The sequence below is a fragment of the Crocodylus siamensis genome, chromosome 5 (assembly GCF_052110815.1).
Source record: "Crocodylus siamensis isolate JL-2025a chromosome 5, ASM5211081v1, whole genome shotgun sequence".
In the NCBI taxonomy this organism is placed as follows: Eukaryota; Metazoa; Chordata; order Crocodylia; family Crocodylidae; genus Crocodylus; species Crocodylus siamensis.
In genome coordinates this window covers 36,107,105-36,251,283 of record NC_143399.1, presented here as the reverse complement: position 1 = coordinate 36,251,283, position 144,179 = coordinate 36,107,105, and the positions used below count along the sequence as shown (strand labels likewise).

Below are 144,179 nucleotides of genomic sequence, written 5' to 3'. Positions count from 1 at the left end.
ATACTAATGCATTTTTGGTCACTAGTGATTTGTGTTACTTTAGTTTCAAAACAAGTATCTTTAAATCTAATTTGGTTAAATTACATCGCTGGACTGACTGGATACCATATTTTGACCCATAGCAAATGTGTGTGCCATATTAAAAACCACAGAAAAACTGAATTTAAAATGAAAATGTTATCAGGCAGCTAAGTGTAGTAGTGCAAATGATTCTGTTATAATTTTGTGTGCCCATGAGCATTTTTCTCACAGTTTCTTAACAGTGTTCTATTTGGCATACTGTAGCAGCTTCGCTCCCATTAAACAATAAGGCACTGAAGCTACAAAAAATTATGCACATGCTTAACCTTGGTCACATGAATATTCCCTTAGTGTTCTGGGTGAAGGCCTAAGCTACTTTTTTAAGATTTATTTTTCATAATATTCCACATTCTTTCACAGGTATTACCAGGATCTTATTAATGCCTACTTATTTAACATACATCTGAAAATTTGTCTTTCTTCAAGAAAGATTTTTAATATTTAGTCTTATTATAGTTTACAGAATATTTTACTTCATAGTTAAACCAAAATCAAAAGGATCTAATCCTATAAGTGCTGAGTAACTCCTCAGATAAGATTAAGATCAGCAAGTACTACTGAACTCAGGAATTCACCCTAGCTCTGTATAACTTTTCCGTAACAAACTGGGTTTGTCTTCACTAATGTGCTGTAATTATGGTGCACCAAGTTTAGAACCTGTTATAACAGGTACTAAACCATAATCAGTGCTACTGCGCATTAGCACAAATGAACACTTTGTGTGTGATGCTTAATGCCCATTGGACTATTCTGCTGCACATTAGCATGGTTTTTGCCAGCTGCACTAATGTGTAGTAGAATTAGTCCAAAGGGCATTAAGCATCTCACGTAGACGAGCCCATTAATTTTTATAAAAGTGCTTATGAAAGCTTTTTTCCTTGAAGAACTCCCTGTGGGCATAACCCTGATCCTATCAAACATACCTGCTGCACCACAGTTTAATATTAATATACTGTATTCTTCATGTAGTCAGAAATATTTTTGTTCTTGAAGTAACTAAATGCTATACTCCAACACTATAGGTATTTCAGTGCAATATTCCAAAGTGTATTTTGTAATTCTATTTCTTTTAATGTGATCCACAGCTGTTGTAATAGTTCACTGAAAGTTTTCAAGCTGAGATCAGTTGGAAACAGATGAGATTTAAAATACCTCTAAAGCGAATATAAGCAAAGAATGATGTTCCTCATGCTCTTTACTATAGATACTTTTCTCTTGAGGGGTTGCTTTATATCAGACCCTATTTAGTAGTTTATAGATAATAATACTCCATTAAACTATATAACTATTTTCAATATACTCCTTAGAAATAGTTTGGTGGGTGAGTAGCCAAATGGAGTGTATGGAAGTTTCATTTATATTGATTCAGTATCAATAAATTCTCTCATATCAAATTGCTGCCAAGTGCAGAATCCATCATTTTTTTCAGGAGTTAGGAAAAACAAGATTCCCTTTTGCTGGGGGGCTGGAAGACTACTTTATGCAGGAAAGAAAAAAAAATGGGAGAATTCCCCTCATTCCATTTTCTCTCTGTTTAATACAAGTTTTCGCAGTTCTTAGCAACAGATTACCTAGTATTTGTTTTAACGTTTATTGCTGAAACAAGCTGCAGCGTAGCACTGATAACTGTTTAAAACTGTCATGCATTTTTTTTCTTTTGCTCGAAGATTTTACAGTACACTTTTTCCAATGTCCCTAAGATTTTTGACATATAATAGCTAATCTTTTCCATCTTGGTAATTTTTCTTTTTTTTCCAAATCTAGAAGCAATTCTGATATATGACTCAAATTTTTCATCTGTGAGGTGGTTTCCTAGCACTGCAAGGGAATGTTGTAGATAATGCTAAAAATGACATCTGACTATTTTCTGAACTTGGAGAAGTCTTGTCACTGGTGCTTTTGAAGAATGAACTATTTTCTTGGCAGATATTGTGGCCTCCACAGGGCTCATTAGTAAGATCTAAGGTACACTGTTGAATTCTGTCAGGAAGAGGTTTCAGTAAAAATCTTGATGGAACTGCAGTCAGTTTCTTCCTTGTAATTTATGAATTTGAAAGTAGGTCCTTTTTAGTTATCATTTACCTTGCTATATACATAGGAAAGTGCCTTTGCTTTTTAAGACTTTCATCAAAGATTTTTATTTTGGTGTTTAGCAGCGTGCATCAGTTTACATCAGTAAAAGGTCTAGGACTTCTGCGTAATTTATGATAAGGACATTTTTTCAGACAGATTGTGCAATCTAGTTGAACCAAAGTTTTCTTCACGAGCAGCACATCTTCCTGCTTCCTTATTTTTGATAAACAAGCTGCCATGTGTCAGATGTTTTTCTCTTCTGACTTAGCACTGTACAGATTGACTTTGGAACCTTGCTTAAGTGAAAATGTGAAAACAGAGTACTTCACTGGAGTAGTGCTTTTATCTCTGTCTGGAAGGTGCTTTATCAACCCCAATGGTAAAAACAGACATTTAACAATACTCTGCTTGGTCTGTTTCATGAGTTATATGACTGTAATATTGCATTGTCTTTCAATGAGTGTCTTGATAAACAAATGAAGTGATATAAAAGTATCACTATCATTAGGATATTTGCATTTTTTCATCAAATAAATGAAAATTGAGTTTTTCCTCATGATATATAAAACATACCTTTATAAAGAAAAGAAAAATGTTTGTGGAACACAAACAGTGACATGATGCTAATACAGGAATTCTCACATTAATCCTGCTTATCAAAAATATAAATAAACACTTCATATTGAAAAGAATAAATAAAATTCTGGATCAATTTGTATTTACTTGCATAACATAGCACAATACAGAATAACATAATAGAGCTGTTTATAAAATGAAATTAATGATTTTCCTAGAGAGTTTAGCCTTATTTATCTATGGATTTACTTGAATTTATTCACTTTTCTATTAACTATTTTGCCAAATACAGCCACAGGGAAGTTTCCAGGGAAGGGCTCAAATTATTTAGTTTAGAAAGGAGACAAGTAAAGTAATACATCAAAATAAAGAAAATAAAATGATGTATGGTATTTAAGGAGGTAAATCATTTACTCTGAACAGCTCTCATACTGCAAGTACTAGGAATTGCTTTGAAAGGCAAATGGACTACATTTCTTATTAATTTGTAGGACCTTTGCCACTAGATATCATTGAGGCTAAAAGCTTTGCAGGACTGTAGTGACCTTGGTAGACGCTGTGTCTCCCCTCCGGTGGGCCCCCCAACTTTCCTGCCACAACTTGATGGAAATTTACCTGAAAGGAGGGGTTCAGTGGTGTTCTTGCCCCAGGCCCAGGATGGAAATACTCCTTGCCTTGTCGCAGGTGGTCCTGGGGCTCTGCCTCCTCTACACCCCATCCACTTACCAACCATTGTGATCATTGTGCTGTTGTGCCAGCCTGTGGTCCTGGCTCCTTATATCCAGCTGATGGACCCAGCTTCTTTGGCCTTCACTTAAAGTGCAGGCTTGTGGTTGCAGCCTGCCCCTTCAGTCTTGATTCTTGTCCTCACTCGGCCCTAGTGCCCTCCACAGACTCGGGGTTAAATAAGCCCTGACCATGCTCTGGGTTTGGTAGCCAGCCGCAAGCCCATTCCTGTGGAGCCTGGGGTTGTGGAACCTTGCCTAGCTCCTGTGACAGGAGTGCCACTATTGGAGCCTCTCCGGGTATGGCTTCGCCCTCCTGTAATGGGCCAACTGCCTGCTTACTCTCCTGCCATGCCTTGATCTTAATTAATAGATTACTGTACTTAGCAGAAGGCTGCTCATTTTTACACGGCCCGATACCAGGAGGCACTACCTGCGGCTCCTTTTCCTCCCCTACACTGCAGCCCAAGCCTCACAGATGGTCCTTGTGTAATCTGACTCTGGCCCTGTTATGCCTTGGCTCTCCTTTTGCCCTCATTGCCCCTTTGCACTCTTGGGACTCCTCCCTGCCCCTCTGCACTCTCGGAGCTCCTCGCCGCCCCTCTGCACTCTCAGGCTCCTCTGTCCCCTCTCTCTCACTCTCTCGGGGCTAGGCCAATGCACCCCGCAAAACACTGCACCTTCTCCAGCACCAGGAACCCCCACACTACTGAGAAGTCCCTATGAGGCCTCCTCCAACCCCTACAGCTTCACCCAGTCCTCCGGTTAAACAGTAAATACAAACACAAAGCCCCTGGGCTATAACATAAAGCTAAACCGTCTGGTCAAACAACAGTTAATCCCAGCCAGGCAAAAATACTCCAGCTCACGGCAGCAACCCATGGACTTGTGCAGCCAAACCTTGGCCTTCTCTCTGCATGGGCTGAGCTCCTCGCTCCTTGGCTGCCAGAGGAGGAACTGCCACCCTAGCCTCCTGCCTGAGTTTAAGAAGGGCTAAGCCCTGCCCCTTCCTGTCAGGCGGTTTCACTGGTTGCCCCAGAAACCAGCACCTGTGCTGCCCTGGTGACTGGCAGCTGCGCCTCCCCCTTCTCACCACTAGGGGCCTCTCTTGAGCCGTCCCTGTTCTTGGGTGCAGGGCACCTAAGTGCTTTGCGACGCTCCCTACTACTGCCCTTGCCCACTTGCAGCAGGGAAGAGTCATTTGGGATTTTTGCTTGGCTGGGTAGCACCCCGGCAAGCTCGACATCTCGCCTCCTGCATCTCACCTCACACCCAGTTTCTGTTGGGGTTTTTAAATTCCTTGTGGCAGCAGCCACAGCTGATGTCAGCAGCTGACCACCGCTGAGTTTGATTGACAGGTGCTTGAAAAGTTGGTGCAGCACTGGCTCACACAGCTCGCTCATCAACCCAGTTTGTCTCCCGGGTAAGTTTTCTGCCTAGCCAGAGTCCCTAGGTCTATCTCCAGCAGCATTGGGGTCTGTCCCTGGTGTTTCCAGTCCTCCAGGGCAGCCATCATCACTACAAGGAGAAAAAAAGAATTATATACATGGATATTGAGAACATGCAAAGTTATGTTACATGAGTACAGACATGACTAACCATGTTACTCTGAACCAAATCAGGCAGAAGATATGGCATGGTATCATTTCAGAAACTAACAATCTCTAAATTACCACCCTGCCTTTACCTTCTACTGTTATATTACATAGGATTTTAAGATTGCTCAAAGCATAACCCAACAACTATCCAATAGGGTAGAGAAGGGCTTTCCCTTCTGGGGAAATTATTCCACAGCTATTATCTTCCCTCTTAAGAAGAACCTAGCCCTTGACAGAGACAAGTTACTGGACTAAATGGATCTCTGGGCTGATTCAGTTTTGCAATTCCCATTTTCCCATGTGGGTATTTTTGCTTCTATGAACTGCTTGCAAAAGTATACTGTAAGTGTTCTGTATTTACAACTTGCCCTGTTTTGGTTAGTTACATCTAGGGCTGCCAACCCTCCTGTATTCTCCAGGAGTCTGCCAAAATCAGCATTGATGTCCTGATGACTATTGAAAGCAAACCAGGAGACTGATATTGTGAACAGGTTGAATGGTACAATTAATGACATTATATTATGTTTGGGGGAAAAAATCTCCCAGAATAGCTTCAGTCACAACCCTTGCAACCCTAGCTACATCTGGTCAGGTAAGTGGCATAATAGCTATCTTGGACTGTGTACAAGGCTAAATGAAACTTGTTTTAAAATTTTAGTAAGTGCTTGCCACTGTTTCTCTTTGCTTTAGTTCCACCATTTCAGCCAGTGGAAATGCTTATTCTCAGAGAAGCCATCTTGTCTGTGGAGACTTCTATTTTGTTTGCCTTCTGGATATTTTGCAATGCCCATCTTTTTTCTCACCCTCTCCCTTTATTGTTACACAAATCGCCAATTGCTCAGATCACAAGCGAAACTTTATAAAGGAGGATAAGGCAAGGTGCCACATTTATTGATTACATCAGTTAGACATAGAGGTTCAGGCACACCATTCATACAAACACACACAAATCATCATACGCATCACTACACACAGGCATACACATATACAAAACAACCGTTTCATCCATACATACACCAGATATAGTAACCAGCAATAGTTGCTCAATATCAGTCCAGGGTGGCCAACCTGGGCCTATTGAATAGATGATGATGATTTGAAGATAGCAGATTTAAAGATAACAGCTGGAGCAGGGTGAACAGATACATCTGTGCTCCAATGAAACAGCAGTAGAGAAAGAGACTCACCCACCTTGGCATTTTCAAAGTGTTCTTTTATAGGGATTGGCATCCTTTGTTTCAGTGCTTTGGGGTTTTTCCATACCCAGCTTCTATTTCTGTGGTTGTTCTTCTTTTATCTTCGGCTTATCTTAGCCTTGGAGTGTTTCTGTTGCCCATCTGCCAGAATTTCTTCTTCTGTTATCTCCTTTGTGCCTTTGAGCTTCAAAGGGATTCTTCAGCCGTTTGTTAATTAGTTAGTGGTTGGTAACTTACATTTGGCACCTTGTTGCTTACATAAACAGTTGAATCTTCTTCTTTCACCTCTATGCCATTCTCTGACCATTCACCCTTTTATACACACTCATACATAAAGGCTATGCAAAGTTCATTCACTTATGTCAAGCAGAAGGATACAAAATGGAGTTTTCAAGTTGCTTACAGGACAAGACTAACATGATTACATTTCACTATTATTACACTCCGTTAACATCAGCTACATTAGCTCAGTTCATGCTACATTATCCTAGGTTGGGGCCTCAGCTCTATGGGCTCCAGCCCAGCTGATTTTAATTGGGGCCTCAGTCCTCTCCCAGGGTTCAGCCCAGTAGAGGTTGCCATCTACCTCCCCACCAAAAGCAACTAAGAAAACAGGAAAAAGCAAGCAATGTTTAAAACACAGGTAAATATTCTCAGGGTTCTGGGCAATGTTCTGTGGCCTCTGAACCTCCCCTTATAGCTGCTGCTGTCCACCTAGTAGTACTAACAATATGAGCAGAAATAAGAAAAAGAAAAGTTGACAGGCCAGATTCTGTGGGGAGGTTAGATCCCTGGCCAGATTCAGCATGGGGTTAGCACATGGATTGGTCTTTGGATATGATTCAGAGCATTAGCCCAGCCCCGTACACCAGATCTGGATTTCCAGGTAATGCTGCTACCATTCCTCCCCCAAGGCAGCCCCACAGGCTGGATTTAGCCCATGAGCTAGAGGGTGAGTGCCACTGCCTTATACCTTTAGGGAACTGTTTTGTGGAAAATAGCTTTCAGTGTTCAAAAGATACATGTATCATGACATGTACAGCATTATCTTTTGCACTGAAATAAATAAATGAAATATGAAAAAAGACCGAATCATTTGTTTTATTGAGCAAGATTCTGGTTTGGTGTTATGATGTCACAGTGACGTGATTCTTTTTCAATAAATCATAAGTAAACAGTAATAAAATGCACTCACCTTGATTATAATATGATTGTACTTAGGTCAATATTATGTCAATAAAAACCCCTCTAATCTCTTCAAGACAAGTTTGGCATTTGAGATTTTTCAGGGCTGCATGGATATTTGTGCAAATTTATTGTGGAGTGGAAAGTTTTGCTTCTCAATACATTCCTAAATTTAGTGAATAGTTTGCGGCCAATACTTCAAAGCCAAGCTATTTTGCTCCTGAACGTTACATTTGCTTTTTAGTTAATAGTTAACAGTTTTTAGGTATAATGGTGAGGTTTGGTAAGTGTACTACTTTTGACAAGTTTTCTCTTTGTCTAAGAGGCTACAAAGCACACCATTCTCATACAACAGTTTTTCTTAATTACCTATTGCATCTCGGAAAGGACTTCATTGCATTTTGCCTTTCAACCCTCTTTGCTATATGTGTTCAACCCTCTTTGATATAGCATGTTTTCAAAGAGAGTTATTTCTCTTTGATATAATTAAATGTGCTGCATTTTTGTTTTCTTGACTTTTTGTCGGTCTGTCTGTCTGATGTTTTAACACCCATGTAAGGGTGCTAAAGTGCATCCCAAGTGCATCCAATGCCACAGGCTACATAATCGTTGAAGTTATGAGGTTGGTAGGATTAAGAATACAGCAGCTAACAAATTAGAAATACTGAGCCTGAGCTGGAACTTTGATTAATCATTAGCAATAACTATAGATGTAACATCAAAATACTCCCACACACTTATAGATAAACATTATGTTTAATGCCTAGCTCTTTTTGCAGTGATCCCTGCTGTTCTGTGTAATGATAACTAGCAGCCAAAACATGGTGCAATGACAGAAAGCAGTAAAGGGTTTTCCCTACAACATTATACAAATGTATGTAAAGATGAAAGATTAAAAAAATAAAAATATCAAATGCACTGACCATTTAACCCTAGTCATTGCTCACCTGGGACAACTTGTTTCATATTAACATTTTGCAGTGCTTTTAATGTACAGTCTTATGCTATATTGATTTTTAAAGATCTATTTGGGGGGATTTATGTACAGTAGAATGTATATATTAGCCAAGTAGTTATGGGTAACGTGAGGGTAGATGTGATAAATATAGCCCATTTCCCTGAAGCTGGTCACATGGATATTACTTCTCCTTATATGGTGGTTGGGTGTGAGCATGTGTGGGGTGGGGATTAGAAGCCCAGGCTCTTTATTCGAAAGTATCAGGAGCCTCATGGCATGTTTGAGCTGCATGGTGCTCTAAGCTCCTAAGAGAAGACTGTAAAGCACAAGATCCTCCTACCTCTCTCTCCATCTGTAGGATGCTTCTATCTCTAACACAGCCGTTCTTCCACTTTCTAGGCGCAGGTACCTCCCTTCTTTCTTCTGCTCCCTATTACATCCCTACTGTTCCCCCAGGGCACTTGGTCTGGGGACTTCTGAGTTTCTTCCTCAGCTGTCCTAATGTATGGTAGATGTGAAGCAGTAATGCCACTGGGTGTCTTTCAAGTATTCACAGGGAATCTTTCAAACACTGATGTTCCAGCTATCATGACACTACCAAGGCTTTTAGGGATGATGAATGAAACTCAAGTAACTTGGTATATGTACCCTAACCGTTGAGTCCACTGATTCATAAGCTCCAATAGAATTGGAGCATGCAAATCAGTTGTGGACCAAGGCTGATTGGTTGAGTTATTGTTGATGTCAACATAGTCTCATTTAAAAATTAATGAGTTGTTAATCATAACAATTACATAAACACTCATTCATTATTTTGACATTTCTTGAAATAGGCTAGCATGAGATTTCAATGAGTTTTAACTAAATTCAGTGAAATGTTTGAAGAATCTATGTTATTTTTTCAAAGTTGGTGAGTGTAATGCTTCTCAGAAGACCTATTTTAAAATTAAAATTTAACTCATCGATTAATGTACTAGTATACTATTAGAAAACCCATTCTAGACTCAAAAAGTAAGTAGTGTAATGCTTAGGAGGATACAGTGTATTCTTCATAAAAAGCAGAGAGATTGAATGGCTAATTTTAAATTTAAAGCTAAATGTCTAAGTGGTGTACTGTATTTATCTCCAGTGTACACAAATAAAGCTATACATTTTCTTCAGATTTTCAAATCTTGTGCCTCAATGCCTGCCCATATTTTAAACCTTCTGTAGCTTGCACAGTAACTCTGTACTGGCTGAATACAGAATGTACCACAGCAAAACTGCAAACATCAAGTGTATTTAGTCTTTGCAGCTGTGTACACAGCACAATACATTAAAGATGCTCTGTTTTAAATATGCACATGGATAATTGAACTTCAAAGCAAAAGCTCTGTTAATTCTTTTATGAGTATGCAAATTACTAGTGTGACTTCTCACCAGACTGAGAGCTTAATGGAACAATCAGTCTGATGTAAATCCTCCCTGAGGCAAGAGCACTGTTGGGGGTATTTCTGTTAGTCTGATCCATATTTTGGTAACTTCAGGCTACTACTAGTTTTGCACCCAGTCTGTGAATAAGTTTTCATGTTTGTATTCCTACTAGTATAATACTAAAATTCAGTTACCCATTTCGTCTGTATGGCTTTACTTCAAGGGGCTTCATTGTCATCTTATTTGCATCAGCATAACTCAAGACTATATTCACTGAAGTCAATGGAAATGAAATATCAAGTTTCATCTGCATATTCTTGAAAGAATCTGATATACCAAGACTGAGGGGTTATTATGGTAAGCTTTATATCACTATCAAAGCATGAATTCAGGCTCTTAAAAATATGCTTCCTGTTAGGAATATTTGCTGAGGTTTTAGTTAGCTTAATTTGTGAAAGTCTGCCAGAAACTAATTTGATGGTGCATCTTAATCCTATGATCACTGCTGTTTATAGAAATTCAAGCATTTAAAGTCCAGTTCTGGGGCTCTTGTTCATCTATGAATTCCCACCAAAGTGACTATAGGACTATAGGACTATGCCTGTAATTCTATGCTACATGGTGCTAATGGTTACAAATGACTGGGCCCTCCTTTCTGCTCCTGGGTATATCTATATTGCAGAAATGTCTGCAGTGTGATATAGAAATCACACGGCCTAGGTATGGCAGCATGGAGTTTTGCACAGGCTAATTTCTCTTCTGCATGGGCAGGTTTCCGGCCTATACTCCTTCTGGGCTGGAGCTACTTTACAGCTACTTTTAGGTGTCTGTACACTATAGTACGTTGCTGTGACTACAATGTACTTACGCACTATTATGAGATTTGCCTGTTTTTTTTCTAGTTCACAAACGCACGAAAGTTTAAGAGAGGCACTTCTCAACTACTGGGATGTCCATCTTTGCACCATTCCATAAACCTTGAAGAGAAAACTTAAGTTGGCAACTTCAAGTGTTTTTACCCACTTGCAGAGAAAAACTAAATAAAGTCCTCCCTCTTCCCCCTCCAGTGTTTAATAAATAAACAGCAGGATATTGTAGGCTTCCAAAACTAATCTTAAAGCTTAGCCAGATAATGTAGTATGAATTTCCATGTAAAACTGCATAGAAACTGGTTTTCAAAAGAAACTATTGATTTTGCGATACCTTATACCTTATATAAGGACACATTTCCCAGGGTAGAAATAGGGATGAATAACTTCACGGTTTTGCGGACCTCTCGTAAAAATGGTGAGCCAGTCAGATGTGACATTTACAAACCCATTTTCACTCTCGATATATAGCTTGATTTTATTTAAGAAAATAAACATATTTCCCATCTTGAGGGAAGTCTGTGCAATACATTAGTGATAGAGCACCATCTTCATGCTGGCACAATTGGGTTGCCTGCTCCTGGAGTATATAATGCATTGGTTTATTCTTCAGTTAATTGTATATTTCTCTCAGTTATTTAACCACACCCTCTCTACATGTTTAATTTTGCCCCCTTTTTCCTTCCATTTTCCTCTCCTCACTCTTAATTTCTTCCTCAGGTGAGTTCCCTTAAGCCTTTTCACTTGTTTTTTTCACTGTAATTTTGGAGCAGAATATGTCCCAAAGAAACTTTAAGTCTGAGCTGAACTTTCAAACCCACAATGTTTGGGGTATTTATACCCACAAAGTGAGATAAGTCTATAGATCCATTAGTAAAATGGCTTCTTTTTGTTTGAGAAAAGGAAATAGGTAGTGTAAGTGATGCTGTTTCCTGTCAGTAGAAAGCTGAACATATATTTGGCTGATTGGAGGAAAAGGTTTAACAGGTGGAGAAAGATTGCATTCTGTAACAATCCCACTACTTCATCTGTATCTAATGGTAATGATAGCAGCAGCCAGGTAAAAATGACCAATTATCCAGATAGTTCATATGAGATTCTGAAGAGAACATAACTTTTCACCAATAGTCTCAATAATAATATACCCTTACCTGTCTTTAAGGTTGTTTTTGTTTTTTGTGTTAGCCAAAAGTGTTCTTCTGAGGTACTTCAAAGCAGTAACAGCAATATTTATAATGAGAAAAGGAACTGCTTTTGTCAATAAAAAGCCCCAACAGTGTTTATCACTGTACTACAAACCACCACAAAGGAAGGTAAGAATTATGAATTAGGGGGTGTGAGAAACGGGCTGTATTTGATTTGGATTTAGCCTGATTCGGGGGACAGTGATTTGATTCATTGATTTGGATCACCGTCCTGATATGATTCAGCCAAATTTGAATCTGAAGATTTGATGCTGATTCAGAGAATCAGTGATTTGGTCATAGACACAGCTTTAAATGTTTTTAAACATCTCAAAGTACCAGGCATGGCTTGTGAATGCTGAGAAGGTGGGGCAGATGGAGCATCACACAGGAGCATGTGGGGTGGGGGCGCTGCGTGATCAGTGGTGGCCCGGAAATGGACTGGAAGTAGTTCCAGTCCACTTCTGGGTCTGCTGATGAGCACGTGGGGGACTTCCTCCACATCCCTCTGGCTCAGCAATCAAGCATGGGGGCCCCTCAGGTGCTCCCCCAGACCCAGGAGGCACCAGTCACTGAGCCAGGAGGCAAAGGGGGGGTCCCCTGTGCGTTCCACGGCAGACCTGGAAGTGGACCAGAAGTGCTTCTGGGCCACTTCCAGGTATGCCAACAAGCAAACTGGGGATGCCCCCGCACTCCCATGGGATGTGCCATCTGCCCCACCATCTCAGTATTCATGATCCTCCTGGTACCTTGAGGTATGTACAAAAAGCATTTAAAGCTGTGCTTATATCCAAATCATCAAATCTCTCTGATTTGATTCGGAAAGAGTAAAGGGTTTCCTGATTCGATTCAGATTCGGAGATTCAGTTGCTGAATTGGCCTGAATCTCCACCAAATCCAATCAGCAACTGAAGCTTCATACAGCCCTAGTAAGAATAGCCTTCAGCAGGTAAAAGAATATAGGGCCACAGTGTCCCTACTAAGAGTATACAAGAACATAAAGCACCATTTCTGAACCAGCAAGACAGAGGATGACAGGCAGCAACTCATGCTATCCTTATTCAATAAAAGAACACAGATGGGAATGTGGATTAGAGCCATACTGCAAACCCAAGTACCCCCATCTCATTCCAGGAGTTTGTAGTGCTACTGAATTATCTTTTTAATGAAAAGCAAATGCTAAAAGCCAGTACAACCATGTGCAAGCACCACTGAAAGACATGGCCTTCTGGTACTTTCTTTTTCAAACTGGCATTTAAAATCTCTCAGACAGATGGAACAAAAGTATGTAATAAAATGTGACATTTCATTTTATCATCTATGTTTGTTAAGTGAATTCTTATGATCATTCCTGTTGTCAGCAATACTGAAAGAGAACTGGATTCTGACAGCCAGCAGTTTTTATAAACCATTTTTTTCCATGGGGCAAGCAGAAAAAGCAAAATGAATGACTAATTACAGGGATATGCAGATATGTCACCCATGGATTCTGGCTACAAAAAATGACAGAATAGTTTACTAACAGAAATAAATGATACATCGAGTTCAGTGATCTTCCATGTACTTGCTAGCTATCTGTATTTTATTTCCTAGCTCATAATTTTTCTTATATTTCATTTTAAGAAGGCTCTTACCAGAAATTTATATAAAAATAAAAGAGAAAGCGAATTTTATCTCCCTATTGTTCCACTACTTTTTACATTTTTGCTTTTAATGTTCTCTGCTCCTCCTTCAAAATACAATACCAACTTCTACATGCCATTATATGCTGTCCGACTTCCTCAATGCTCCACTCCATCACATATGCCCCAGACAATCCTTTGGAACAGCTGTACATTTGCTCTCCGCCGTAGTGAATGATCACTCATATGTATAAGCTGTCACACATAACTGCACTGATTTAACTTCTGCTTTTTTATTCAGGAGAAACTAAATCTGAAGGTTAATAATCTCAGTTTAGCATTCCCAGCAAAAGAAGAAGGTGAAAAGTTGGCCCTGGCACAAAACATGACTACAGGTGACTGCCAAACCAGTTGCTTCACTTGGAAAAAGCTGTTTCAACTCAGTCATCATTTTCAGTAGCAATCATGTCACTTAATATGCATTTGGAGCTAAATTGGGAGTACTAAGCAATATATGATTGAGCTTTTAATTAGAAGCTAAATTAAAAGCAACCTCTCCACTATATAAAATAAGTGTTGCTAAGAACAAAGTCTAAATCAGGCAGTATTTTGAAAACAGTTAAAAACTTGTATAAATATTACATTTCTAGTTCAAAATTTCCATGCCCCAAGCCCTGCATTTGTGAATACAATCTGCACATGCAAAATGAAGACACTGGGCTTCCAAAAAGTAAATGTTAAACAACTCAGGGAAAGGATGGGCATAGCTACTTGGGAGACAAGTCTTAAGGGGGAAAAAATGCAGGAAAACTATTTGTACTTTAAGGAGGTTGTATTAAGGGCATAGGAGCAGGCTATCCCCATGTGACAGAGAATAGGAAATGCAACCAGAGAACAGCCTGGCTAGATAGTATTTTCAGCAATCAAAAAATTACTACTTAAAGTAGAAACTTGGTCATGTTACTAGGGGAGCGTAAAAGAGTATTGCGTAGGCATGTGGGGAGAAAATCAGGAAAACCAAGACACAATTTGAGATATAACTGGCAAGGGATGTAAAAGGCAATAGAAAAGGATTCTACAATATGTCAGAAGATGAAGATTAAAGAGTAAGTCCCTTACTGAATGCAGAAGGCAATTTAGTTACGAACACAGAGGAAGCTTAAGAATTTAACGCTTTTTTAAATTTCATCTTCATGAATTAGGTCAGCTACTAGATGATGAGCACAGCTGGCAGAAAAAATAGGGAAGGAGACAAACAGCCTAGAGTTGTGAAAGAACAGGCTAAGGATTACTTAGAGAAGCTGTATGAATGGCCATATCAACCCATGCATGCCCAGGGGCTGGCAAATGGCTGGAGTGGGGGGAGGCGGGAAGGCAAGTGCCCAGAGCGGGGCGGGGGGCAGTGAGCAGCTGGACTGGGGACCATGGAGCCGGGGGCATGGTGGTGGCCACAGCAGGGCCTATATGGCACTGTCTGTGGGGCCCAGGGAGGTCGCCCTGATTCTCTCCCCCAGGGACAACCTTGGGTGTATGTTTTCTGTTGGCAGTGCCAGATGGGATAAATCCTAAGTGTAGTGATAGAAGTTATAATTTAGAGTTGCTTCCTATAAGGGGACTGAGGAAGTTGGGAATTTGTAGATGGGCCCTCCCAGGGAGCAGCTAGCTAGCTAGTTAGAGAGACAAAGGGTCTGCAGAGGTTGCCTACTGTTCCATAATTAACATTATTTATTTGGTTCTTTTGATTTGTTGTATGCCTGTATTTAATGGACCTGATAATCACTAAACAAGGGTACTGGAAGAAGTTGAGGCAATTTCAGAACCACTGGCTAACGTCTTTGAGAACTCATGGAGGTTGGGTGAGGTCCTGAATGATTAGAAAAAGGGCAAATATAGTGCTTGTCCTTAAGAAGTGGGGAAAAGAAAGATCCAAGAAATAACAGACCAGTTAACCTTGTTACTTAGAGAGATCATAGAGCAGGTTCTCAAACAATCTATTTCAAAGTAACTGGAGAAGAACAAGGTGATCAGGAACAGCAAATATGGATTTACCATGAGTAAGTCATGCATGAACTTGATTGCCTTCTGTGATAAGGTCACAGGCTCTGTGGATTGAGGGAGAACATGCCCCAGTCATCAACCAGTGCTCTACTGTGGTAGGTTCCATAGATGGTTTCTGACCTCAACAGTTTGCAACCTAAGCAAGCTCAGGAGTTAAGTAATTTGAATTGATCAACAAATTAGATATATTGCTACTAGAATTTGTGATGACTGTCAGTTCATGGGCATAAATGTGCCTACAAACAGGAAAGAAAATTTCCTCCTGACAATGAAAAATCAAAGCTATAAGGAAAATTTTGCTCCTAAAACCCCTGAATATTGGCAGAAATTTCGTAATATCATCTTTTGTTGCTGTTATTTTGAAGATTATTTAGTTATGTCACAAACAGTGTATCTACATGTGCATTTTCACCAGCTTACTGTGCAGTAAGTGGGAATAGGCTGGCATCTACACACGCAGGCATTCAAGTGCATTAATGCTCTGTCTGGCCTCTCTTGAGACTACAGTTAGTTCCAAGTCAGTCCACACACAGTTTTACTGTGCACTAAGGTGTCTACACGTGCATTACTGCATGATAACTAATCAGGTTTAAATTTGATGCATGCGTGATGCAAGTATCAAATTTATTCTCAACTCAGTGTAAGTCACCATATTTACTACACAGTACGGGTGCACGTGTAAATGTGCACTTGTCCTGTGCAGTAATTTTGGTTACTGCACAGTAAATGTGCACATGTAGACACACCCAAAGATTACATTTTATTTTGATCTTTGGTTTCTTTTTCTAATATAAAATTAATAATGTATACTAAGGTGCCACCCAGTGGTGAGGCAGAAAAGGAGGTATTTGACAAAGTAACAGACTTCTGGTTAATCAGCTAGGTACTGTTTTACAAATTCCTCTAGAAATTTTGTGCACAGTCTTTCTAGCTACTAAATTTATTTGCTATGACAGTTCCATATCCTGTGTTTACTTTCCACAAATTTTCTAGCAAACAAATTTACTCCCTGGAATGTTTTACAATATAGTGCATGAATGTTACAGCATATTTACATGAAAGAAATTTCAAATGAGTAATTAGTATTTTCACTGAAATCATGATTCCAAGAACAGCCTTCCTCCAATCAGGGCACAAAAACATACCATATGACATAAGTATCGAATCAAAATCAGTCAGAATTTTAGTTTTTCCTGTGAACAATGCATAGCACAAAAACCAGCTGCAAAAACAATTAACCAACTCACTTCAAATTATGAATATTTCAAGGAAATCTTTAGAGACCATACATGAATAGACAAGAAAGCCAAAAACATGATGAATTATTTATATAGCATCATAAATATTATATAGTGCCAGAAGGGAAACAAAGGATTTTGAAAAGAAATGGAAGTTCACTTTAAAGGGAAAGCATCTGAATTTTGGAGAAGGTGAAAAAGCAAAGGAATCACTCCTAAAAAAACTCAAAAATGTTTAGTGCTAATAATAGACAACAATTCTAGGGCCACACCCAGATAAGCACAGATGTTGTCTGTGGCACCACACACTGTACATGCAGGTGTTTCCCACACTGCTGCCTGGCAGTGCAGGAGGTTTTTTTGACCCTGGGAGATCCCAGGTTTTGCATGTGGTGGCAGTGCGAGCCACCGAAAACCAGAGCCTGACCAGCTGGAGCAACACTGGCTGCTGGCCAGGCTTCCTGCCACAGCTATAGCCCCCCTGGGAGCCCCCAGGACCTTGGGTAAGGCTGCTGAGGCCAGCACAGTTGCTGGCCTCAGTCTTTCCTACCTTACCTGGGATAACCTGCTGCACTCCAAAGCACGTATGGCACAGACATTCCCCAGGACAAAGAACAGCAGGACAATGTGTGCTGCTACTACCTGTCCCCAGGGAAACAAATATCTGCCCTCACCTGGATACACCCTAGAAGACCATTAAAAGAGGCAAAAACCTCCTACTGCTCCCCTTCCTTCGATTTATACTCTACACTCTATATAAAAGATTTTGGAAGCTTCCTTTTAGACATGTTAGGTGCCTGGACCCCAACAAACCGAAACCTTTATACAAATGCTTACATAATCTAAGGTACTAAAGCCCCCTCAATGAATAAAACAATGACAACTCTACAATAAAAATTATGTGAGAGACAAGAGTTTCATGGGAGACTGTCATGCCTCTAGAAAGCGCTGTGAGTACAACACTGCCCTCTAGGTTGGGGGTCCTCCAACCATCCTGCCACGGCTTGTTGGTATCTGATGAGAAGGAGGGGGTTCAGTGGTGTTTTCTTCCCCTATTGATCCAAAGACGGGGTACTCGCAAGCGTGCCATCGTGTTCCTTGAGGCTCAGCCTCCCGTACAGCCCGTCCACTCACCAACCGCTACGGTATTCCACTTGTTGCTCCAATGTTCTCCATAAGCCCCATACTATGGAGTGTGGCAGCAGTGTCAGCAACCTGGCCTGTTGCCTGGATGTTGATACCCCTGGAGCCTCAGTCCCTGATCCCAAGAGGCTGAGCCCCAGGCATTTGCAGTCCTTTCCCCAAGAGAGATGCCTCTGTAAAGCATCAAAGTTGAGGGACTGGGGATTGTCTGTCCCCATCGTAATGCCTGACACTGCTCCCCCTCCTTTGCTGTGGGGCAGTGTCTTTTGGGCCTCCACAACCAGCCTCTGGAGCCACTGCCTTTCTGGAGTGCTCCCAGCTGGCTTCCTCCTCCCCTCTTCTGGCTTCCAGCAGAGTTTTTAAATTTCCCACAGTGGCAGCATCAGCTGCCACAATCAGTTGGCCGCGACCACACCTGGGAAGCAACCGCTTGAAGAACCAGTGCAATGCCAGCTCACGCAGCTCCTGTTCCACTCCCACTGATCCCAGCGGTAAGTTTGGCAGGGTACGGGGTGCTTTTTTGCTCCCCCCGGGAATGCCCGGCTTTGCCCCTGGCATCCTTGGCACCTGTGGGGGATTCTCACTGCCCCTTAAGCTGCCTTGTGGCATTTTGGTATTTAGCTGTGCATCCTGAGTTGCAGGTATTGCTTCTGGTGTGCTTGGCATGCCTCCTTAGCTGGCTCCTCCTGGCTGATATATCTGGAGAGGAAATCCACCACTAGGTTATCCTTACTGGGGATGGTGCACCACCATGAACTTAAAAGGTTGCAGAGCAAGTGCCCAGTGGGTTATGTGGGGGGTTTTCTATATGGGTTTTGGTTAACCACTGAAGTGGGGCATGATCCATTACCACCAGGAACTCCCAGCCCATCAGATAGTATTTAAAATACTCCACTGCCCAGTGTATGGCTAGCCACTCCTTTTCTATTGTGGTATACCTGGCTTCAGCTAGATTAAGCTTATGACTTGCAAATGCAACTGGGTGCTTGTCTTCCCCCAACCTTTGTAGCAGGACCATCCCTAAGGCACTGCTGGATGCAGTCCCAGAAGGCTTCTACCATTTCTGTCAGTTCCCACTGTTGCTCAGTGTTTAAATCTTCCCCAAGCTGAACTTGCACCCTCTGTATTGTTCCATCCCCTAACTCTAGCCAAAGAAGTCCCAACTCCTCTCCCACTTTCTTGTGTTGCACCATCCAGCCCTGTGGTGTCCTCCATTCTTTGAGAAGGTTGACATGGTTGATTTGGCATTCCCAGTGGTGTCCAGTCTTCAGTACCACATAATTGACCAGACCTACTTGACAGGTCACTATAAATGGGCCTTGACACAGAGAGAGGTACTTACTTGTCAAAGCTGGAAGTGATATTAGTACCATGTTTCCAGGTGGGAATGTTCTGAGTTTCATTCTCTGATCATACTGGGCCTTCTACCATTCTTGTGTGGCTGTAAGATTCTGGCAGGTTATTCACTCGGCCTTGTTTATACAATCTTGCAGTTCCTATCGATACCTTTCTGCTATAATACCTGGTTTTCCACTCTTCTTGGACAATCTGTAAGAGAATTCTGGGGCTGTGGCCATACACCAGCTGGAAGGGCGAGAACTGTGTAGACTCTTGTGGTGCATCCTGCAGGGCGAATAATAGTGGGGTTAATACTGTGTCCCACCTGCGTGGATCCTCTTGTGCACATCTCCTGAGCATCCTCTTGATGGTCCCATTAAGTCTCTCCACTAAGCCGTTAGTCTGGAGGTGATAAACAGACATCTTCAGATGGTTGATGCACAGGGGGCTGCAAAGTGTCTTCATTACACCTGACATAAAAATAGTCCCCTGATCGGTGAGTATTTCTTGGGGGATTCCTATGCAGGTGATCCACTTTCATAGCTCTTCAGTAACCCAAGTAGACATAATTGACCTAAGTGGAACCGCTTCCAGAAAATGCGTTACGTAATCCACCAAGACTAATACATATTGGTACCCCCATGAGACTTTGGCAGGGGACCCACAATGTCCAGCACTATGTGGGAGAAAGGTATCTCAATTACTGGCATGGGTTGCAAGGGCGCCTTCTGAGGTCTCCATTCCTGGGCTCTCTGGCACTCTGGACATGCCACATCCCACTTATCCACATCCTCTTGTAGATGGGGCCAAAAGAAATCTCGGACCAGTCTTGCCCTGGTCTTGTTGCACCCTAGATGGCCCCCTAGCAGGGAGTCGTGTGCCAGCCTCCAAATTTGCCAGTGGAATGGGGACAGGACCACCAGCTGCTGCCTCTCTGCCATACCCTCCTGACCCCTCTGGACCCAATAGAGCAGACCCCCTATTACCTCATACTTGGAGGTGCTCCTGGATGTCCCCTCTTCTGGGATCTCAGTTACCAGCTGTTGCAGGTCCAGATCTTCCTGTTGTGCTTGACAAAATTGAGCTGCACTGGCTACTCACTCCAAATCTATGCTTCCCTCAACAGGTCCATCCTGCTGGGAGGATGTTTCCCTTTCCCAGCCCTTGCCTTTCCATCATTTCTTCCTCTCTTCTTCAGTTTCTCTTACACACTCTAGCACCATGTAAATTGGTCCCCACTCTTGGCCTAGGATCATTTCACAGGCCAATGCTGGAGCCAGGCTGACCCTTAGCTCACCTCAGAACTCGATTAGTCTCAGAGGGAGGTAGCAACTCCAGAAGTGGATTTCACCCCCCAAGATGCAGGTTATCACCAGGGGTCCAGCCTCCCTCACACGTGCGTTTGGAGCCAGATCTGTGCAGAGTAGGGATTGTGAACAGCCCGTGTCCAGGGTAGCTCATATCGCCCGATCCCCAATCCAGGCCATTACTACCAGTTGTTCCCAGCCTCCCTCCTGTATGGTAGTGCCAAAACTAGGGTCCATGGACTTGCCTCGGTCAGCTTCCCTTGGTCTCTCTCTGGAAAAGAGAGGTGTTGCTAATATGCAACTTAGCTTGCTCAAGCCCAGTCCACACTTCCTTGTGATATGACAGGTACAACTACAACGATAATAGACAACACCCCTCACTGTCCCCTTCTGGGGCTCTATCCTTTTTTCCTCTTCTCAGGTCATGCTCCCAGTTAGGGCACAGAGGCCTTGCCCATGACTATGCTCGTTCTTTGAGCTGGAGAAAGCCTCCACAAGGCAGAGGGCTTCTTTGCTGCTCCATGGCTGGTGTCGTCTCACCCATATCTGAGTGTCTTCCTGCAGGTCCCAAAGGAATTGTTCTAGCAGGACCTGGTCTATGACCCCATCTCAGTTGAGCCCGCCCACAGGGAGCCACTTATTGAATGCGTCTCACAGATACTTCAGTAAGCTGCGTGGCCTCTTGACCTTTTTTGACTTCCCTGCTCACAAGGCCTGTCTATGGCTTTCAGGTGAAATCTCAAGCTGGTATAAGATTGTTGCCTTCAGAGTGTCAGTTACAGGCCTCTTCCCTCGATAGTGCCTGATATGCTGCCTGGGTCTTGTCCACCACTAGGGTGCCCAACCTATGGGCCCACTGAGTATGGTCCAGCCCAGTCTGTAGGGCCGTCTTCTCGAATGCCTCAATGCAGGTTTCAGGGTCATCATCCTGCATCATCCATACCATCTTAAACAGGGCTGACTTCCACCTCCCTTCTGCCAGCTTCCAGCAGGGTTTTTAAATTCCCCGCAATGGTGGCATAAGCTGCTGTAATCAGCTGGCTGCCACCCTGGCTGGGAAGCAGCTGCTTGAAGACATGGTGCAATGCCAGCTTGCATGATTCCTGCTCTGCTCCTGCCCATCCCGGCGGTAAGTTTGCCAGGGTATGGGGTGCTTTCTCGCTCCTGCTGGGAATGCCCGGGTTTGCCCTCGGCATCCTCAATGCCTGTGGGGGCTTCTTGCCACCACAGTGACCAGCTACATATCTGGGATAAAGTTAGACAAACTTCCTCAGAATTTCTTGCATTAAAAAAACTTGTTTAACTTTATCCCAACTACATTGTTGCACAAACTATACACCAATTCTACCGTTATCCTAACTGCATAGTTGGTCTGATAAAAGATATCACCCTAAGAAATTCTTTCCTCTTGCATAATTTCTGTACCATCATGGCTACAACACTACTCTTACACAATTATAAAAAATTAGGAGCTTTTGTTTTAGGGTGAATCTTGGGTGGGATTGCTTCTAATGAGCAATAATATATAATCAAAGACAATATATATAATAAATAACGTGTAAAGATCCCTTCTAGCCAACATGTGCATATGCAAACATTCAATCAGTAGCTTTAAGGGTGTAAGCAGCTATAATGTTAAGATTATCTGAATGATCAGTTTGAGGGGGCATCTCTGACATAATACCGAAAACCACAGTACAACCGCACATGGGATATGGAAAGCTACTGCTTTGTTGATTAGTAATGAATGTGGATTTTCACTAAATGTGTCAATTGACTACTGTGGTAAAACAATGAAGGAACAGGAAATGTCTGAGTACACGGTTTGAAATATATGTGCAATTGCATGGTCATCCACCCTCTGCCCAAATCTAAATACACAAGCCCATTGTTTTGTGATCTTCACTGATGAGTAGCAAACAGGAAATGACCCTATTCCAAGATGGGATTCTAGACATTTAAAGAGTTTCAAACCAACATATCACTGAAAAATCACTTTTCCAATTTGGAAATTCTGTGAAATAGGTCAAAATATTTGTAATTACCATAAGAAGTGAAACATTTAGAAAATCAACTTAAACTCTTTGTTTTTACCTCCCTTTCAAAGCTTTACTTTGCCCTGTCATCTCTTTAGTGCCAAAACAGAGGAAAGAAAGAAAGAAAAGAGAGGACAAAAGGTCCCCAAAATAATTTGTGACATTTCTTTAAGCCATTGCTCTTCTGAGCCTGTGGAAAGAATGCTTTTTTTGGTGCAAACTTTCCCCCATTTATTAACTTAACTTCTCTAAGCAGAAGTGACTCTAAATCAGAATGCACATTCTGCTTGGTATTATTTTCAAATGCGGTGCGATGGAATATTTATAAAAAAGGGGGCCATTTAGCAATGTTTTCATTGTTAAAATAGTTCCTGTAATCCAAAGAATGTTATATTAAAAAGTTAAATATATTTATTATGTCACTTCTACAAATGTCTCATTTACAGAAGCTGTCACAGACTCACCAGTCTCCTCTTCATTGGACATTTCCCAGGCTTGGCATGTAAATGCTTCTGTTGCACATCTGCTCGGAAAATGCAATTACTTATACCCATATGTTATAGAAGCACATGAGAAATCTGAAGAACCCAAAGAGACCATTAGACCCAACATACTCAGCTCCTTTTACCTTTTGTATGTTTTGAAGAAGCCATATGTTGGTGGTAATGTGTTCCTTCTCATCGTCTCCATATCTGGATCTGATATTATGTAATTAGATAGAAATGTTGAGAATGATATTTTTTTATATATCATAATTTAGTTTTTGCTATGCTCCAATATGCTCAGTAATGTAAGAGGCACATTAAGACAGTCGTTTTTTGAGGAGCTTATGCTCTAAAAGAACTTAACCTTTAATATTTTTCAAACAGAACCCTTCTTTTTCAAAGTGAACAATTTTCCTTCCATTTGAAGAATGGCAACTGACATCACTCTGATATCAGTTCTATCTGTCAAGCAAACAAAAGGAATTTAGTTTGGATATTATTACATTTTCCTTGGGATTGGGTTGGGGGTGGAGGGAGACAGTACCTCCCTTCTACCAAGGAAGCAAATATATCAAGCTTTAGGCAACAAAGAAGCTTTTTGGAGATTGTTATAGCACATCCAATCCAGTAATTAGGTTTGAAATTAGTTTTCCTCCAACTACTTGCCTGATAGAATTTATAAACTTTGCATACATTATTGAGTTATCTAACTGCTTTAAGATTTCTCAGAGTTGGGATGTTAGAGATCTTCTTAGTACCTTCATCACTTTATATTTAATAACAGCACCTTGTTCTACCCACTAACAAAAACTTTTTATCTTTCTTCCTTGAAGAATAATATATGAGGAAACTATGAACCTGTGTTCTTGTCTGAATTCTTATGAGACTTTTAGTAGGGTACACAATCACTAGGGCTGTGCAAAATTTCACCAGCTGTTTCATTTCGACACTGTTTCAACCAATTTCGAGGTCAAAACAGTAAAATTGGAATGAAACAAAGCCATCAAAATAGCTTCAAAACAAAATGAGGCTGGTTGAAATGTTTCAACCACAGGCTGGGGATGGCAAGTCAGTCCAGCTGGGCTGTTTCCCAGTGCCCAGCAATAAATTGCACTGGGGGAGGTAGGCAGCCCAGCTGGGCTGCTTTCCAGTGCCCTGCACTGGATCACACTGGGCTGCCTTCTGTCCCCGGCATGATCTAGTGTGGGGCACTGGGAAGCAGTGTGGGGGAATCAAGTGCAGGGGTGGAAGGCGGCCCAGCTGGGCTGCTTTCTGACCCCAGTGCAATTTAGTATGGAGCACCATGAAGCAGCCCAGCTGGGCTTCCCCCACCCTGGCTTGATGTAGCACTGGGGAGAGGAAGTAGAGCTGACTCCCTATCTCTAGCAAAACTCAAAACAGTGTCAAAACAGCCTTTCTGTGTTGATGGAATGGAACAGAATGGAATGGAACAGCTGTTTTGAGTCAAAATGAAATTTGAGATAAAACACTGTTCCCTTGAACCATCAAAACTCAAGGCAAAATGGAACAGTGTCATTTCACACAGCCCTAATAATCACTCTTTCTGCCACTACTGTTTCTCCTGATGAAAGTGGGGGAATGTCACTGTAGAAGACATTGCACCTTTTGGGATGCAAATATGAAGCATGTTTTACTGTTGCAAAGACACAGCAGGAGCTTAGGGCTGAGATACCAGTCAAAGAAGCACTTGGAAGTATTCACACTTCAATCCTGCAGTGTACTGCCCTAAGAATTCACCTCTACCCCAGGGGAAGGTCTCTAGAAAGGGAAGATTAGTTTAAAAGACCAAAGTTAGAGAGGAATTTTGAACTTTCTGTTTATGAACAGAATTCAGATTTCAATAATGACTTTGAAATAATCAACGTGACACTCACATTTATTGTACCATCTAGTGACACTTCCAGGTCTGTGATAAAGGTCTTAGAATAGATCTGAGCATCAAACTGATTCTAGTACAAGTCCATCTTCCCTAAAGTTGAGTAGCAACATTTCCAGCTTAAGGCAAGTATCAGAAGTTTTGTAGAATCTTTCCAAAGGAAAACAAGAGGGTGCAGAAGGGTCTGCTAAAACTGTATATATATTAGGGGAATTCCTCCACAGATACAACTATAGAAACTGTGACAGCAGTCTAATACACCATGGAAAACACACAAGTCTTCAACCAAAAACAACAAAAAATCATAAATCTATATAAAATCTACCCCAATCTTATGACATGATCCATGTTAAGTCCTATGCCAGTAGATTCAGTTGTGCAATTAATGTCTATGAATATTGTTATGTGGTTTGCAGTTCTGCTGGTATGCAACACAATGTTCAGCAATGGCTAAAAACTGGATATGTTTGAAAAGTAAAGACAACAGACACTTGTAAGCCACATCCACACCATATAACAGAAGTATAGCATGCAGTAGGGATCATCCTGCCTTTATATCTAGAATAGGCATGGAACACATTTTAAAAAGCAAATTCTTCAAATGTTGAATATGAACTCCATGGGCTTTGTTTCCCTGTTTCCTCACCAAATTCCAACATAGTAAGTGTCAATGTTCAGTATCCAAAGTAGTTACAGGGGAATTCAGTAATAAATAAAAGCTGTTTTTCTCTCATTTCTGACGCATTGCATTTAGCTGCTGTTTAATGATGGTGTTTTTTCTTTAAAAAAAAAACCCAAACCCAACAACTTTCAAATAATGAACACTCTCTTCTTTCAGTAGGGGGGTTCAAAATCAGAGCTACTGTACTTCCAACCTCCCACTTTCCTTTTAGGGTTAATTTGAAGAAAAGAAAGACTTCCTAATTATAGGAATTTAGCTTTCTTTATAACCTGGATATTTAAAGATCTGTTTACAATATCACAATCCAAAACATCATTCAAAAACAGTGTGAATTGATTACATCCTTCTGGAGAACATCTCGCAGCTGAATATGCATTTGCAGTTGTTGACCTGCCCTACAATTAAGACTTTATTGCTTCCCTTCTCAACACATGTTGCTACTGATGGAGGACAGCTGAGATGCACAAGATAAAACAATGGAAAGTGTTACATAGAAATCACCTACCCAACTTTTTAGAAAATAGCAATAGAAATATTCTGATCAATACTGAATGTAAGACTCAGGACAAGGTAGTGACTATATTTTTCATTCAAATTTGTTATCCATTCAAAACACATTCCCTACAGCTCGATATGAATGCATCACCTGTTCAGAACATTGGTATTTGACACTAGATGTTTCAAAGTCAGCAGGTTGTCTTTCCACTAATTTTAATGATTTTTTATCAGGATCTTAAAACAATGCTTATTCTATAATCACCATTCAGTGTCTTTTGGTGGATAGCTGAAGTTCTAAATTTAGAATGTTCATGTATTCCAAAAATCTTTGAGGGTAACAAAAATCAGGATTCAAGATCTAAAATACATTTGACCAGGTGAAATCCCGTAAGTATCTCTGCCTTTTAGATATTAGAAAGGGCAAAGTTCAACATTTGAATATTTCTTGCACTGAGAAGTCCATGATGAATGGGTATAGAAAAATGTCAAGATTTAGCTCACTAAGAATAGAAATGAAATGTGAGATTTGTTGCCATTTTACAAATACCAATATATGTGCACAGAAAGGCATACATCACAAATGCAGGTACCAGACATGTTGAATTGGAATGCCATGTAGTAAACAGTAGTCATGAAGCAACCTTTCACTACCTCACCTGCTCTCTGCCTACTAATACATCTCTGTAAGAACTTACTGTAAGTGGTTCCACCAGTATGGGTCATGGCAAACGGTGTGGGGTCTTCCCTTTCAGGGAAACCAGGCCTCGGGTCCAGCCATCTTAGCTTTCAGCATGGTTTAAATCAGCCATCCTAGCTTTCAGCATGGTTTAAATGTACTCTAACTGAAGCCCTGTACTCTGTAGGAGGGCGATATTGGGGCTCTGCCTCCCTTTATGCCCCTTCCACAGAACAACTGGTTCGCCATGGTGGCGATGTCCTTCAGGGCTGTGGGCCCTATCCTCCAGCCCCTGTGGGCAACACTCATTCCTGGGATACAACCCTTGGTGAGCTCATACACACAGTGGTGCTGACAACTCCAATTGGTGGCTCAGATGTTGGCTTCCTGTCAAATAAAGACTTCAAATCAAATGATGCCCTGGTCTCCTGTGCAACTATAAATTAATGGCCAACCCAGTCCTTCTGGTCCTTTAAATGAACTTTGCCTTAATTCACCCTCCCTTCAGTCTGGGTCTCAGTTGCCCATTTATGTGTATTCACCCAGCAATGTCCTTGTTAACAATTAGAGTTCATCCCTCCAAGGTAAGGCCAGTGACCTTACTCACACATCCTGAAGTGCAAGGTTCATTCCTTCTTCCTCTGTGACTGCCATGCATGGAGGGTCAGGTCTCCTTTCCACCTCTGGATCCTGGAGTGCCTCCTAGGCTTCTCAGCCTTCACTGCTTATCCATGTGTACTGGCTTCTACTGTCCTTTGCTCAGGTGAGCACCCATGGTAAGACTCCTTTCCCCTCCATGATGCTGGTATCAGGGCTCAACATCCCCAGCGCCATACAGAGTATGGCCAGGCTTCCATGCCGTCTACCCTTCTCCCCTTGCTGGTACTGGACTTTAGTTATACCAGCAGTTCCTACATGTCTGTCTATGTGGACTGAGCAGGAACTGATGAATCATGGCTGACATCATGCCTGCTGATTTCCTGGCATGGCTGCCCCTGACTACTGCAGGTAGGTGGGGAATGTTGCTAGCTTTGTTAGGCTGCTGCCTAGATTCCCTAAGCTGGCCCATGGACTTTTGTAGTCTTTCTCCCCCAGCTTACCTTCCACTGAGGCTTCCTGCTCCCACACTGATTCTAAATTTTCATGCCTCAAACAATTTCAAATCACCACAATCTTTCAAGAAATACATTTATAAGTGTGCCAGAGCACAGGTTGTGCCTGCCATTTTAAGAGGTTTCAGGCAGGCTCTGGGTAGCTGGCAGGTGCAGCTTGGCCCAATTAGATGGTCACATTACCAAAAGGGGGCCATGGATAGGAGGGCTGGGCAGCCTCAGTATAAGCCCAGACCCTAGAAGCGGAGCGGGCAGTTACATCTAGGGAGTCAGAGGAACAACATCATTCAGCCTGCAGACTGCAGCTCCCAGAATATCTGGAGTTTAGGGTAGGAAATACAGGGATGGAGGAGATTCTTGGTCCTGGGGCATAACCTGAAACTACACCTTGCTGGGGTTGGATGGTGTTGTGGGGCTGCCTCTGCCGGGGCTGTTTCCAGGAAATGCCACACCTATATCTCCCGAGTAAAAGGCAAGGATGGGGCACTGTAAAGCCTCAGCCCCTGTTGCCTTGTGGGTACCCCATTAAGAAGAAAGGCTAGGGGAGCACATTCTGACAGAAAAAGCACAGGGCCCAAGTTCACAGAGTGGGGCCTGAGGCAAGGTCCAAGATCATTGAATCATTGAGAGAGTGCCAAGGTCCACCTAGTGGGACCTAAGGCCAAATGGGATGTAAAGCCCAGGAGCCCAGTGAGTAGAGGCCCCAGTGAGGGGGTAGAGTTGTGGCCCTATAGAAGAGGCATGTGGCCAAGGCAAATCTGAGGACACCTGAGGCCAAGTTTGGGCCACATGGCCTCAGGTGTCCTTAGACATACCTTAGCCTGGCAAGTGCAGCCCAGCAATGGGGCTGGGGGAGTTGGAAATGATTTTGGATGCCATCTGTCAGGCACAGTACATGGTGTAGGGGTGGTTTGGAGCAGTGTATTATGCCCTTGGTATCAGGCAATAAATAGGTAGCCTCTCTTCAACTGAGTTTATAAGTAAGGAAAACTTGTTTATAGGTGCAGGAATCAAAAACCTATTCTTAAAAATGTTTTAAACCTCTTGAAAATAACTTTTTCTGCGCCAGTCACACATATACAGAAAACAGTGTAGTATGGTTTGCTGTGAAGGTTGTATCAGCACTTAATTTTGGTGACCTACACAACTTGTTTATTTTATTCATGATTGTGTTACCTGTGGCTGTGGAAGTCATCTTAGACAAATATCTACAGAGACTTAATTAGGCACTGTGTCATATTTAAAAAATTTACACAGTACCCCACTGTATTTATATAACACACGCATGAAAGGAGAAAGTAGATTTTTCTTCCCTCTTGGATACGTATTGTAAATTTTAACAGAATATTTTGTCTTCTCTTGTTCACTTTTTGTTTTAAATGTTAAATTATGTATATGTAGATTTCACTTGAAGTTCAGAATCCATATATTTCCTTGTATATCAACAACTATATTTAAAAGCACACCTTTCTGAAACTCTGGGTGCATGTACTAAGAACTGAATAATAGGAGATGTAAAAATTGGAACCTATGTCAGAAATCCTTTCAAATCTGCCTGTCTTAGAACTCTCTCATCATCTCAAGCAGCTCACTTTCCTAGAAATAGCTTGGGAGAAAGTGTCAGCCTGGAAACATGATCTGAATTCAAACTTAGGCAAACCAATAAAGTGAAGTAAGTTCCAGAGTTGATGACTTCTTTAAAACCACTTTCTCTCCCTATTAAATTGGGGGAAAGTTAATGCCTTGACAGATCTCAACTATTATGGTAGCACAAAGAAGAGTGCCATCTCTGAAGTGTGAAAACCTTATTTTAATTTTAAGGACTTACTTCTCATTGAAATAGAGGCAGAGAGGTATATATAGAGGTAGAAAATGCAGATATAACACATCAACCAGGAGTTACAACTAAACCAAGTTAGAACATCTCCTCATAGCTTGGCTCCTCTTGTTTCAGTTCTCCTTTTCCAGGAGGTACTAGCTACAAAACAAAACACAACTATGCTGTGCAGCAGTATTTATTTATGCTCTTGCGGTCAATGTTTCTGGAGAGGGCCTTTCAGGGGAAATATTCACAACCTTTTTACTTACATAGGCTAAATGAATAAAATAACATGTTTTAAAGGACTGAAATACAAACTAAGAGGAAAATTTCTTCTAGTTTCTTTCCCCTTATTTCCTAAAAGGTCAGCACGTCAGCTAAATGTTACTATTGGCAGATACATGTATACAGCAATTTTTTTATCATCTTTGCCAACTTGCAAGCTAGTTTCCTGAGTAATGAAGAGAAAAGAATTCCCATGGCAACCTTTGCACAACTCCACTCAAGATATGAGATAAAAACTCTCTACATGAAGAAATTCAAATAAATTAGGAACAAGAACTCTTGTGCATAAGGGTTAATAGCCAAGCTAAAATAAATAAAATCTTAAACCCCAATAGTTTTCTAAATCAAAAAATGCATTTTTCTGGTTTTTTGTTCATGCTCTCTTTAAAGCATCTGTATTCAAAAATACATAGAATTAAAAGCAGTGAAGCTAAGCTTCAATCCAAGTGACTAATGACATAATTCTTTCTCTGCTGTCATTCTAGCTTTTCTTTCAATTACTTAGATAAAATGCAACAATGAAGTAGCTCTTTTTCCTTCTATAGAACATCCTAATCTCAAAGCTTGATCAACATTGTTATCAAGGAATAGTTATATTTCCTTGTCCCAATCATATCTAGTACCTCCCTCTATGCCCAGCATCCCCTGTCCATGACCCAGTTTGCCATGCTTTCACCTTCTTCTATTTCATGGTTGTAACAGCACACTGCTCTTCAGAAAGTATGTACATACGCCAGGGAGCCTGTTATCACCTATGTAAAAACTGGCAGTTGTGGTCACAAAGCACATGACCAGAAACTAGAATGTGAGTCAAAAAAGCCACCTGTGTGTCATGCAAAAACACCCTACAGAAGAAAGCAAGCATCAGGGGTACTCTAGAACAGCTCTTGCCATGGTTGTCAGAAGGGCTATGTCTTCCTCCTTGATCATAGAAGGTGGAAAAGCTTCTGGTGGTTAGAATTTTGAGCATTTTTCTTCTTTTTTGAAAGTAAAGTAATTCAAGGAAAGGGTCATGTCACTTGTTGGGAACTTTATTTCAACTTCTTCTACTGATAAGCTTGTGCAAGGTCCACATTTAACACATGGCCTTCCCTTCATATGTGAAAAAATAACCAGATATTTGATCCCAAGTTAGTAGGAGTTTGGGCATTTAATGTACATTAGCCCAATTTAAGACATGTTAAAGGTGTGTGTCTATAGACGTGCACCCTTAATGAACCTTAAAAATAGCAATTTTAGGCTAATTACACCTAAAATTGATACCTGTACAAAGCAAGTACCAAACTTAGGTGTGAGTAGTTAAAATACATTAACACAGGGCCTTCAGTGCTGGGTCTGCCCAGCTACTAGATGGCCAGCCAGAACCCAGTTATGGGGCTGCTGACTAGCTGCTTCTCCTCCCCCAGGGTTGGGCTGCTTTCTGGCAGCCCCTAGATGAAGACTATAGAAGCCTACAGTTATTTTGTGCCTTGGGGCACACGCACCAGGAGCCTGAGGGAGCCTGTTGCTGCGTGAAGCTACCCAAAAGGCCCCATGTGCCCTCCTGGACAGGACCCAGGCAGCCTCTGCCCATCCCATCCCCTAGCTGGAGCTGCTCTTTGGCCACACGTGAGTGTTGCAAAGGGCTGTGTTGGCACTGGATTTATGACCCAGATATGTTGTTCCAGGTGAACACAAACCCTCAGACTAACCACAATGTTTGCATTTGATAACAGGCAGATTCGATCGATACACATAGATAGCAGATAAGAATAATGTAAATAATTCTATATCTACAAGTCCTAGAGCTGTCATCAGAGTTGAGATACGTCTGGCCAGTTTGTAAGCTTCATTTTGAGGTTCTGTCTTGAATGTCAGATATTAGCACCTTGGAGGTTGGAGGCCAACCACCCTTCCCCCCACCTCCTTCCTCCTCTAGCAGAGTGGGTGAGACTGGCTGGTGGTGTGCCCTCTGTCCATGGTGGCCATAGGTTCCCCTCTTGGGGACCCTTCACTGTTCTAAAATCCTTCCTTTTGTATTATTTTCTCCTCCTGTGATTTCATAGTTTTCATAGACGTTAGGCCTGGAAGGGACCTCAGAATATCGTCGAGTCCAGCGCCCCAACCAAAAGGCAGGAAGTCAGCTGGGATCATAGGATCCCAGCAAGATAAACATCCAATTTACTCTTGAAGGTGTTCAGTGTAGGTACTTGAACCACCTCTGATGGCAGGCTGTTCCAGACCTTGAGGGCTTAGACAGTAAAGAAATTCTTCCTTATGTCCAGCCTGAAATGGTCTTGAAGTAGTTAATAACCATTCAACCTCATCATCCCTTGGGGCGTTTTGGTGAACAAACATTACCCCAGATACTGGTGGTCACCCCTGATAAACTTATAGGTGGCCATCAGATCACCCCCTGAGCCTGCGCTTTTCCAGGCTAAAGGGCCCCATGGCTCTCAGCTTGTCTTCGTAAGGTCTGTTTTCCTGACCTCTGATCATGCATGTGGCTCTTCTCTGCACTCTCTCGAGCTTCTTCACATCCTTTTTGAATTGTGGAGCCCAAAACTGGATGCAGTACTCCAGCTGTGGCCTCACCAAGGCTGAGTACAAGGAGAGAATGATGTCCCGGGACTTGCTTGAGAAGCATCTATGGATGGAAGCCAGCATTTTGGTTGCTTTACTGGCTGCAGCATCACATTACAGGCTCATGTTCATCATGATCAGTGATGACCCCCAAGTCTCTTTCTTCCATAGGGCTAACCAGTGTAGCACTGCTGAGCCTATAAGGATGCTGCAGGTTTTTCCTCCCAAGGTGGACAACCTTGCATTTTTCAGTGTTAAACACCATCAGGTTCTCGTCCGCCCATTTGCTGAGCCTGTCCAGGTCAGCCTGGATCACCCACCTGTCTTCTGGTGTGGATGCTTTGCCCCAAAGTTTGGTGTCATCGACGAACTTGGCCAGTCCACTTCTGACTCCAATGTCCACATCATTAATAAAGATGTTGATGATGAACAAAATAGGTCCAAGGACAGAGCCGTGGAGGACCCCACTGGTCACAGGGCACCATGATGATTGTCTTCCATCTGTTACTACCCTCTGGGTCTGACCACGGAGCCAATTTCCCAGCCAGTGGATTGTGATGGACCCAAGGCCACAATTGGCCAGTTTTGCCAAGAGGTGATCACGGGATATCGGATCGAAGGCTTTTTTGAAGTCAAGATATATGACATCAATCTCTTTTCCCTTGTCCAGGTGATGACTTTTCATTGCTGGCCATCACTGATTGGTCTCTCTGTGGTCATCATACTGTCCACATTCTGTAACATCAGCATAATCCTTTGTTTCACAAATCCATCATATGCACACATCCTAATTTGGGCTTTACCAGTCTTTTCGTAATTTGGTCTGTTCCCTAAAACTGAAAATCCCAGGGGCTCTCTGCAATTGGGCACTGTGACCTGGTGCCACCTTATCTCATGTTATGAAGCAGTGTAGTACACAGCTTCAATTTCCCAGCGTATGTGTCTGCTCACTACTTCTCTGTCAGACACAGCAGGCTTTGGGGAAACTTTCAGAAACAGGCTTTTAGAAATCAATTAACCCTTGCTGTTGCCCTGGACCATTATTTTAATGCATATCTAATTTACCTATAAGCCAATTACCAAAGGCAAACCTGTAAATACCATTTTCTAGCCATCAATCCCCTCCTTGAAGGTTTAACACCTTCACATAATAAATTAAGTATAGTCAAGGGAATTACCTAGAATGTTTATGAGATTGTGGGAAGGACCTCTACCAGTCATCCTGGGGAAAGTATGATGGCATTAGTTGTCAGGGGCTCTGTAACAGGGAACCCTAGCCGTGTTACCAGAAAGCAGACCGGTCCCTTTAAGACCAGAACATTCCAGGCACAGACTGCTGGCAGGGTAGGCGTTAAAAGCTGAACCTGGCCAGCTAGTCAGGTGACTGGAAGGGGGCAGGCCAGAACTATAAAAACCCTGGGCTTGGCAGCAGTTGGAGGCAGTGGCCAAAAGGGAAGGAGTTTGTGCATGACAGCTCCACAGAGAGGCTTGGCTGCCAGTCCAGCTGCTGTGAGAAAGGAACTCCTGATGACTCTCAGAGAAGCACCAGCAGCACCACAAGGAGGAGCTTCACAGACAGGGGGGAAGCAGAAGCACCAAGCCATGAAAAAATGTAAGCTGGCATGCTGCCTTCTTTAATTTCTTTCTTTCTTTTTTTTGTGTGGTTATAGCCCATGGACTTACTGTTTATTTATTTTTTTAATTGATAGACAGGTGGTCTGTGATTGAGGCTGTAGGGGAGGAGGAGACCTCATTATTGTGTATGGTTGCAGTCATAAAAGGCCAAAGGGCCTAATGCACTTGTGGGTCAGCTGTATAGGGCCAGCAGCCCAGAGCTGGATGCAGGATTTTGAAGCCAGGTCCCAGTGGAGGGATCTTGGCTAGTATAAGAAAGGGCCAAGCCTGAGGAGGCAGAAGACCTAATAACTTGGCATCCAGGGGGCACAGGATGAAAAGGGGCCAGAAGCTCTGGCTCTATAGGAAAAAAAAAAGAGGGCCACGGGCCCAGAGAGGAGTAAGGAGCTAGAGCCTCAGAGTCAAACCCTAACTGGTGGGTTTAGACTGTTAGGCCTAGCTAGAGAAAGATGGGGGGTTAGGCCCGTGATGGCTGAGAACTCCAACATAGAAATACAATAGGCAGTCTGCTGCTTGTAATAACATCTCAATAATATTTACATCAAGATGTGGCAGGTGAGTAAAGGTGGGATAAGATAGAATTGAAACATTGAGGGACTTCAAGGGTGCCCCTCATAGGCTGCAAAAAAACAAAAAGCAAAAACGTGCTGCTGGGGAGGCCAACCTGTTACAGGCTCCAATGGACTGGATGTTGTGATGGACCCTTAACCATTGTTCAGATGTCACTCATACCTGCTCTGACTCAGTTTTTCTTCTCAGGATTCCCTAACCCAGTAAATGAATTTTAGCTAATCAGGTTTAAACAGGCCTCCCATGCTGGGGCTGGGGAACATACAGCCCGAGATGCCTATTAACCCTTTTGATCAGCATTACAGGTGGTATTCCACTCAGCAATCAGTGCTTTATCAATTGTCAAGTTGCTCTTTAGATCAGGGAAACATCCCATGGTCAAAATCTTTGGGGGCCCAAACACGTCCTTAACAATGTTACCCCTCCTGTAAAATGAGCAATGCTTTCCTTGTTACTACCAGTGCCCCTTCATCTTGCAAAAGGCAGGATAAATGCTAAGGTTCAAGGCCCTTCCTGTACAAACACCATTTCCATCAGGATCCCACCATTCTGCCTCTTGTTCTAGATTTCTGCACAAAGCGTGCGAATTAATAAAGCTACATTACATTACTATTCCTACTATAAAAGCAAAGCAAAATAAGGAAAAGAAAACCAACAAAAGGATGACAACAAAAACAAATGGAGAATCTGGTCTTGTTGATCTTTGGCATGGCTGAACTCTTTGAGGCCCTGGAGGCCATGTTCCACGTGATGCACCATTTTCTGTAGCCACTCTGCAGATATTCCATAGCCTATCAAGAAGTTTTGCTTTACACTTCATTGTCTAACGTAGTTAATATCATAACCACTTGCAACATAGCATTATACAAACACAACCAAACAAACAAGAAAATTACTATGCATAACACAGTCTAGCTCAATTTTTTTCTCTGTACCAAGCAAACTTCTTGATGCTTCAGCAGTGGTCCACATCCTGAAAAACACAAAGACAAAAAGGAAGGGGTTCAACCCCCTTTAGGTTAGTTCACTTTCATGGAATCCCTTTTGACACTCTGCCTGCCTTTGCCTAGGCCCTTGCCATGCTGGAGCTCATCCAGAGATTCCCCTCCTTGCTCCTTGCAGAGGCTGCTTTTTCAACAGTCCTTTCTCCTCCAAGTGACAGATGATCCAAACCCCTGCCACACATCTTCCCTCCTTGGTTTCCACCAAGGGTTTTTCTGCTGGGGTATGTTCCCCCTAGTCTTCTCCCATCAAAGGGTGACCCACAAGGCAGTGGGATCTAGGGTTTTCAGGTGCTCTATGCTCACCTTTTCCCTGGGGTGGCAACATGTGGCATTTTGTAGAGACTAACCCACCACAAGTAGCTCTACAACATTAACCAGTCCCAAGAGGGTGTAGTTTCAGTGTTACCCAGAATATATTTTCAGACTCGCTGGCCCTGGTCATCTTCACCCCACATGCGAACAGTCTCTCACTTCTGGGCTTCCTGGCCCCTTCTCAGGCTAGTTGAAATCTCAGGCTCCCAGCTATGGTAGTCTTAGCAGTGGTCTCTCTCAACCTTTTGACCTCTCTTGGCCCCGACTCTGGATCGCCAGACCTCTTGGTCTTTCAGCGCTCTTCCAGACCCCTCTTGCCTGTGGGTTCCTGAACCCCTTCAGTCTTCAGCTGTGTCACCCAGACTTTGACCCATCTCTGGGTCCTGGCCCCACTTCTGGGCCTGTGTGACCTTGGCACCTGGCTCTGCTAATACTTGCATCTCCTGGTCTACAGGTCATTGATGCTGCCTCTCACAACTTTCCCAGACTGAAAGTCCTTGGCTTTTCACACTCTCACAACCTTTGACTAGGCCCTTGCCCTTTAAGCCCTCACTCTCAGTCCCTCTCTGGACTCTGTGTATCTGTTCTCTCAAACCCTTCCATAGACCTCTAACTCTCAGTCTTTCTACAGGAGCTCTATGAAGTCCCCACACTCTCTTCTGGATCTAAACGTTCACTCTATGGGTCTCTCTTAACTTCCAGCCTCTCTTTCCCTTGACAGACTGTGGCAGGGCATTGTTGGTGCCTGCCACTTTAAGGGCTGAGCCAAGTAGCCAGCAGGTGCTTGATTGCGGTGGCCATTTTAGATCTCTGGCTGCCTATATAAACAAAACAGTTCACTGCTGGCAGGCCAGGCAGTATGCAACATCCTGGAGGTAAGGGGAGGAGCTGTAGGGGATGTTTTGGAAGCTCCTGGTCCTGGGCATGACCTAAAACTGCACCCTGCCAGAAGTGGGTGGTCTGGTAGGGCTCCCAGTAGTGTGGGAGCCTCCAGAAAATGCCAGGCCAGTTACCACCCCAGGGAAAGGTGGGTAGGGGTGCCTTAGCTCCAACCCTCACCTTTGGGTGGGTTACATGAGCCATCTGATCCAGGTAAGGCCAGGGAAGCTTCAGGAGGTGCCTGAGCCCACTGGGTTGAGTGACTCCGTGGGGCACACTTCATGAAGCAGCTGAATCGGGAAAGGGGGAGCCCAATTCCTGAGTGCAGGCAGGAGGCTTAGATCTGATCCAAGGGACCTGACTGGTCAATTCTGGGGCCAGGACCCAAATAGGGGTCAGAAGGTCCAGGGGCCCACTGCGAGGGACACCCACTTAGAGCAAAGAATCTTGGAGTCCTGACTGGCCTGAGATGGGGCCAGGGCTTAAAGGGAAGCCAGAGTTCCCAAGGGAGGGGCCACAGCTAATGGGTGAAGGAGACAATTGAGTTGACTGTCTGACATGCCATCTGCGATACTTGGGCTGCGGTGTAGGGAAGGAACGGAGCTGCAGATAGTGCTCCCTGGCATCAAGGCAACAGTGGGCAACCTCCTGCCTAATTAACACCTCAATTATGTTCCATCAAGGCATGGCAGGAGAGACAGGTAGGCAGTGTGCCCAGAGGCAGGTGGGGAAACTAGCACTCTGGCTAGTCAGGGAGGCCCACTTTGCAACACAGATCTTTTTAACTCTGGCACTGCTTTACCCATACCCTTCCTGGGCTGCCGTCACAATCCATGCTGGCCTTGCTTTCCAATCCAGCAAAAGCTCTGTCCTTCTCTGACAGCAAAACTACTACCTTTGTAGCCTGTCACAAACCACACACAATCTTTTGGGAAAGTCTTCAGTCCTAAAAAGAGCTTAAAAATCATGGGTCTGCACAAAACAGGCACCTCTGATAAGACCTATTAGTTTACTCTGCCTCAGAATAACTTCTCAGCACTGGCTCTTTGTTTACATAACTACATTGAGTTTTCATAAACACCTTCCTGCCTTAACAAGCTGTTAACACTTTCTCTTCTAGGATTTGCTTCACTATTCTTGCAGGGGGGAGAGCAAAGTCATCTCTCACCTCCAGTACCAATGCACAAATCCTCTCCTACTGTCTTGCAACACAAACACATGCTAGCACAGTGAACCCAAAGTGAATGAGCAGGTGTCCAATAACTCTGCTCGTCTCACCTATGTCCCCTCATCTTGCCAGGCACAGGGGCACACAGGATCATAAGGTATCTGTTTCACAACCCCCCCAATCCTCGATCTCATGGTGAGGCTAGGCACTTCCTGCTCTTCCCTTTAATTGTATCCACATTTCCTGAAGCTGCATTGCCTGGAAAAAATTCAGGCTTGCCATAGCCCGCACCTGTAACTTCCAATTACCATCTCCAGAGGCTGCACAATACTGCACAACAATGCCCCACACACATGCATGTACACAATTTCTGCAAAGCAGCACTCTCCTGTAACCACTTACAAATGCATCAGAGTCCCAAGGACCTTTTCTCTTCTCATTAACAGCTCCACAGCAGAGAAATCAATTTTCTCTGCTCCTAGCTTCTTAACCTCCTATTGGAGGTTCAATATTTTAGCCCAAGTGAACCACAGCACATATCCTTGTCCAAACCATGGACCCTGGGCACACTTCAAGATCAGGTCATGACCCTGTCTTTCTCAAAGCTCCTGCTCCTGCCTCCGATACACCTGGACCTCTGTAAACTACTCTACCTGACTTGAAGAAACAATGTCTCCTTGGTCAGCAGTGCGAGAAACCAACCTCCTGCACAAAAAGTCTAACAAAACCATGGTTACTTAGCTTAAAACCCTAGTTGGAACTACCATATGGTTTTACCTCACCAACAGGTCTCCACCCATAGTTCTACGGTCTTACTCCACTATGAGTCTTGGCTGACCCCTCTACAATAAATTTTCTGATCAGTCAGGTTACTGCTGTCAAGTCCTAGTCCCCAGTTGCTGGCACTAGACCCATTCCCAGTCCCTGAGTCAGAGTAACTGTCTCCACCCCAGTGGAGTCACCAATTGGAGACCAAGCCCTGCCCCCACCCTCCAAAGCAGCGGGTGAAACTGGCTGGTGGTGTGCTGTTTGTCCATGGTGGCTTTGGGTTCCCTTCTCAGGGACCTTTTGCTGCTCTAAAATCTCTGTGGTTGTCATACTGTTCCCATTCCATCCTGTCAGCATAATACTTTGTTTCACCAATCTATTACATGCACACATCCTAATTTGGACTTTACCAGTCATTTCATAATTTGGTCTGTTCCCCAAAAGCAGAAATCCCAGGGGCTCTGCAGTTGGGCACTGTGACCTGGTACCACTTTATCTCAAGTTATGGAACAGTGTAATACATGGTTTCAATTTTCCAGCTTGTGTGTGCTCACTGCTTTTCTGTCAGACACTGGGCCTTGAGGAACCTTTCAGAAACAGGCTTTTAGAAATCAATTAACCATTGCTGTTGCCCTGGACAATTATTTTAATACAAATCTACTTTACCTATACCTATCAGTATTTAGAGGTTTATTTTTGAGAACTATTTGCTAGCCATCAGGCTGCAGCCTGCTACATTCCTTGAGATTCCCCAAAAGGGCTGCTGGCCCTGCTCTCTATGGCAGCAGGGCCAGAACCTGCTCCCTGCTCCTGCTCCTGCTCCTGCTCAACCCATCTCTGTCTCTTTGCAGGCACTGTGCTAAAGCACCTCTACTGCACGGCTCCTCCATCCCTGGCTGTGCCCCTGTCCTGGGTGCTGCTGGCAGCCCCCCAGGGCTGGCATCACAGGGACAGCTGTGTGGGGCCCTAGACAGCTAGTATAGGGAGCATGTCCAGCAATCCCCCCTGTTGAGCCCCAGCTCCACCCATGTGCCCACACCTCAGGTCTAATCCTGAAAATCATCACTTGTGTTAGTGCTAGTCAAATATGCATGGGCTAAGAATAGGATGACTGACAGCAGTCTATCTCTGCCTAAATATTGATTACATTCATGCTATTCAGTTAGATTATTATTTAGTTCACTAATCCTTGGCTGATGTTCAGTTTTTTTCTATTTTGGTTTGTATGATTTGTATTCAAGTTAATGTTAAAAAATTAGAATATATTCTGGGGGCATGCCACTCATTCTGAAAGCAAATATTTTAATGTTAAAATGCAATTGCAATTAAAATACAAGTAAAATATGAATTTAAGAGTCTAACAATGATTTTCCCCTCCCCTAATTAAATTTTTTTTCAAGAACCAAGGAGGAATGGAATTCTTAAACGAATATTTTATATACTAGCATTCCATGCAATTTGCAGGAAGGTCCAAATATATACATTCCATAATACATGATTTAAAGAACAGCAATAATCCGATTTAGACTAATTTTAGTTTTAGAACATAACACCTCAGGAACTGTTGAAATTAGGAATGAACTTACTAACTTGTAAAGATACAAATACCACAGTGAGTCGTGCTAAGCTGTGGGATATTTGTCTTACTGATTCTTCACTACTATTTTTAGCAATAAAGCAGGGAAGTGCACATATGAACAGCTTGCTTTTAATGCAACCTAATCAATTTTACTCCTAGTAATCTCTATAATAGTATATTTTGATGTCTAAATCAATCTTTCTCTGTGATGTGCCACTAAGCTACAAACAACCATAATGCAGTCAAAAATGGAAGTATTAGGAAGAGTTTCAGGAGGAAAGCTGAACCTTCCAAAGTACATTTTATCACAACCATTATTCTGTATTTGAACCTGTATTATAGCATGCTGCTGTTAGAATCTTCTGCTAATACCAAAATCTTGTATGCACCTTTCCTCCCAAGTTGAAGATGAAAGACACCTAAAGCCTTGCCTAACATATTCTTTGATTATCCATACCTACATAACTTGAGTAGGTATCTGCTCAGCATGGTATCTAACTTCACTCTAGTAGTAATATAACAATGGAGGAAAAGACTAGTGTAGAAAAAGTCTAAGGGGTGCCCTTTCGTAAAATTGTATTTGATTGTGCTCTTGTGTGATGAAACACATAATTACTGATGCACAGCAGGTTTTGTATTGTATTTTAAAAAAAAAAATCTAACAACTGGGTGTCAGATATCTCAGTGCTTGCCCTCCCACACACAAGATTATACATTAGTTGCTTTACCTATTTTTGCTGAAGATTTCAGGATATTTGAAAAGGAATGTGGTATCCCTACAACATTTATAATCATGTTTTTGTCATTGTCTGATTATTACTGATTAATCCCTGATATTATAAAGTGATCTTTTGAGGGCAAGGAAGAATACATTTTCTATAGGAGAACACAAAAAGGAATAAATAGCACATCTGGTACATCTACACAACACACGTTAATTCACATTAGCTTAAGGTAATATGCATTACAAGTGCACATCTACGTATGTGCGCCCTTAGTGCACATTAACTTAGGTTAATCACAACTAAATTTGATACCTGCAAATATAGGTATTAAATTTAGGCACAATTAGTTAATGTGCATTAATGCATGTGTAGACATGACTCAGCACTAACTTTAGTGCTGGGTTTGCCCTGCCACTAGGGGGCCAGCTTGAGCCCAGTTCCAGGGAACATCTAGGGGTTGGGGTGCTGGGCATCTGCCCTGGAGCGCTGTCCCCTATGCCCCCCCACAGGCACTCACTCTGGGCTTGAAGACCCAACATACTGTAAATAGTTTTCCCCTTGTATATAGTTTCCTACTTGTAAGCGGGTTTTTTATTGTTGTTGGGTGGGGAGGGTGGTGGAGGGACTGTTGGTTGACAGGGGAAGGGGTTCCACTGGCAGGTGCATGGCTGTCCTGGGGTGGGGAAGGAGAAGCTGCTGGGGCCGGCAGAGTAGCACCATGGCTAAAAGGAATGTGGGGCACTGGGTATTGAGGGCAGGGGCAGGGGCTCGAGCAGCCCTGGTGCAGGGAGGCAGAGTAGGCAAGGAGAAAGCTGCTGCATACTGCCTCTGAACTGGCTATGTGGCTCCTGGGCAGAGAAAGGGCTGGCCAGGAATCAGAGATTCCCGGATGGCTGTCAGGTGCTAGCAGCTGGCTCTGGCTTCAACATGGCTGCCAGCACTTGGCAGCAATGTGGTTGGAGGCTAGAGCTTTCCCCCCTCCCCCCATGGCCACAGGGGCACATGGCAGGGGTGAAGGGACTTGGGACTAAGTTTAGTGCCAAGTCCAGAGACTTCATACTAACTTTGGTCCCAAATCTTTGCACATGTAGACACCTGCAACCCCCCCCCCCCCACTTAATGCACATTAGCTTAATGTGCATTAAGTTTACTTGGGTTTAAATCCACGTGTAGACAGACCCACAGTTTCTAAAGAACATACAAAAATACCACAAAGACTGTGTCACAGAGATATGCAAATTTATAATTGCAGGTGAACTGACTTGACTTGAATATGGTGGTCAGAAAAAAAATGTCAGATACATTTGTTTGAAGGAAACTCCTATTGACTCATTCATTTCCTCTTTTACACAGTACTCTCTTCCTTAAGAAGAACTGCCTAGAAGTCTCTTTGTTCTCTTCTTCAAAGTTGTTTTGTTGCTACCAGGTAACTAAGGACTCAAGGTGAATGGTTTCTGCTATGGAAGAATGGCTCTAAACATACAACCAGAATCACATATACATTTTCAGCAAAACAGCTTCCTTTTTTCGGGAAGGAATTGTCCATGGGCCTATGGTACTGAAATCCACATACTCAGCAAGCATCACTGGCTTACCTGCAGTCAATGGAATTTCTTCTCAGACTGCAAACAGAGGATGAACTTACACATTACACTTGGACCATACTCAGGACGCTTAAAACACAAGGGCCTGTCTATTAAGGCTCTTTATCTTGTACTAAATGCCCTCTGAGGATCTCGAAGTTTCACCACTTCAGGTGATGGTTAACTGGATCGTGCTACCTAGCTCATGGTAAGGTAACCTCAGTCTGCTCCAGGGAGATAAAACGAGCAATTTTCAGTCCTTCAGCATCCCAGGAAGCACTGCTCCCAGCCCCACCCCCCCACCCAGAACAGGGATAGATCCCAAGTGTCCTGGCTCCTAGCCATACTCTTGCTTGCCAGCCCTCTAATAGCAAGTCAGAGCTGTGCAGGCAAGAAATGGTATTTTCCTTTAATGTGCAACTTCTCACAGCATGTGCTAACTTTAACACAGCTTAACATCTCACAGATTTAGTATGATCTAAGTGTAATATGTAACTTCACCCAGAGAAAAATAGTCTTAGAAGCAGCTTGGATTGCTTCCTGTTGATAGAAGCCCAAACAACAACGTGTAGAAAAGGTACTTCTGTTCAGATGACTATGGTACATGTTGTGGAGTATATATTTAGCCAAATTATCCAAATATTTATGATGTCCAGGCTCAACTACTATCTCATACTATGTTGAGAAGTGATCCCAGGAACTATTAAAAAAAAAAAATTCACCTGGTCCAAACATCCCTTAATAAGATGGACCCAGGCTATCTAAAGGACTTCCCCTACAATCATAGGTTTGGACAGATCATATGAAGTTAAAAGATTGGGGAGGAAACTTACTGTGTATCCTGTGTTCCAAAGAAACTGCTTAATGTGTCTGCTTTTATCCTATGCTAATGCAAGCTCTGTGCAAAAAATCCAGTGAATATGCTAACAAATATTATCTGAGGAAAAAAGAGAAAGTGAGTTAGGATGAAAGAATAAGAGTCTAAGAGTCAAGAACAAGGTAAAATAGAAAGATGGAGGAGAAGAAACCTAAAAACAGCAACTTTTGCAAGACAAAGTTCCCTAGCATAGTATTTAACTCCAGAAATAATATTCCGCATATTCCTTCTGGATCACAGATTTGCTCCAGGAAGTTACATGCCAGGTTCCTAAAACAGTCTTAGGACAGTATAAAATATATGAAAATGGGGCTAATTCAGGGATAATATAACGTAAGTGTGCCACAGTACTTTTTTATGATATTTATTGTACATATTTGGAAAATAAGTGCTTGGGGGGAAAAAAACCTGCATAACAGAGATGATAAAGTTGTCCCCTAATAAAATCTGTCTTTGATACCAGTCAAAATGTATTCCTATTTTATGTTGCACTATCGTGAAGAATAAACACCAACAAAGCAATGTAAAAAAAAAAAAATGCTTTCATAGTTTCATAGTTTCTAGGGTCAGAAGGGACCTGAGGAAATCATCAAGTCCAACCCCCTGCCATGGCAGGAAAGAGTACTGGGGTCAAACTACCCCAGCAAGGGGTACATCTAACCTCCTCTTAAACACCCCCAGGGTACGAGCCAGCACCACTTCTCTTGGAAGTTGGTTCGAGATCCTAGCCGCGCTGACCGCAAAGTAGCGCCTCCTTGATAGCTAACCTAAACCTACCCTCTGCCAGCTTGTGACCGTTATTCCTGGTCACTCCTGGCAGTGCTCAGGGAAACAGTGACTCCCCAGTGCCTGATGATCCCCTCCCAACTAGTTTATAACAGGGCAGTAGATCCCCCCTCAGCCTTCTCTTCTGGAGGCTGAACAGGTTCACGTCCCATAGCCTCTTCTCATAGGGCCTGCCCTGTTTCTCTCACCCCCAAGAGACACAGGTGCACAATGGAAGTACAAAACATAAACATCAGGAGCAAAGAAAATATGCAACAAAATAGAGAATAACCTGTGAACTAAAAATTACCTCCATTTTTAATGTTGTGGTTGGTTATCATGAAACTTTTTGCATTTGCCCAATTATATCACTTTTCTACAACTTATTTTATTCTTCACCCCCCACCATGAAATGATGACAAAATATCTACAGCTTAAGGCAATAAAACAATATTCTGGATGGCATCAGAGAATACTGAACAGCTTACTTTATTAAAACAAGCTGCCACAATTAATTTGTCTTAGAAAATTCATAGTTGGGTTTTTTCCCCCACAGAGCTGTCAATAAACCTTAAAACATAGTCTGCTAAGGGCTATTTCCACTTAACTGTTTCTCCTCAATCTAAGTTCACTGTGGTTTCACATAGATAGTTTCTAAAGATATTTTTGTGTCTCCCTCAGAAACATTTCCCTATAATGGTAAATAGAATAGAATATCAAACATTATGACACTATACACATAAAACTCCATTCCTTATGCAAAGGTAAACAAAACCGGGAGGGGCTGTAACATACCAAATCTATGTATAATTTTCCATTTTAAAATATTCACTAACTCTCAGAGGTATCCTATCTCTGTCCTAAAGGTAGAGATTATTCCATTTTGGATAAATTGAATCAAACAATTTAGACCCAAACCAAATTAAATCAGAAGTAATCTTCCATTTTGAGGTGCCCAACTTTAGACCCCTGTCAGAGGTGTGTTTTTTACAAGTGATGAGCAACCTTCAGTCAACCTCCCATTTACTTTTGCTATATTATTGATGAAAATACATTCCTATTAATGTCAACACTAGTCATTTGATGTATATTTGCAAAGGAGATTGTGGTAAAGGGAAACAGTCTGTTTATACTGGATCAAATATACAGTTATATTTAATGTGGATTTATGGTAGTTTCTTGTGGTTTTTCTGACAGAATAATACATTGAAGAGCCATTTTCAGAATTGGCAGGAAACAGCAGAGAGTCTGGGTATCTAAATTCTCCAACAAAGAATACAAGATCTAAGGACTTTCTTTTCAGGCCCTGATTTATCAATGTCTGCCTGCACTTTTCCTAACAATTTGAAAGACAGCAGGCATATCTACATGTTCGGTAATATGCAGTAGGTACTGCGCATTTAGTTTAATACTTGCTTAATGAAGTACTAACTAAATGCGCAGCAACTACAGTTACTGCGCAGTAGCACTGGCGCACGATTTTTAGTGATGCTTACTGTGCAGCAGCCTAAGACCACCTGAATATGAAAGAAAACTACTGCACTACTGTGCAGTAGTGTATTAGCATGGTTTTTGCTCAACACACCACTGTGCAGTGTTATTAGGTCAGTGCGCATTAAGCATCTCATGTAGATGCACCCAGCTTTTACGGAAGCTTTAGGTTTAATTTTCACTGAAACAGTTGAGTTTAAGGCACAATGTATATTTGCATAATCAAAAAATTTAAGGAATAGGAAAATATTTGAGAATATTAAGCATACTGTTTACCTCCAAAATTGAAAATTCTGGGAGTGTAGTTCTCAAATGTCTCTTGTCTTGAGGGCCAAACCCAGAACATGCAACTTCTGTGAACTTTGTGGGAAAGAAGATATTCAGCATGTCTCTGGATTTGTCTGGGTTTGACTTCCTGACCCAATAACTAAATGATGTTAAATGTTAACTGAATATACAATTCTCCTTCTAAGAGTGACAAACTCTATGGTAATTCTACATATCTGGAGCTCCTGCTCAGATATCATTTTAGAAAGACTGTTGTTCTCACATTAATGAAAAATCTTAATTTACAATTGGAATAAACATAATCCCAAAGACTGAAAAAAAGAAAATAACTGAGAAGTAAACACACATTTTCTTCCAGTAATTCTCACAGAATTAATTTGTGCATTGCTTTACTGCTGTTAAAATTGACCTTAAGGACTAAAATATATTGCACTTATACTGGAGCTGCTATATTTTCTGATTAAATTTTAATTCAAGAAGTTTATTCCCTCCAATGCAATTAAATCTGACTCAAATGATTTACTGGTTTAACTATGACTCATTAAATACTGGGCATGATACTATACTGTGTAATCAGATTTAGAAACTTTTTTTTCTTTTTCTTCAAACAATAGACTCCAAGTTCTATGACTGAATTGTTAACTTGCTGGTTTATATTAATAATCTTGGTTAAAGATTAATACAACCATAGTAAAACTACTATTTTTCTAACTACTCAGTTGGGCTAATAAAATACATCACATCTATCCAAAGAACCTTGCCTACCATAGTAAAACTTAATTCTAAAACAACTTACTAGTTGTAGAATCAAAAGAAATAACTCTTGTCAAACATTGAACATCCAAGTTTAACATCCTATAGGGAAGAATAAAACTTTCAGAACAGAATCACATCAAAATCACACAACAAAATAAAATACAAATCACATCAAATCTCCACAACAAAATAAATATATCTTAAAAGGAGAGGGGAGAACTTCTAAAACAGCATTATTTCCATAACATTAAAAAAGGAGAAAAATTTAGTTTCTCAGCTGTTCACCTGCTTGGCTTTACACATCTTATTGCCATCCTGATCTGAAATAACTTTCATCTTAGTAACTCCCGACTCAGGGTCAACTGATCTACTAAAAATTTGTGGCTAATTTTCTTTCATATTCAGGTGGTCTTTGATATATCTTCTTCTTCGGGTGATGTAGAAGCACTACTAGTACATCTGGGTTCCATCCAAATGCTAGCAAGGATCCATGCATATATATGTTTAAAAGAACAGTATAGCAGGTTTCCAAGGCTGAATTTAAAGTTAGTCCCTTTAGTCAAGATTTCTTAGACTTAAGGTATTTGTTTTTTATGTCTTTAGTCTATCTTTTTTCCTGTGCTCAGTGAGCTTTGCCTGTAGTACTGCCCAGACAAGGCCTCTCTTCCCAAGTATCTGCTGCTGTGTTAAAGTACAGGAGGCCAAATTCCAACTGACAGCTCATAACTTGATTGCACAGTGAAAAACAGAAAGCTCTTCTGTGCTTTATATGTACACATCTTACTGGCTGCTGCACCAGTCTCACCAGTTACCGGGTAGAAGTCCTGCTGTTTGATAGGAAAGTGCATGTGTGTGTGTTTATAAGGAAATTTCAGATGATGTTTGAAGAAGTGTATTACAGAGATATTTACTCTCGCCTATCCTACAGCAGAGAATTGAAATTGTCGAGTAGCAGGTACTAATACGTCGTTTTAAAATGCCATGTGTATTAATGATAAATAAAAGTATTCTTTAATACTCAGTGCTGGAATGTAGGTCTCATGGTAATCTTGCCAGTATCATCTTTATTTAATGATACTGTTAGTGAGATGCTGCCACTAAGATCAAGCCATAATATTGGAGAAGAAAGTTTAATATACCCAACTACGACTAGTTTGAAAAGCCTTTTTTAAAAATGTAGTCTTACTTTTGATAGTATCTTTCACCATTTTAACCAAAATAGCAACTGTATTTTATCTCATTGTCCTGCTAAGCTAATACTCTTGAACTGAAGCAAGGTGTGCTGGACTGAAGAGGATTCTGGTTTCTTGAACAGTAGAAATGACCAGAATACCCCATTTACATATCTATGTAGACAGGTATTTTCTATCCTTTTTCTCAGCACACACACACACACCTTTGATCATCTCTGAGCTGGGCTGCTGCTGGTGGTCAGCATGGGACTACTCTAAGGACTATTCCATAACTGCAACACTTCCTGACTGATTTGTACTGGAAGCACATTCTCTGTGATCTCTACTGGCAACGACTTGCATACTAATGATCTAAGGAATGCTTTTCCTTCATATGTACTTCTATGACAGCAGACAAAAGGGGGGGATGATTTGACTTTATAGGTCCTACATATGAGCCACTAAGAAAAAGGAAGCAAGGCATTCTTGACAAAGGACATGTGGCTTGCTATTCTCGTGATCTACCCCAGTTCAAGTCAATTGGACTTCCGAGCATCATATACATTTCTTGTGTGCAATCAGAATATTACTGGGGTAGAATAGGGTTTCACTATGGGTAAGATTTTTAACTAGAGCTCTGGGGACTAGAAAGGCCTTTTTTTTACAAGCATGTGTGCTTATTTTGAGGGTGGATTAATGAGTTTACAGAAGAAAATGCATGTTATTAGCAAATAACTGGGCAGTGAAGTTGGAATGCCATAGGAAAGCTCAGTTACTCTCCTGTTTTTAGGTTGGCAGAAAATGGCAGTAACCTGGGCTAGGAAGAACCAATTGTAAAAACACAGCTGATATGTTTTGAAGTTAGCATATAATGTAGCATTTGCCCCTTGCACGTGAGGTTGCAAAATTCTGGCAAAAATAAAAAGGAATAAGCAGTCTCGGTCTATACTGAAACTATCAATGTACATAAAGGACAAGAAGATATGAAAATGAGTAATATTGAAAATGCATAGTCTTTAGCACAGTTCTCAAAAATTTTACTGGTGCTCTTCTTAAAAGCTGTCAGAAAAGGCTTTAAATTATAACAGTTTTTAAATAGCTATGCCAGGGGACATCCAGGAATTTGGTGCCTTGGAAGACAAGGAAGGCAGTTTGGGATTGTGGTATAAAGAAAACAGCCTGATAAATTTACTTAAAAATAAACCAGTAACGAGATGCTTACAAATCCTGATTCTAAAGAATTATGTTTAATTTTCAGATTTATAAAACTATTGAGGTAAACAGGAAACTTTGGCCAGCTTCAAGCTATTGTTTCAGGTTTCCAGAAATCCCAGGCACCCAACATTTCATCTTTCTCTATTTTGTTCAAATTTTCGAGCTTATCTTCACATTCACAAAAGCTAGAGAGACCTTTTCAGAGAACATTTAGATTCTGGTGTACAATTTTGTGGTAAAGAATGAAGAGTCCCAATCCTTTATAAACACCTCAGCTAGGGAAAGAAATTACACACAAACTGGTATAAGTGATCGGAAATTGGTTTAACTCCATAACAGAACAGCAGTTTAGTGGATATAGACTGGTGTAAAAAATGGCCAGAACAGTTTAAGATAGAGCAAGATGGATGTAGTATTAGACTTAACTGAATTAGGTTAAACTGGTCTGTGGAACTTTTGTCCCAAACTCCCTCCCAACACAAGTTTTGTTGCAGTCTCCCAGAATACCAGGATGCCTTGCACCTCTCTCTTTAATCCCAGCAGGGTAAGTGGGCTAGCCTCTGCCCCACTGTCTCCTCCAATCAAGCCCAACTGTCCCCATCCCTGTCCCCAGGCTGTTACAAAGCTGAAGCAGCAAAGCTCCTGCTCCCCAGCCCAGCCAGTGGAGGGCCCAAGGGTGGGGGGGAATGGAGCCCCCTGCCTCTGCGCCCCCCCCCCGGTCAGGGGCCTCCACAGTGCAGGAGGACCCACAGCAGGGACTTCCCCCACTGCAGCACAGCATTCCTCCCTGCAGCCTCTTGAGTGATTACCACAGCTGCACCCTCATGCTGGACTCAGCAAAAGGGCAGGGAAGTGGGGGCAGAGCCCCCTGCCCCAGCCATGCCCCCCACCCTCCCAGCTGGAGTCTGCACAGTGCAGAGGGGTCCTGAGGCAGGGTTGCCAGGCTGTGGAGAGGAAAGCTGGACTGCAGAGGAAAAGGCTTCCTGGTAAGGGCTGCCCCAAAGCTGTGCATATCCCAGCCAGAGGGGGTACTCTGTTACCTCCCCTGCCCCCCATGGCTGAGAGGCTGGGTCTGATGCAGGGGCAGGACTGGGATGCTTGCACAGACAGGCTGTTGGAAGGAAAGCCAGGGCAATTTCCCAACTAGGATGAGGGATAAAGTCCCAGCTGTGGGCCTCCCCAACACCATACAGACTTCAGCTGGGAGGGCTGTGACCAGGGTGGGGGGGCTCTGTTCCCTCCCCTGCCCCCCAGTGGGGCCACTATGGCTACCAGTTCTGGAAGCCTAGGGCTTGGTACAGGGTGGGGTCTGTGGCGATAGCAGAGGGTTGGGGTCATGTGCCTGACAGCCAATTGGGGATGGCTCTGTTCAGCTGGGCCCTGCTGCCAGGCTGGGGGGTGTGCAGTAGCACCCCCCTGCCCACCTTCTGGCCTGGCCAGTTGCAGGCATTTGCCTAATTCCCCACCCACAAAGGCAAAGTGTGTTGTGTTTGCTTATGATACAATCTTCACAGCTTAGAGAAGCCCACAAAGGTAGGATTGATTCTGCCTTGGGCTTTCTGACTGTCTGTACTTGGCCCATAAGTCTGAATTCTTAATTGGTCTTATTCTTCCAACTATTGTAAACGGCAGTGTTATATAGCAACTGCACTTGTTACAGCTGTGTTTCTTCAGCTCTGCCCTGATTGTTATATTGAGAGCTGATGTTACCTACATTCAGAATCCTGTGTGTGTATGGTCAATAAGCACATGTTCCCTTTTAAGCCTGTGGGAAAGCTCATGAAAATCCTATTGTTTCACCCTTTTTTTAAAGGACATTGATCAATGTGCTTAGGCTGTTGTTTAGGAATAACTACACCAATATGCTCTGCTTCATATGGGAGGCAACTTGAGTACTAATTAAAATGACAGCTGCTAAAGAATATAGCTGCCTATTTATTGGTGTTTCTTGGGACAGCACCTTAGACTTCTAGAAAGAAATCAGTGCTTTGCAGTTAAGTTCCTAGGTCTTAAAGCTGTACATGGTCTGATAACAGGCGCCCTAACTCTACCTCTCTCACTATATGTTATAGCCACAGTCATAATCAGATGCATATAATCTGGAAGTCCCTGGTTTGAAAAAGTGTCAGCTGCAGAGCAATCTCCCGTATGAGGCCTTGCTTGTAGTACCCGCTGTTTACCAGGTCACTAGAACCTGCTATTTATTAGTCTTCTACACATGCTGCAGTGCATTTTTTCCCCAACAGTCATCCTAGAAAGGACTAAGTTAAGGATTACTGAGAAAGTTAAACATGCAGTTAAATGTTACTATGGGTTTAAACCATATACATGAGAGGTTGCATTGAGTTCATTGTAGTCACAGCAATAGGGTTTTGGCAAGTAGTATAGTACTGAATGATGGCTCATTGCATATGCTATTAAGGTTTTTCATTTTGTATTATATTTTAAAGCTTGTAAGACAATGAAGGGCCAGGGAAAGGCTTTTAATATATATGTAAATACTGGAAGAAGATCCCAAATAATATTGTTAAACAACTTTTGCAGCCTCAATTGTTAGGTTAGGAAATTGGATCCGAGTTCCTTAACTGTAATAACTTCACAGAGCAGGTTCAGCATCTGCTTAACTTTCTAAGCATTAAGTATGCTTAGATATGAACTGCCCCTCTTTTTCAAGGAATATTTCTTGTTCTATCTTGCAAAGTTTTGAGGGTACTTCAGGAAATATTTCAAATCACAGCTGTTGACTCTAACTGCTCAAACCTGATGAAAAATATTTTGTATTCTAAAGCTTGTCTAACTCCATCCCAACTATGTAGTTGGTCCAATAAAAGATATCAGCCTAACAAATCCTGGCATCTTTTTACAAGCCATTTATAGAATACTGTCTCTCTAGATACTATAAGGGTTACCTAGAATATAAAAATTATTTTTCCCTTGTAATAAGGAACCTACAGTTTTTGTTACTGAGAGAGGTAAAATAGAGGCAAACTGCTCCCAGGCAGTGCTAGCTACAGAGCTATAGGCAGCCAGAGCCTTTTAACTAAGAAGTTCCTATTGCTGCACCAGTAGCACAGTAATAGTAGAAAAAGGAAGTAACCTGGAGAAACAGCAGCAAAAGAATTGCTGCAGTGCTAGCTCTGTTGCTGTAGGTCATCCTGAAGGCTGTTGAGCCAAGCACATTAGAAAGCACCTGCAGGCTGCCTGTCAGGCACATGGCTGGAAGCCCTGGGGCATATAGGACCAAGCCAGAGTCAGACCAAACAGTCTGGCCCTGGAAGCTGCCTCGCAATGATGGACTGTGAACCTGCTATGCTGGACAGCCACACTTGGAGTGAAGAGAGCTGGCAGAGAAAAAGTATGGATGGCAATTGACTTAGAGAGTCAGCAGGCTTAGAGAACTGAGTTATGTGGTCAGAGTGCTAAGAGTTTACTTATAGCCAGAGGGCTTATGTTTTTGGTTTGAGTAAGGACCAGAGAGCCCAGAGTTGCCTGAGAGGGGCAGAAACAGGGCTACAGAGGGGAAACAGGGCTACAGCCTAGGAGGGTGAGAACAAGGGCCAGTGAGCCTACAACCCAGGAGAAGCAGACTAGGGCTAGGAGCCTGCAGCCTGAGAGGCTAGAGGAGCAGAGCTAGAGAGCCCACACCACAGCTCAGAAAAGTGTGGAGACTGGCGCCAGAAGGCACAAGCCCAAGAGAGGCAGCAACAGGGCTAAAGAACCCACAATCCTGAAAGGGGAGGACGTTGGGCACAGAAGTCCCATGAGACCAAGAGGGGCAGAAACAGGGCCAAAGAGCCCACAGTCCAAGAAGGGGCAGTGATTGGGGCCAGAGGATCCAGTCCAGGAAAGGCAGAAATAAGAGCCCAAGTGGCCAAGAGAAGGGCTAAAGCCCAAGAAGCCAGACTGTGTAGTGAGTCTAGGCCAAAGGGATCAGTCAGAGCATTGGGGGCAGAAGCTGGGAAGGCCAAGGCCCCAACAAGGGAGTGGAGACCTAAGGTGGCCTGGTGGTGGTGCGGGCCAATGTGCCCACTTAAGTGATGACTGGAAACATCTGCAAAGTGTAGCTCAGCTGTAGGGGAGGAGAGGTTCAGAGACCATGATTACCCCTTAAGGGAATGAGCAACAACATCAGCGCTCATGGGTGAGATCTTGCTTCGAGAGCCCTGGGGCAGCCTCCCTTTCCTGAAAGTACCACTTCATCAAGGTGTGGTAGACAAAGAGAAGGCAAGATTGCCCAAAGGAAGAGGAGAGGACAAAGGTTCAAAGGATATTCTAGGGGCATTATGGTCAACCCTGGGATAGGACCGTTACACCCCTCAAAAGACTACTTTCACCACTGATATAATCCAGTAAGAAATTTTTGATCAACTATCTACATGTTTTCTGTCATTTTATAAAAAGAAGGCAACAAGCAAATGAAAATGCAGATTTATTTTTCATGATTAGGGAAGACAACTAAAACAGACATTTATTATTAAACTTTTTTATTAAAATGCAGCTATTATTACATATTTAAAATATTTCATATCCAAATTACAGAATATTTAAGAAAACAATTATATGCAAACACTTGCATACGAAATGTGTAAAATAATAACTGAGCAATATATAGTAATATATAGCATGATCCAAAAGGTAGACCAGGACACTAGAATACCTGAGTTTTCAAAAGGCTGGTTTTCCAGATGTCACTAAATATTAATAGTTATATTTAATAATGTATCTGAACTCATATAAAGAGCACTTCTTTGGTTGGCAGAAACTGCACTAAAAGGAAGATCAATCAGAAATACATTCAAGGCCTATCTTCAGAATCTTCTTCCAGGTGAAGATCCACTGTTTGAGATGTCAAGAAGGACTCCCATGAAGCAAGGCACTTAAAGAAAACAGATGCATATAAGTAAGGCAAATGGAGTTTCTGTAAAATTTGTAGCCAAAGAGAAAACAGAGAGAGCAGGATATATGCAGTTTATCAAAATTATAGAGAGAATGAAATACAGGCAGTCCTCAATTTACAACATTTCAAGTTACAATGTTTGACACTTCACAACATTTATAAATTGACACCCTGTTTCAACTTCATGACATTGGTTTCGACTTTACAATGCTTGATCCAATGTGATGCCATGCCAGTGAACAAGTCTGCTGCATCATTCATCTTCCTGACTCCAGAAAAACTTGCCACCAAGTCTCCTGAGAAGACTCCAGCCAAGAACCCTTCAAAAAGTCCAGCAAAGTCATCTCAAAGGAGTCTTTCCAAATCAATATGCTTGCTATTTATAATATAAATACATTAATGTAGCTGTATTACTCATCCATAATTGATTGAGTACAACATTCTGGGGTATTTTTGGTGAAAATAGGGGATTGGGCCTTGGTTCAGGAACCAATCCCCCATTTATAACATTGTTTCTTATGAGAAAATTTGTTCCGAGTTACGTTTCAACTTAAGACACAGTTTTCAGGATCCAATTGTGTCATAAGTCCGAGGACTGCCTGTATAGTTTCCTAGGCAGGTCAATGATGCCCAAAATGTCAGTCAACATGCTGAACTAATTCTAAACATCACTTCCAGATAACAGCAAGCACATAGTGTGAGCAATATAAGTGGACAACAATGTAAAAAGTAGCTCATTAATTATGCTCTAATCTCTCCCTTTTCTTATATACAAAATATTCCAAGCAGAATACAAACAAGAACTGTCAGGCATAGCTCCTTTACAATTTCTGTGGATTCATCTTTGTATATATAATAAACTTTCAAGGTTAAATTAAATCATTTTTTTTCTAAACAAACATGGAAGCACATTTTCCCTGAGTACTGAGAAAGTGATGGGATCAGAAAGGTGAAAAGGGGTTGGTTTTGTTCTTGTTTTTTCTCTCTCTGTCATGAGAAGTGACATAACTTTGTCTAAGTGTAGTTTTAATTATGCAAACTATTTTAGTTTTACATAGGAACTACCACTTACTAGGTTCATCTAGTCCAGTTTCCTGTCTCTCAATGGCAGAACACAGATGCTTCTGGTGGGTGAGGATAAATAGAGCACACCCAGAATTTACCACCCTCTGCTCCTCTCCCATTGCAGCTTCCAGGATTCACAGGTTTAAGAAATTCTGATTCAGAGGCTGTCTCCCTATTTATCATGCTCATTGCTCTCTCATGGACCTTTTCTCCACAAAGTTGTCCAATCCCCATTTGAACTGGATTAAACCACCTGTTTCCACAATGTCTAATGGGACTGAGTTCCATAAGTCAATTACATGCCATGTGAAAAGAAATGTCTTTTGTTAGTTTTAAACTATACCTACTCATTTCATTTTAGATCCCCAAGTTCTACTGTTGTGATAGATAGTAAATAATAAAAAAGGTACTAGTTTCAAACAATCCTAAAATCATTCTTGCTTTGAGCTGATTTAAATGGATGTCTGTAACACAGAACATTACATTGCTTGGCAAACCAGTGCAAGCCCTGGGAGTTGTTGTTTTCCCAGTAGAAACTACGAGTGTGCAGATATTCAGGCTTTTTCTCCCAGAACAAAAATGGCCATTATCAGGAGAAAAACTAACCAAGAACAAGGGTTATAATAAGGAAAAATAACCCTCAGGGGCTCATCATTTTAATGTCTGTTCAGGAATCTCCAGGTAAGTTTTTCTATCAGGAAAACAAACCCAGGAGAATTCTCTCACAACATGAGATGCAGCCTATGATTAATGTTCTCTGAATGTACTGTGTCAGTGTTACCCAAAACTTTCAAACTTCCCAGGTTTATGCTACATAAAGTGAACCATTAGGAAAATGAATAATATGGAACGCTGCCAACTGTTCTCTCTCTGTCAGTACTAAAATAAATAAATAAGTAGTGCATGCTTCCATAAAATTTAGTTCTGATTCTGGTATCTATTAATACTGGCTGCATACTTTATTCACTACTTACAGTATACTTGTTCCTTTCAAAAAGAATCTGCAAAACTGATAATAAATAAGCTTTCTGAACCTGCATAGGGGACATCTTCCATTCTTTCATTTATTCAAACTGAGTATTCAAAATGCCCTAAAATGGCATGGTTCCTTGTGTTAAATTCTTCTGCCATAAGCTATTCAAGCTATAGTAGTTTGTCCTACCTGATTAAAATAAAATTGATAGCATTCATCTATCATTGGTTAGAACTTAAAATGCCCTTTATTCATACTGTTTGGCCTTACAGTCACCTAACTTCTGTATTAAGGGACACATATATGGGTTTGTCATTGTCACAAAAGTCCATGGATTCCTTCACTTTCAATTTTCTTTCAAAGTGACCAAGTGTTGAATATCTGTATTCAAGTGAGCAGGTGAAACTATCAGAAGGCCAGTAAATTTAATTATTTTAAATTTAAAGAACAAAACACAGGAAAAGCAATAAAGGACACAGAATGGTGTAAAAATGACAAAGCAGGGGCCAGAATCATGGACTTGCTGACTGATATGCCCACAAAGTGGGACAAGACAAACGAAGCAGGAAAAGAAAAACAAAAGGTATTTGGGTTTGCAAGAACATCAAATAAGAGGTTAAAGGATGCACCCAAATACCAAATAACCAAGGAATCAAAAAATATTTGAAAGCCTTATGTTGTATAAGTCACTAGTTACAAGTGAACATCCTAGTGATTTTACAGTTTGTATTTATTCACTATGGAACATGAAGTAACATAGGCAACTCTTTCTACTACAGAAATCCATTATCCAGAACTCCTTCCCAGTCTTTTTTAATCTTACGCTGCTTACATAGTCCTTAATTGATTCCTGCTTCCTCTGGTGTACATAGGGAACTTTATATCTCTGTTCAACACTTCAGTCTTGGACTACCGCAGAAGGAGGGAAATGAAACTATTAGATTGGATTCATGTGAAGAATCACATAACAGAACTGAATGGCTTCTCTGTGGTTAGGTCGCCAAGGTAACTTACCTGCACTATCAATGGTGAGACTAAGCAATAAATAAGAGAGAGCCAGAAAAAAAATCATTGAAATGAGCAATGACCACGAGTGGCTGCCAGCTGACTTCTGGGTGGAATTTACGGTTCTTTTTGATCTCCTGGATGAAGCCTCTACTTGTTTGGATCATTAGGTATTTTCTCCGTTTCATGTCATATGACACTGCTACAGAGCTAAGTTGGAGGTTTCTTTTTGGTATACAAGTGATTAGGAAATAGCTATTGGCAGAATACTTTCAGCAGTGACCTGGGATTTGTTTCCCCACTTGGTTTCCTAGATCCTACGCAAATCTGCAAGGCATATCTTTTCCCCTATACTTATCATATGGCTTAGGACAACATTGAATCAGATGTGCTGAGCACAGTTAATTTGAGGAATCTTGTGTTGGAATTAGATAGGTGCTTAAGACTATAACCGTGCTTCATGTAACTAAAGATGTCACAATTCATGTATTTTTAACAACATGAACAAAAGAGTGATAACTGGAGCATCAGAAAGGCTTTGTGTTACCATGGTAAACATGGGCCAAAAAATAAATTAAAAAAACTAATTTACAATGCGTTTCTAATCTACCTAGATGCAGTTTATGGAAGTCTTTCCAGGCAAAGATGCAAAGTGTCATTTGGTTAAAAAAGTTATTCAGTTTTTTAATTTATTCTCATTTTATATAACCAAAACACATTATCCAAAGTACAAGAGCAACGCTGGCTCATTTTGCTGTCAGAAATCACAGTGGTGCTACAGTTGACAAGATTTATAATTAACTATACCAGTACAAAACTAGGTCTCTGTGCCTTAGGCTCATGCTTTTTACACTGTGACACATGAGCTGCATAAATGACATTTCTTTAGAGATATGTACTTAAGCCATCCTTCTAAACTTATTTTATTTAGTTCTCGTGGTAGGAGGAAAAATAAGATTCTAAATAAAGAATCATCAACTGATTTTAAACCACAAAGACAGAAAAAAAAGTTAACATGAAATTTAATTTGCATGTATGTATTATAAATTATAAGTTCTAAATATTCATAAATGTACTACAAATCACAACAAAAATAGGCAAAACTGAAAACAGCAAGATCTTAAGTAATGCTACTTCACCTAAAGCGAATATTAATTTAGAGTGCTACTGTGCGTTGCGCATTTATATGGCATCATCATTTTTAGAAACAAACACATTGAAAGAATTTCTCTATTGCACAAGTGCTTATGTAACAAAAAAACAAACAAACCAGAAGGCATAGTAAAAATGGCAATGGTAGCAGTGAGTGCCAGGACACATTTAAGGATGCATATTTGTTTCCATTCCATCCCTTAGCTTCTATGGCTAATGCCTTTCTTAAACATTTGCATTGTGGGGTGATAATTTGATGGATGATCATCTGATTGATCAGTTTCAGTTTTTGAGTTCAAGAAAGAAAGAAGGAATATATAAGGGCAGAAAGACTCATTTATACAAAACTTCTATAATCTTTTTTATTTATTTAAAATTTCTACAACTGAAATGACTACAACTTAGAAAGTAAAACTAAAATGCATTAAAATGGCATTAACATGCTTAAAATGCTTAGCAGTATCTCATCTTTTAGGGGAAAGCAGAATTGGTTTAATTAAGTGTGAATGTCCAAAAACTGTGTAAAAATGATTTGCTAAGCACAAAGCACATTCCTTAGGAAGTAGGTAATACACATGCAAGGCCAACTAACAATAAAATGACTAGTCAAATATATCAGTATGGAGACCCCTGTGGCATACTACATATTTTATCTATTTGCCTAGCATTTTTACTAGGAAGAGGACAAGACAAAGGCTTTGAAGCTTGACAGAAGTTATTCTAATGGGTTAGAAGTACTTTGTGTGTTTTTTTTCACCTGTTGAGTTTTTGGATATGTTCACAACTATATAGCACCTAATGTTCTTGATAAAAACATTTGACACAATGAATGAAAGAGTAGGAAAAGAAATTACTTTTAATTCCCTGAAAACAGTAAGGAGTGTCTGCACTGATAAGGATCTGACTACTCAATTAAAGATAAAGCTAGCTTTGAATCTGACCAAGCTGCAATAACTAAATAGGCAAAGGCTCATTCATGCAGAAAAAATATTTTTCTCTCAATATCAAAATTAATGAAATGCCACTTCATTAAAAATGAAATACCACTTCACAGGCCATATATAGCCTGTGAGGTGTTATCTGTGGCTCCCCTCTGGCTTACACCAGGTTGTCACTTCCCATCACACTGGCAGTTGCTGCAACCAGTCTCTCCAAGCTTTCCCTCTGACCTCAAGCTTTCATTTCTTTCACCCACCCCACGAGGCTGTGTGGTACAGCTAGGGACACCAATGGCACAGTGCAGCAAGGGAGCCCAAAGCTGGTGAGTTGAGGGGAGTACCATTTGGTGTAGTGGTGGGGGCCTGGCCATGCATACAGGGTAGGGGGTAGAAGTAGATTGCTTACACAGTGGTGGCCCTGGTTGGCCTCTGACTCACATTATAGAGGCCCCAGCAGCTGAGGCCTATGTGGGGTCTGGCTCCCAGACACTTATAAGCTTGACAGCCCTGCTTTGGGCTATTAAGGGTCTTTTTTCAGTGGAATATTGTAAATGTGAGGATGAGCATATACTTAATGGATACTCCAACTGAATATAATCAGCTGTTTATCCATGCAAAAAGCCCAGCTTGTGGATACTTATGGTTTTAACTTTTTTTGTAGGTACTGTTTTGGCCCTAAGACCATCAATCTAGTTCAAGCAGATTTTATGTCTTCAGAATCCCCTTGAAATCAACTGAGGATCCTAAAAAGGGTGGATCAAACTTCATAGATCACGCTGAAAGATCAGGTCCTGTCCTTTTCTTTCACCCTCCACTCAAATCTTTTAATTCCATATAGGAAAAGCTGCAGTGATTAGTTATATTTCTGGAATAAAAGCATTGTGACAAAAGATGCTTGGAATGCTTATTACTCTTTTACCGTCTCCATCAAGTAGATACACTCTCTCTCTCTAAATTATGCCTGCCATATTAATGATGAAGATTAAGTTAGTTTTGCAATTAGATATGATTAGAGTATTTCACTGCACCTCTTGTTCATTGTCTTTGCCCATGAAAAACTAACACCAATCATCAAGTAGGTGCCAACTGTCAACAGAACAAGGTTATGTACTTCAGTTTCAAGATTATAACATACTCCAAAATTAACAGCAGAACAGAAAGTGTTTCCACCCTCCTTGTCTTTTATGATATATTAGGCTGCTTTAAAGTATTTTGGTTCATTTCAGGACTTAAAAAATGCCAGGACAAATACTTAGGAGATAAAAATGCGAAGGACAGATACCAATTAAATTTAGATTTGTAAATACTAAATGAAGTATAGGAACTTAACCCTGTTCACACCATACATATAACTATTATACTACTGTGAGGATGTAGGGCCCAACAAAAGACTCTACTTTTTAGATGTCACTAAGGAAGTCTAAGAGGATCAGAACTAGGACTTTAATTTTTAATAGGGTTATTATACCTATCATACCAAAACTTATCTTGACTGAAGAGCATTTTATGCTTGGACACTTTCTTGAGGACTTACTTCTCTGCTGGAATAGAAGAGCATGATAGATTCATTTTTGGAAAAGGTCTGCCCATCTGTTACCCATATGGTCCTTTAACACAATATCAGAAGTCTTTACAAAAAAAAAATTCTGTGTCAAGTACCATTAAAGCAGATTGAAACACATGCACATTGTTTCCTAATTCACATATTCCCAAGTTCTTTGCACATGGCAACCCCAGGTTTGTTTGGGAAGGCTGAGAACCCTGGAAGGATGCACACAAGTCTATGATTCACTTTTCATTCCTTGTGAAGAGCTTTTAGGCACTAGAATGCACCATAGCTGTTTGTCTGCAAAGAACTTTCTAAAAGGATTTGTGGCCATTTCTGATTCATTATAATGCATGAATTAATATTTTTTGAGGAAATGATTAAGAACATGATGGATTTTAAACACATACATCTGTCCAAATGCATGTAAATGCTTTCTTGACCATGTAGTGATTTAGGCACATGCTAAACTGATTTACTTGAAGTCTCTGAAGGGCTTTCAAGACCACCTGTAGGCAGACTAACTAAACAGCTTAACTAAACAGCTTAACTAAACAGGTTGCTAGCTTAACTGCATTCTTGGCTGTTAATACTGAATACTAGGGCTGTGCAAAATTTCGATGGGTGTTTTGTTTTGAAGCTGTTTCAATGCATTTCAAGCTCAAAATAGTGAAATAAAAATGAAACAAATGGCTTGAAACAGCTTCAAAACGAAATAAGGGCACTCAAAACGTTTCGAAATGTTTCGAGTTTTGAAGCTGGGCCTGTTTGCTGCTAAACAGAAACTAAGGAAAAGGGAGGGAGAAGGGGAGGGAAGGACTGCTCTGATATTGACATGTGTAGCGGGCCAGTGACTGTGAACCTTTCCTGAGCTCCCTTCCAATCCCAGTGCTCTAGGGGAGGGATGGAAAAACTACATAAAAAGCACTGTTTAACCTGAGCTTTCTCTGTGCTTTGGGGTCAGCTTACTGAGCTGTGTCTTCCAGCAGTTCAGAAGCATCAGAAAGGCTATCACTTTATACTTGCCAGTCTGATCCTCGCAAGTGGGATGCAATACCTTTTCCTTTCCTAATACCCTTTATGATTATATTCATTCCTTTAAATTTATTCCTCCCCCAAAATCCTCTTTTTGTTTTTGTTAGTGTATTTTGATTCTTTTCTCTCAAAAAAGAAATCTATAGTTTCTCTCACAGTGTGCATTCCATTCACTGTGCAGGGAAACACAGCATATATTGCATATTATAATATACAATATATACAGGAACATATACATACATTTATATATTTATTACATAAATATAATTATCTACATATATTACATAAATAAATATTACATTACAGAAGAACACTCAGATTTTCCAGCACACCAAACACACTATGAAGCATGCTGGAAAGGCAGCTGGCAAGCATTCAGGGAGAGGTGAAAGAGCAGGTAGAAGGAGAGCTGTAAGTCCGTCACACCCTCCTCCTCCCAACTGAGACACAGTCTATTTGCTAAAACTACCAGGCCTGAGGCTTCTGGTTTTACTGGCAGTAAGGCTAAGGGAGCAGTGCCACTGCCTGACTCTGCATCCCCTCCAACAGCACCAGCCATTACCCCCTCCCCACCACCAACACCATGACAACAAGCAAAACCAGCATGACAGTCTCCTCCACCTCCATTTCACTTCCCAGCCTGAGCCTTCCAGTGCCAGAGGAAGAGCTGGAGCTGGATCTGAGTGCCATAGTAAAGGAAATTCTGGGGAAGAAGGGGGAATCATCTCAGTTTGTACTCCATACCCCCAAGTTTCCCCTAGAGCCAGGTCTCCTTCCCCAGAAGGCACTTCAGAGGAAATTGAGGTACAGGTTGTGGAGGCAAGCATCTCAGCTGAGTCCACTCAGTCTGTTGCTGTGCCTCTGCCTGCTGATGAGGGGGAAAAGGCAGCATCCACACATGCACCTGCACCCTAGAAATGAGGGGTTTGTGTTGTCTGGGATCATACTGAGCTAGCAGATGATCCCACATATACTATCTGCCTGCGCTGCCGAGCCAAAACCAGCTGGGGCAAAGGAATAAAACGCATGGGCACCACGGAGATGCTGATGCATCTCTGCGGCACCACCCCCTTACTCTTGCCCTCTTCAGCCTGGCACCAGTGGAAGCATGACCAAAAAGAAGACCCCCTCTTGTTCCAAAGTCCTCACGCCCCCAAAGCAGAGGCAGACCACCCTGGAACAGTGGGGGAAAGGTGGGCACAGAGGGGGGGCACATTCCCAAGGCGAGCGAGGTCACTCAGAGCACTGGGGAGATGGCTGCCATCCAGAGCAACCCTCCTCCTAAGTTGAGTGGCCAGGGTTCAAGTGGCTCACGGTGCTTGTGGCCCCATCGTACAAAGTGCTTGCACATACCACCTTCAGCAGGATAGTGCTGCTCTGCCTGTATGAGGCATGCAGGGAGTACTTGACGGAGGAGCTGCACAAGGCAGGTCTGCAGGTGGCCTTACACTTCACCTCAGATATCTGGAGCAGCTGGGGTGGAGATCACGCCTACCTCTCTCACAAGGCACTGGTACGACCAGTCAGGCTGTTACTTGGCTCTCCTTCAAGCTGATGTGATGGATGAATCCCACACAGCAACAGAGATCATGGGGGCCATGAACTGCTTGGTGCAGGGGTGGCTCATTGGGAAGGGTGAGCTTATCCATGGGTTCATGACAATGAGGCCAATATGGTCAAAGTGGTCCATGATGGTCAAGGTGGGCCATCTGCTGTGTGGCACACAAGTTGCACTTCATTGTCGGGGCAAACAGGCAGAGCTGAATTTCCCGTAGCATAAAATCATGCAGGATGCGGAGACTTGGTGGAACTCCACATACCTGATGCTCGAGAGGCTGGTGGAGCAACAGGCCTCATTTGAGGAGACTGGCATCAGTGGCCCACTTAACAGAGCTGAGTGGGATACCATCTCTCTTGATGGTCCTCAAGCCCTTCCTTGACGCCACCAAGACCCTGAGTGCTGGCAATACCCTCCTTAGCCAGGTGATTCCTGTAGTGAGGGAACTTCAGAACCAAAAGGAGAACTTCCAGGGGATCAATGTTCCTATCTGGGGAAAGCCACTGTCACCAGATGTGCAGGCACTGGTGAGGCAGCTGAAGGAGGGCATCAGGAAATGGCTCGATCCTTTGCAGTCCAGTACAGTCCACATGCTGGCTGCTATGTGTCACCTAAGGGTAAAGGGGAGCATATGCAGCAGCAAACCCCTAGATCACTGGACAGGAGGTGCCAGTGAACAGAGTTAGGGAGGCAGAAGGGTACAGGTAGGGGGATGTGGAAGAAGGGGATTCACTGTCTCATGCCAGCATGCCATCCACCAAGCAGTCTCCTCCTCCACCACAGGTGCTGCCAATGTGGGCCAAGGGCATGGCTTCCATGGTGGGGTTCAGAGGCACCAGACCCCACCATCAGGCAGGTTGCGCTTAGCCGCTGGTGGCTGCCTACCTCGCCAAGGACGTGGAACCATTGCTGTGTGAACCTTCTGCACTTTCTTCTTTTTTTTTACCCTTGGGTTTCACAACCATTTAGTGCCCTGCTCTCAGAGCTGGAGGGGGTGTTCACTGTATCACCAGCCAGCAGGGGAAGAACATGTCCCTGCTAAGCTCCCATGCCAGGACAAACTTGGAGGTATGGGCAGGGGCTCTGGGGAAGGAGGAGACCCCAGGTCCTAGGCATGATCACTAAAACTGCACCCTGCCAGGGTTGGAAGGCCTGATGGGACTGCTGGCATTGCAGCAGCCCCCAGGAAATGCCAGGACCGAGGACCTCCCTGGTGAAAGGCAGGTAAGAGGTGCCTTATAATCTTCAGCCACCACACTCATGCACACAGTCCTGACTGGGGAAAGACCAGACTCATCACATCTTTGACAGGCCCAAGGCTTGCTGGTTGCAGTGGAACTGTGAGGCTCCAGATGAGCTCAGCTTAGCTGCCTGGGATGCCAACTTTTGGATTGAAAATTCCTTCATCAAGCTGAGGAAGCACTGCACTGTTTGTGTGTGTGCTGTTCCTGGATGGAAGGACTAGTAAAGAAGCCAGAGCCTGGCATGCAATGCAGGCAAGAAAGCCAGTCAGTGAAAATGGAAATGGAGATGTAAGGGGGGTAAGGGATAGGTGGAGGGGAGGGGGATCTGGCAGCACAAGTAAAAGTGTAGAGGTACCTGAGGAATCAGATGTCCGGCAGGTTGTAGGGTGTCAGCATTCCAGTGTCTATATTGAGTCCATGAGTTTCTGTATCCAGGAGGTTGATGAAGTGAAGTTCATAGTCTATGAAAAGTAGTTTGTAAATTTCCTTTGAGGATCAGGCCTGAGAGACTGGAGACAGGTAGTTGGGTGTTCTTGTCTTTGTTAGATTTTTGGTGTGCGTTCATTCTGGTGCACAGTTGTTGCTTGGTGTCTCCTACATATTTTCCATCAGGGCATCAAGATGGAGATATGTATTGTGAAGCTATCTCTATACTGCTGGCAGATTTTGCATGTCTTCCCAGGCCATGGTCTGGATCCATTCGGTGTATTTTGGCCTGTAGGAAGTTGGCTTCTGGTGATGAGATTAGCGAGGTCCAGTGCTTGTTTGAATTTACAAACCACTTTTTACAGGTGAGCCTATGAACTGCACTTCATCAACCTTCTAGGTACAGAAACTCATGGACTTAATATAGGCATTGGAATTATGACACACTACAACCTGCCAGACATCTGATTCCTGAAGTACTCCTCCACTTTTACCTGCTACATCCCCCTTCTCCCAGCCTGTCCCTAACCCCCTCATGCCTCAACTTACATTTTCACTGACTGGCTTTCTTGCATGCATGCCAGCCTCCGGCTTCTTTATTATTCCTTCCATCCAAGAAGAGTACACACACCAACTACAGGTGCTTCCTCAGCCTGATGAAGAGTTTTCAACCTCAAAGCTTGCTAAGATATATTTCTGCAACTATTCAGTTGGTCTACTGACCCAAAGAACCTTGGCTGGCATGTCCTTAGACCAACACAGCTACAACCTACACCCCTAGCACCTGTCCCTGATCAGCTGAGCAGAAGGCAGGGCCATGGGCACATTTAAGCCCCAGGGCTGGTGCTGGCAGGGAGAGTCCTCTGGCAGCTGCTGGGGAAGAAGCTCCTGCAGGAAAGGAATGAAAGGCTCTTTGACAGTTTGGCTGCCTGAGATGCTAGTGCTACTGTGCTGCTTATCTGTTGTTATTTAAAGTAGTGAACCAGAATGAGGTTGTAGCGGAGGAGGCAGCCTCATTGGGGCACACTACCACATCATGTAGAGGCTCCAGCACCAGTGAGGGTGCAACAACAGGGGCATAGAAAGCCCAGTGACAGTAGAAGGTAGAGTGAGACTGAGACCTCATTACAGGAACAATATCGATATACTATATGCGAGGTATGGGGTGTGGTAAGCGGTGGTTGGAGCCATGCATCTAGCTCATATGGCTTAGGGTGTCACCGTAAGGCACCTACTTAGAGTGGGTCCCAGCAAGGGGTCCAAGATGTACAGGGTTTAGTGGGGTCCAGTAGGACTGTTACCGAGCTGAAGCTCGAGGGCAGCCTCCCTACATATTATCTTTTCCAACAAGATGTGGTGGCAGGTGAAAAGAGAAGGTGCCTGCGGGGCAGAACTGGCACAGGCACAGGGCCCTAGGGGTATCATGGTCACCTCTAGGGACCCTACTCCATGACAAAGTCCAGTTTTCCAGAAACGCCTGCACCAATCTCCTTGATACCTGGCAGGCTTCATGGCCTCAGCAGGGGCTACCATGCCTGCTGTTTTCACCCCCCTGTGCCTTCACACTTACAAGTGACACAAGTTTTGCTCTGAACAGTTTGAGATGCAGTTTCCCAGAAACTCCTGCACTATGTTCTTGCAACTTGACATGGTTTGAGGCTTCAGGAGGGGCTACCATCCCTGCTTTTTTCATTCAAATCAGAAAAGAAATGATAAAGGTATAGGCATTTTCGTGATTCCCCATTATAGCCTATGGGCAAAAACACTGAAACGCGTCAAAACAGTTTCAAAACAGTGCTTCGGAACAGCTAAACAAAACACTGTCCCTTCAAAACAGTGAAACGGAAGTCGAAATGAAACAGTGCTGTTTCACACAGCCCTACTAAATACACACTTACTGTAAAACAGACTGCAAGATCTCATGGTACAGATTATTTTCCTCTAGGTCTTACAACAGGACCCTATATACCTAATGAATTGTGTATTATTTTGGGTTTGTTTCATAATGGGGCTCCATTATGCCAGTAGCTATACAAATACAGGAAACCACCTCTGTTCCAGATTGTAATAAAATAGTAAATAAACCTGAAACTCAATTAAATACCTTTCTTCTCTTCAAATCAATAAATTATGGACCTAACATTCAGGTAAATGTTATTCCAGGTAAACTTTCAAGCATCACTTAATATAATGACAACATTCATTTAGTTTAAAGGAGACATGCTCTTTTATACTAGTTAAGCAATGCTTTACAGCAAAATCCTTAGGCAATAGTAGTAAATAAAACTCTGAATAAATACAAGGCCACATTCTCTGCCCATATTTTAACAAAGAATAAATGACATCTGAAAAACTCTAGTATATTTTGACAAACCGTTTTGTTGCACTTGATCACCTTTGTTTTAATTGTACATAGAAAATGTCTCCAGGCAACAACCTGAAGACTTAGTTCTTCCATAAATATCCCCACTAGGAACACATTAACTGACCCTCTTTCAATTCTTTTTGATTTCCAGAGGTTTAAAGAATGTAGAGTATGGTCAAAAGGCAGTAATGATTCCCATTTAGATTGCGTATGTGGGAAATGGAAAAGTCAGAGGGATCAGAAAGCAAAAGAGCTGTAAGGTAGAGGAGTGCTGGAAGGAAGAAAGGCAGTTGGGGAACTGAATTGAAAGGCTGAAGATGTGAACTGGGCAAGAGATAGAGGGGACAGAGAAGCCTCCTGAGAAAGGAGGAAAGTATGGAAAGAGTAAGGAGAATCAGGAGAGGTGATGGAGCTAAGATGACAGGAGATGATTTTATGGGGAAGACGGGTAGAGGAACTCTTCAAAAGTATCAGCAGTACTTCAGGTTGCTGAGGGCAAGGAAGAATATGCTTACACTGGCCTGCAGCTGAAAGAATCAGCAATTTCATCACTAAGAAACAGAACTTCACTGGGATGAACTACTAAAAAAAAATCCTTGTAAACATCAAATAGTGGGTCAGAAACACAAAGAATTAACTAATATTAGATGTACAGAAGTAGGGGGAAAAGGCAAATATGGAATACAATGGTTTTCATCTAAGTTTCCAGTTCAGATCCAGCTCAAATTGGTGGAAAATTAAATTCATTATTACCAGACAACTGCTTAGTAATCTACATGAGCAAGCAGTTATGAGCATTAGTAAAGACAGGAACAGGTTTATTAAGAAAAACAGAGGCTTGAAAATGTAGCATGCTTCATAAGTTTCTGTATCTGAGTCTTCTGAGTTGTGAGACAGTCATAACCATACAGCAGTTTCAAGCTGTGTCATCTGGTGGAAACTCTTATTAGTAGACAAGCACTTCACAAAAAACAAACAACCCCTCTGTCCCATGGATGCACCACACAGGCCCCTTTCCATGACGTACAGCCCGCCCTCCCCGTGCTGCATGGGCATGGCACACAGCCCCACCTGTACCACCCAGATATGCCACACAGACATGTCACACAGCACCTCCCACACCCACTTCACTATGACACACCCCTCCCTTGTACCATGCAGATACACCGCAACATGCTGCTGCCCTCCCCTAGTGTGGTGAGTAACTCCCACTGTACCATATAGGCATGAGGGCCCCTCTGAGCCATCTAACCATGGGCTTCCTCAGTCCCGTGAGCCAGGCTGTTCCACTCTGCCGCAGGGGCAGGTGGCAGAAGCTCAAGGAGGGAGAGGAAACCTTGAGATTCCTGTGGCAGAGCAAAGGATGGGGCGCAGGGCCTGGACCAGGAGCCTGGGGGCTATCATTTTAACCTCTCAGGGGCTGCATGTAGCCTGCAGACCACCAGTTAGCCAGCCCTGTTCTAAATTGATCTGCAACATTTGTTTTACATTTTCTACATTAATTCACTTACATCTGAAAATAAAACTCATTGCTTTCTGAATGATAGATATATTTAATACCATAAGCACACAAAAAATCTAGACAGAGTTTAGTAGGACATTTTTGTAAACTTCTATTCAAAATCCACAATCCAATGCAACTTGTGTAGTTGGTCAGTAAGTATTTATGAAGCTCTGCTTATGTTTATAGGTATAATTAAACAGTGTCTCAGTTTGTGACTAAAGTTCAAAATTCCATCTTTCAGCCTTTATATTCTAAATTAAAATTATAATTAAAACCATTTCTATTCATGAAAGATCCTCCAAGGACTATTTTTATAACTTAATTTAGGTATCCATAAATGAGCTAAATGTCTCTTTACATTTGACATTTGTACATATTTTTGCTATAAAAAGTCAATGGTCCACGAGTGACTGAAAAAGAAGATGTAAGAGAATGCCAAAAATACTTTCTGAAATCAGAGAATATTTTGATGTTAATATATAATAGCAGATTGTCAATCCCCATGTGTGTCAGAGAGTATTTTAATTAATTTAATTTGATTATCAAGAGATCTGTCTTTTCAATTACACTGTATTGAAATGATCTCTAAAATCAGGACACTGTCACAAGCTGAGGGACAAGCCACAAAAAGTTTTAAAAGGGAGGGTTATAGGAATCAAAGTTGTATTAAAAAGAAAAAAAATGGTTTTTTTGTCATTAATAGAAGTCTTATGAGACCTCAGGACATTTCTGGAATTTAAAGAGAAGTTCTTTAAAAAAAAAAAAAGAGTAAGATTAATGAACAAAGCACACTCATATTTATAGTCTGCTAGGAAATCTACAATATGCACAGGTACAGCAGTTACATGATCATGAGGGTATTTCACAGAAAACTTAATATTTGTTAAATATCTTCTCATTCTACATATAAAGACCCATTTAATAAGTGTTTCAGGGATGTATTTGGTAGCCATGTTGGTCTGAGACAAAAAGAAATGCAAAAATTTAAAACTCTTGTTTCAGAGATGATACCTTTTACTAGACCAATAATGTAATTAGCGTTTATTTCTGTAAAACGGCAGAATTACAAAGAATATTAGAAACCACATATCTGTTGATTAAAAAATATATATGCTTGAAACATTATGCCTTCTTCTTAGCTTACAAAACTTCAGTTATGCAAAGACCCAATTTACTCATTTGTTGTATACCATTATATATAGGTAACAGTTTTAATGAGTAATCTTTTTGTTAAACATAGAATGCATTCCTAAAAACTGTCCAAAATTGTATCATTATATTTATAAATTTAGACAAAAGCTGGTTGGTTACTCAGGTAAAGAAGATTCCCAAGTCACTATAGAAGAGAAATAGTAGTAATAAAAGTGCAATTACTATTTTTTTGTTCAGTTTAGTTCCTTATTTGCACTTGAAAGATGAGAGATCTTTATAAGTTAATAAATTACTGGAGTGCAATTTAAATTTAAAAAATGAAAAAAATATTTTAAGGTTTTTCTTTATACAAAATAATCTTCAAAAGTAAGTTTCAAAATGCTCTCTCATGTAGCCACTTTAAAGGGTTATTTTTTTCACCTAACTGAAACACAAACTCACACTGAATAGAAATATATGTTTCAAATTTTTGTGCTTAGTAAAACAAGACTGCCCTCTGTTGTTGATGAGCTCAGGATCAACATCTTGGGCTCCAGTTAATATATACTATGTAAACTAACCAGCTGATTTGTCAATACAACCTCTGAATTTGAACATAAAATTTAAATGAAAATACAGAATATTATGTTTAGAAATAATGCATTGCCTTCTACCCAGAAACAAAAGAATAAATAAAAGTAATAAAAATGGGACAACTTACCTGTTCATAATACTGGAGATTACTCTCAGCCACATTAGTAAATGCTGATTTCATATCGTATCGCATGGTTTGTTTCCATCTATCCCAGTCAGCTTTCAAAGCATTATTGGCACATTCTACTTTATCTTCAAGTTTTCCAATCTCTTCTCTAAGCTAAATATAAATTTTAAAAATCAGAAAACGTCATTATTTAATATATACCAAGTGTTCAAAGCATAGTAAAATGACCAGTATTGGAGAAGACAGGTTAATGTCATACCTAGTGTGGAGAGTCAATTTTGGGGGTTAATGTTATATTTTATTCAAACCAAGTGGATCACTACAATTCCTAGAATACTAATAAGGTAAAAAATTCAGGTAAGAATTAAACTGTCACTGAAAACATTTTTATTAATTATAAAAGTAAGAGAGTCTGACACTACTCTGTTAGCACTTAATAACAGTAATGTAACAAACAAAACCTTGGGCAGGTTGGGAGGAGAAGGTTGTGGAAATAGAATCCAATTATCCAAACTGGGATTTGTTCAGGACATCTGAGAAAACTGTGATGGGACCTGTAATGACTTCAAGCATTTAAGGCCTATAATCTGGCCTGGAAAAGAGAATTCAGAGGTGTGAGTGGGTGTGGGGAGGCAGACAAAAAATTTAATGTTCAGCTTTCCCACTTCTTGCTTTCTACGTTATACTCTTTGACTGTGGAATTAACCTGTGCATGTATATGTGTGTCTGTGTAGGTAAGAGAGAGAAATTAAAATATAGGTCTTTGCTGAATCTCAGCTTTTTGAAATAAGCAGAGCTTTCCCAGGAAGCCAGAATAAGCCAGTTCCAGGCCTGGTGAGCAGGTACTATTTTCTCTAGTTACTACAGATGCCCACACTGAATTTTGAGCAAACAAAAACGGAGAGATTAAATTGGAATATGTCCCATATTTAATGAGTTTTCCTCTTCTTCCAATAATTTACCTTTGTACTTATTGCCTTTTCTATGTCAAGCATGACAGGTCTAGCTGGCAGCAAACACGGAAAAAGAAAAATCTCCTACAGCAATGCAACAATTAATGGTCTGGGACTGCACAGTGACCAGTGGTAACATACCATGGAGGTGTAAAGCAGAAGCATTGCCAATAATGGAACTGATAGTTTCAAATGGCATTGGTGAAAACTTGACCTTCATCAACCAACCCAGATTCCATAACTATAGTTTTTTTTGCCTGCCAGTACCAACCTAAAGACTAAATCCAGAGTGAGGAAAACTGTACTTTCCTAACCTACTGGGGATAGTCCAATATTTCTCAAAGCAGCCATGAATTACTTACTCAAACTGAAATAAACTTCACCTGACTGGGATACTGAACTCAAGAGCTATCAACTATTTTCTCTTATAGACTGCTATTTAGCCTCTCCTTTTCCAATCTTAAGACACTTTTTAGAATAACAATATTTAATTTTATCTAGTCTCTAACATGAGTAAAGGCATCTTCTTTCCAAAACATCTGTTAACTTCCGATACACCAGATACTTATCTGGAATTAACTGAATAATTATTATAGTAAATAACACTGACCATTACTGTGGCAGGGCACCAGCAGGCAGGAGAGCAGCTTGCAGGTGACTGCAGTGTCAATTGGGGGGAGGGGGGGTGTCACATGGCCATCAGGAGGCCACCTGATTGGAGGAGGGACTGGATGCTGGAGAATAAGAGCAGGCCCTGAGCAGTACAGGCAGCAACTGCAGCAGGGAGCTGAAGGAACAACATCCCCTGGCTGGAGTACTGCTGCTCCCAGAACACCTGGAGGTCAAGGGTAGGAACTGTGGGGATGGAGGAGGTTCCTGGTCCTGGGGAAGGACCTAAAACTATACCCTGCTGGGGCTGGATGGTATAGTGCAGCTTCTTGTGTCAGGGCACCTTCCAGGAAATGCCATGCTTGTGCCTCCCCAGTGAAGGGTGAGTATAGGGTGCCAGAAAGCCTCAGCCCCTGCTGCCTTGAAGGTGACCCTGTAGAGGGGCAAGGCTGAGGAGCACACCTCAACAGAAAAGCCCAGGAGCCCAGGCCCATTGACTGGGGCCTGAGGCAGGGCCCAGGCATATAGACAGACACCTGAGGCCCGAGTGAACAGAAAGCTGAGTTGAGGCCCAAGTAGGTCAAGAGACTCCTGAGGCCCAAAGGAGCATAAGACCCAGAAGCCCCAGTGAAGGAGTGAAGTTGTTTCCCAGCTGCAGCAGAATAGTGGCCCTAGTGAGAAGGCAGAGTGAGAGCTGGTGGCCATGTACAGTAGGGACTAAGGGGGCCTGAAGGACTGTACCTGGGTTGACTGAAGTAGCAGGAGCTGGCAGCCATGTACAAGGGGGCATGAAGGACTGCATGTTGGCTGACCGGTGTAGCCAGAGTTAAGGCCCCAGAAAAGGGGCACAAGTTGAGGCCCAGGGCCATTTCAGGATACCTGAGGCCAAGTTGGGCCAGAGCCCAAGTGTGGCTCAGTTAAGGGGCTGGGTGATTAATAGTGGATAGTGATTTTTTGGATGCCATCTGCAAGGCATGGGACATGGTAAAGGGGAGGTTGGAGCTGTGTATAATGCCCTAAGTATCGGGAGATGAAAATGGGCAGCCTCCCACAATTTTCCATCTTCTTTTATACATCAAGGCGTGGTAGGTGAGACAAGGCAGACTGCCCTAGACAGGTGGGCAGGCTGACATTGTAACCGGCCTCAAGGTGCCCCCGTCATGATCACCATCCAAGGTTCTGGTCTGCATACAGGCCCCATATCAAATGATGAACAGTAATAAATATATTAGCCACTTTCCCTGGATTCAACATCATGAAATAAAAAATCAGGACCATAGTCACCTAATGCCTAGGTTCCAAAAGATTCAATATAGAAACCAAAATTAACCCGCTAGGCCATGTTCTCTATGCCTTAATTGCCTTTCCTTAAAATACTAAAACTGAATGTGGACAGAATGCCAAAATTCTCAGCAAAATCTCCCCATCCATCTCCCCTTATTCCAAATATTTGTAATTATGAGTAAGGAAAACAAAAGACAATATATAATGCATTCTCTGGGTTTGATGGAGGATGTAAAAGAAGTATTTGGAGACTGTATGAGCTAAGGTAGGCACTTAAAGGAGTTTTTGCTTTAAGTGCCTAGTGCACTTTAAGTGCAGCAGCCATCCCTCATAATGTCCTGGCTATCATAAAATGCTTGCTCTGTGCTGGTGACCTACTGTTTGAACTTTCTTCAGAGTTCTTCACTCCTCTTACCAAACCTGCCCCATTTTACTGCTGGTTCTCATGTTTACAGCTGGAGGAAATGTCTAGTTTTATTAAAATTTATGTATAGTTGGCAAAAAATAATCAAGTTATTTCTATTTCTGCATAAATGAAATTCTTCAGAACAAACCCAGGGCTTACTAGAACATCAGGCATTAAGGAATGAAATACTAAATATTAAGAGTTTAGTATACATTTATCTTTTTAAATTCTGATTCAAATATCACAATGATAAACAGAAGCAAACTGAGATACTGTAAGCTAAAGTAAAAATAATGAAGTGAGAGAATGAGAGAACTGAAAATTATTCATTTAATTGCATTTAAATTATAAAATGTTTTAAGTGGATTTCTTTTCAAGATTAGGCATATTATTGGTGAATGCTTCCCAGGAAAGCTAGATCCACAAAAGAAAAAAAAAATATATGCAAAGAATATGCACTTCAAGTTTTGTCTAAATCCAGGTGAAGGACCCAAGCAGCCCTCATAAGACTTCTTATGTGAACACAAACCTCTGCTGTGACAGGGGCAAGCTCACAGGCCCGATCTCAATATCAGCCCACCTCCTGTCATTGGGCAAACCACCCACCTCTCTCACCTGCCATGCCTTGGTGTAATTTAATTAAGATGTTAATTAGGCAGCAGGCTGCCCTTTGAATACCCAGCTACATCATGGGCGGTACATACGCAGACTTCCCCTTGCATGTGTCCCATGCCTTGTAGATGTCTCTCTGTGTGTTACATCTCCGGTTCAAGACCAGGTCAAACCAGGCACGCAGTTAGGTTTCTCACATACTACTCTCTCAGGCCATGCACACATTGCACCCCTGTCACTGGGGCCTCTTGCACTCTGCCTGCTCTCACCAGGCCTCCTTCACACATGCCCCCATTGGGCCTCAATCATTCCACCCTGCTTCTTTGAGCCATCACGCTTTGCTCTCCTTTCTTCAGCCAGCTCTAGTGAAGCCTTCTGGGTCTCTCCCATGACCCTCATCTGAACTAGGCTGAACGTTTAACCAACTATGGGCCAACTTCGTTCCCTAGTCCCTTACTGGGCCACTTTGCCCCTTCTTTGGGCTAACACACCACCACTATGCTGGGGTCTGGGGTCCTTCACCCTTACAGGTTCAGGTATTCCTCTGTGAACATACCTGGCCTCAACTTCACCCTCCCACTAGGGCTTGGGGTTTTACACCCCTGCGGGCTCAGGCACTCCTCTCTGAGCAGACCTGGCCCCACTCCGCCCTCTCATTAGGGCACAGGGTCTTACACCCTTTAGGGATCAGATGTCTCTTATTAAGTGTACCTGGCCCCACTACTCCCCACTTCCCTCCAGTAACTCACCAAATGATGGGGGCTGGGGTTATTGAGGTGCCCTGACCTGCCTTTCACTGGGAAGGTTAGCAGTCCTGGTATTTACAAGGGGCTGCCACACCATTGGCAGTCCAACCAGGCCTTCCTTTCCCAGCAGGGTGCATGCCCAGGACCACGGGCCTTCTTCTTCCCCATACCTCCTTCTCTTACCTCCAGGATGTTCCTGGAGCAGCAGCTAAGCAGTGTGATGTTTCTCCCTTGCTGTCTGGCTTGCCACAGCCCAGGGAGCTGGGATCTAAAATCACCACCCTAATCAAACACCTGCCTGGTGCCTGCTCCAGCCCTTAAAAGTACCTGCTCCAGCCCACATCCGCCCTTACACATACACATATGCATGCACACAACCCCCCACAGTGTACAGAAGATGTACCACTGAAGTCAAAGGAATTCCCGAATTACAGAGTTTAGCGCATCAAAAAATGTTTGAAGGACTAGAGCCTAGACTCAATGAAAAACTATGATACTTTTACTGTTCTAAGAGACATAACAAGGTATTTCAGTAAAAACAGTACTATAATATTCTTCTACTAAAAATGGCAATGAATAAAAATGACTTTACAAATAATTAAAGCCCTGGCATGTGAGTTGGCACCACAAAGGTCTGTCATCTTTGCCTTGCCTGTTTCTCACCTATTTGGACTTCAGGCTATGTCTGATTTCCACCACTAGAATATATTTTGTTCCAACAAAATTCGTAACAGCCACCTTGATATTTTCTAAATACAGTAAAAGCTCTGTTATCCGGCATCCCCCAGGAATGGGGGATGCTGGTTAATCAAATATTCTGGTTAATCAAATGTGCACCATCTGGGGTGCCAGGGGACAGAGAGGGGGGCCCTGTTCAGGCTTTTTCCCACACAGGCTGCTTTGCCCTGGACCATGGGCTGAAAAAGTGGTGAAGAAAAACACAGCTCAAAGGGGCGAAATGGGAAGTCCCCTGGAAGTGGTACTTCCAGTTTCACTTTTGCTGTGTCACTTGGATGCCAGTTAATAGAGTTTTCCGGCTAATAAAGCACCGGTTAACACATCTTATATTGTAATTTTTCTTCCAGTTTTGTTGTTGTTTTTATTTTGCATTAATCCTGTAAAATTCTTTAATTCATTTGAATAAAACTTAATTCTCTCTTCTTTACCAACACAATAAGAAGCAAACATTGAGCTTTTCTGGTTAAATTTTTTATGTTAAATCATAATAACATTCCGTTGTTACGCAGAAAGACAGAATTAAATATACTGAACTTATAGTCCTGACTTCCTTAAAATAAATGCCACCAAGTTCATGTTGTGACCCAAGTGTATTTTAGTACTATCAAATAATCTCAGCAATGACAACTATATTGACCTGAAAATACCCAATACAACCTCCTTAAATCATTCCATGTGTTTTGCTGTGGCCAAGAACAACTAACACATCTAAAGATTTTACACTACAGCCTTTTATCAGCACTTATAGCAGTTTGTAGTTCCACATCTATAACAAAAATGCTTTTCAAATTAGATTACAGTTCATGACACTGTCAGCAAAATTTCTGACTACTAAATTACGCTGACAAGTTCGATCTGACATTTGTGTTCAAATCATTTAAAACGACATAAAAAGCGCTTAGAAATAAAAAAAACCCACATGCAAAATAGAACCAGCCTCAGTGCTGAATGTTAATTTCAGTGACAGCATCAAAGTAAAGTGCCTTCTGAATCAAAAACCAATGCTTTCAGCAGTGATGTGGGAGCTGGGGTAGTGTTGGCACTAAGGTGCACAGCTGACAACCCAGAGGTTGCAATTTTGTGGCCATTGCAGAAATGCTCATGGCGTGGCTTGTCAGATTCCAAAAAATCTGCAAATTCTGCTGCACACTTTATCACAAGGACACGAGAAAAAAAGCGCGGAGGTATAATAAGCAGAATTGGTACCCAGTGCAACCCCTGCAAGAGAGGAGGTGTGAGGAGAACAGTGTACAGGTCCCGGGAGTGGAAGGGTATGGTTCTGAAAGTGGGGGCAGGAGGGCAGCTATCTTAAAGGCAAGCGTCCAGACATTTTTTGAAGTTTTTCAGAGCAGGTGCTTGTACCACTCAAACCATGTTGTCCACATCCCTCCTGAAGTGCAGCGCCCAGAACTGGATGCAGCACTGCAACTGTGGCCTGAAAAATGTCGCATAGAAGAGAAGGATCACCTCCTTGGATCTGCTCGTGATACATCTATGGATGCATGACAAAGTGCGGTTAGCCTTCCTGACTGCATCCCCACATTGGCGGCCCATGTTCATCTTGGAATCAACAGTGATTCCAAGATCCTTCTCTGCCTCTGCACTGACAAGAAGGGAGTGCCCCAGCCTGTAGGTATGCTGCTGGTTCTTCCTCCCCAGGTGCAACACCTTGCACTTGTCTGTATTGAAACCCCATCCTATTCTCATCTGCCCACCTCTGTAACCTGTTGAGATCTAGTTGTAGCCTGTCCCTCTCTTCTAGCATGCTCACTTCTCCCCACATCTTAGTGTCATCTGCGAATTTGAACAAGGTGCTTTTCACCCCGTCGGAATCACCAATGAAAATATTGAACAGTGCAGGCCTGAGGACCAAGCCCTGGGGAACCCCACTGCCCACATCTCTCCAGGTCGAAAATGACCCATCCACCACCACTCTCGGGGTGCAGCCCTCCAGCCAATTTGCGACCCATCTGACTGTAGTCGTTGACACCACAGACGCCTAATTTTTTTTAATGAAGACAGGATGAGAGACAGTGTTGAAGGCCTTCCTAAAGTCCAGGAAGACTACGTCCACTGTGACACCTGTGTCCAAGACATTTGTGACCTGGTCATAGAAAGCCACCAGGTTGGCCAGACAGGACCTGCCTCTAATGAACCCATGTTGATTGCCCCTAAGCATAAACTCCCCTGCTGGCTCCCCGCAGATGTGCTCCTGGATAATTTTCTCAAACAGCTTCCCCAGGACCAAGGTAAGACAAATGAGCCTACAGTTTCCTGGGTCCTCCTTCTTCCCTTTTTTGAAAATGGGAACCACACTGGCCCTTTTCCAGTCGTCAGGCACCTCACCAGAGCACCATGAGTGCTTGTAAAGCTGTGCCAGGGGTCCTGCAATAACTTCTGCCAATTCCCAAAGCATTCTGGGGTGGAGATCTTCAGGACCTAATGATCTGAACACATCTAGTCCCTCCAGATGTTCCCAGAGTTCACTGACCCTGGGCCTGGTATACCTCCCCTGGGTCCATCCAGAATCCCAGTGGGGGGGATGTCCCTGTCCCTGCTCAGAAAAATGGTAGCAAAGAATCTGTTAAAGAGATTAGCTTTGTCATCTGGTGCTAACACCAGATTACCAAGCATGTCCTGCAGAGGCGCCACATTATTTGGTACCTTCTTTTTACCCCCTATGTATTTAAAAAAGGACTTCTTGTTATCTTTGATCTGGGTCACTAGTCCCAGTTCCATCTCTGCCTCAGCCTTCCTAATAGCCCTCCTACAATCTTGAGCCAAGGAGGTATAATCCTCTTTGGTGATGGCCCCTGCCTTCCACTGGGTGTATGCCCCCTTTTTGGCTTTGAGAGGTTTGCGGATGCTTTTAGTGAGCAATGGGGGCTTTTGAGCACTCTTGCCCCCTTTGATCCGCATGGTGATTGTCACACTTTGGGCTTGGAGAATCGTCTCCTTAAGGAACGACCCCTCTTGGACTCCCAACTCCCCTCCTCACTGGGACCTCAGTGCCTCCCCGACTAGTCTCCTTACCTCACTGAAATCCACCCTCCTGAAGTCCAGGGCTCCTGCCTTGCTGCAGGCCTTTGACACCCTGTGCTGGATGGTGAATTCCAGTAGGAGATGGTCACTACTGCCCAGGCGGTTGAGCACCCACAGTCCCCTCACCAGGTCATTGCCCGTGGACAGGACCAGGTCCAACAAGACATTTCTCCTGGTGGGACTGTGCACCTCCTGGGTTAGGCGGAGGTCCAGTAACTCAGCTAGGAACCTATGTGAGTGGTCAGACCTATATTTCATAGATGTTAGGGTTGGAAGGGACCTCAGAAGATCATCGAGTCCAGCCCCCCCACCTGAAGATGTTCAATGTAGGTGCTTGAACCACATCCAATGGCAGGCTGTTCCAGAGCTTGGGGGCTCAGACAGTAAAGAAATCCTTCCTTATGTCCAGCCTGAAATGGTCTTGCAGTAGTTTATGACTGTTTGACCTCATCATCCCTTGGGGCACTCTGGTGAACAAACGTTCCCTCAGACACTGGTGGTCACTCCTGATAAACTTATAGGTGGCCATCAGATCACCCCTGAGCCTGCGCTTTTCCAGGTTAGAGAGCCCCATGGCTCTCAGCTTGTCATCGTAATGTCTGTCTTCCTGACCTCTGACCATGTGCGTGGCTCCCCTCTGCACTCTCTCGAGCTTCTCCACATCCTTTTTGAATTGTGGAGCCCAAAACTGGAAGCAGTACTCCAGCTGCGGCCTCACCAAGGCTGAGTACAAGGAGAGAATGACGTCCTGGGATTTCCTTGAGATGCATCTATGGATGGAAGCCAGCATTTTGGTTGCTTTACTAGCTGCAGCATTGCATTGCAGGCTCATGTTCATCTTGTGATCAATAATGACCCCCTAGTCTCTTTCTTCCATAGGGCTAACTAGTGTAGCACTGCTGAGCCTATAAGGATGCTGCAGGTTTTTCCTCCCAAGGTGGACAACCTTGCATTTTTCAGTGTTAAACACCATCAGGTTCTCATCCGCCCATTTGCTGAGCCTGTCCAGGTCAGCCTGGATCACCCGCCTATCTTCTGGTGTGGATGCTTTGCCCCAAAGTTTGGTGTCGTTGGCGAACGTGGCCAGTCCACTTCTGACTCCAATGTCCACATCATTAATGAATATGTTGAACAATATGGGTCCAAGGACAGAGCCTTGGGGGACCCCACTGGTCACAGGGCACCATGATGATGGACTTCCGTCTATTACTACCGTCTGGGTCCAACCACGGAGCCAATTTCCCAGCCAATGGATCATGATGGACCCAAGGCCACAATTGGCCAGTTTGGCCAAGAGGTGATCATGGGATACCAGATCGAAGGCTTTTTTGAAGTCAAGATATATGACATCAATCTCTTTTCCCTTGTCCAGGTGATGACTCTTCATTTCTGGCCATCACTGATTGGTCTCTCTGTGGTCATCATACTATCCACATTCTGCATTCCCCCATAACTTGTGTCACCTGTGAAATTTGCCTGTAACACATTTAACACCCACATCTGAATAATTAATGAACATCTTAAAAAGCACTGGTCCAAGTACTGAACCCTGTGCAATGCCACTGGTCACCATGAGCCATGTCAACTCAGCTCCATCTATGAATACTCTATGGGTCCTGCATCCGAGCCACCTAGCCACCTGACCATTAAGCTCTCAAGGCTGCAGTTCCTCACTTTTTCCATAAGGACATCATGGGAGACCAAGTCAAAAGCCTTTTTTGAAATCCAAGTATATGACATCAACCTCATCTCTCTTCTCCAGGTGGCATGCTACCTGATCATAGAAGGAAAGGAGGTTGGTCAGGCATGACCTGCCCACAACAAAGCCATGCTGGCTATCTTTTAGACTATCAGTAATGTATTCTTTGATGATTTTTTTCAAGATTTTTCTAGGGATTGAGGTCAAACTGATTGGCCTGCAATTTCCTGGGTCTTCCTTCCTTTCTTTCTTGAAGATAGGCACCAAATTGGCTCTCTTCCAGTCTTCTGGAACCTCTCCTGAGTGCCACAAGTTCTCAAATAGCTTTGCCATTACTTATGCAAAGTCACCCACTTCTTTTAGCACTCTCAGATGTAATTCATCTGGTCCTGCTGACTTGTAGATATCTAGCTTCTCCAGATGTTCCCTCATGAGATCTTTGCCAACCATGGGTGAGTGATCACCCCTACCTTGATCACCTTGTATCCTATCAGGCATGGTAACATCCTTAAATTGGTGGAATACTGATGCGAAGTATCCATTTAGGAGTTCGGATTTCTCCTGGGTGTCAGTTATCAGCTGCCCCATTATGGTCATCAGGAGCCCTATGTTTCCCTTATTTTTTCTCTGACTTCCTACATATCTAAAGAAAGATTTTTTATTGTTCTTGATTTCCGTTGCCAGGTTGAATTCAGTTTCTGCCTCTGTATTTTTAATCTGCTCCCTACAGGTGCAGGCTATTGCTGTGAACTCCTTCTTGGTGGTAATTCCCAGCTTCTATCCCTTATAAGCTTCTCTCTTTAATTTCAGGAGGTACATGACTTCCCTATTGAGCCAAAGGGGTCTCCCAGCCCTTTTGCTACCTTTCTTATGAACAGGAATGGACTTCCTTTTGTGCTCGGAGGATAGCATCCTTGAGGAGCAACCACTCATCTTAGACTCCCTTCCCCATTGGATTATGGTCCCGCAGGGCCTCGCCAACCACTCTCCTAAGCTTGTAGAAGTCAGCTTTCCTAAATTCAAGGACTTCTACCTTGCTGACTGATTTTCCTGTCTTGCGATGGATGGAGAAAGTGATCATATCATGGTCACTGTTGCGTAGCTTCCCTTCAATCCTCAGGTTGCTCACTAGATCATCTTTGGCCAGAACCAAATCCAGTAGCACCTTACCCCTGGTTGGCCCATAGACTTCTTGAGTCGCATAGAACTCTTCAATGCAAGTGAGGAAGCTTTGCAACCAATCAGATCTTGCTGAGTGCTGTTGCCACAAGATGTCTGGGTAATTGAAGTCTCCCATGATGACCATGCTCTGAGAGCATGCAGCCCCTGTCGGTTTTCTAGAAAATTCCTGGTCGAGCTCTTCCTCTTGGTTTGGAGGTCTGTAATAAACTCCTACAGTCTAATCCCCTTCACCATGCTCTCCCTGTATTTTAAGAGGGTCTCAAGTTACCCTTCTTTAATGCCAGTCTCCACTTCTAGGGATGTGTACTGCTCCTTTACATAGAGAGCTGTACTCCCACCATTCTTCCCGACATGATACCGCATCTGCAAGCTGTAGTCTTCTATACCTGTGGTCCAATCACAGGTGGAGTCCCACTAGGTCTCTGGTATTTCTATGAAATCGTATTCCTTATTGGTTAGCAGGAGGCTTAATTCTACTTGCTTGTTCCCCATGTTCCTGGCACTTGTGTACAGGCAACTAAGCCACTAGAGACCCTAGGTTTCCTAGTATGCTGAGAAAAGATCCGTCCTTCAGCTGGTGTTGGAGTATATTTCCTAATGTTTCATGACTTTCTGGTTCCATGGTTGCTATTTCCTGGGCTTGTTCTGGTGGTTGTCCACCTGTCCCCCAGTGATCTCAGTTTCAAGCCCTATTCAGGAGGTCTGTCATTCTAGCCAAGAAAAACTTCTTCCCCTTTGGCATGAGGTGGATGCCATCTCTTCCCAACAAGCTGCTGTCTCTAAACTGCGTGCTGTGATAGAAGAAGCCGAAGCCCTCGTGGTAGCATCAACACTGGAGTCTTCTGATCACTTTTTCTATGCAGCTATCCCTCCTGGGCCCATGACCAGTAGGACTGAGGAGAAAACTACCTGCGCCCCTGACCCCTTTAGCCCAGCCCCCAGAGCCCTGTAGTCACTCATGACCTGGCCAGGATTGTTCCAAGCCTGATTGTTTAGGATTGTTTTAGGGTTCCCAGCATAGATATGCTGCTGTGGCATGGAATCTTTGGGGGGGAGGGCATTCCAGCACCCCTAACTTGGCACAAAGGGCAGCTCCTTTTTCACTCACCCATAGTTATGATACTGGCTTTCAGTTACTTAAAAGAAGTGTTTCATTTTAGGCTGAAGTTACCCATTTAAATTTCAGCTTAGCTTTTTTTTTTTTAATATAGTAAAATTTTACCCACTGAAAACCTATCCACATATGAAAAATGTTGCATAGTTTAACTAAGAATAGCAGTTTAAAAGGGTTATGCCCAATTTATACTAACCACATTTTACTTAAAAAAAAAATTGTATCTGTTATTGACTTAGTCCTCCTTGAGAACAGATTTCCTGAAACAAGAGTCAGTATTAGCAATTACTAGAGTGTGAATATTTATGTATGTATTTTGTGTGAACTAATATTTTAAATTTGATATAAGATCTATACAAGTCCTGCAATTGTGGTTATGCATTTTTGAAATCACAGGTATCCTTATCCACTTTCACTGAAGTAAAAAAGAATATTGTTACTAATTTCAATGCAAATGAGATTCACAGATGTTAGGGTCCGAAGGGACCTCAATAGATCGAGTTCGACCCCTTGCATAGACAGGAAAGCGTGCTGGGTTCAGACTACCCCAGCGAAATGCCTATCTAACCTCCTCTTGACAACCCCCCAGGGTAGAGGAGAGCACCACCTCCCTTGGCGGCCCATTCCAGATTTTGGCCACTCACTCTGTGAAGAAGTTCTTCCTAATGTCCAGTCTAAATCTGCTCTCTGCTAGCTTATGGCCATTATTTCTTGTAACTCCCAGGGGTGTCTTGGTGAGTAGAGCCTCACCAATTCCCTCCTGAGCCCCCATGATGAATTTATAGGCAGCCACAAAGCCACCTCTCAACCTTCTCTTGTGGAGGCTGAAGAGGTCCAGGTGCCCTAGTCTATCCTCATAGGGCTTGTCCTGCAAGCCCTTAACCATATGAGTGGCCTGTCTCTGGACCCTCTCCAGGTTATCCACATCCCTCTTAAAGTGTGGCACCCAAAACTGGACACAGTATTCCAACTGCAGTCTGACCAGTGCCTGATAGAGGGGAAGTATCGCCTCCTTGGTTCTGCATGATAAAGTGCCATTAGCTTTGCTGACGACTTGGTCACACTGACGACTCATGTTCATCTTGGAGTCCACTAGGACTCCGAGATTCCTTTTCGCTTCCATGCTGCCCAGCAAGTCATTTCCTAGGCAGTAGGTGTGCTGGACATTTTTCCTCCCTAGGTGCAGTACTTTGCATTTCTCCTTGTTAAATCACATTCTATTGTTTTCTGCCCATTTGTCCAACCTGTCCAGGTCTGCTTGCAGTTGTTCCCTGCCCTCTGGTGTGTCCACTTCTCCCCACAGTTTTGTATCATTCGCAAACTTGGACAGATTACACTTCACTCCCTCGTCTAAGTCACTGAAGAGTATCGGTCCAAGGACTGAGCCCCACGGGACCCCACTGCCCATGTCCTTCCAGGTTGATACCGAACTGTCTACCACCACTCTCTGGGTATGACCCTCTAGCCAATTTGCCACCCACCAGACTGTGTAATCATCCAAGTCACAGCCTCTTAATTTGTTCACCAGTATGGGGTGGGATACCATATTGAAGGCCTTCCTGAAGTCTAAGTAAATGATATCTACCCCTACTCTTGCATCCAGGTGTTTTGAAACCTAGTCATAAGAAACTAGATTAGTCAGGCATGTTCTACCTGCTATGAACCCATGCTGGTTTCCCCTCAGCATAATTTTTCTTGCTGGGCTCTCACATACATAAGCCTTAATAATCTTTTCAAAGACTTACCAAGAATCAAGGATAGAGGTGAAACTGACTGGCCTGTAGTTGCCTGGATCCTCCTTCCTCCCCTTCTTGAAAACAGGGACCACATTGGCTCTTTTACAGTCCTCCGGGACCTGGCCTGTGCGCCACAAGTGCTCAAATATTCTTGCCAGTGGCTGTGTAATGACATCAGCCAGTGCCTTTAGTACCCTCAGATGAAGCTCATCCAAGCCTGCCAACTTAAACGCATCCAGTCCTTCCAACTGACTTTGCACCATCTCAGGGTTAACATTTGGTAGTCTGGTGCCCTGCAGTTGCCTCTCTACGAGCCCATTGTGAGACTTGTTTTGCTCCTTGTTTTGGAACAGAGGCAAAGAACTCGTTGAGGAGTCCAGCCTTGTCCCCCGTCTGTCACCAATTGCTTTTGCCCATTCAGTAGTGGTCCTATACCACCCTGGGCCTTCCTTTTACTCCCTACATATCTGAAAAACAATTTTTGTTATCCTTAACTTGGGAAGCTATCCTCAGCTCCATGGTAGCTTTGGTCTTTTTAACTGCCTCCCTACAACTGCAAGCTGAGGAAGCCTCCTCTTTAGTAATTTCTCCCTGTTTCCACTGCTTATATGCCCCCCTTTTTGCCCTTAGGCTGCTCTGGATTTCTCTGGTCAGCCAAGGTCTAGCTTTTTTTAATCTCCTTTAACATAAAAAAAATACAAAAAACCATGCATATCCCTGAGTAGTAGCGTAAGTGAGGGTAAGTGAATGGAGCACCAGCGTTAGGTACCGATTTTGAAGGGACAGAGTAAAAGCAGCAGTTGCTGTCACTGCAGCTATCACTAGCCCAACGACAGGAACTGCTTGTTCTGCCTTAGCCTTTGAGATGTGCTAGGTGCTGTACCAACAAACAACAAAACAAGATCCCCAGACTACAACTTAAAATGAAAAGGGTAAGATAAAAGGGTTTAAACAAAAAATAAAAGGTGCTGAGCAGTGAAGTTTAGCACATATCCAGTTAATTAAACACCTACACTTACAAATCATCTTATACATAGTATAAACTATGCATGATATTAGTCCAAAGCCAAAAGGCTGACAGTTTACCATACAGTTTATTACAATGGGCCCCAGGAGAGTTAACAGTATTTCAAGCCATGGTGATCCCATAGCTCAGCACTGTACCTCCCCTGTCCCCCACCCCGCAAAAAGATCTATGTGCTTAATAGCGCCCCCAGTCATGACTAGAACTGGAGATTCTTGTCATGAGTCCTGAGAAGTTCCAAAAATATACATGCAGATGAGATGCAGGGCCACCTGGTCCCACTTCATCTCATGGAGGGCAGGGCCACACTAATCATATATATCAGGCTGAGAGAGGGAGTAACACAGGAATTCTGCGTAAACTGCTTGGAGCCCTGTTTGGTAATGTTTGCCAAACAGTTAAGGCTGGTGAAAAAGTAGAAATAATTGGAAATGGGAAAGGAAGGTAGCTTGGCTGCGGGAGAGAAGAGGAAGTCAAAATGTATGCAGTGTAGTAGCTCACCATGACTAGAAAAAAAGTCTATGCTATGGGGAATATGCTCAATGGGTGTTACCATATTTCTTATTTAAATGGGCTGTACTACTCTATCCTTATGGTAGGTTGTCCAACGTGAGCCATGTATGTTATAGTCCTGCTCAGTGTTGGCTACATTTAATCAACTTCATAGTTGGTTTCCATTACTGAGTACCTGCTGCTTTCGGTTAAGGATAAACAACATACTTAATATGGATTCCTTGTATGTGAACGTAACATGAAGGGTTTCCCCCCCTGCATGCTGATCAGGGGGAAATGTTTATCTTGTATTTAAGTAAATATAGTATTCTAAAGCTCTTACTGCAAAGCAAAAAGAGATCTCAGTAATAGTATTTTCTGAAATGTGTGAGAAACAAGAAGGTTCAGAAGATGAATAAGGCATCTGAACAGTTTGATTACCACACTGCACCTGAGGCATTTACCTGAATTAGAATTAGGGAGCAAAGAAATAACAGTAAAGAACAGGCTGTACACAAAAGGATCTTAAAAGGTTTACTTCAACAGAATAAAATCAGATGACTGTGAGGATGCAACATTTTAAATACAGAAAATGAACACAGTATAATGAATATTGTAATAAGGGATTCCTTCTTTCTGATCTAAAATAACTAATGTTCGTAAGTTCAATAATATTGACCTTTATAGCTTGCAGTTACTAAGGTAGCATGTTAGAATATTGAATCAGGCTTTAAAGACAAATATAGTCTTAAAAGAAAACAAGCCGCCCAAATTGGAGTTAGGAAGTGAGAATGTATATAGACATGTTTCCATGATAAAGTGTAATACATATTTTCTATGTTTAAATCAAATTAGCATTTGAGCATAATATTGAGTAGTACAACATTTATAAGACTAAGTGAAGACCAATTTCTAAGCAACTTTAATTACTCATTACTGTAAAGGGAATGACATTTAAATATTGCTTCCATCTGAAACATTTTAACTATCTTAGGGTACTATACAGCTGCTCTTCAAATGTTAAATATAATTTTTCTCTGAACTATTAAAAAGCCTCTCAAATTGTCACCTTCACAAATGACATCCATTTTCAGCCAAATGGAGACGCTTGGTTGAGATATACAAATTGAAATGAACGTCTATTGTTTTTTAATTGCATGTTTTTGTATGACAGCAAGTTTTGTAAATTCCTACAAGAGAGCAAAAAGCAAGGCTGCATCTTTCTGTAACTGTTCCTTTTTAAATCCAATTCTTTGTTCACTTTTCCTTGTTGCATCCCTTTTTCCTTATACTTCTTACCTTTTTTCTCAATAGTGTTCAATATAACAAAGAGCAACTCAGTACTGAACTGCAATTTGACACTACTCATATGGAGAGGCTAATAATAATCCCATGCAAGAAGGATATATATGCTTTGGCCTCAGTTTAAGAAATATTTTGTGCAGGTTTAAATTTAAGTACTTTAACTTTTTTTAACCACTGCAAGATTTCACTTACCTTCAATATAGCAGTTCATGTTAAGCACATACACAGGTACTTGATTTACTGGAAAAACTCAGAAGAAACATTTTTCCCTCTCAGAATTTGCCAAGTCATCCAAACTGAAATTTTTTTCAGTGAAATTCAAAAGGAAATCAATCAGGTCTCTGCCGTGTTTCAGAAGCATAACAAGTATATTGTGTGTCCTTGGCAGCAGCGGCGACCAGGACAGCAATACCATCAGCTGCCATTCTCATTTCCTCTTTTGAACTATTTTCCACCCCATCTAAACTGGTGTCTAGGGACTCACCCACCCCTAATTATGCCACTAGCTTCTTTCGTGACAGCTCACCTGCCCACCTCCGGAGGAGTTATCTGGTGAACTGCTGGAGAGCCTAGGCTTCTGGCTGCAGGGAAGCTCCAAACTGAGAGTTCAAAGAATTCTAGCTTGTAGCTCACCAGAAGCTCCAGTACCGAGAACAATCTTGCGATTGGGGTGTAGGGGCTTCTGCTACTTCCTGCTACAGAAAATTTCAATAGCTTTGTTTTTCATTCTGAGTGAGAAGGAAACCAAGTTTGGAAATGCTGACATCCTTTACACAGCAGAATTATCTTTCTCTGCATAGTTCCAATACGTACTTTGCTGTACTCGATGGAGCCTTATGGTCTGACTCAAGCCCATGGAAATCCATGAGTCTTTTCAATTATTAAAAGAGATTTTGGGTCAGGCCATTAATATAAGCAGTCCATCTAATCCTAAAGTATAATGTATCCAGTTTTGTTCATTTAAACACAATAAGAGTCATGTAACACTTATCTTGGTCACACAGGAGGGGATGTAGTTTTATTAAGCATAACTTGGTTAATTTAAATCTTATGGGAATTACCTTGCCATTCTTTAACCAATCCACCTGGTGGAGAACTGCAGTCAGCCCTCTCCCATTCCAAATTTGGTCCCAGTCGATTCCTGGGATGAGGACCGAGAGAGAAAAGGATTCTTTGGTATGAGGAAAAGGATCATCTTCTCATTATAACAAATTCTTTGAGTCTCAATCCCTGTTTCTTAGCTTTTTAAAGACTGCCTTCCCCTAAATTCACTTCAAATTCCAAGTTATCAAGAAATTGGACCCCCTATGGCAGTGATACCTTGAGAACTTTTCAACAGTGATACGGGATGCCACACAGTATTAGCATTGTTAGTTGTGTAAACATGATTTGCAAGCTAAATCCAGAGATTTTAAACAGGAATCCATAATGTCAAAAACATTCTGACCAGCTGTGGTCTGAGCTCTTTGCAACAGAAAGAAATGCTCTAATATTTTTCTACAGTTACAAAATGAATGAAAACTAACAGCTGGCATTTCCTGAGGGGTGCCTTGAACTAAAAAAGCTTAGAATCACAATGCTATGGAAGGAGTACCAGCACTAGACACTTGCTACCAACCCTGTTGCAGTTGTTTCAACTTAACTTCTATACTTCCTGTTCTGCTTTAGAGAAGGCAGAAGCTCCATCTACTTAGCCATCTGCATAGTAACCTCAAGAGACCCTGACATCCTAGTTCCACTCTCTTCCCATAAGAAGAAGGCTCTGTCTGGCAGGATAGAAGAACATTTACCCCTAGAAATGCACTATGAGCCAGTGCCTGTTGACCTCCACTCAGCCCCCAGATTAAGTGATGTTCCCCTGCACCTTTCTAACCCAAGTGTAGGGGGATCCATGACTCCCATTTTCTCTCTGTTGGCTAAGCAAAGTACACCACCCCTTCAGGGAGTGTAATTTAGTGCTTGTAGACATTGTGGTATATCCCCGGTAACCACATTAGTATATCATACACAGTCACTTGCTCCAGTTACTGATTATATAAGGCCCCTTTTTTTTTCTTGTTTTAACAGGGAGAAGTGGGAAAGGAAGCACAGGGCAAACCAAAACCATATGAGTAGATAGTAACAGCAAAATTAGATAACAATAAAAGATATATGGAAGCCAATTTCTTACTTTATGAAAAACACATCTATGTATTATCTTGCAGGCCTTCCAGAAGGCTAGACTTACAAAAACATATGCATATTATTCCAGTATATAGTGTAGGTATTATGAGACATAATAAAGTGATAATATTTCCTTATGTTTAATTTACTGCCAGGAAATCAAATGAGTAATACAAATCCTTATTTCGAGTGCCAGAATGGTCTGAGCCTGACGCTTCTAATAGCTCATCTTTACATGAAAGCCAGTCATGACACTGCTAACGGAAAACATTTTGTGTGTCAAATCTTTTTTGCTTAGAAACAATAATAAATGTTGTAATCTTTCAGTTATTATTTTATGTGCCATTTATATTGCATTATGTTTCAAACAGTAAAATTGCACAAAAAGTCACCTATTTAGCTAAAAAAGTCAAGCAACTGAAAGTTAGGAAATGTAATATTTCTGCCCCTTTGCATGACCAAACTGTGCATTTATTAAGGCCATGTCCTGTGGAAAAAAATGCTGTGACATTTATAAGCACATATTTTCATAATACATCCATAAAAAGAGGAAGAATCTAAGGTTGTACTGATAACCATAAATCTGCATTTACTAAGTTTTCTGCTAATCCTAGAAGAGGCATGTTTGGGTACCAACTCCCTCCATTCCCAAGAGGAAAGTGGGTGTGGGAGAGAAAAAACTGAGTTGTACTGAGCTCTTTCCCACTCTCCATGAGGTCCTTCAGCATACAACACCCAGCCCAATAATGCTTACTCCCATTGGAAAAATCAGCTTTTCTCCTCCTACCAGCTTCTGTAGTTACTCATGTAGCTCAAGTGGCAACTCATGTTTTATACAGGTCCAAGAGGAGAACCTAGCTTGGGTCTCTCCTGGATACAGGTACCCTTAACAGGTCTCAGTCATTCCCAGTACAGCATCAGCTGTTGCTGTTGTGGTGGCAATACAGATGAGCATCTGAATGTTTGTGCTTAATTATTATCTTGGTAGGATTCTACAAAATTCCCAAAGAATATACACACAAAAATGTGGTGGCTTAAATTTATGTATCAACAAGGTAAACTGAATTTCTAGGAACACAGAAAGCATCTGCCTGGCAAAAGTGTGCTTCTCCTGCCAAACACCAAAGGCCTGCTGCAAACCACAGAGGTGTGAACTCTACTTAAACAGTCCTAAGAATATTTTATAAAGGAAATATTAAAACTCTTAAATATATAGGTTGCTACCAGTTCGCCTCATAACACACAAACCTCTGCACATGCACACACATACTTTCCAACTTTTGTTGTAAAACAGACAGCACCCTACAAAATATGCACATACCCTTTACATAACTTTTTCTTGCTTTTGTGAATTTTAGTTAAGCTATTTAAAATTATGTACTCCCTACTCCTCTATCAAAGGGCAAATACCTGAACACTTCTACAGCTAATGCATACCACAGATCACACATACTACACTTCTGTGCCCTCAACTTGCCCTCCTTCCACACAACTGTTTACAAGACTTCCTCCTTTGAATAATTAATATACATTGCAAATATCTGGAGTAATACAATGTTGTATTAAAAAGGCTAGAAGGATGATGCTAGAAAGTTGCCCTTACCCTAAGAAAAATACGGTTGTGCAATGCTATCTGAGGTTTACTTTGTCTTAGTTACATAGCTGCATTACATTACATCAGTTTTATATTACTGCTATTGTCAGCACTATATCTGTGTATGCCTGTGGCTAGAGAGAAGAGAGGATGATGCAGCTAATCTTTACATTCCTGAGCTTTTGTGGGTATGTAATCCTAACTGAGTCATAATAACATTTTATATATATTCATTTTGTAGGGTTTTTGTAAATGCTAGATTAGAGGCAAGATGGTACCTTTCTGACTGGGTAAAAGAAGAGTTGCTGCTTACAATCATGTGTGTGCCAGTAGCAGACAGTTAATTTCTGGACTATAGAAGCTGAGATATAACTATTGACAGAGAAAGTTTTATACATGTCATAAAATTTTATCCTTATTATTTAAATTATTTTATTGACCTGCATGAATGGTGTATACTAGCTGTATCAGACAGCTAACAATGACGACCCAAAAATCTACACAAAAAGCTACATACTGTATCAGATATACTTAATCTGCCCCATGCTACAAAAGACTGGATTGAATGAGACAAATTTTAAAAAGAAAGTAATTTATAAGATTTCTATAAAAAGTAAATAAAGATAAAACCAAATTAAAAAGATTTTAAAATTCAAAGGCCATGGGAACAAGAATGGTAAAATTTCATAAACCTTAACAAACTGTCCCTAAAAAATTTCCAAAATTTTTGCCTAACTTTAAGCCCAATTTAGAATTCTCCCCTAAAATGTTGTTACTAGGCATTTAATATAAATGTCAACTTGTAAGAAGATGCTTTAAAAATGTCCAAGAATCCATTTAATTCTACCTTTCTATAAAACCTCATTTTGTTTCCTTGCCTAAAGAACATGTGACCTCTTTAGTCATGACTTTGCTGGAAGTGTTCCAGTTATATGGGCATACCTTCCTAAAGTAGGCAAGGAAATGAGCATTCCTTGTATATAGCTCGAGACCTTGTTTTTGTCAGAGGAACTTATAACATTTAATTGGGATAGGGCCCATATTGATTCAACATTACATCCTGAAAGATTTATGTACTTACCAGATCCTTTTCTGCCTTTTTATTGGATAAAGCATCGACTTTGGACTCAAGCTCTACTTGAATTTGGTCTCGTCTTTTCAAAACACCCTTAATATTAAAACAGTAAAAAAGGTAAATAACATTAATGTGTAATAATCTGCTTATGAAAACATCAAGAGCATTTAAGAAGTTAAAGAATGTGTACCTTATGCTTTGAACAGACCTCTCATATTTAAGGATTTTGGTCTGATGCAATTACTTTCTTTATAAATAACTTTAAAAGTATGTACTTCAGATTTATTTAAATTACCCTATTTTTTTTCTTGAAAGGTCTGGTAGGGGTCTTACCAGAACTGACACCAATATCACAAGACTATGCTAAGTATGTTATAGAGCATCAACCCATGGAATATTCATAGTATTTTTAATTCCTTAAAGTATGTAATAATGATTTAGAGACAGAGAATTCCTAGCAATAAAGGAAATAATTCAGTAATAACTTCATTTGAATAAATATAGTATCACTCAAGTAAAACAGTATCTCGGATGCTATATAAAATATGTGCAGCCTTACAGCTTTACTATTAATTTGTATGTGCCAAAGTTAGTTTATGACAAAGGCAAGGGATATTTGGTGCAAGAGGAGGAGGAGTAATCTCCATTATCTGAAAATAATCAGATGTTAACAAGCCTGTTCTTAAATTAAATCCAACTCATCAGCTACTGGATTCCTAGAAATGAAAAAAAGGGAGTGAGCTTTGTCCGTTACACTGTAAGTATTGTGACATGAATTATATTCCCAACTCTGCTATTTTGCTAAGTGACCTAGTCTTAGTCTGTGACTAAGATGTTGCTTATCCTACAGAAGTACTGCAAGACACTGTTTTTTTAGGAATACTCAGAAACAGAAAAGTATGTTAGTACAAATTTCAGAACTTCTTGTTAGTGATAATTACTTACATTATCCTTGTTGCAACAGGTTTTACTAGTTAATTAAAATATGGTTTGAGATTTTTAATATTTGCTTTTAGTGTAGGACACGTTGAGACAATGTACAGAATAACTAGTTCCAATTCTGGTTTTCTTTAAGTACACCAAGTGCCAAAAGACTAATTTTTTTTAATGTTGAAAAGGAAATTCCTACCACCCTGCCTAGAAACCATCACAAAACACCTATATAAGCTAGTCTTTAAAAAAGCTAACATGGTACTTTTATAGAATAGTTGGTAAACTTTTTTGATCAGTTATGAGTAATACAACAGTAATTCTTACTGAATAGTAAGTTTATCTCCTGTTAAATGTACTGTTTGTTTATAAATAGAAAAAGTAGTTCTAATAAAAGAAGTAAAGCAAATAGTTCTGGAATAATATTCTTTACATCACTGAATTATTTTTGCCTTTTACCCCCTCTTTTTCTGTATTTAAAAATACCATAGACACCATTAACAATGATTATTTGCCAATTCTTATTACAAATATGTATTTTAGGTATAAAGTAAAACTAATAATTACAATACTAATATGCAACATCTTTGGGTTAGGTCTGGCTTTTTAATAATGAACACAAGAACTATTCATTATTTTGTGCTTTTAAAATACGAAATCAATAAAAAACATAAGTTAAATATATGAATATAGCATTATGATTTTATAATTACTCTGGTGGAACCTCTGAGCAGTAACAGGTCCCTCAAAGAGCAGTACTCTGACCCGAAACAAATTTCTAATTCTCTCTACAAAGGACAAATTTAGAGAAGATGGCTCTACTATAGCTGTCTCCACTCTCAGTCGAACAGGAGGGGGTCCAGCCAAAATGCAAAGATTTTTGCTCTAAAACCTCCTGAAGATGCTCCTGCATTTGTTTTCTCAGTTCAGAATTTCCAAAGCTAAAAAATACAAGGATTAAGCCCCCTCCTTGGCTAAGACTTCGCTTACGTGTACACGCTTATTGGTGTTGCCATGCCTCAGAAAACCATTTTTCCCAAGGTGGGGCTGACAGATGCACATTTGGTCTGTTTCTCGCTATCCTGTTCAGGATGCAAAACATAGGAAAGGGGAGAGGGGGACAGAGACAAAATAAAGTGAATGAATGGCAAGGTCCTGGAAAGGAATAAGGGAAGAAGCAGCCAAATGATGAACTGTTCTCTTCCCCTAAGGCATCACAACAGTCTAATGTTGTGCAGGAAGGGTTGCACCAAGCTAATGAAGGTAAATCAACTAACGAAGAGTCTGAAAGCAATTGTAATTCAAGAAGTGTGTGCAAAGGGCCTCAATTATTCTGTTTGACCACAGAAGCCTCCCCCCCAGCTCTTTAGGCAGGACCAAGAAGAAGGCCAGCAGAGGTGAGACAAACTGAAGAGGACAACACCTGGCTCAATGTAACATATCTAAATTGAAGTTAAATCTGGGCAGGTTACTGGAAACAGCTTTTTCAGTTTGCAAAGTAAGACTCAAGATGGAGGATTGTAGGTAACAATCTTACCAGCCTTTCAAATACGATAACAGCTACCTGACAGGCCAAAGAGAATACAAGACCTAGGGGCTTGAAGACATATGGGATAAGGGACTTTAGTATTGTCCTAGGGTAAAGACCAGTTTATTCACTTTGTAGTAGTAACCGGTACGCAGGCTTGTGTTCTGAATGCACAGGCCACTCACTGTTGGTCTTCTGTGACCTCAGTGTAGAGTCATTCCTTCTGTTCCAGGTGACTTTGAATTTCCTTCTGTGTCTAAGCTTTAAGATCCCTCCACCGGCCACTAAATGTGTCCAGATGGTAGCTGTCATGGAAAGTTCAGGAGGCCGTGACCATCAGCGGGGGAATTCCTGTGAGGCGTGGGGAACGGAGGTCCCCAGTTGAGGGAGCTGGCTGTAACTGAGGAGAGGCTGACCCCAAGAGTTTCACAGGAATTTTTTATGAGGGCTAGATGGAAGTCTGAATGTTGGATAAGGATTTTATCAGTTTTGTTTTACCATACTCCGTTGTAAAATCATTTTATTGCTTTTTTTCTTCGTTATGCCATTTGTTTTTTTCATCGTTGTGCCATTTGTCTTGTAATAAGCTCTTTTGTTTTTATGACACTTTTGCAGTGTGCCTGTGGTAAACTGTGATTTCTGGCATACTCATTCAGCAGATTAGGGAACCAACAGCCTTACACAAACCCAGGGCCCATCTTTGAGAGCACCCCAACACCTTAAGGTTTTGTCACAGTGGTTTGTACTAAATGCAAATTAGCAGATCATTGGCTGAATTATCCAACTGATCAGCACACAGCATAATGCCATGTTGACAGTTCACTCTACTAGGATCATCCTGATTACAATTACAGGTTTATATTCTTTGCAATGTAATGTGCTCTCAGGAGATGACTCTTTCCAAAGGGAGCTTTATCAGAGTCTCCTGGATATACAAAATGTTATTAATTCCAACTAAGGCCAGGAGAAAACCTTGTCCTATACACTTCTTTACTACCAAGCTTTTAAGTTTCTCCAGCAGTATGTCCCTGAAATGATTCATGCTCTATTGAGCAAGAGGGGGGTTTTCCTGGGAGATAAAGGTTTTCCAAGGTCTCTCACCAATGGGAGAACCTATAAAAACAAACAACCCCCCCCCCCACTGTAAGGTCCTTAAATGGAACGCAGTGCATGGTGCCAAGGAAAACACTGTTTATGTGGGACACACATGGCAAAACTGGAAGTTGGTTGCCATTCTGGAAAATGGCTGTCAGGGTTCAAAAATATTTCCTTGAAAGGAAAAACATTGTCCCCATTTCTGTATCAGCCACCAGTTGGGAAGAAAAAAAGATATGAATTGGTGTTTCTTGAACCCTTTGCAATACAGGACAACTGTTCTCTACTAGCATGTAGAGCTTGAATAAGATGAGATAATTGTTTAGACGGAAAAGGATGGACGACTTTTAATATTGCTGTTATAAGAAATGGAAGGACGAAAACTGAAGGTGAATCATCAGAGCAAATGAAAATCGCTGATTTGAATTGGACACTTCTTGCCTGATTAACAAGGGAGAAACAACAAAACCTAATAATGTCATGCTAGCAGGCAGTGACCCTAGGGGAAATCACTACTGACTTTTTTTTTAAGGATGTATGAATGAGATAGCTTGGGTAGAGAAGCAGTGCATTAACTTGGTGTTCAACATGGGCTAAACAGGAAAAAAATTAATACAATTAATACAAAAGCACCTATATACAAAGCAAATGTTCTCTGCAAAGGTCACTGCATTCATCAGAATGTATAAGCCTTATGTGGTCTTACCATTAATATGTCACTGTAGAGAATATATTCGTGTATAACAGGCAACAGGTTTTCTGAAAGTCCAGTCATCCGTTTCTCAGTAGCTTTGCAGCACTTGTCGATACAGTTCGCAACACCTTTTAAGGAGTCCACTAGATCTTCTTCTGATGCAGACCAGAGAGTGTGGATTGGGCCATATTCTTTCATTTCATGAAAATAATCTTAATGAAGATAAGAGCATATTAGTGTTCAAATCAGTAAGACCTAAGTGATATAAAGTGCACTTATAGATGTATCGTATAAAAAGATACAAGCTGTAACTAGGGTTTTGAAATATGCTGAATGATTCCATAAAAGAGAGGTTTCATAACACCTCTTTTTTTGTTTTTACTCATTAAGCCATAATAAATCAAAATGTTGCTAAAAATCTTTAAGAAAAAATAATAATTTTGAAAGAGGAAAAATACTGCATATAGACACAACAGGTTTACCGGCAGAACTTAAGCAACATTCCAGAGATGTTATCAATTGTAGTAGTATTCCTCAATTTAAATATATAGATAGTATCTCAAAAACAATTTCTACTTTTATAATCCAAAATCAGCATGTAAATAGCTAATGTATTAACTCAGAGAATAGGGTCCAGAACCCACTCAGAAAATCATGTCATTTTAGTAATGTAAAGCTTTGTTAAAGGAAATATTTGGTGCAGTACAAGCAAGTGGAGTATGGGGGCAAAGACATAGCCAAGAGCTTGTGGATCTTTACAAACACCTGATGTTTTAAGCAAGATAAAAGCATGGAGAATAAAATGGTTACAGCATACTGCATGAATTGATGAGACAAAGCATGTGAGGGGTATCAGACCTCAAGCTAAATGAAAGCAAAGATGGAAAGACAACATAAAAACTGATCAGGAGCAGAGGGACAAAGATGCAACAAGGTGAAAGGAGATTGCACAAGACAGGAGAAAAGCTCCTTGAGGCCTGTGAAACCACAGAGAGAGAGAAAATAACTCAATGTAAGGAAGGTAAAATTTGACTTTATACTATATGTTGACAATATTAGTGTTCAAGTGTTAAAACTGCTACCTAACATGGGATAAGGTCCCCATGACTCTAACACCACTTTGTAATTAGAGTCTACTCCACCAGGTTTCACTGCCCCTCCAGTTTCAGTGTCCTTTGTGATTTGGTTGCAGCAGAACTTATACCAAAGAAACATCCTACAAACAATCATAAAACAGCTATGTAGGATGGGAAAAGTAATGCTTATTTTAAGCTTAGCTGATCAAAAAAGCCTTTGGAAACTTTAACTAAGACACCTAGAGGGGGCATAGAACTAGCAGGAAGTATCACGGCTGGATGACTAACAATTAACTACCATGACAGCAGCTTTGCAGAGCATGAGTGGTCTGCAGATCACTGTTTGGAAAATCTGGAAAGAAGATATATCTGGCAATACATGAGAGCACATTACACTCCACGAAGTTCTCTCACAGGTATTTTGGCACTAGTGCTTTAGTTGTATACCCAAGAACTTCTTACTATATGCCAACTACTTCCACTGGAGTGAACTGTTAAGGTAAAAAAAGGAATCCTTTTGATGAACATGTATTTAATTTATGCCAACAAACCCCAACCTAGTCAGAACATGCTGAGATCTGGAGCGACAGAATACTGTAAGCTGAAGCAGACAAAGCCTTAGTTATTATTGAACACAGTGCAGCTCTTCAAAGTAGTTTTTACATGTGAGAAAAATCCCTAAAGCACTGACCAGTGGGATTTGAAACACAAGGCCAGTGTGAGATCAAATTCAAGTTCAGAAAGTTTATAATGTAAATCTCTATAAAGGTATGCAAACTGCTGTTCCTTTCAGAACAATGAGAGTTTAAGATTATGAGAAAAGTAACCTTCTTATCAAGGGAAATTCAAACAAGCAGACAGTTCCAAGAACCCATGACAAAGGTTATGGCCAACAGGAAAGCTAACATTTTTAAAAATTCTGTTTACTGTGGCAGAATACAAGATACCGAATCAAACAAAAGATACAAAAGAACAGACATTGTGGGATTCAGACTGTCTGAGATTCAGACAATCCTGAATCTGAATTCAGTATCTGAATCAGAATACCAGTAGGAAACAAATGCTTGTACTTCAATTTGCATACAAATCTAATGTCCATATAAGTTTTTTTCCCAATTAACACAGTGAAAAGACAGCCAGACTTCTACATTCTCTTAAGTGTTGGCTTCACACAGGAGAAGTTAAATGAAAAGTTAACTCCCCCACCCCATTAGTGCCTCAGTCATACTGATTCTGACAGAGCAAAGTCTGGGGGAACCCAATATTGAGCAAAAAACAGTGATGTTAACAAAAAGTTATTTTCCTTTTTCTTTCCTGAAAGATGAGCGTTGCACTTCTTGCACTTATCCTGCCACCTTCAAGCCAATGAAGGTTACAAGATGTGAATCTTTGCACGTCTGCATGTTGATCTATCTCAGGAGGCCACAAGGATGAAGAATTACAGGAAAACAGAATAAAAAATACAAATTTCTTGTCCTGTTTTTTCTCTCTCTTGCTAGAAACCAATGGTTGATTTAATGAAACTAATTTTTCTTCTCACAGAAAATCATTAGTAATTAGTCAAGTAAATTAAAAAACCAGGTTCATTGTTCATACTTACCCCTTTCTTCCTTATAAATTCTGTGGGATATTTTGTCCAGCAAATTTATTTTCTGAGTAAATATTTCCATGTAGTCATTCATTTCCATAAATATTTCAGGACGATTTTTAACTCCTCCTCTTACCGAGGAGGCTACAGCTCTTACAGTTTGTCCCATTCTGCTAAACAAACCAGGGCCCTGCTTCTTGTGAGATGACAGTTCCTAAAAATGTAACATGCAATATGTATTTTGAAGTTCTCTTCTCTCTTCTATTTAAAAGCAAATTTTAAAAAATATACAGGCTTTCATAAAATAGACTATTTTAAGTATCTAAATGCTAGATTTTATAGTACTATTTTGAGCTATGTAGTATTTATAGGCATTTTAACTTGGACACAGTTGGTATATATTCACTTATATCTACTAGAAGCTGCATAGACAAATGTAACCATTCTGTGCCACAGGCTGGCAACACTTTCCTGAAGCCAGTAATATGATAGAGTGTAGAAGAAAAAGACAAGATGGCAGATAACCTTTCCCCTTTTGATCTTTAGGGCAAGTCAGTCAGCAGGCAATACAGCCTGGGGGTGGACGGGGAGTAGTATGTTCAGGGAGGGGCCATTCAGAGAGGAAATGTATGTTTTTATGGGTAGAAGTAAACTGCATTTTTATTCTTCCTGTCCCCTCCATTTCTATAAAATTGCTAGTGTAGATTTTGATGTACTAGAGATCCACTTTTTGACCACAAAATCCTTGTATTATTTTCTAGCTCATACATTTTGTAAAGGTTCAGTGGGAAAATAAATGCAGAATCACTGGCTGCATTCTCAATTATAATTTTTTTAAATAAGAGCAAAAAAAGGAGAGCAATGTAAAAAAATGTTTAAAATACTATGTTATATAATCCTGGACACTTACATGGATAACAGGAACATCCAGAGTTAGTATAATAAGAATAACAAAAAAGACATAAAAGACATGTCATGTTTCAGCACATAAAACAATCTAAAGCATGGTAGAATGGAGCCTTCTTTACTGGCAAGCAATTCCTTAATTGACCACTGTAACATATTAAGATCTTTTACTAATGGCAGATTTTGTATTATAACTAGCCACCACTAGAGAGAAGACCCTGAAATTGGCAAATATTCACTCATTTGTTCTAGTACTGTAATCAATGATTTCCAAATTTTTCAGTTAGAAAATCAGATTTTACCCAAGCTTGTGCAGTAAGAAAAATTTTGAAATCTTCATTAAAAGTTAAAGTTGGATGATCAGCAATTCTGCTTAAAAATTTCTGCAGTGCTCTTCTTCGAGTCTCAATGAACTCTTCACTAAATCTCTCCACCATTCCTTTCATTATAAATTTTTCAGGCAATGGCTAAGGAAAAAAGAAACAAATATATATAATATTGCACAACTTTACATATGAGGCATATTACAATAGTTCTCCTAGCTATAATACTAGAGACACAGCTTTTAAAATTTACTATGTAAAAATCCCAGCCCTTAGAAAACTAAGGCAGTCAACAGTGTTATAATCATGATTCGCCAACAGACAGTGCGTCAAGATAAAGCTACAACTAGGAAAAAAGTATGGGGAAGAGAGAGCCTAATTTGTCAATGAACTATGTGCCTCTACAAAAAGAATAATCAAACTATACTAGCTACTTAATGTTTGTTAGACTCTAGAACCCTGATAGTCTCTCCTTCAGCTCTGGACAAATAAACAGAAGCATCTTAAATAAATAAGATAATGCAAAAATATAGCAAACCAACAGGAATAATCAATGTTGGATGCGCTTCTTCAAGTCTACTCTTCAACCAAAGGAAATCTTGGTATCGTCTTCGAACTTCATATTCACTTGAGTCAAATTCACTACGAGATGTCTGAAAACCATAACAAAAAATTAAGATAGAAAAGCTAAGAATAATTAAAAATTGAAAAATTCTAATAGCAATTTAATACTGTAAGCGGTGATACAAATAAAACGTTTGAAAGGAAAGTGCACTTGTATTGTGAAAAGGTAAGTATAAAACGGTGCAAATGGAGTGACTTGTAATGTTTCAATTACTACCTTTATGCAAGCTTTTCTTTCCAATAACCAAAGTGCTTTTGAACTAGGTTATTCTCTTTCAAGTGGTTATGAAGCTGAATGTAAGAAAACACTATCTTTTAGCATTTTGAGGGTATGGACAAATGTACTTTTTAACAGCTTTAAAAGTATAAAAGAGCTGCCCCTCAGGAGAACACAACAGATGTTACATATGCATGATCCTGAAGTGATACAATTTGGCTTAACAATACTAACTTTGACTTGAATGACTCAAAACTAAAGTCTGAGTTGTTTTGCTACACTTCTGTTACTAAAGAATCACGGAAACAACAGCTACAACATAAAATCTTATATCAGTATCATTTTATAGGCATGCAATTGTTACATTTGTCTATACCCCAAATAAACTGGACTAGCTGAAGCATGCCTGTAAGACCTGCTGATATCACAGAATCATAGAAAATTCGGGTTGGAAGTATTTAACCAACCCCCCTGCTCAAAGCAAAACCATCCCCTGAGTAGGGGGTTAGACTAGATGACTTCCTGAGGTCTCTTTCAACCCAAATATCAGTAATGTACTCACATGTCCCCCTCTTATTTTTTCTTTTTTGAAGCCTGAATGATAATTTCTGAATGCTTTGGAATTGGCAGAATCACATACTTGTACTTCAAATCAATGTTGCTAAGAAAAATAGAAGAAAAGACACAGGACACAATCCCTCAACCATCCTATCTTCCCACAAAAAAACCTCTACCCCTATTGTATTAACATGCATAAAATATGAATTATGTGTAACAACAGAACAAAGATAGCTACCCTCATATCCTGTCAGTGTTTTAAGAATTGTTAATGTCCAATCTAAGTGTATCTTTTTAAGAATGAACAATTTCTATTTGATAATGTTTTAAATGAACCTTCAAAAAAGAAGCTAGAATACAGTACAGGAATTTAAGATAGCAATTCCCAAAGTGCAGTCTGAAGAGTGCATGCTGATAATCCCCAAGGATCTGGCTGGTCAAATAATTCTGGTTTTTCTCCTTATTTCCAAGTAAAAAATTGCATTCAGTAAAAAATTGCATTTAATCACACTAAATGGTTTCTGAATATTACCTTTTCATTTGAAAACTGCTGTATTGGCTACAAAAATTATATATAACTATGAAAGAGGAGGAGACTTTTCCCTATGATAGCAAAAGATCCAATAATAAGCAGTGGTGGATTAAAATTTATTGGGGCCCTGGGCAAACAGAAAAATGGAGGCCCCTCACCAGTAGAAGACAGGTTCCCTCTGTGCCTGCCAGGGGGCTGTGGCTGAGCCCACCCACCTCCTCAGCGTGTCTGGGGTGAGCCAGGTGGCAGAAGTGCTGCTGGGGTGAAGGCAGCCCCAACCCAAGCCCGACCTCTCCACCTGGCAGGTGTCGTACAGCCAGGGCCACGGTCCCCCAGTGCCATGGGATGGGCTGAGGCCAGCTTGAGGGGGGGAAGGAGATCATGGGCTCTGGCCCTGGCTTCACACCTGTCCTTCTGCCAGCCCAGGTGGGGTGGGATGGGGCTGTCTTGTCCCAGTGGTGCTGGTGGCTACCCACAGACAGCAGGGAGCGCGGCCACCCATGGGGCCTTCTGGCAACAGATGGCCCCAGGAAGCCACTCTCACCCTCAGAGAGCCTCGAGCCTACCCCTGTCCCCTTGCCCTGTCCCGGCTGGTGCACACTGCTCACCCCAAATCCCAGCAGCCAGGATACCTGCCTGGGCCATGCTGCCTCTGGCACTCCAGGGGGCCCTGACTGTGCATTAATCTACCCCTGATAACAGGAAAGCAGAAATGAAAGGCTTTGGGAGGAGGGAGGGAGGGGAGGTGGTATTAAGGTAAAAGCTACTGACAGTGAAGGACAAAGTTCATTTCCTTACAACCTACCCCCAGACTCCATGAGAACATACACCAATACAGTCTCTGCAAACTGAGTCTATGCTCTTATCTAATGTCCTTGCTGAGGAGCAAAGTAGTAAATGCCAATTCACAACAAAGAAAGCTCATTTCTAATTACTAAATTGTTATCTTTACAGCATTCAGTCATGTAAAGATGCACATGAGTAGCTTTGCTACCATATAAGAAATATTTACAAAATCTAAACAATAGTTTCAAATACCTTTACTGGGCTCTTAACTCATAGCACAATTAAATTAGGATTTGGAAATATTAGGATAATGCTGCAAGGGGGGGATATAAAAGCCCTTTAAACTACTTGAACACTTGAAAATTTTCAAGATATTAAGATGGCACTTATGCATTTAGAACTTATAACACTTAAGAATACCAATAAAAGCCTACCTTTGTAACAACTCTATAAGTAATGAAAGTCTCAATGGCAGTAATGTGGCTTTCAGGATCATCAACTGTAATGAAGAGGTCTCTTAATCCTGGCTCATCTTCAAACTTGTAATGGTTTATCATAGATAAGGGGGATGTTGGTATCAAAGGACTGAATGGATTTGCCTCAGCCAATGATGCATCCTATAGAAAAGACATTTGAAGTAATTTCCATTAATATATAAAGATACAAGTCTTTGGCATCAAAATAAATAAATAAATAAATAAGTAGCTCTGAAACAAACAGCTATAATGGTAAAATAAACAGAAAGTAAAATGTTAAAATTTGCTAGCAGGCAAATCTATTATGCTTTTCAGAATTCACTTCAACAAGCAGATAAGAAAGAAGAATTTAACTTATTTTATGACTGACAACAGAAGATCAGAACACTACATTTGACAAGTGTTATGAACAGCTTGAAAGAAAACTTACCTACAATGCAAGAATTAGTTGTCAATCCAAACACCAGGTAACTGTATGGGATACTTATCCAGCTCATTAAATTTGTTAAGAGGCCAATTATCCAGGCTGAAGAAGACTGAATTAACTTTAGCAGCTTGACCAAGGTGCATAAAAACTGATGAGTTTTTTAAAGTTTGTTTTAATATAAATGGGATGTTATATTTATTTCAAAGATATTTTCTTTTTTAAATATATTTAAAATTTGTAATCTAGAATTTGAAATTGAATTCAATTCATTTTAAATCTCCAACATTTTACAAGCTCATTTTCTTATGTGTCCAGATCATTTGAGGTAGTTTTATCTAATAAACAATTCAAAATGAAGTTTTTATGCTTTGTGTTTTTATGCTTTTTTAACATTTGACTTTCAATTTCCATCCACATGAAACTTAACAAAAATAATGACAAAAATAAGGATTAAGAACAGGCGACCAACTGGCAGCCTGAGTGTCACAAGTGGCATGGGCAGCTTCTGGGTGTGGCACATGGCAGATATGGGAGGAGACAGGCAGCATAGTAACATACAGGGCAGGAAGCAGAAAGCAAAGCAGCAAATTTCTGAGTGAGCATAGCGAAGGAAGGAGGAAGCAGAGCTCCAGATCAGGTGGGGGAAAGTGGCACTTGAGAAAGCTACGGGGCTAATTTGTGGCACACCTGCCCAAAAGGCTGGCTACCACTGATCAAGAACAAAAGGCATAATTCAGTTTTATGACATAATTAAAATGTAATATTCAAGAACCATGTTAAATAACTACTTATGTAAATATGTATAGGCATATTTTATTTTCTTGGTTAGTAAAAAGGGTATCAAATTTAGTATAGGGATATACTGAGTTGTAAATCATCAGAATTTAATAGCTGCCAGTCAAAAAGGTGTTTTTTCCTAAATAAAGGTTTAAAACATAGAGATGCAAATAAGATGAAAAATCATGATGAAAATCAGAGAATTAAAATCTACTCAATCTAAATCAATCCATCTAACTGATCAATATAGCAACTACAAATGATCTGTGGACTGCTTCCTGTAATTACCTATTTGAAGATATTTTATTTGTTGTTCATAATATCATTTAAATAATTTTAGGCATGCTTATTAATCAGAGAATCCTTGAGGTTTAAAAGATCAGCAATGTAAGAAATGAGTGGGGGGTGTTGTTTTTTTTTTTTAAATCAGTAGTACCAAGGTACACATTTTATAACTACACGTGCTGCTATCACTGAAGAACAGGCCTCCCTGGACTGAAAATGAAAGCTGTTACAAACCAGTGCCTAACAGGGCAGTTTGGGACTGCTGTGCTTTTGTGTGTGTGCATGTGCATGTGTGTGTGTGTGTGTGTGTGTGTGTTTGCGCACACACAAGTGCAACATCTCCATTTTTAGTTAAAACTGTATTATTCAGAAAGAAGTAGGTAGAATATCAATGTTAATACTTCTTCTCTTGGGAGAAAAGAGTGCTGTAGATGTTTAAAAGGTTACAGACTGTTAGTTTGCACCTCAGATTAAAATTCCATTGAAAGACAGTTCCCTCCAACCACAAAATAACCTTCAATACAATACTGGGACATCATTCCAGTGACGTTTCAGAAAAAGAAGCACAACCTAATAAATAATCAGAGCTTATTCCTCCTATCAAAGTATAAGCCACATATGAAGGACAATGTTTATCAGAAAATACCAAGCAAGATTATACAACAAGCATCTTGGTGGATATTCAAACATCATTTTAAAGTGGATGAGGTTTTTACAGCAAAGAAAAAAGGCACTGTCTAGCCCATAATCTTTGAAGTTAAATATATATTCAGCAACTTCCTGCAAGAAAGGAAGATGCATATACATTTAAATAACTTCAGCAGTAAAGTCAAGAAGGGTTTTCACATTTACCATTTCCAGTTGCTTTATCACCATCAGTGGGAAAAATGGATTTAACACACTGGCTAAATCAGAGATGGTAGCGCCAATGGGATGAAAAAAGTTTCAGATTACCCTCATTTTAATTTTACAGGCATGCTTGAAGACAGAATAGACACATTCTGTTTGAAGCTGGATATATAAAACTAAACAAGTTAGCAAATCAAGAGCTCATAAGGACAACTTTACAGAGCTGGATTCTTCTTGTCCATCCATTTTCAGGCAGCTAGTGGCATTCTCTTAAAAATTCCAGCACAAACCATTAATTTGTTCTTGCTTACTAGCTGTCAGTTCAACCCAAATCAGAGGTCACACTTTCTTTTGAGGAACCTATTTTCAAGACTTGAAACGTCTTTTACTTTGTGTTACAGAATAGTATGTCTCTGTATCAAACTGTGATTTCCAACTCACATTGTAACTCCCAGGTTGACAAATGTGATCTACATTACGTAACTGCAGATGCTTAGAGATACTAAAGATAGACCTAAAGCACACTGTTGCACACAGCTGCAACTGGCTTTGAATCAAGGGAGTTTACCACTAGAGCAGTTGGTTTCCTACAGGAAAAAGCCAAACTAGAAGGAACCATTGTACCCAGTTTGCTGTAAGTGGACTATCCAGAAGATGGCAGGGGGTCAGACTTGATGATCTGCTCAGGTCCCTTCTGACCCCAGAAACTATAAGATTACCTTCTGGTGGTCTGAAGCTGATTAGCTGGTCACCTGACAGGAAGGGGAAGGAATCTTATATAAGAGTAGCATTTATGCTCAACTCTCTCTAACTTATTCACATCTGCCAAGCAGAAGAACTGCATAAGGTAAGTCTACCCATGTACATACTCTCAGTGACCTAGGACACGCAAGACCGGGTAAGCATTAACTTATGGAAATGGATATGAAAAACAACAAAAGCCTAAAAATCTGTAAAAGTGGTCTGGTTTAAGGGTAAATATAACTGTCATTAAGTGACTCTTGTGCAAACCCTGTTTTCCTTGTTTTAAGTGCTCTGTGTTCTGAAAGGGTTAAACCACAAACTGGAAAGGTAGGGAAGTTTGCTTATGTGCTTGGGGCGATATGGGAGGTCTTAACACTTGTTCAGGGGCTCTGGTGGCTAGACCTGAAGTCCTACAACACAAAGAAAGAGGCCATACAGAGATTATACCTAAGAGCATTAATGCATGTGTAGACGTGCCCACTGATAACCTACTGGGGAACCTAGCTGACCCTCAGTTAACAACATCAGCACATAAACCCAGTTTGAGCTACCTGCCATTACTACAATACTATGAAATACTCCTTTACCTGGACTTAACAGTTTAAAATGCTAGAGAATGAGTAAATAATTGTTACTGTTCACAACTATTCTTCCTTCACGTAGTCAATAGTCTCTTTCTAGACTTTCTTTTAAGCTACTTTTAACACCTTTCTATGCCATTTCAATAAACTATATGAAATCCCAAAGGTGTGTTCATCCAACAGATCTACAGAATTACCAGTTTCAAGTAACTATTGCCTTCTACATAGGGTACTTAACCCTAAAAAGCTAACAGAATTGCCCTCAATATGATCCACTAATTAACAAAAGGTGAAGGTGGGTGTGTCTAAGGTGAGATTTGAGGGGAATGGCTGAAATAACAGTAACCAATATATCAGCCATGCTACAATTCCCTTCCCTGTTCCAAGGGTGTTGTTGTGGGACTAGAAGGAAATATGAAGTCCAATTTGCCTTTGACTTCAACAGGATCACAACTTAATTTGGAGTTTCTTTCCTCATCTTATTCTTCCCTGACCCAAACCTCAATGCCATCTCTCTCCTCTGGAGGTAGCGGCACTTCTTCCCAAATATAAACATGAAGTATATATTTAAGATGACCTTAACCTTTTGTCTCCCTTCTGTTTTTGAAAAGAACTACACATAAAATGCAAGGAATATTAAGCTCATTAGCTGTTTAAGACTTTAACAACTAGTACTGCATAGGAGCTTTACTATCAGTCATTTGATTAATTTTACCTGATTCCTTCCTATACACACTTAGTTCTTTGAGTATAGGGTATACTCTAGAATCTAGTCAGTTGGCTTGAGGTGTGGGGGAATAAATTAAAGTCATGCTTTCTTAGAAGCATAAAGCCAGTTGGTCCACATACAAGCAGAATGAGAACTATTTTCAAAATAAGCCAGACTAGACAGCAACACAGAAAAGGACATGTACTTACAAGAGCTGACACAACTCAGGCCTTTAGGGGATGGAAAATGTACATCAGCACAGAAAGGATCTGAATAACCATATAGTTGAGGGACATTCATTTTTAGACTGAAAATTAAACTATCTGGCTGTGCTTTGGTTGGCAAGTCACACTGTGATTACTCAGCTTGCTTATAAAAGCATGGAGCCAGAAGACTTCAGAAACCTAGAAGGAATTGTGCATTAAGGCACATTTATTATATATATAAAAAAAAAATGAAGAGAAGGCAAAGAAATCCATAACTGTAGAATATGCAGTATGCTATTCATTGTTGGATAGTTCTAACAGTATTTAAAGGAAAGCAGATATAAGCATTGGGTTTTCCCAAACTGTTCAAAATCTTGTTGTCGTATTCAAACTTCAGAGTTTACTGTTTAGAAATTTCTCTTGAAATTCAACTGGTGGTGGTGTGATAATGCTAATACTAAAACATGAGAGTATTGGCAAGATGGCAGACGTGCTTACAACAAAAGGTGAAGTCAAAGTCAGCTATCGGAGGTAGAAAGTTGGCCTGATGCTCCCTGCAGATGCTAAGGAAGAGAGAGAAGCCGCCAAACAGCAGTCTCCCCAGCATAAATTCCTGAATCTAGTGTAGTAAGGAAAAATGTACTATACTGCTGACTGAACAGTGGTTCTACCAAAAAGAGCTGCTGGTTACCAGTTACTACTCAAATACTCTGTGTGAGATTTTTGTTTCAGGTGTTGCTGTTCACACTGAATATACTGGACAGTTGAAACCACATGGGGAAGAAAAAGAGTTCTGGATAATATTGGCAATAAGGAGAGGAAGGTAATTAAAAGAGCACTAGCAGAAGTAAGGGTTGTCAAAGCCATAATTTTGGGACAAAGGTACCAAACCCCAAGTTTTTAATGCAGCACGTATATGGTAAGAGGCAATGCTACTAGCATTTGGAGGGGGGGGAGAGAGAGAGAGAGAGTGAAGCTGAAAAGAATGGTTTCATTAAAAAAGCAAGCAGCGAAGGGAAAGAAACTACATATTATACCCCTATTAATATTTAACACAAAGGATGTTTTTAATAGCAGTAAAATGAGGAATTCAAGGTTTTCTGAGATGTCTGAATTGCTGATCTTGCCATGATCTGCACAGAGTTCATTCCCAGGCTCAGGTACAGAACTTAGTGGAACGGGTTCAATAAATAACACAATGCATCTGCCAACTTTTAAATCTAGTCAGCTTCAAAAATGGATTTAAATAGGTGCCCCTGTCTTGTACCAATTAGTGATTTCCTTTTTAACAGTATCTTTTCCTTCTCTTGTAACATTAACCCACACAAATGGAAAATTCTAGGGACCTTATACTGCGAATGAATGTACCAGAGAAGATCCAACTGTCCCACTGAATAAGGATTGCACCAGATGATCCTGCAAACTTATTAGGACCTAAAATCTACGTGTAGTAAAGAATGCTGGTGCCTAACAAATTAGGCTCTTGCCCTCAGAGTAGAACACCTAAACCTGTTGGGCACCTCCCTATACACTACACAGAGACTTGGGCATCTGAAAATGAAGAACCAAAAAACTTGCCTACTAATCAGGGATGACCTAGAATTAGGCAATAGGAAACATTGCACTTAGGAATCTATCCCTCTTTGGAGCTTGGATATGTGACTCAAGGCTTCAAGGAGGTGCCTCCATAAAGCCAGGATACAGACTGGAATCCTGTCACAAATGCAGGGTCCTATACTTCATCTTTGAAAGAACTGAGCAAGGCTTTAAGCCCAGCTGGATGAGGACATGATGATGGTATGCATGTACCCTTTTCACAATCTAGTGGTTCAAGCAACCACTTGTGATTCAAGAATGGAAATGAACCTGGGGTTCAAGGTCTTCGTCAACCTGAGGGGGCTCAAACTCACATCTCCCATCTTTTAGAAGAGTTTCCTAATCACAAAGGTAGAAGAGAGACTGGATGGGTGTACATTTTACCCCTCCTATTGAAACTATTCTTCTGCGTAGAACTCAGGACTCTGTCCTCCCACCCCCCTCTTCCCAGAAGAATGACCTTACTGGTAGACTCATGTATTCTCTGGTCTCAGGAGTCTCTGTTGTACAGTGACAGTTTTGAGTTTTGTCAAAAGGCGTAATGATGGCCCTTACTTGGCCTAGATCAGCATTTGCCAACCAGTGTGCTGCAGCATACTGGTGTGCCATCAGACATGAGCAGGAAAACAGTGGAATTTTGGGGAGCCAGCCCCCCCCCCCCCATCTGTCTGCAGCAGCAGCAGGCAGGGGGCATGGCTCCAGGCAGTGCTTCAAGTGCTGCACCACCCCACCTGGTGCCACTTCATGTCTGATCGCATGCCATCCCCTCCCCCCTTCACCCTCCCCAGTGCTGCTCTGCGTTTGGCCATGCGCCACCCACCTCCTCTTCTCCACCTCCCCTGCCCCGGGTCCAAGTCTGGTGTGCTGCAATTTTCTTTAATTTATGTAAGTGTGCTGTGGGATGAAAAAAGTTGGGAAATGCTGGCCTAGATTATGGCATAGCTGTTGGTTTGTAGACATACAGAAATGGTTTGTTTCAGTAGTGCTACGCTCCTCCAGGATGTCCATTGTCTTCAGACCCTCTGTAGTATAAGAATATTTAGAGGAGTATGTCTTCAAGTTGCTACACTTAAAAATACAATTAAATTTAGCAACTAATTTAGGGAAAGAAAAAAATTGGATTTCAATCAAGAGGTCTTGTGCATACATCTGACAACAAAAACCCAACTCGCCCTAAAGCACATAATTGTTCATGTGTTACTTGATACTCTGCCTCTCCCACCTTTGGATAAAAATGAGCTTCATTTTGAAGACAGAATATTTTTTAAACAGGAACTTTTAGTTAGGTACCCAATTTTTAAAAGCTTTTCTTATTCTTTCATCAAAGCAGGAATTACAGTTGTCAAAGATGGAAAACTTTTTTGCAAGGGCTTCCAGAGGTTCTAATTTTGTTTTGTTTTCCTGAACTCCAAGGAAAACAGCAGTCATTTGTTTGCTCTTCCAACAGAAGCCTTTCCCAAATTTACCCCAGAAACAAGGCTACATAATGCGGCAGAGTGTGTATTTAGTATAGTCATTAGATTTTCTTAAAAAGAATCTTAGTGGTCAGACAAAAGCAGCAGATCCTCAAAATATGTAAACTTTCACAAGACCACTTGACTTAAATGGACTTGTTGACTTAAATGGAGCTATAGCAGTCTATACCAGTTGAGTATCTGCCATGAACTTAGGTGCAAAAAAGGCAAACTGATCCAAAAGGCCCATAAATGCAAATGGCTAGTGAAGAATTTAAGTAGGGCTGGTCCAGAATACTTACTAATATTTATTTACTAAATAGCTTGGAAAATATAGATTCATTATAACTTGCCATTTTAACACAAAATACATCAGTCTGAGTGAAACTTTAGTCTTGGAGGTCTCTTAATTACTCTATTTACTCAAAACCAAGCTGGCCCTGAATTTAAGATGAACCCCCAATAATTAGATTCTATACAAGGAAAATGTATAAATTTGCTATAATTTTCAAGTATAGAACTAAATTACCATAGAGTTTCCTTAAACATGTCCCCCACCTTCCCTAAACTGCTACAGCTGGGAAAATAGTGGCTGGGGAGGGCAGCAGGAGACTTCCCCCTCCAGCCTTCCTGCCACTGGCATCCTGCTCACCCCCAGGTCCTTGTACTCTGTCTCTTTCCCTCCCACCCTCCTTACTGTCAGATGCTGCTTGAGCTCTGTTCCCTCCTGGAGCATAGCACATGGACACTCTGCTCTTGCCAGGCCATACAGCAGTGTCAGCATTGCTCACTGGCTGGACAAGGGACAGAGTTTCGATGTGCTCTGTGCCCAGCAAAGAACCCAGCCAAAGCCAGAGTCGAACTGCATGTAACAGTAAGGGGGTAAATGAGAAGTGGAAGCAGGGGCAGGAGGCTGCTGTGGGTCTGACTCTAGCCGCAACCCAGGCTCAGGGCCAGTCACAGCTGCAGCAGCTGCGCCCCCCCCAAAAAAAACCCCCAACAACTTTGTATGCATATCTGAGTGCCTTTCCCCACAAACTGGACAGAAAAACACTGTTTTGATTTGTGTAAATGCAGTAAGTAGAGGAGGAGAGACCCTAGAAAAGCCTCTATATCGTAACCATATATCGTATATAGTTACGCTATTTGCCCAAAAGCTAGAAACGGGACTTGAAACCAGAACTTCCCTTGGATGTGGGCCCCTCTGGGGTAGCTGAATACTTGTGTTCATGGACAAAAAAAATCTCAATGTCTAGCTTTTTTTTGTTGTTGTTCTATTGTGGAATTGAAGAAGTTTTTCCAAGAGAAAATAATGCTTTTTAACCAGCCCAAGTGTAACACAAGTTTCAAAATGTAATAGAACTTGCTGTCTTCATAAAAAATTTCAGCCTATTTAATGAAATACCTTCTAGCCCTTGTATGAAGGTCACAATATCTTTTCAAGCTTTCACAGCTAGTGCTGTTGATTAAGAGATTCACTTGGGGTAGACCTGGTCTGCGAAAACAACATTGTCTATATTGGGTCATCCCACTAGTAATAATGGGTCCACTGATCAATCCGAGAGATTAAAGTGATACACATGGAACTTCAAAAGAGGAGAATGAAGGGACCAAGTCCATCCTCATAAGTTACCTTTTCTGGACTAAATCGCTTACCTTTTGAATCTGGCAAAAGAAAGTTGAAAAAGAAAATAAGTCCTATATTTTGAGTACCTTATAAAGCAAGCCCAGTTAAGGCTGACAAGGTATTCTTTTCAAAGTAGACAATATCAGGTTAAAGAGTCATATATTTTCCATAAAATAAATTGCTCAAAATATGAATGTCAACTTTATTGATCGAAGTTTTACCAAATTTTAATAATGATGCTTTTTTACCATTTGCTATGTAGTCGATCTTCACTGCCTGAGAAACTCAGAGTGAAGTTAAGTTATGTTTGAGCATTACTGCCCTTTTCAGACTACAAAGTTTCCAGAGCACTATTTTTAGAGAGAGCCTTGGTTTACCCCACCACTAACTTGTTTTTGATGGGAACTTTAGGTTTTTGGGGAAAAAAAAGTTTTGTTTTGTTTTGTTTTTTAATAAAAGCTAATTTTGAAGCCAATTTTGGCCCACTAGCTTCTTCATTAGTATATGGAGCGTATACAACATATAATCCAAATTCAGCCGTCAGTTCATTGCAACAATCCAGGTGTTTGGAAAGAAGCCAAGTTGATCTGTGAACTCGGGGAAGAGTATGGCTTTGCAGAGTTCTGAGTTTGCTCAATGCCGCTGACAGCATAAGACATTGAGTAATGTTGCAGTTATGTTGTAGCCATGATTCTCAAGGAATTATGCAAAAAGCTGGAATTTTTGTCAGTGATAGCTTTTGTTGGACCAACTGCCTAGCTGGAATTAGTCTTAGACAAGCTTTTAAATGCAAAAAGCTTCACAGATTTCCAGCATCTGAAAGGATCCGAACTGAAGTCTGCCTTTTAAAATATAGTTTCCATTGCTTATGTACAAGTGCAGATGTCCAAGATGAAAAAAGATATTGTACAGTTAGTGTGGTGAAGTCTGTTATACTTCTAGAAATAACTCATCACTTTGCATACCTTAACAACTGTTATGTTTTCAGTATAGCTAAGCAATAGTTTTATGAACCCAGATGGCAGATATTCTAAGTATGGATACTTGGAAAACATAACTGTAACCCCTATTTTATTTCAAATGTTCACCTTTTAATAGTTAAGGTACACCATCCCCTGATTATCAAGCCATAGCATAATTGGGAGACTACACTGAATTAGCAGGAACAAGGATGTCTTCAAACTGGAACTTAATGCCACCTGGGAAAATCTGCCTTAATCAAATGTGGATAACCAGGTGGAACGCAAGGACTTCTGACATAACAGGTGGTCAGGTTAAAATGTTGCGATACTCAAACCATAGCTTCTAAGCCTCAGCCAGCTTCACTTATCCTCTGTGGGTTTTTATACCAAATAGTACTGTTTTTTGGGTTTTGTTTTTTACGTGAAAGCACTGAGCATGTCTTTCTAGCAATCCTAAATAATACAATGCATACAGTTATATACTGTAGCTTTTACTTTTCCCTTTTGAATTCCAGTGTTTGCCACAATTCCCCTTGGAGCACACATCATTGTGGCTCCTGAGTCAGTCAGTGACGCTAGGCTAAATAATCTATTTGACCCTTCTAGCTTTAAACTCTGAGTTGCATACAGACACTATTTTTTTTTTTTTTTTTTAAAAAGCTACCTGGCCCCCAAACCAAAACAACAGTACTTTACTTTAAACTTGGCATGCCCCCACCAAGATTAAAGTGCACATCTGTATAGACTGTGGACTTCAGTGGGGCTTTTTAGCACTTTCAGCTTTAGATAGAAGTGCCAAAAAGCCCTGCTGAAGCACCCAATCTACAGAGATCCTTCAGAGGCAGGTCAAACTAATGTGCTGCCTCTTTCAGTAAAGCATGGTATGTGTTTGGTTTGGTTTTTTTTCTTTCTTCCCCCTGCCCCCCGCCCCAATATCTGTCAGCAGCCATAATAGACTATGCATAAGTGTTCACAGTGGAGGGGGCGCAACTCCACACAACTGCCTTTGCTACTGTCAGGCACTGGCTTCAGCCAGGCTGCAGCCCCATGCCCCACCATCCGCGCAGAAATCTTGGGAGAAGCAAGCAGGGAGGGGTGAGGCATGTGCTCCCCTATGCCTTCCCCATGAGTCACCTATACTCTGAGCTTCAGGTATTTAGTGCTAGTTAGAAAGCATGACTTTTAATAATGCCTAGCACTTAAGTTTATACAACTACCTTTCCAGTACAACTGTTTATACCCAATATATTCTCCACAGTACCTTTTTAACAGAAACAAGGTTTGATGAAATTCTGAAAACACACGTTCAGTTTTAATTATGATCAGTCCTACATGTGACATCTGACCCCAGACATGTTGCACTGAACTCTATCTCAGTATTAGCTGACTACGTGGGCTATTATTTTGAAGTGTTATCAGATTTTTTTTTTTTTTTTATGATTCACAACTCATAAATGATTCATGTCTGCAATCTCCATCCAGAGATTACAATCCATGCAATCAAAACAAACCTAATGCTGATGTAATAAAATGTTACTTTCCATAAATTTGGTAAGCAAATCAATAAACCTTTTCAAATAAGAAAGATATTTAATGTCTTCTGTCTGTAATCTGAGACACTTCTGTTTTAATTTTGTAGACTTAGAAACTTGAGGCTCATAGGGCAGGTGGCCATTACATTAATATCCAATATACTGTATCAGATTTGGCCAGGACAGTCTCAGATTTCATGGGACAGTCCTGGCCAGTTGGTGGGAATTGAAACAGAAGTCCTGGAATCTCAGGGAGGTGGGGTGCAGTCTGGTGGGTAGGTGGCGCAATGTGATGCTCTAGGCAGGTGGCTGGGCAGGCACCACTACTGCTGTGCGGAAGCAAGGCAGGTGGACTGGAGCAGTGCCCAGCCCACCTCCAGCTGCTGCCCAAGAGGAGCCAGGCCAGGCATGTGTGGGTGGGGTGGCACCTGCTCCAGTCTACCTGCCTTCCTCACACAGCAGCAGGGGTGCCTGTCTGCTCACCCACCTGCCTGGTATACCATGCTGCTCCACCTCCCCACGGGACTGCGCCCTGTGCCCCTCCCTGTCTGCTCTGGCCTGCAACAGTGCTGCTGACTTGGAGGAGAGGAGGGCAGTGTTCTGGATTCCCTTAAAAAATGGTCACCCTACTTGTACATTTCTTTTCTTTAGTCTAGATTTAGTAGCATATTCTCTACCAGCACTTGAACATTGATTCCCTTGAAGTGGTAAGGAAAAAATCACTTTCTGATGTGTTGGATTGATATATTAATACCTCTGAGTAACAGTGTACCTGCCTATACTTGATTTCCTTTTAAGTTTTATTTCAGCTTCTACACTTTAGAAACATCACTGGCCATTTCGCCAGTTAAAACAAAAGAATCGTATGTGGGGAAAAAAAAAATTACAAACCAACAAAAGCCAACCAGTTAGAATTGTAATATTTCTTCATTCAAGAGGGAAGAGAACTGTATCCACTCAAGGTGTGAAAGCACAAAGGATTCTGCAAAACCACAGTACAACAAAATAAAGTCATGGTGCTACCGCTCAGGCCTTGTATCCAGGCACCCAGACAACACAAAGAACCACTCTTTTGAAGCCAAATCCAAAATGAGGCCCTAAAAAGCAAGTAGCCTGCAAACTCTTCCAAATGCCTACCCCTATTATTACTGCCAACGTAGTGAAAAATTAGTCAGGCCTCAATCATGAGATTTGCTTTGTTGGTTTTGGGGGGGTTTTTAACTAGATTTTGAGCTTTTTGGATAACTTCAATCATGTTTTCAACCCTTTCATCCTCTTCCCAATTTATTATTATTATCATCGTCATCATCATTATTGACTCCAGGAACTGGAGTATTAGACAACAAATATCGAGAGATTAACGATAAAAAAGCAAAAGAGTTGGCAATGCTAGTTTCATGCAGTCTGAGATTACTGAACATAGTTAATGGTGTATGTCTATGTGCATACATTTCATCAATTTATTCCCTTGGTACCAAAGCAAAATATCAGTGTATAAATTGAGAAAAATAGATATTATATACATATTTTAAACTGTTATTGAAAAAAAAAAAACAACCTTGAAGAACTACTCTGAAATGTGCACGTTACAGAGCTTAAATATTGTTTGCACATTACATAACTGAAACCCACATAGTACTCCAATATAGATACATGCATTTGTATACAAGTTCTGTAACTTAATCACAGAAGTCCCAGTAGTTACTTATTATTTACACTTACTGAAAATTATTACATGATAATTTAAAGAGGAGCTGCCTATTAGATATGTCCAAAACAACAAAAGTAGTCAAGACAAAAGAATCTCGAACTTCCAGAAGCTATTGATCTGTTAAAGAACACAAAGTTTAGTACAGGAAGTGCTGCAGGATAACCAGGCTTTCCATAGTGTAGCTACTGGTCCCTGCCTCTACCTGGAGGCTTTTCATAGTAACACAGACTCACCCGCACCACCCAGGCCAACTGCTTGCATGATAATAAACAGCCAAGTGAGAGAGTGGAGTTTGCACCCATGGACAAACCCAGCCACAAATGCCACCATAAGGGGAATGACTGAGAGCCAGGGTTTTAGTTTCCAAAATGCCCACTGAAGAAGTGGCTCTACTTAATTTAATGCAGTGGAGAGAGTGGTGGGGAACACCTGAAGAAGGAAAGACAAGAAGTCATCCAAGTGCTCCCTAGCTGGCAGAAAGGGAGAAGGAACTTGGCAGAGGCTGTGGAGACGCTCTGCAAAGCCAGGCTCTTTCCTTCCTTAGTTCCCAGATCATCTTGGCTCTGTCCTCAGATCCTCCCAAGATTGTTGTAATGAACTGTTGGCTGAGTGTGGCTTATATTTTGTAGGCTAGGCTCTACAGAGTAAAGTGGAAACTATCTAAAGCCGTCACAAAACCCTTCTGTATCTAATCGATGGGGAATGTGAGAGAACACCTCTCTTCCCGCTCTCCCCCCAAATACCATGGCAGCACTGCGGCTTTGCAACTTGTGAACGGACCCGGCCTTGTGCCTGCCTGCAGGCCGGGAGGCAGAAGCCCCCTGCGTCCCAGGGCAGGAGAGGGCGCCGCGCCAGGGCTGGATCGCACAAGGCAGGAGACGGGCCAGGCGGCCTCGCCAGCTCCCAGCCACGTTGTCCGCCTCCAACTGCGCTGCGCAGCCCGGCGGCGGCTCCGGCTCCGGCGGCGGCTCCGGCTCCCAGGAGCTCTTCGAGGGCAGCAGCGTCCCCTTGTGCAAGGGCCGGGGCTGGGCCCCTCCTGCTGCCTCCGCTTTGCAGAAGTGCCAGGGATGCGGGGCAAAGGGCAGGGAGGGCGCGGGGCTGCCCCGTACCTTGCTGAAGACCTCCAGGTCCTCCTCGTCGTCGTCAAACGCCAACGCGTCCGGGGACACGGGGGGCTCGGGGCAGGGCGGCGGCGGCGGCGGCGCTTCCCCGCGCTCCGGCTCCATCCTTCCCCGCCGAGCCCGGGCGGCCGCCCCGCCCCGCACTGCGCCGCTCCCCCGGGCGCGGCAATTGGCTGCCGGCGGCGCCCGCCCCGCCGCAGTGCGCAGGACTGGAAGCGGCGGCCGAGGGGGCCGGCCGGCCGGCTTCCTTCCGCCGCGGGCAGCCGGGCCGGGGCTGCGGGCTCTGCCGCGGCCTGTGCGGGGCAGGGAAACGCAGCGCAGCGGCTGACGGGCGGGGGCCTCGAGGGCAGCGGTTGTCAAACGCTGACTTCGCGCACCAGCACCTAAACACGATGCAACCTGAAGTGCCACCACCAGGTTTTTCGGTTCCACCTTCAGTACCACCCGCAAACTTCTGTCATATAAAGTAATGACAACCACTGCCGGGCTGTCTGCGTGCCGGCCGTGGTACCCGCAGGGCAGGCTGAGAGCCCCTGCCTGGGCCGCGCTCAGCCGACCTTGTTCAAACGGCTGCATGTACACTCCGTGCACGTCCCCCTTACACAGGCACACCCGCACCCTTAGTTACTCTTTTGGCCCAAGTGATGAATGCGGGGGCTTACGTGCTCTGTGCATGTGTCTCTCGCTCTGCCTCAGTTGCTCGGGGGCTTACGCACACAGGGTGACCCTAGAGTAGACACACGTGCATCCACACACAGTTACTCCACACACACATTTAGTTACTCCACACGTGTGCACTCGCACACTCTCAGTTACTCCACACACACATGCTTTTAGTTACTCTTGGCCAAAATGATGAATTGAAGAGGGGTGGGGGATGGTCCTACGTCAGAGCTACTTGTTAGGGCAGTTCTGTTACTGAAGAAACCCGCACACAAAGTCCCGCTTCGTAGGTGCGGAGGACTGCGGGCAGTTTCGTTCCCAGCGAGCTGGGTGCCTAAGTTCTGTTTCTCCTCAGCGCACGTTCACCACTGCTGCTCTGCCTCACTGTCTCTAATGCACGCAGCTGTGAAGCCAATCTACAGGCTTCTGTGTTAGCAATCATAAAATATATGGGTTGGCTGTGACCTGTCATATCCCTTGGATAGTCTTGCTATATTTGTAGCTGTCTCCTCTAATGAAAGGGCCTAATTGCTCTTTCTGTTGACCCTGAAAGAAGGCGCATTCATTGACTTTATGAGGTCAGGGATTGTCTTTGGGTCACAGACTCACTTGATAGCACTTTCACATACTACTGCAACTTTCACATACCAATACATTACATCCAGAGAAAGACATTAAAAATATTAAAGTTGCAAAGTCAAATGTTCAAAAATTAGAAGATACCAGTATTAAGGCTGCCCCGCCATCCCTAAGTCATCACCCTTGTGCTTATACATTATGTTCTTTAATTATATGAGTGTACTAAATTTTTCACAGGACTCTTGCCTCATTCAGTGCAAAGTGTGGATGGTTCTCTGCAAATGAAGCCAAACTATGAAGCAGATGAGGCTGATATTTGCAGAAAATTTGCCTTGTTTATTGCAGAGATGGTAAGATGCTTATGAATTTTGGAAAAAAAGAAAGGATGTTCTTATCATTTGGGAAGTTGAATGCCACCTTGGAAAACTGGGATCTGTCTCTGCCTGAACCACAGGATTTATGTCTGATGTCAGGCAAGTCATTAAACCACACTTTTCACAGTTGGCCATCATAATTTGTGCACCACATTTTCTGGCTGTCCAATGTGGCATACCTAAATTCAATGGGAGTTGTGTTTTAAACCTAGAATGTAATAAAATTCTAAGGGTATGTGTAGAGGAAACAAGGGGCATATGTGCACGACACTTTAAAGTGGGTTAAATGCGTTTGCACTGCTTTAATAGTGTTTGTGTTTGCACATATCAGCGGTGTATTGCGCATTAATTCCAGCCACTGTAGTACATTCAGCGGCATAATGTTCTTTAAATGACTTTGGGGTGCAGCAAACTAAAACACCTCTCTATGGAGAGAAGCACCAGGCTCCATGCAGCTCAGTCCCTGCTTGGAAAATGGGAATAATAATATTCCCTACTCCCAGAGGCGTTACAAAAGTAATCTATTCACATTTGTGAAGTAATGCAGAATAGCCCATGAGGCAATTCATTAGTATTCAGTGCTGCACAATAAATGAGGTCTTGGGTCACATATTAAATGAGACAGATAAAAAAAATTGGATACTTGAACTTCATTCAGACAAGGGAAAAACATGTGACTGTAATCAAAACCAATATCATCAGATGTATACACAAGGGCTGGATAAATACTACCTAGGCCTGATTTAAGGTTAATTCTATCACTTCCTAATTGTGGACATTCTGGATTTATAAACTTAACCAAATTTTGAAACATCATTTCCTAACTTAAACCCCCCCCCGAGCAATTCTAGTATAAGGAGCAATCTTGATTCACAACTTGTGTTATCACTTTTATATTCAAAGTGCTGCTCTACCATGGAAATAATAGAGTAACTGGTAGCAGTAACAGTGGTCTGGCCACTAGAAGGAAATAAAACACACACTTTTCCAGTGAATTTCACAGCTGTTTGTGGACAGCAGAGAAGTGCAGACTCAGGACTCTTGAGGAGTGTGTCTTTTACTCTGGTGCTCCAAAGCCCTTTCCCTTCCTATTTCTGTCCAACAACCTAACCAGTCTCCCAGCTCTTGACCTCTTCTACTGTCTCTAATCTGTCACTAATTCTCCAGCTCTTAATTAAAGCTAAGAAATATGTTGGATGCTCATTTGAAAGCCATCCTTCATGCACCAGTGATAAGCTTTGCCTAGCGAATCATCTGATCACTTCTGTTAAATCCGAGTAGTGGACAAAAGTTTTTTGCCCTTTTTATATTTATATTGTGAATACAAAACAATATATTGCAGACCTGTTGGTCTTCTTTTAGCTCTGTGGTCCTAAAATTATGAATGTGTTTATATTCAGATGCTATGTAGAGGGAAAATACAGGCAGATAAGAAAAATAAATTTTAAAAGAACAAGAATTCTAGAAAAGAACACATCAGCAGAGGAAAAACCCAATAAACTAAGGAACACTCAGTCAAAGAGAGGATAAAACTGATATACTGTAGCCTCAAATGCTAAGGCTCTCATCTGTATCTTTCCAATTTTTTGAAGTTTTACAGATCTTGGTTTTTTATTTCTGTGCAAGAGAAGTCTCACAAGTTACTTTAATTGGATTTTTTCCTTATTATAGCTTTTTTATTATCTCATTAATCAAGCTTACTGAGACATGTATTAAGATTTGTGACTGGTAGTGCTTATCTCTCTATGTTTTATCTATATTTGAAGTACAGTCTGTGAGAAAAAGGTATTCATTTTACTTCAGTCTAGGAAATTGCACTCTTGCTGTATTTAATACACTTATTTGGACTTCTAATAATCTCAAGGACTCACTGTTAGAAAAGCAGAAGCCATACTGCCATTGTTGTTTACATCCCTACTGTGATCACTCAAAAAGGAGGTCACATAATAAGGAGTGAAAGTAAATTTAGAGAAATATCAACTTACACACCAGTTGTCAATGAAATTTTCAGCAGCTCACTGGCTCTACTCTCAACCCATGCAGGCCCAGCCACGCAGTATTTAGCTGAAAGGAGCTCCTAGAGGCTCCAGAAGAAGATGGTATGCTGCAAATCTAAGATCCCTCCTGCTGCAGAGCCAGAGGCTTTGTGGATAGCTGAATGATATATTTATAGAAAGCTACATTTAGTAGAAAAGGATTTATAAGTTTCTAATGTAATACTGGTTCAGAAGTATATGCCTGTAGTTTTCTGTTTTCTTGAGTTCAAACAACTCAGTGTGCATGTGCAAATCACTTTTTAATGATTTCCATATATTCCTCAAATAACTACCTCCCTCTACCTGGAACCTGTTTAATGTAGAGCCAAAATTATCTCTATGAACCTACAGAATCAACTATCAGCAAGTAACCAGAACAATACCTCAGGCCTATTTTCATGCAAGCAATAACATTATTTAGAAAGATGTATTTATCACATTGAGAAATGACATGTGACAAATATTTAACCTCTCTAAAATATTTATTTTGGGTGCTATAAAATTACAGAAACATCTTGAAACACCCAGGTTCTAGTTCTCTCATCCTTGAACCATAGGTAGAATGGACATGTGTTCTCTGAGTTACCATTGCTTGCACTTTTTATTTGCTCACTTAAGCCAGAAAAAACTATTTTGTACAGCAAAAATGTCAGTATCACTCCTTTTGCATTTTTCCTTTGAGTTGGTGATGGAGTTGATTCCAGCCAGTAATCTCTTCCAGAGGTTTTCAACAAATTAAATTTATAAACACCCAAGCAGAACCAAACTATTCCTTCTTTCTCATGTGCAAGCTGCTGAAGATCCCTTACGCCACAATACCACTTTGAATACTTAATGGTGACTTGTCAAGTTTCACTGCCTGTACAATTATATGCACAGGATTAAATCTTGTTTTTATTTTATCTGCTCTCTAACCTGGCAATAGGGAGCTATATAGGGCTCAAGGTGTTTCACTCAGTTCCACTGCTAAAGTGCAAATAAGTAGCATATTAGTAAATCTGCTGACATTCTGCACCTTGACACAAATGAGAAAATTTTTTAGGCTATGAAATGCATTGCCAAATGGAATTCATGTCAGAGATACAAACATAAGTCATTATGTTTACTCCGAAAGGTATTTTGAAAATAGATTAAAGCCTGACTTTATATCATGCCACTTATTATAGTCAGTATTATTATAGAGTTCAATTTAATCGTAGGGGTCAAAATAAAATTAGCAACTGGGCTCAGTCCTCAAACTAAAACAGGCCTGGGGAAGTTGAAATTCTGTAGAATGTTGGGAGTATGCTTAGCTATTGAGATACCAATTTCTGTTTAAATTAAAAGAAAATCATTTCTTTCTTCTTAAAACAAATTCAAGATTGGAAGGTCTTCAGTTGGGATAGAAAATGAGTGCCTTGAGAGAGGGCTGAACTAGATGACCTTGGGAGGTCCCTTCCAGCCCTACTTGCCTATGATTCCTATGATACTCTCAGGCAATGGGTAACTTTAAGGGGTCTTATGTCCATTTAATTTTTAAATTTCCAAAAGCCAGTACTTCAACAGACAGTCTGCATTTTCTTACTGTCTGAAGGAAATTATGTTGTATTCATAATAATATTATCTGTTTTATGGCTGCAGATCCTTTTTATGACATTGTAGATGTAAAAAGCCTCTGATCAATATCTAGATACTTGCTGTCCTTTAAAATTATATGACTTTGCCAAATTTTTGGCATGCAAGAATTCCAGGTTAAGCTTTATTGGGTTCTGTAATTTCTGCATGATCTAAAAACAATTTCTAAGTGTCACTGGAACTGAAAACATTGATTTTTGGAATACTTTACACTTTTTTCAACTACTGCATCCATTTAAATATAACATCTTAAATACTGAAAGAGCAGTTTCTCAATTTTAAGGAATTGCTGTTCTCCCCCCCTTTTTTTGGATGAATACTATTTTTAGTAATTTCTGCATCCCATTGTAATAGTATGTTGTCCTCTAGTCCAGAGGGCACAAAGAGCCAACAATCATGTTAATGTTTAATATATTTTAAATGTTTTATTCAATTATTTCAGGTTTATATGTAGCCATGTCTGTTTTTTTCACACATTAGATGCACCTCTACTTTTGTTATAATATATCACTTGTGAATCTATTATAAAAGAATATAGATAAATACAATGACAGCCATTAAAAAGACTAGTCTGAACTACAGCTTAATGTTTTAGTGATTTTACATGCCTGACACATTAATCAGAACAAGCATGTGTGCAGACTCGACATGTTTGGAAAACAGACTGAAAGAAAAGAGCTTGAATGCTGTAGCACAGTTTAGCCAAAAGTTAACAGTACAGATTGTTAGAGAAGTGAAAAAATGCAATAAAATGATATGAATACCATTCATTTAGAAATGCAATACTTTCATCTATAATAAAAGTATAAAACATGATAAAAGTATAATCTGTTTTTTCTCCATAATAAAAATCTATTTACCAAACCAAAAACTGTGAAGGGATTAAACAAATGATGTCTTAGCCTGTTTTGAAGATCACCTAAGTCTAGTGAAACACTGGAGGAAACACTCAGGAGTTGCTGGCCCTCTCTCTAGTAAGAATGTCTTGCCATTTGTTAAAGGGAGTTTGACAAGTGCGCAGTGACAATAGCCTTCTGCAATGTAATTCTGAGAACAGGGAGAACAGACTTAATAACTGGGTTCCAGATCACTCTATGCTTTTCAGAGCATGACCACCTGGAATTACACTTTGAAATAAAAATGAAAATGAAATTACGAGTACAGCTATTCTAATACTACCATAGTATGGTAGGTTAGGGACTCTCCATCCAAGAAATGAAGCCAAATAAGCACAGTTTGTAAAATGTTAAGTTAAAGCTGCCTTAAGAGACATTCATTTTCAAAGATATAACAGTTTTCTAAATTCCTGTCCACACCCACAATCAATAGTCTTAAGATTTGACCTGAAGGAATGAGGGGCTGAATTAACTTCATAAACCTATTTGGGAGCCATAGCAATGGTCAAATTGAACATAAATTTATGATATTTTTAAAGACTTTTTTTTCCAGACAGAACCACCATATGTCTGTCTGAAAAAAAAGTCTTTAAAAGTATCATTTTGATTACAGGAGATTAGACCCCATTGGTTAGATACCAGAGGTTAGATATTTAAACTCTGTAATGGCTAGTTTGTACAAATTCTAACTCTGTATTTTAATAATTAACTCAACAGTGGGATACTATAAGTTTTCTCATTAATGCTTTAAGGATCACTCCAAGTAATAGACAAAATATGAGGAGAATTATCAGTATCAAATAATAGACTTTATTCTTCAGTAAAATATTTAGAGTGCACATCCCACGAGATTACACTGAACTGGAATGTTTCATTTTTAGCCTTAGCCTCAGTGAATAATTTTCTTCCACTCAAATATATGCAAAATTAATTGTAAGGGACAGTAGTTAGAGGTTATTCTTGCTACAAATTAAGCTTCTTGTTCTACAGAAACTAGAAAATGCTTTTAAAAACATTTTAGATGCAACATACTAAACCAGAGGCAAGAATGTGAACTATTCAACTGCTGCATGAATTTTCAAGTAATGTAAGTGAAGCTGCCAAAATGAAAATTGCAGTTGAAGGAAGTAAGCCAGAAGTTGAGTTTCAATCAATATCTAGGTTAAGTAAACAATTACAGTCTTCCACAGTTAAAAACAGATCCACAAAATCTAAGAGAAGAGATAACATTTCTTTACTTATAAATTCTGAATATGCCTCATGGCATATTCTCCTTTTAGACTAATGGCACACAGTGTGATCTTGATTTTCATAACATTTACTACAATTCTGTGTCAGTTTATGCAGATATGATATTATTTCCTTTGCAACAAATTGCATATATTGCAACAGTAGAGTTTTAGAAACAATGTTAACAAACTTAAAAATTGTGAGGTTCAGCCCTGACCAAAAAGAGCCACATATAGGTATTCTGACAAGAGACAGTGTTATTAAACAACAGAAAAAATAGGCATAAATAGGCATAATGTTATTAAACAACAGAAAAAATAGGCATAAAATTAATAAGTGCTCCAGTGTACACATTGAGACAATGAACCTCACTCTCACAGTTAACCTCTCTCTCACATGAATACAGCACCTTTTCTATCCAACTAGAAAAGGTAGACATTTCTAACCAACTTTAAAAGCTAGACATTTATAAGTCAGCAGGACCCATCTGAGAGTGCTGAAGGATCATCACGGAATCCCTGGTAAAGCTCTTTCAGAATTCGTGGCGCACAGGGGAAATCCCTGAGGATTGGAAGAGGGCCAACATTGTGCCCATCTTCAAGAAGGGGAATAGGGAGGACCCAGGCAACTATAGGCCAGTTAGCCAAACCTCTATCCCAAGGAAAAACCTGGAAAAGCTGGTTAAAGAATCTATGTGTGATATGCTCGCAGAAGGTAATTCTGAACAACAGCCAGCATGGCTTTGTTGTGGGTAGGTCTTATTTTACCAATCTCATCTCCTACAACCAGGTCTCTTGCCACCTGCACATGGGAGATGAGGTAGACATTATATTCCTAGACTTTCAAAAGGCTTTTGATCTAGTATCCCACAATATCCTTGTGGGAAAATTGGAAGATTGTGCCTTAGCTACTCGACAGTTCAGCGGGTGGGAAACTGCCTACATAGTAGGACCCAGAGAGTTCTCATGAATGGTTCAGTGTCATCCTGGCACAAAGTGCCCAGTGGTGTCCCTTAGGGATCCATGCTTGGATTGGTGCCTTTCAACATCTTTATCAATGGTTTGAATGGGGGAGGGAAAAGCTCACTGGCCAAGTTTGTGGACAACACTAAGTTATGAGGCAGTGTGGTCATGTCAAAAGATAGGTTGCAGATACAGGTGGACCTGAACAGGCTTGAGATTTGGGCAGACTGGAACCAGATGAAGTTTAACACTTTCAAGTGTAAGGTGCTCCATCTGGGGGCAAACAACCCTCAACAGACATACAGGCTCGGTGGTGACAGCTTGACTTGCACCACTGGTGAAAGGGATCAAGGGGTAACGATTGATCATAGCATGAATATGAGCCATCAGTGCGAGGCATTAGTCAGCAGGGCAAATAACATGCTGGCTTGCATCAACAGATGCATCTTGTGTAAAACTAAGGAAGTGATGCTCCCACTGTACTCAGCAATGATGAGACCACAGTTGGAGTACTGTGTCCAGTTCTGGGCACTGCACTTCAATAAAAAAGTGGAAAAACTTGAGAGAGTCCAGGAAAGAGCCCACCTGTCTGATCAGGGACTTGCAAGGCAAGCCATATAAGGAAAGACTGAGGGAGTCTGGGCCTCTTTAACCTAAAGGAGAGAGGTTTGAGAGGGGACTTGATAGCAGCTTACTGTTACATCAGAGGAGTGCATCAGGAGCTCAGTGAACAACTGTTCACTAGGGCACTCCTGGGGAAGACCAGGACCAATGGATACAAACTCCAAAAAGGTCACTTCAGGCTTAATAGCAGGGAAAACTCCTTCACAGTCAGGATGTCCAGACTGTGGAATAAACTCCCTCCAAAGATAGTGCAGTCACCTACCCTGGATGTTTTCAAGAGGAGACGGGACACCTATCAATCTATGAACCTATCGAAGAAACCTCTAACCATGAAAGCGAAAGTTGTATTTGTATTACTTTAGAATAAAAACTTTATATAATGTGTTTGATAGAGTAACTATACCTAAAGGAAGGTTCATGGACTGATGTAAGGCTTTAGAGTACTTTCTGGTGCCTACAGAAAGCTTGTCATTCACATGATACTGGCTCCCTTGCTTTCACACTAAAAGAAAGGAAAGAGCTGACAGAATAAATGAAACAAAAAGTAACAGGAGATAGTATGATAAAAAGATAAAAACCTGTGTTGAATTAGGAGCATTTAAAATATAGTAAAATACTCTGTTTATTACTTTTTCTAGTAATAAATACTGTAGTAATTTGAATTACCTTACAAGTTTACAAGTTAATTAGAATTACCTTACAAGCAGCGCTTATATGGTCCATAAGACAGAATCTGCAATGGAGTTGTTCCACACTGTGAAAAAGTTTGAGAATCTTAGAGGTCAGTTCCTTCATTTCAACTTTATAATTCTGCCCTCCTTATCTGTAAAGTAAAGCTACACACTTTTCTGCTTTACTAAGCTCCTGAAGCCTAACGGAGTAATACATTTCTTCCATGTCATATCACTTAAGACAGCAAATAACTATCTACTGTATTACATTTTTTCAGCCTGTGGCCATGTATGCTACAGTAGTTGATTTTAAGCTCTGCAGGAAGTCCTTTTTATGTGGCCTTAATGATATATGCTACAGAATTATTCACATTTTAAAGTTCTTTATGAAAGTAGAGAAACAGTTTAGAATTTTAGATCAGTGACCTTTCCTGTTCTTATGTAATATACATGAGGGAAACATCCATTTATTAAACACAACAGTGAACACAGAGCAAGTCGTGGAAAGTATTAATTTTCCAGATGCAACATTTTTTAGAAGACCTTTGAGTTTGCTTTACAAAACAGTCTGGCTTATATTGCCTGATGTCTTTCAGGTTCATGGGGCCTGATTCTTGAGTGGGCAAGCTCTGCAGGACTCAGTGCCAATCTCTCCTAGTTTGTAGTTGACTGGGAGTTGCTTTACTTATGGTTCAGGTTGAAAAAGCCTCAGACTGTCATAACCAAAACCCAACTGTTTTCATTCAAGAAGAATGGTGCAGTGGTTAGCCTGCTAGCCCAGATTGTGGGAAATCAAGTTTCAGTTTCTTATGTGCTTCCAATATCTTGTGTGATCCTGGGCAAGTTATGTAATTTTTATGTACCTCAGCTTCTCTGTAAATGTGGTATCTCACGTGTATTGTGAGGATAAATACAGACTGTGAGTTACTATGATGATGAAGCCACATGAGTACATTATACATCTGAATAGATAGGAAGACCTGGAGTGCAGCAGTGCACTGTGGTGCTTACACAGTGAAATGTATTAGCATGACTGAAGGAAAGCTGTCATAGCCCTTCACCAGCATAATTCTGTTGGTTGAATCAATGTCTCTTTGGCTTTCACACAGCCTTCAGAAATTAACCTAGGGCCAAAATCAGTTTAGCTATTGTTTCCTCCAGTGTGCCATTACTATGACTGTCTCTTGGGGCATAGACAGAAGTTACATTTTTCATGCAGTCAGGCCCCTGAAAGCACTCTACAGCCATGCCATGACTCACATGCATGGCTCCAGAATGCTTTTAAAGTAGCCAATTACACAAAAAAATAACCCTCCTCGAATGAGATATCAGATGAAGACACTCTGCTTTTATAGAACATGTGCTTCATAGGGTTAATGTTGTGATCTGGGCTGGGATGTATCATCAGGAAGGGAGGAGGGAGGGGCAAGCCAGCAGCAGCAAGCTAGTCCTTTCACGAGCTACTGGCTTGCCTGGTCTGAGCTGGAGGAGGGGGTGGATCAGAGCCCTCCGCACCTTACAATTCCTCCCGCCATCCTGGTGCATGGGAAGAGCTGGGCTGGACCCACAAAGTCCACCCCTACCCTGCTCCAGTTCAGGGCAGGCAAGTTGGCAGCTCATGAAAGGAGCAGTTCACCGCTACTAGCTTGTCCCTCTCTCCTTACCCCTTCCCTCCCTGTTGACAGCCCTGGAGCTGGGGCAGGTAGGGCTAGGGAGAGGGGAAGCTCCTTGGCTCACTAGGCAGGCTCAATGTCCTGCCCTCCCCACCCCCCCACCCCCAACAGGCAGGGTCAGTGGACCCTGTTGGGTCAGTGGATGCTCTAACTCATGGTGCTTTATGTAAAGCACCATGAGTTAGAGTGGGGACTTGAATGTCTGTCAGCACCCCTAATGTGTCTAATAATATAAACATGTTTTTACTTACTGAGTGTAATGCAAGAAAGCAAAAAAGGAAACCAAACATCCAGGTGTGAATCAAAAACTTTTTGGTCAAGCAACTTCTTACTGTATTGCTAGAAAAAGTCTATTTGTAATGAACAGAAAAAGCATTTAACTGGGATGATTTAGTCAGGGAAGATCCTACCTTGAGAGAGGTTGGACTACATGATTTCATGAGGTCCCTTGCAGCCCTACTTTTCTGTAATCCTATGTTTTCTCTCTTGTATATATATTAATTTCACAAAGAGGTTGCAGAAATAAACCTCAAATGGAGGCAGAGCTGCACTATGATCACTTTGATTGCAAGAAGTTATGGATGGGTTTTATCTGCCAGTTTTTGTGTGGCCAATGTGGAGAATGGAATATATAAAAATTGCTCACAACTAATCAAATAGCAAGTAAAAAAATATGATTCTGCATCTGAGTGGGCAGAAATTAAGGGAGTAGCCCTATTCTGCCTGAGTATCTGGGGAAATAGGTTCCAGAATCAATGTTAGCATAACTGAAAAGAACAACTTGAAACTAGGAAATAAAGAGAAAAGGTTAGGGAAGACTCATGGGATATCCATGCACTTCTTAGGAAAGACAGAAATAAAGGTAAAGGTAGTGATTTATCATTGTACATTAATAATATAATAGACTGGAAAGTAAGGGAGAGCATGGATAAAACAGAATCCTTTAGGGTCAAAGTCACTTTGAGGAAGCATAATAAAGAAAAGTTCTATAGGGAATGCCAGCAGTTTGTTCTGTACCCCCTCGTGTCAGGTCTTCCTATGGATAGAAATCTCTGTAATATTATTAAAGAGATAAATATTGACAGAAGTTATGTCATTTTGCGATACTTTAATTTCGCAATTATAGACTGAACAAAAATGTTGCTTATAATGTTAGGGCCCAGATATTCCTGGATGTCATAGCCAACTAGTCACTGAACTAACAAGAGGTGATTCTATTTAAGACTTGGTTTTGGAAAGTTATGAGAGCAGTATATAAAATAAGCTCATTCATAGTTTCATAGTTTCTAGGGTCAGAAGGGACCTGAGTAGATCATCTAGTCCGACCCCCTGCCATGGCACGAAAGATTGCTGGGGTCAAACGACCCCAGCAAGGGGCCACTAGATCCCCCCTCAACCTTCTCTTCTGGAGGCTGAACAGGTTCAGGACCCATAGCCTCTCCTCATAAGGCCTGCCCTGCTGCCCCCTGATCATACGAGTGGCCCGCCTCTGGACCCTCTCCATGCTGTCCACATCCCTCAAGAAGTGCAGTGCCCAGAACTGGACACAGTACTCCAGCTGTGGCCTGACCAATGCCACATAGAGGGGGAGGATCACCTCTTTGGACCTGCTCGAGATGCATCTGTGGATGCATGCCAAGGTGCGGTTGGCCTTCTTAACTGCCTCCCCACACTGCCGGCCCATGTTCATCTTGGAGTCAATGATGACTCCAAGATCCTTTTCCGACTCTGTGCTGACAAGAGGGGAGTTCCCCAACCTGTAGGTATGATGCCGGTTGTTCCTCCCCAGGTGCATCACTTTGCACTTGTCAGTGTTGAATCCCAGGCTATTCTCATCCGCCCACCCTTGTAACCTGTCTAGGTCCGATTGTAGCCTGTTGCATCCTTCTAGTGTGCCCACATCCCCCCACATCTTAGTGTCATCAGCAAATTTGAACAGGGTGCTTTTCACCCCCTCGTCCAAGTCACTGATGAAGATGTTGAACAGTGCGGGCCCGAGGACCGAGCCCTGCGGAACCCCACTGCCCACATCCCTCCAGGTTGAGAAGGACCCATCCACTACCACCCTCTGGGTGTGGCCCTCCAGCCAGTTGGAGACCCATTTGACTGTGTGGGTGTCGACACCACAGTCCCCCAGTTTCTTAATGAGAACAGGGTGAGAAACAGTGTCGAAAGCCTTCCGGAAGTCCAGGAAGACTATATCCACTGCTACCCCTGCATCTAATGATCTGGTGATTTGATCATAGAAGGCCACCAGGTTGGTCTCACAGAACACTGATGAACCCGTGTTGGTTGCCCCTAAGCATGCAGTCCCCTGCTGGCCCCTCATGGATGTGTGCCAGCATAATTTTCTCGAAAAGCTTGCCTAGGATCGAAGTAAGATTAACTGGCCTATAGTTTCCTGGGTCCTCCTTCTTCCACTTTTTGAAGATGGGAACCATGTTGGCCCTCTTCCAGTCCTCTGGCACCACACCAGAGCACCACAAGTGCTCTTAAAGCCGTGCCAGGGGTCCTGCAATGACCTCAGCCAATTCCTTTAGTACTCTAGGGTGGAGATCATCTGGACCGGCTGACTTGAATACATCCAGTCCCTCCAGAAGCTTCCTAACTAGTTCCTCACTAACCCTTGGCCCAGGTGTGCCTCCCCTGGGGCCTGAGGGGGGCCCAGCGGGGGGGGGGGGGTTGGCTGTTCCGGTCCCTCCTTAGGAAGATGGAGGCAAAGAAATCGTTAAATATGTTGGCTTTATCGTCTGGTGTGACGACCAAATTTCCTAATGTGTCCTGCAGGGGCCCCACATTACCCGGAACCTTGTTTTTACCCCCTATGTATTTAAAGAAGGACTTATTGTCCTTAATCTGGGAAGCTAGTCCCAGTTCCATCTCTGCCTTGGCCTTCCTGACTGCCCCCCCTACATCCCCAAGCAACTGCAGTATAGTCATCCCTGGTGATGTCCCCTCTTTTCCACTGGGTGTACACCTCCCTTTTAGCTAGGAGACGTTCCCGGATGCTTTTGGTTTGCCATGGGGGCTGGTGTGCCCTCCTGCTCCCTTTGATCCTCATTGGGATTACCTCCCTTTGGGCTTGGAGGATCGTCTCCTTGGGGAGTGACCACTGTCCTTGGATACCTGGCTCCTCTCCCCTCTGGGACCTCAGTGCATCCCTGACTATTCTCCTTAGCTCAGTGAAGTTTGCCCTCCTGAAATCTAGGGTTGCTGCCTTGCTGCAGGCCTTTGCCACCTTGCGCTGGATGGTGAATTCCAGCAGGCAATGATCACTGTCACCCAGGTGGTCGAGCACCCGCAGCCCCCTCACCACGTCATCTCCCGTGGCCAGCACCAGGTCCAACAAGGCATCTCCCCTGGTGGGGCTGTGCACCTCCTGGGTTAGATGGAGGTCCTGTATTCTGGCTAAGAACCTACGTGAGTGGTCAGACCTGGCTGACTGCTCTTCCCTGCAGATGTCTGGGAAGTTCAGGTCCCCCACGACTACCACATCCTTAGACTTCACTACCCCCGTGAGCTGACCTAAGAATTCTTGGTGGAGGTCTTCCCCTTGGTTGGGAGGTCTGTAGTAGACCCCCATTGTTAAGTCTCTTTCCCCTCGACTGCCCTGTAATCTAACCCAAAGCACTTCAGAGTCCCTCATGTATAGCCTATAGCCCTTGACATTCACTGCACAGTCATGTCTTGAGTCCCACCACGTTTCAGTGATCCCCACTATGTCTGGGTTGGTGTCAGCCAGCAGGAGGGTGAGTTGCTTCTGCTTGTTTCCCATACTACGGGCATTTGTGTAGAGGCATTTGAGGCCTCTGTGGATGTGTGTACTGGCCCCCTAATCACAGCATTGCTCTGGCTCTTGTCACTTACCTGTGTATACGTTCATGTTCAATGGACTTCTGTTCTGTGTTTCATTTGTATTGTTTATGTTCTAATTTTGTAAATGATGTAATGCTCTGCATATAACTGTTTATGTACAATAGAGAAATTGTGAAGGAATACCCTAGGGGAAAGGCTGATGGTTCCTCCCTGAGTGGGCTCAAATTCTACAAGGGGTATGGAGGGCTTCAATCTGAGAGGTAAAAGTCTCCATAGGGAAGACTAAGAATCTGTCCAGTGGCTTCCTGTATTCTGGGTTTCCTGCCCACAGATTGTAAACTCTGTATAGAGCTGATTGCAAGGCAAGACTAACCAAAGCTATGCCAGAGCTGACCTTGCAAGACTAAAAAGAGCAACAGCTGTGTAGGAGGAGCTGACTTTACAGAACTGGAGCAGACAGCACCTAAGCTGGGAGAACTGAACATGAATGATGAAGTTAAAGATCAGAGTGAAACTTTGTAATGCAGACTTTACTGGAACCTAGAAGACAGGCATAGAAACGGTTGCATCCTGATACCCACTTGGCTGCTGCTGGGTCTAATTGGATTTGTGGTAGGGAATTGTTTTGTAAATAAGAGTTCTGGGCCTCATCCAGCTGGATTATTTCTAACTGACACAGACAACCTCGCATGCCCCCTGGGTTATGTTAATTTCATTAACAAAATTCCACTCTGTGTGTGTGTGTGTGTGTGTGTGTGTTTCTTATTCTTCTAGACTTTTGAATACTTTGGGAGGCATGGGGAGTTGAGGAGAGGAGTGTGTGGGGTAGGGAGAGGAGTGACTGATATTAGTAACAGAAAATTTAAAGTTCAAGTCCCTAATAACTCGGGATTGCTGTGTATTTAGATGTGGTATGAGCCATTGAATCATTTTTAAAAAGACAAATAGACATCACTGTAAAAGTTTCATAGGAATTTAATCTCTTCTGAATTTCAGATGATTTAGTCTGACCTCCTGCAAAATACAAGTCTCTAAGATGCATCCAACTACTCTATATCCAATTCAAGGACTTTAGGGCAAATATTTTAGGCCCCAAAATTCTAAACAGTGTGCTCCATGTTGATGACACCTGTTTTTTCCTGTTCTGTATCTCCTGCGGCGGGGGGGGGACTTGATTAAGCGGTATATGTCATCATAGAGAAGTAAGGCTGGAAGGAACCTTACGAGACCATCTAGTCCAAGTGGGGATCGAGCCTGCAACCTTGGTGATGTTAGCACCATGCTCTAACCATGTCTACTGGGAAACCACACCCCCAGCTTTAGAAAAAGGCAACCCTGCATAGATCATTACTAGTCTATGCATTGGGAAGAAATATCCCATACTGCTATCACTGCATTGGGTACTGGCTGCAAGTTGTGATGAACTAAACATGCCTAAACTAAACAAAGTACTAGCATCAATTTCTATTAAACAAGTACAAATATAATTTCAGAAGATGTGGGCTTCTAAAGTATTGTTTCCTTCAAGGGAGCCAAGAAAGAATAAAAAGGAGACACTCTTCGTTGTCTGTCTTTTCTTTCCCATTTCTTCTACTTCCTCTCAGTTTGGTTCCAGTTTGAAAATAATTGGAAAATTACTGCCTCAATGAGACAATCAGTGAGACCAAAAGCTTCCTAAAAATGTAGTTTCTATACTATAGCTCAGGAGAGGTAGAGGGGAGGGGAGGGAAGGGTAGCTAAAGAGAATAAGGGGGTACAAAAACTGGGCAAAGATTTAATTTAGAGAGGCAAGGTAGAGGAGCATAGGACCATTAATGAAGTGCATCTGTTTTTTTTTGGTTAGCTTGAAAGAAGAAAAGGCCATACCCCAGTTTTCACTCTCCCCTCTCTTTCTATGGGTATCCATCATGCTGAGGTCTAATCCATTTTCTGAACCTGTAGAAATGGATTAATATAATTTTTACAACAAAAAACTATATGTTGTTTAAATAGCATACATAACCAGAATCTTGAACAATTCCCTAACTTTTGAAATCAACACCATGTTTAGATCATATTAAGCATAGTTGTAATCATATGAAATTGAAAAGAAAATTATTTCAGTTTTGTTCACAGTTTGTTTAATCTTTTTGTTTTCCTGGTAGTTATGTCAGTCCTTGATCTCCAAAGGAAAGGAAGAGGAGTTTCAAATACACCTTCCGACTCTCACCAGGGATTTACCATCTCATTTAGAATCATTTCTCATCCTATGTATCTTTTGGCAGGCTATGTTTTTACTTGATGGTACTGTTACCCCTGGAAAAGTAAGCAAGTGCTGCCTTACCATGAATAAATAATCACTCAGATGTCAAAGTGAATATAAATAATTACTTCTAGGGGAAAACCATAAATGCAGTACATATATCCTGTTGCTTTCCTGTCCACCTACCCCTTCATGAGCATTCTTCCATTACATTCTTCATTTCTAGCAAAAAACTAACTCTTGCAGTGCTACTCTGCTTCAAATTAATTCATGTTATTTTTCCATGGGTTTTGGGGCCAGTCCAGTGTAAAGATGCTGACTCAGTGAAGCTCTTCTGAGAATGCTAAACTGTCTGGAACTAGCCCAAAAATCTGGTAAATGAAACTCATTTTCAGAAACACAGCCAAGAAGCTGACTTTTCTAATTTGTGAAGTGTGCGAAATATCTCTTCTAATGACAAGTTAGACTTATTTTACCAATGACCACACAGGCTGTAAAATATACAGCTGGAAGATGTAGATAAAGTCCACATTTAAGTCAATGGTCAAGATGGTTCTACCCAGTAAGTTGACTTTTTTCAGGTGTCCTCTACTTGTTTAACTCTGGTAGGTCTTTAGAGAGAAAAAGGTTAGCATTTTCCATGCAACTGGAATGAAGCCTAAATTTGAGTATTAGATTCAGTTGTTTTGTTATTTTTGTTAGTCTTTTTATTATGTCTCTTTTGAAGGTATCCTACACTTTTTCAACTGACAGTTTTACTTTGTATAATAGCAGATATCTGTTTTATTGTTTACTGTTTCTTCTAATATTTATTTTTTCTTGTCTGCAAAAAAAGCTCATCTATTTTTGTAGAGTGTTTTTAACAGACAGATATGTTAAGCTAGATGAGTCTTTGGTATATTCTTACGTAGAGCACCTCATGCAATGTAAGGAACCTTTAGTGTTCTTTTCCTCTAAAAAGCTCAAAGAGTTTTTGGTATTTTATTAATCTGTCAGAGCAAGGGTTGCTTCTGAATTTATCTTGGTATTTCTGTCTGAAACAGCTGTGCAGGCTATGCTTCAAATTGCCAGCGTTAAATCAACATTGTTTTCCTAGTCACTTCTCATCAATTTGTCATATAGATAAGCCTACTACCTGCAATAGCAATCTTCTATTATCCACAGTTCTTGCTGTTTTCTTCTACATACTTCCATGAACACCCACAGAGGTTTTTTACCCTTAGCCATATTCTTTCTCTTTCTGTAGGTTATTCACTTAACTGCTTAAGGAGACATCATCAAATAGCTAATGATTCTAAAGATGAAGCATATCATAGGACTTATTTTGCCTGTGAGATGCTATTGGCAATATTGACTAGGTACTAGCATAACCTCTTCGTAACATGTAAAATGAATAAAAGATCATGAAAATACAGAAACGTATACAAGAGGAAAAAATTTAAATTTTTGTTCTTTATGAATGGTCAGTACTTAGATCTGTTTCTGAAATCTTGAATCTGAATAAATTGAAGTTTTACCTATTTGAGTATAGTGTGCAAATCCAATCAAAACGTTTCAAGTATAAGAGCCAGTGGTGCACATCACTGTCAAATATACTGCCATTCCTATGGGCAACTGGTGCCTCCTGAGTTGGGGGGGGAACTTGCCCCTCCAGCAGCCAATCAGCAACTGGGAGGGGTCCCCCACAGCCAAATGTACCAACTGGGGGGGGTTCCCCCATGGCCAATCACACTGGCCCACTGACATTTCCGGATGGGCGTGATCGGCCGCAGGGGAACCCCCCTCCCCATCAGCTAAATCAACCACAGAGGAACCATGCAGATCACTTCTCCTGGCACCTCCACTCCCCAGCTGGCACTCTCAGGGGGTCACCAGCACAATCATCTGCCCCACCTGTCTGTTGCCTAAGCGAGGAATGCTGGCTGTCAGGGGGTGCACCAGTGCTTTTGGGGGGTGCACATGCATCCCCGTGCACCCCCTATGCATTGCCACTGGCCATTACCCTACAGAAAAGGTAGCCTTATTGGCTAGGGACAGAAATTACACACAAACCTGTATAAGTTATCAGAAACCAGTTCAAATCTGTAATGCAACATAAGGCCAGTGCACATAAACTGCTTTCAAAGTCGCCTAAACTGGTTTAAGATAAACCTGGATGGATGCAGTATCAGACTTAACAGATTTAGGTGTTACTGCGCAGTGTTACTTCAGAGTAAGGTGTCCACATGTGTGTTACTGTGCAGTAATTAATCGGGCATAAATGTGATACCTGCATTATCAACTTTATGCCCAATTAGTTACTGCACAGTAACATACGTGTGGACACCTTACTTTGCAGTATTATGCAGGTATCAAATTTACACTCAAGTAGGCCTACATTGTCATATTTACTGTGCAGTACAGGCATGCACATGTAGATGCAGGTCCATACTGTACAGTAATTTTGGTTACTGTGCAGTAAATGTGCACGTGTAGATGTGCCCTGTACCTTTTAACGTGTATACTTCTCAAAGAAATAAATGTATGTCTTCCAGAAGTCAGAGGTTTTTATTTCAACTGATATAAAAATATTTCTATTAGAGGTATTTAACTCCCTTATTTTTAAAAAGCAGAAATTTTCTACTTCAATTACTTTTATAATAACCATTAACATTATTACACTAACAATCAGGAATGGTAGCCTCACTGAACTAAGTGCTTTACATGCAGCAGTAAATGTGAGAGTTGCCCTGAAGAGTGTACAATGTAAATAGACAAGGCAAACCTAGGGATAGAGGGGAAACACGGAGAGAAATGACTTGCCAAAGGCATAGTGCAGGTCATTGGTGAAAGCAGAAATAGAATCTAGGTTTCTGTTTCACAATCGAGAGCCGTAATTTACTAGATTAGAGCTGTAAAAAATGAAATCCTAATTTTGCAAGAAAAAAATAATTTAAATATTGCAAACAGACCATTTTTTATATCAGAAGCATTTAGCAAAATTAAAAATCACATATTATTAGTCCTTCTAAATAGTTATTGTGAATGTTATTAAAATAGTTATTGAAAGTTTTGCAATAACCTTTTCAGCAATTTATCAAAAAATATTCTTTCTCCAGAAAAATGGAAAACACTTTTGCAGCAATATATATGGGCATTCTGGCCATTCTTAAAAATTGCCCATTTTATTTATGGGATGAAAGAGATCAGAATTATATATAAGGGCCAGAAACCTAAGCAAATAAAGTCTGAGGAATGTATTTATTTGCTAAAGAAAAGAGTAGTAAAACTGAAAATGAACACAATTTTGGGAAGGACAAAAATTTCAGAAATAAAAATAAAGGGATCTGGACCCAACCTTAATGTTAGCTGTAGCCATTCAAGGTGTTTGCAAACACCTACAAAGAAAAAAATAAGTGGGGCGGGGATGATTTTTCTCTCTTCAAACAGGTAAGAGATTCTGATTCCCTCTGCTTCCCTATTGCTCCCACCACCACCACCATGACTGCCCCGTTAGCTGTGCTCCATTAAAGTAAGCAGCACTTCCTGGGGACTGCATCTTTAGTTACTGGTACAAAAATCATTGTAATTTGCAATGAAATATTTTAATAAGCTTTCCAAATGACTAAAATACAACGCTGCATGATAAAATCACAATTACACCACTGCTGTCTAGCTACTATAGGCACAGGCTTCTAAGCAGATACTCCCTTCAAAGAGGAAATACTTTAATGGAGCAAGAACTCAGGAAAGCAAAGGAAGGGAAAAAGGAGACAGTAATATGGCCTTTCCCTTGTCTCTTTTCATCCTGAACTTCTTATTTTTCCATTTTAGGCCACCATCATGGTCTCCTAGCACCGAGTTGCTAAAATGCAACACAGCTGTTGTCTCTTAAAAAGAATCACCCCTTAAATAGTATAAAAATAAATTAAAACAAGGTGTGAAACAAAAAATATTATTATATAATGCAATCAGAGGAATCTTATTATATAATTTAAATTAGTATAATAAAAGGAACAATTAAAAGCAACAGCAGCAAAGAAATTTAGGGAAAAATTCTCTCTCAGCATGCACCCATTTACTGCAGAATTAACTCCATTTTGGTAGCATCTCTTAACTCAATGTTCTTTGGCTACTGAGGGTCTGGTCTGACACACCCTGAATAATTTCTGCTAGGTTTTTTTATCGCAAATCCTCAATCCCATTAACTTCACGAGCAGCTGAGGTCAGCATCTGTCCTTCTTTAGATGGTTATTTTTTCTTTTTTCTTTGTTTGGTTTTGTATTTTTTTGGCCATTTGCCTTGAAACACTGGAGGCACTTGAGGTCAAAATTGCATTTTAGTTTTTATTTTGGAAACTAGGATTGTTCTGTTAAAGTCAATGAAATATTTGCCATTTATTTAATTGAGGCCAAGATTTTGCCTGTGATGTTAACCAAAGGGTATAGGTATTCCAAACACCAGGCTCCAGAGATACCCTTTAAACCAATTCCGTACCCTCTGAGATGTAAGAATTTGGGACCATCCCAAGAGCCATGTTCTTTTAAGATTTCTATCACTACTCTCTGATATGCAATCACCCTTCTATGGGAACCCTTTCCAGCTTGTTTTTCTGAGGGCTGATTCTTTAAATATAGCAGAGACAAATATTTGCAAGTAAAAAATAGTTGTTTGGCAGCTGGTGGCTGCTTGATGCATCTCCCTCCATCTGCTAAGTATTTCCATTATCATACTCCTTTTGCTTATCATTGAAGAGATAATTTATCCTCAAGCAGATCAGGAACTGGCATTCAAACTTGTCTTGTTCATAGAACCTAAAAGTAAAGAAATTCTGAATTTGTGGCTGCTCTCATGACCCTAATTCAACCACATTTCAATAGATATTGTATGTATTTTATTAGCAGAGATGTCCAAATAAAATAGTGCCAAATAATTCATTACAAATTCTGTTGGTGCAGTGATTCAGAAACACTCATGATTGTCTTGAAAGTATTTGCTGTTTTTTTGTATGTAAGTCTTGATCTATAACTTGTTTGAGAACAGTTTACCACCAACAACTGAAGCTTGAAGTGTGTACTACTTTGATTGAACGCACCGGTCTTGTGTTATGTTTCTGTTCCCTAAATGGATGAAAATCAGGTACCTGAAAAGAACATTGAAAGTGTCTACATCTGCTTTGTTTCTGCTGTGTTGTTCTATCCACTTGCAGGGAGTTTTGCCTAAGTAAGAGCTTCCAGATTAGAACCTAAAATATTTACAATCTAAGAAGTCTAATGTACATATGTAGAGCTGCCAATTTTGAACATTCATAATTCAAAGGAATCTCTTTTGTTTTCCTAAAATTTGGCTTGAAATAGGCAAGATTTGAAGCAACTAGTTTCAAGAGTTCCTTTAAGTTATCTGAAAAGTATAACACTTAACAAAACTCAAAGGAAACTTGTACTTTTTCACATACTAGTAATTTAAATCCAGGAATCGATATCATTCAGACTTTCAAAATATCTTTGTACTTGGTGCGACCAAGTTCATCCAAAGAATCTGGTTGGAGGAAGTTAGGAGCAACTAAGAAAAAGGTGTTGGAAAATTATGGAAATTCCATTATGTCAGTCTTAGGGATACATGCAACTGCTATTACTATTGATGCCTATGCTCAATCTCCTCTTGATGATTCATGCTATATGGAAAATACTATGGTTTTAAGTGAAATCCTTCTGTGGAGTTGCTGAAATCTCATATTTTGTGTTTCTGAAATAATTTGAATTATGCATTCTATATTTAACTGGATAGACTGAAGTGCTTTTCACATGCAGTATTGCACCCAGCTGAAAAACAAATGCTAATGTGACTATCTATACAAGACGAAACTTTATCTGAAATCTAGGGTGTTGCCATGGCAATTTCAATTGTTGGAAATTTTTCCCTTTTGTGCTTCATTCTGACATTACCTTGTAAAACGATGATTATGAAGAAGCATACAGCCCCCAAAAGGAAGAGTCTTCCTCCTTTTGAAGAACAAAAACAGGCTTTACAGAAAATCTGATTTTTTATGAAATGCTGGATGGGTGTACAGATCGCTGTGGACTCCTATTCTCTGTAGCATCAGATATATTTTTATTTTTCAACTTGTAGCCATTTTACAATGTAGTGCTCTCCAAATTTGAACAAATGATTACTTAAAATAACATACAGCTCAAAAATAATAAAATCCCATTTTCCATTAAATACTACCCATGTTCTTTAAATTATTGTGTGAATGAGGACTTTTACCAAATGACACATGTTAGTTGTAACACATAAGTAAAAATACAAACATGTCAGCATTATCCTTTCCTATAAACTTTGTAATCCTCCTTATAAAGTAGTTTCTTACAGCAAATTGATCAGTAATTATGTTTCTAGTTATATAATCATTCTTCTAACATATCTCACTATGAGAAAACTAATATTTCTGAGGTATTCCTTGCTAAATATTTAGCATATGAAAAGAGATAACATCACATATGTCCAAAAGAGAGAAAACTAAGGGTGTTAAAGGTAAAGGCAGTAGTTACCTTGGAGGTTTTTAAGACCTGGCTAGAAAAGCTGTAACTGGAATGACATAGTTGGGGGTGGTTCTTCTTTGAGTAGGGGGTTAGACTTCATGACCTCCTGAGTTCGCTTCCATCCCTAGTTTTCATAGATTTCATAGACATCAGGGCTGGAAGGGACCTCGGGAGATCATCGAATCCAGCCCCCCGAGTCAGTTTTCTATGCTTCTATGATAAAACCGTTAAACCAAAACCACAAACTGATTTTACATGCTTTTGATCCAAATATCTTGTAATGTTGTTCAGTGGTAGAGACTCATCATTATAAATATTGTTAAGACAAAGAAGCTGAGATAAAGCCCAGACTCAGAGCAACAGTGGAGGAGTTAGCCTGGTGCTCTACCCACTGAATGCTATTGCCTCTGTTACAGTTTTTCTCCACTAGAAATTCATGTACATTCTTCTTCGTAGAGACTGTGGATTTATTTCCATCATAGGAGTAGCCCTTGCTGTGCTGCATTGTTGCTTTGTAAATTAAGCAAATTATGTCTTTATTAGGCACTGGAACAGTCAGTGAGACTCCTCCTGAGAATGCTGGACTAAAAGTCTGTTAAATGGAGCACAGCAGCCTCCCCCAAATTCAGAGATCAGCTTTAGTGCTCAGATCTTACACCTTACCTTCACAGAAGCTGGGGAAAGACATTGAACCTGGGTATATTGGTACTACAACAACTAATAGGTATTGACTATCTATGACAAAAGAGGATAGAGAATTTTGCCAGCAAATAGCAGCCAAGCATTTGGTAGCAAACTCTCTGATATGTGGCTAATGCTTTGAATATTTGCTCTTAACAGTTCTCTTTCTGCTGTCCCACTGGTCTCTTAAAATGTTTTCTGCTCCTTGATTATATGAAGGATTTGATGATTTCCACGTGATCAACAATAATTTAATGTATAATAATAAGAAAGTAAATGTTATTTGAATCAACAAGATGTATACCACACAAAAGTGAGTAACAGTTGAACTGTATTATTGTTTGTCCTACCTTCACTACACAGTTATACTATTGTTTGTTATTCTCACTTGTTGCCTCACATCCAGAATTAGATTGTAGACCTTTATGGACCTTGTCTCCTGATTATGTGAAGTACTTAGCAAACCTTTGGGACCTTGGTAAAAATATATTTGAGTAGGTTACAGGACATAGTAATGGGCCTCCTGGTATCCTGGTGCTATTGTTCCTCCAGGTTATGCAGAAAAAATGACATAGACTGATTAAAGTTTATAATGGCATGTATAAGAATTTCTACTTTCTCCTATAATGTCATAGAGTAATGGGAACAGTAGATACCTTTTTAGCAAGGCAATATTAATTACAGTTATGTTAGATGCTAAAAAAAAGTGAATGTGTTTTATTGTGAACTTCTTGTAAAGCATATTTCAAGATCTATTAAATTTAATCCAGTCTGCTTAATGTCCTTTGTAGGCACCTATCATGAATTTATGTTTCAAGAAGATGATCAATGCTACCAGCTTCCACAGATGTTTTAGAGTCATGGGTATGTGATATTATCACTATTAAGAGTACAAATGCCTAAACTCATTTCACAAGATAAAGCCCTGAGATTTCAAATAGGGATC

General features: G+C 41.3%; 1 protein-coding gene across 1 annotated transcript; it reads right to left on the bottom strand.

The window, feature by feature from the left end:
* Positions 1-53,817: 53,817 nt before the first annotated feature.
* Positions 53,818-118,799, bottom strand: SNX7 (sorting nexin 7). Its single transcript, XM_090048502.1, has 9 exons — positions 118,640-118,799; positions 104,029-104,211; positions 101,420-101,530; positions 100,857-101,021; positions 99,661-99,862; positions 96,997-97,196; positions 92,744-92,830; positions 70,964-71,116; positions 53,818-54,279 (listed from the first exon to the last, which is right to left on the bottom strand). The coding sequence occupies exons 1-9, from the start codon at positions 118,754-118,756 to the stop codon at positions 54,199-54,201; spliced, it is 1,299 nt and encodes a 432-aa protein (XP_089904628.1). The 5' UTR covers positions 118,757-118,799; the 3' UTR covers positions 53,818-54,198.
* Positions 118,800-144,179: the final 25,380 nt, after the last annotated feature.

Coding starts and splice junctions, on each gene's coding strand:
- SNX7 (XM_090048502.1), bottom strand. CDS start 118,756: ATGGAGCCGGAGCGCGGGGAAGCGCCGCCGCCGCCGCCGCCCTGCCCC. Junction 104,212..118,639: donor ACCTGGAGGTCTTCAGCAAG/GTACGGGGCAGC, acceptor TCTTTTCTATAG/GATGCATCATTGGCTGAGGC. Junction 54,280..70,963: donor ATCTCCAGTATTATGAACAG/GTAAGTTGTCCC, acceptor GTTTTCTTTAAG/TGCCTTGCTTCATGGGAGTC.